The 110170-nt window shown below is 30.1% G+C and overlaps 7 protein-coding genes and 2 pseudogenes across 22 annotated transcripts; 6 read left to right on the plus strand and 3 right to left on the minus strand.

The window, feature by feature from the left end:
- The first annotated feature begins 35182 nt into the window (after positions 1 to 35182).
- Positions 35183 to 40786, plus strand: LOC149514410 (uncharacterized; annotated as a pseudogene).
- Positions 40787 to 41340: 554 nt separating this feature from the next.
- CYCP2;1 (cyclin p2;1) lies at positions 41341 to 42529 on the plus strand. Its single transcript, XM_089744965.1, is given in 3 exon segments — positions 41341 to 42102; positions 42432 to 42462; positions 42464 to 42529. Coding segments are annotated over 3 exon segments (531 nt in total). The 5' UTR covers positions 41341 to 41668.
- Positions 42530 to 59897: 17368 nt separating this feature from the next.
- PEX22 (peroxin 22) lies at positions 59898 to 63869 on the plus strand. 4 transcript variants are annotated; one of them, XM_022887173.2, is made up of 9 exons: positions 59928 to 60269; positions 60980 to 61216; positions 61312 to 61359; positions 62416 to 62472; positions 62554 to 62655; positions 62744 to 62815; positions 62917 to 62982; positions 63217 to 63318; positions 63494 to 63869. In XM_022887173.2, exons 1-9 carry the CDS (start codon positions 60150 to 60152, stop codon positions 63596 to 63598), a joined length of 909 nt encoding a protein of 302 aa, XP_022742908.2. In that variant the 5' UTR covers positions 59928 to 60149; the 3' UTR covers positions 63599 to 63869. The 4 variants fall into 4 exon arrangements, with proteins under 4 accessions (XP_022742917.2, XP_022742908.2, XP_022742928.2 ...); XM_022887182.2 differs by lacking the exon at positions 62744 to 62815 and having other exon boundaries at positions 59898 to 60269; XM_022887193.2 differs by lacking the exon at positions 63217 to 63318 and having other exon boundaries at positions 63494 to 63827.
- Positions 63870 to 65182: 1313 nt separating this feature from the next.
- Positions 65183 to 69104, plus strand: ATXR2 (histone-lysine N-methyltransferase ATXR2). 3 transcript variants are annotated; one of them, XR_002690690.2, is made up of 15 exons: positions 65183 to 65326; positions 65413 to 65488; positions 65560 to 65645; positions 65735 to 66078; positions 66162 to 66274; positions 66425 to 66456; positions 66622 to 66770; positions 67099 to 67186; positions 67307 to 67355; positions 67457 to 67511; positions 67700 to 67769; positions 67859 to 67928; positions 68191 to 68244; positions 68497 to 68553; positions 68639 to 69104. XR_002690690.2 is itself a non-coding variant. In XM_022887229.2 (15 exons), exons 1-15 carry the CDS (start codon positions 65243 to 65245, stop codon positions 68747 to 68749), a joined length of 1461 nt encoding a protein of 486 aa, XP_022742964.2. In that variant the 5' UTR covers positions 65183 to 65242; the 3' UTR covers positions 68750 to 69104. The 3 variants fall into 3 exon arrangements, 1 of the variants encoding a protein (XP_022742964.2); XM_022887229.2 differs by having other exon boundaries at positions 68168 to 68244; XR_002690691.2 differs by lacking the exon at positions 68191 to 68244 and having other exon boundaries at positions 68639 to 68719.
- A 136-nt stretch (positions 69105 to 69240) lies between these two features.
- On the minus strand, positions 69241 to 71440 carry LOC111294134 (uncharacterized). The gene is made up of 3 exons (XM_022887321.2): positions 71340 to 71440; positions 70686 to 71103; positions 69241 to 70413 (listed from the first exon to the last, which is right to left on the minus strand). The coding sequence occupies exons 2-3, from the start codon at positions 70882 to 70884 to the stop codon at positions 69473 to 69475; spliced, it is 1140 nt and encodes a 379-aa protein (XP_022743056.2). The 5' UTR covers positions 70885 to 71103; positions 71340 to 71440; the 3' UTR covers positions 69241 to 69472.
- On the minus strand, positions 71256 to 79788 carry LOC111294075 (Zinc finger C-x8-C-x5-C-x3-H type family protein). 9 transcript variants are annotated; one of them, XM_089745308.1, is made up of 14 exons: positions 79645 to 79788; positions 79255 to 79557; positions 78153 to 78262; positions 77713 to 78049; positions 77401 to 77511; positions 77070 to 77103; positions 74916 to 75048; positions 74761 to 74817; positions 73740 to 73837; positions 73567 to 73638; positions 73217 to 73434; positions 72391 to 72581; positions 71584 to 71751; positions 71256 to 71440 (listed from the first exon to the last, which is right to left on the minus strand). In XM_089745308.1, exons 4-14 carry the CDS (start codon positions 77798 to 77800, stop codon positions 71363 to 71365), a joined length of 1248 nt encoding a protein of 415 aa, XP_089601434.1. In that variant the 5' UTR covers positions 77801 to 78049; positions 78153 to 78262; positions 79255 to 79557; positions 79645 to 79788; the 3' UTR covers positions 71256 to 71362. The 9 variants fall into 9 exon arrangements, with proteins under 9 accessions (XP_089601434.1, XP_089601433.1, XP_089601435.1 ...); XM_089745307.1 differs by having other exon boundaries at positions 74916 to 75066; XM_089745309.1 differs by lacking the exon at positions 77713 to 78049 and having other exon boundaries at positions 74916 to 75066.
- A 1630-nt stretch (positions 79789 to 81418) lies between these two features.
- On the plus strand, positions 81419 to 88701 carry LOC111298325 (uncharacterized; annotated as a pseudogene).
- Positions 88702 to 91371: 2670 nt separating this feature from the next.
- LOC111298326 (cysteine-rich receptor-like protein kinase 10) lies at positions 91372 to 94724 on the plus strand. Of its 3 annotated transcripts, none has more exons than XM_089745313.1 (7): positions 91372 to 92443; positions 92535 to 92657; positions 92789 to 92916; positions 93010 to 93220; positions 93342 to 93579; positions 94043 to 94182; positions 94274 to 94724. In XM_089745313.1, the coding sequence occupies exons 1-7, from the start codon at positions 91612 to 91614 to the stop codon at positions 94615 to 94617; spliced, it is 2016 nt and encodes a 671-aa protein (XP_089601439.1). In that variant the 5' UTR covers positions 91372 to 91611; the 3' UTR covers positions 94618 to 94724. The 3 variants fall into 3 exon arrangements, with proteins under 3 accessions (XP_089601439.1, XP_089601437.1, XP_089601438.1); XM_089745311.1 differs by having other exon boundaries at positions 94043 to 94179; positions 94276 to 94476; XM_089745312.1 differs by having other exon boundaries at positions 94043 to 94137; positions 94276 to 94476.
- Positions 94725 to 94836: 112 nt separating this feature from the next.
- Positions 94837 to 102264, minus strand: LOC111294143 (uncharacterized). The gene is made up of 7 exons (XM_022887331.2): positions 101924 to 102264; positions 101417 to 101826; positions 100920 to 101318; positions 99181 to 100462; positions 98472 to 98563; positions 96813 to 96954; positions 94837 to 95799 (listed from the first exon to the last, which is right to left on the minus strand). Exons 1-7 carry the CDS (start codon positions 102090 to 102092, stop codon positions 95111 to 95113), a joined length of 3183 nt encoding a protein of 1060 aa, XP_022743066.1. The 5' UTR covers positions 102093 to 102264; the 3' UTR covers positions 94837 to 95110.
- Positions 102265 to 110170: the final 7906 nt, after the last annotated feature.

The raw sequence follows: 110170 nt of genomic DNA on the forward strand, positions 1-110170 counted from the left end.
GAACAGAATAAAATTTTAGTAAACCTTGTAGATGTTAAAAGACTAACGTATTATTGAAACTCCTACAAAAAATATGTACATATTAGTAAGCTATCATGAATATTATTTAAACATTTAAAATTATATTTTTCTAAATAAATAAAATTTATCTTAAAATTCTATAAAATTGGATATGTATAAAAATGATAGTACAAGATGGAGATGATTAATTGAAAAATAATTTTTTGTTGTTGTACTTAAATATATATATTTTTGAATATTTTAATTCTTCTTCAAATATTATTTATCATATGTTTTGAATTTTATCAAATTATTTAATTAAAAACTTTAATTCTATTATAATTTGATATTTTAATTATATTATATGTATTATATATATATTGAACAATTAAATGATTATATAGTTTTAATTTATATGTGTACACACATTTAAATAAGTAAAGATAATCCATGTATTGCATGAATAACAAACTAGTTATTTAAATATTTTCTTTTATCTTTTTTCCTCATTCCATGTTTTTACTCTATTTTTAATATAAAAAATTTAATTATTTTTATAATAGATTTATAAAAAATTTGAAACAAAAGAAAAAATAGAATAAATACAACAAATTAAATAAGAAAATCAAAACAGTTTTTCTCAAATAATATTTTTTTTTATTTTTTTATTTTTTTATTAAACAAGATAATCTCTTTTATTTAAAACTAGTTTTTTTACCAGTGCATAAATTTTTATATTTATAATAATATTCAATTTAATTCATTAAAAATTTACATAAAACTATTGTAGATTCAAAATTTTATTTTTATCACTAAAAATTTGTATCTTCTCTTTATTTTTAATTTAATATATATAAATATTTAATGTTAAAATCTTTGATTTGATTTTTTATTTCATAAATTGAAAGTATAAAATTTCAAAATAAAAAATATAATTCATCAACAAAATTTTCAAATAACTTTTTGACCTCCATCTTAATTTAGAAAAGTATATTAGTAAATATTTAAAATAGTGAAAATTTTAATTAAATTCATTTCTTAAATTTGATTGTTTAATTGATAAAAAAATTTTTAAAAAAGGTTTACAAAAAATCCAAATGTAAGTGTTTATAGATTCTAAGAAATTATAAGAAAAATTGATAATTAAGATAAAGTATAATTGAAATTTAATAATAAAGCTGATTAGAGAAATTTTAAATTAAAGACAAAAATGTGATTTAAAAAGTCAAACCAACAAAAGTTCATCGGATTCTAAACCATTCCTCAATCCACTAAATATTTATTCTATATGTGTACATGCATCCATGATTAGAAAATTTTATTCATTATATATATATATATATATATATATAAAGAATGATTAAAAAACTCCAATTTAAAATTTTTGTCACCATAATAAAATAAAGTTTAGAGTAGCAGTAAGAAAACTAATATATATTAACAAAAAATTACATGAAAATCAAGAAATGAAAACCCTTTTAAAAATAAATAACATACTGAAGGAAACAAAAAAAATGCTTCTTTTTTCTTAAAGACTCATTATTTATTTTTATTGATCATATAAATCATTGTAAAAAGAAAATAAGAATAGAGAAATTTAAGGGAAGAAATAGAGCTTTGAAAAAGAAATATGAATGAAAAAAAATACTTTTAGATGAAAAGGAACAAAGTTTTAGATAGAATAGAATAGCAAAAATCTATTATGTTTTCAATTCTAGATTAAGTATTTTAAAATATAAATAATTGAACATGGTTTTATCCATTTATTTAAATGAGTGTTTTTATTTGCTTATTTAATTGGATATTTTTAAAAAAATGTATTAAGATGGATATTTTTAAGTCCTTAAACCAAAATTTTTAAATAGTAATTTATGCATGTTATTATCAATTTAAACAAATTTGAATATTTTAAATAGATTTGAATAATATTAAATAAAGTAAATAATCATATATCCTCTTATCCGTTTTCATATTAATATTTTAAATAAAATAAATAATATTAAATAAAATAAATTTTGAATATTTTAAATGGATTTGAATAATATTAAATAAAGTAAATAATCATTTATCCTTTTATCTCTTTTTAAATTAATATTTGAATATTTATTATTATTTAATGATTTAGTTTAAAAGTTTTTGATATTTGATTATTTTGATAATATATATTATAATTATTTATTATTATCCTATGTTTCATCTAAAGAAACTATTTATCTAAGCATCCACATAAATAAGTTTTATCAAGTTTGTATGTAAGCTGTAATATAATATTATATATAATTAAATATGTTTTTATCTATTTATTAAAATAGATGTTTCTATCTTTTTATTTAATTGGATATTTAAAAAATGAATTAAGATAAATATTTTTAAGTTATTAAACCAAAATTTTTAAATAGTTTGAATTTAAACAATTTGAATATATTTAGATATATATGGATTTAAGAGTATATTTATATATTTTTTGAATATTTAATATGATTTAATGATTTAATTTGAAAGTTTTTGATTATTGACTATTTTGAATAATATATAATTGGATTTAGATATATCTTGATTAAAAGAGGAATTTAAATATAAATCAATATTTATATATTTTGAATATTTAATTTAATTTAATAATTTAATTTGAAAGTTTTTGTTATTGGTTAATTTGAATAATATATAATTGGATGTAGATTATTTGAAAAAAATAATAAGATTTAAATTCAAATAAATAGTTGTAGAGTTTGGTCTACTAAAAAATGATAAAAATTAGGCTAAATATGACATTTTAAGCTTATTAAAATGTATTTGAAAATAAATTACAAAAATTATTTTAAAAATTATTTTTTTAAAATCATTATCCTTCATGCTCACACAAATTCAAATAGCTATTGAAAAATAATTTTGATGAGAAAGGAAATTGGAAATAATGATCATATAAAAAAATTTTGAATTTGAAAAGCATATAGATATATATATATATATATATATTAACAAACATAATGAAAACAATTAAAAAGATTTCAAGCAATCCAATAATAGAATTATCGCAACTGGAAACAAAGCCAATTTCATAACATGCAAGAAGATCCAACATCAACTAAAACTAAGGGCAATGTATTCAAAATAGAAGTATTAAATCCATCTAATTCAATAATCAAAACCACCCATTTTCAAATTCAACCAAGGAAAAAAACAAAGCTTTCTTTTCAAAGAAACAATGAAAGAAAGATTCTATTTTCAATCATTTAAAAGCTAAATTGTGAGAAATAGTGAGCAAAGCCAAAATGGTATACCCAAAATAGGTGGCGGAAGCATGAATTTTTCTTTGACAATCTTGTAGAGGAATCAAACTTAAATCTGGGATTAAAACAAAAATGTGCGTTAAAAGAAAAATGAATTAAAATAAATATTAGTTTTTTATAAAAATAAAATTATAAAAATAACCATATAGATAATTAATAGGTTTTGTAGGTTTATATAAGTTTATTGTATAACAATTAAAGTGTATAGATAATTCTGATTAGAAAAAGTTCAAATTTTTTCAAATGTTTAAAAATATAGTAATAAGTAATATTTATTTATTTTTCAAATTTTATAACGTATAAAAAAAAAGGAATATAAGAAATTTTATGAAGGTAAAATTATCCAATTTTGAGATTTTAAATTTTAAAATAGAAATATATCTATCTAACTAAACAAATTTGAATTAAATAATATTAATTTTTAAAGTTTCAAATTTATATTATAATTTACTCTATTTTAAATATATAATTTTATCTATTTATTGTAAATCTAAATTGATTTTTCATTTAGATTTAAATTAAATCTAAATCCAGATATATCTAAACCAAAGTCTTATCTATTTAAATAAATTTGAATATTTTAAATGGATTTGAATAATACTAAATAAAGTAAATAATCATATTTTTTATCCATTTTTAAATTAATATTTGAATATTTATTATTATTTAATGATTTAATTTAAAAATTTTTTATATTTGATTACTTTGATAATATATAATATAATTATTTATTATTATCCTATGTGTCATTGTAAAGAAATTACTCTACGTGTCATCTAAAAAAATTATCTACTTAAATATCTATAAAAATAAATTTTATCAAGTTTTAATGCATATTATAATATAACATTGAATGTGACTTGCCATAATGATACTAAACGCCTTCATTTCCCTTCTAAAATTATCATTGGTTACAATTTCATTATGTCACCAATAAATCAGATATAAAAAAGTCTCATCGATGTTTTTAATTTTTATATATTATCTTACTATATACTAATATTAATATACCTTAAAACCATTTAAAACATTTATATATTAGTAAATAATATAAATTATAAATATTTATATTTTTTATTAATTTTAATCATATTATCGTCTATATAATCATATAGGCCTCCAAAATCTTATTTCATATATAGTTATTAGAATAAATTGTAAATTAAAATATATATAATTAATATTAAAGCATTTTATCTCCTCAGTTTAAATACTAATTTGAATCTCACTTTCTTGAAAACTATATTTAAGAATGAATATGATTTTCATGCATCATATCATTTATTATATATAAAAATAAGTATACTATGTATAAAATAAATAAACCATTCAAATGTCTTATTTAACCTTATTTTAATTTTATTTTATTTACTCAAGGATATTATTTTTATGTGACATATTTTTCATTTTCATTATTTAAATTATAAAAATAATAGTTGTTAGCTTTTTAGGTGAGAATGTGATCCAATAGAGGGTGATTGGATTTCTTCAAATTCTTCACAAACAATGATTTCAAAGTAATTGAATGAAAATTAAAACAAATATCAAAATATGATGTAAATAATAATAAATTGATGAACTATAAGCAAATATAAACTATAATAAAAATAAAGATATAAGAATAGAGAAATCAAATACAAGGATTTATAGAGGTTCAGTTATTTTCCATAAGGCACCTACATTCTCTTTCTTAGCTATTCACACTAAGGTTTCAATCCATTATTCTTGAATTGAAAATACAACCTATCTTTTTTTCTTCAAGGCTTAAGATAGAAACCTTACACTTTCTACTTTCTAAGCTAAGTAACAACCTTTCAATCCCATAAATTCAAAAGGATACCTCACCTATTGATTACAAAATCACTTAATAAAAATGTAAACTTAAAATACCTCTTAAAGATTAAGTGTTTGCCTAATGAAGTACAAAGAAATATGATGAATGAAATAACACAATATAGCTTGGATATAACAAATGCAAAATATATGGATTTTAAGCTCTAACAACTCTTGATTTTTTGAGAAAATAAAAATATAAATTATTGGCTCTTACTTTCTTGATTCATCAAGCTTCTTAGTGTGTTGGAATGCCCAATATATAGAAATATTGAGGAAATGGCCGATGGGAATGTTTGGGAGAAAAAAACAGCCATTGAACTAAATAAACTAGCCATTGGAATTGCTTCAGGGCCTATCTGATTGATCCCTTCCATGAGGGGATTGATTGGTTCATGTTTTGGATGCTATTTACACCTTAAAAATGCATGACCCAATCAATCCCTTCCATGAAAGATCAATTGGTTCAAGGGGTGATTGATCACTTCTATAAGGTGATCGATCCCTTTTTACAATCCTAGAGAGAAAATTCTATTATGAGTAGGAAAAGCAATCAATCCCTTCTTGAAGAGATCAATCCTAGCTATCTAGGTGAATGTCTCATATTTTTCACCCTACTCACTAATTTGATCATATCTAGAGTTATACAAATTCAAATTAAAAATTATATAAAAATTTAGAAATTAGACTTAAAGAGTTTTCTATAATTCATCACCAAATTCTTTGTATATGAATTATAGTGAAATTTTCAAAACTATCCCTTATGAAGCTTTTAGACAACTACAAAGTGTCTAGTAAAAATTTAAAATCTTTTCTTAAAAAATTTGGATTTGGATTTTGTTTGTTAATTAGAAAGTAGACTCAAAGAGCTTTCCAACTATATAAAATTCAAATATTAAAGCTTTATAAATTAATACAGAAAAATAGAACAAGTTCAATATTGGAAAACTCTTTTCTTGTAAAACAACTTTCTTAAGTTAATCTATTTCTTAAAACCAATATTATTAAAATTGTATTAAGTCTAAAATGAATAAGGTCACTTTAAAAACAACAATAGGACTTTAATTTAAGCTTAAATAGACAATCTTTAAAGATAGATTTGGTTTGAAAAATATGAAAACAAAGAAAGGTTTGTTTACACTATAAAAAACATATTATTTATTTAGTACCAGAATATAAAACTTAAGAACATATACTAAATAAATATTTTTCAAAATCTTGATCAAGCTTATTTAGCTTAATATTTTTTCATTTCAAAATAGGGATCAGTTTAAGGCTAACAATAGTATTAAATAAAATATATAATAAACCAATATTAGAGTATCAAATTAAATATTTTTTATTTAAATATATATATATATAGGGCTTTAATAAAATAAATTGGAAAAAAATCCCTTCCAATATTAACAAATTTCTTTTTGGTGGAAAACTGACATACTAATGGAGTAATTAAGTGACGATGAAAAGCATAGGGCTTCATTGAGGTAAGGTAAAATTTTTATATATGGATTTAATTTTTTTCTTTTCTTTTTCTTAATTCTCCTTAGTCTCTATGCATTTAAGCATGTAAGTGTGAATTATATACTTGGATGTTTGTCATGTGATTAGCCAACTGCGTTGGATGATCAACAGTAAAAATTGATGTTTACTAAATTAATGTGTGCCTTTTTTTGTGTAAGTTTTTCTAAATTTGACATTTTCTTGCATTAAAGCAGCCAATTTGTTCTATCCAAACATCCCATTGCAAGAATGTCTAGTTAACTCTTTGTTGGAGAAAATGTTAAAGTTAAACTTGGATGTGGCATGCTTGTTCTTATTGATTATTCAAGTAATGCTTCTTTATATGCTTTTGTTTCATTCATATTTCTATGCAATATTTGTTGGGCCAAATAGCCCTAATCCCATCACACCAGTAGAAGCGAAATTAAACAATTAATCAATCACACAAGAAATAAAAATTTAATATGATTAAGTTCAACTGATCTACGTTGTGGGTGAGAAAAAAGATTCACTAGTTGTAAAAATTACAAACATATATCAAATCAATCTCACTCAACAATCAATATTAATTGGCTCATCTAGTCTTATATAGTATTCTTAATCTAAACAAACACATACCTATGTGCACATTTTCAATATAAATAAACACATACCTATATGTACCTATTCATTATACCAATGTAAACCCTCTCAGTCTCTTCAGTCCACTCACAAACATATAAATATATACACCCATAAGATGTAAATCCTTAGTACTCTTATAGGTGTTCATCTCATAAAACCCTACAATACTTTTACAACTTTCTCCTACTTAACCCTATAGAGATTTCGCCTATTTATAACTATACAAACTTGCCTATTAAAAATTTTTTTCCTCTTAAAATTCTTCTTCTGTAAGTCAAACTTGCCTATTAAGAATCTTTTTTCTCTTAGAATTCTTCTTCTGTAAGTCTTCTTATCTATCAAGCAATATCTGACAAATTCTAAACAAATCTCTTATGAGATTTGAGTCACTATTCTCAATAATCTCCACCTTGACTTAAATTCTATCAAATCATCTATTTTTATGTTAGACATACTTGGCTCCACTTGTAATAGAAGTCTCATAATCGTTTTCTCTTATATGTCTTCACGCTTCATGTAAATCAATCATCAATCTTTAAAACTTGAACTCAAACACTTCTCTTAAATCGAGCTCTTTTAGGCTTGCCTCTTCCCATGACTCGAACTTTCAGCTCTTCTCACATCATGAATCTTTAGCTTTGATACCATTTGTTGAAAATCACCACAGCTCTGATATCATTTGTTAGGAATCACCATAGCTCTGATACCACTTGTTGGGCCAAATAACCTCAATCTCATCATTCTAGTGGAAGAGAAATCAAACAATTAATTAATCACATAATAGATAACAATTTAACGTAATTTAGTCCTACCAGCCTATGTCCACAAATGAGAAAAAGATCCAGTAGTTGTAAAATATTATAAACATATATCAAATCAATCTCACTCAACAATCAATATCCATAGGCTCTCTCAATCTCTTCTAGTCCTATATAATATTCTCAACCCAAACAAATACAAACCTATGTACACCCTTTCAACACAAACAAACATATATCCATATGTATCAATTCATCATACCTATGTGGACCTTTTCAGTCTCTTTTCATCCACTCATAAACATACAAACATATAAACATACACACTCATAAGACATAAATCTTTAGTACTCTTATAGGATGTCTATCCATAAAACCATACAACTCTCTTATATCTTTTTCTCATACTTAACCCTGTAAAGACTTCACCTATTTATAACCATACAAACTTACTTATTAAGAATTTCTTTACTTTTAGAATTATTTTTCTGTAAGTCAAACTTGTCTATTGTAGACATCTATTTGTATCCGATGTCTATCGGACTAATTTTTATTGCTGTTATTATTATTATTATTATTATTATTATTATTATTATTATTATTATTTTATTTTATTTTCTCTTCGATTTTCTTTCCTAATTGGTGAAATTGAAACTGAAATCTAAAAATCAATTTAGTCAAAGGCTTTAATTCATAATCAACAAATTTTCGAATCAATCCAGAAAAACTAACAACAATCTAGCTAAAAATCATGCTCGGACAGAACCAATCCAAGCTAGAATCCTGGGATTGGATTCTATTTGATCCCTAAAAACTCTCATACGGATGCTTATAAATTGGATATTGGACAATGGAACAAAGAATGGTTGATTTTCTAAAAGAAAGTTGGAATTTGGTGTTATAAAGTTTTTGCTAGTAAGGGGCTTCTGGGATTTTAATTTTGGGAATTCTATGTTTATTCAAAATTTTTAGGCTTAGATTTAGGTTTTTGGGAATTTTTTGAAGAGATCTGTGTAAATTCTATGGAATCTGGAAAAATTTTTGGATTTTTTGGAAAAAAATTGGGTTTTGGGATGAATGTTTGAAGTTTTTGATGAATTTTTCGATGAACGATTGAATTTTTCGACCATATTCAAGCCAGTTTTTCAAAAATCAGTGGGTTTTTCAATTTTTGATTGAATTTTTTGTTGACTTTTCTAGAAACTAGTGAAAATTTCAATTTTTGGTTAAAGTTCCTAATGAGTTTCTTGAAGAATTCTAGAAAGAAAACAGAGCTTCTCAGTCTAGAGAAAAAGAGAATAGGGGGTTTTGAGAAAAACGCTAGGACTTGACTTATATAACGACCCAAAACGGTAGTGTTTTGGACAACAAGGATCTATGTGTGACCCGCTGACTCGTGCGTCGACCCTTGCATTGACCTAACCCGAATTGTAGGTTTTCTTTTTTCATTTTCATTTCATTTTATTTTTTTATTTTATTTTTTATTTATTTTATTATCTTAATTTATTATTTAATTTTTATTTTTTTTATTTAATTTTATTTTTTATTTTAAAAAAGAAAAAATCTTTTTTTCTGAAAAACCAAAAAAGCAAAAAAAATCTTTTCAAATAAGTTTGAAAAAGACAAAAAAAAAAGAAAAATATTTTTAAATAGGTTTATGGAATCCACCAAACTATTAGAAAGTTTCGTGAATCATTTTTTTTCAAAAAAATAATAATAGTGAAAGAAAAATAAAAAAATAATTTTATCCTCCAAACGATTTGAGGATTGTTTCCCAAATTAAGTCGTACCAAATTATTGAGAGACTTAATGAATTTTTTCAAAAATAATAAATTTTTATAAATCTTTTTACAAGAAAATCTCACCAAACTATTGAGAAATTTTACTAATTTTTTTAATAAAAAATAAAAATAAATATTAATAAATCCAATGATGAAACCTCTTTAAAATGGAACACTAGTTTTCATGAATACTCATGAAATAAAAAAATTATCTTAAATTGCTACCAAACTATTGGGACAATTTTAAGACTAATTTTCTATATTAAATAATTTGATAAATTACAAATATGATCAAAGCTTGGATAATCTGAAACTTAACTAGTACCATCCTTTAGATAGGCGCTGTGGGGGTGCTATAACTTTTTTCACACGTAACCATACTCCTAAACATAAACTTTAGTTTCATAGATCAAAATATATTATTTAAAGATACCTAAGTCAATCTTAGGACTCCTCTTTAAATAGGATAGATTCAATCAGGTGGCCAATGACACCTAAACAAAAAATATTGATCGTGACTCCTCCAATCCATGTCTAGCGGTAGGTCTATGGATCTATATGTTATGACAATTTGGCTACTCCGTTGGAGACATCAAGAGTCAAGCGAGTAAGCAATTTCTTATTATCCAAGCCTTGCCTAATAAATTTGAAATTTATTTTCTTTTTTATTTTTTTTCATTATTTATGTTTGTTTTAGTTATTCATTTATTGTATATATTTGTCATTTATTTGCATGTACATAACATAAAGCTCTTCATCCGAGCTCTACCCTTAAGAGAGAGTAAAATACCTATGCCCTCGTGAGATTTTATGTTTATACATGAGCCTACGAAACACTTCCACTCAAATTAAACTTTTTTTACTTAAAGCCTATGATGGGTGATGATCGGGGTGTCTTACTAGTCTTTGATAGACAATGATGTAAGAAACAATTTGAAAACTTTTAGAATTAATCTAAATCATATATAGTTAATCTTAAGAGCCCAACCATAGGTAGAACCATGCCTCCCCTATGTGTTAGAAAATCCCAAATAGAACCCATGATTGGATGTTCATTTGTAAGCTTATGTAATATCTTTTTATATATTTTTTACTAACTCTATATGTTGACCTTTGTATTTATGTTTTTTTTTACTAACCATTTTCTTTTATCATGCATTCATATTATTATATTCATTATAAGGAATATTTGCCACAAAATAATTTTTAACAAGGAAGATCTCAGTTACATCTATGGAAAGCCTAGCCAAGCCCTTCACTGGCCTAAAAAGGAAGTCTAAATAATTGAAGCTTGCAAATAAAAGGCCAAGGGAAGAAATCCAAACACTAAAGCAAGAAAAGGATGGATTGAGGAGTTTATGCATTGACCTCAATACAACATGGTTATCCATTCACCAAAAAGTGGCAAAACTTTTGTAAAAAAATAGACAATTGCAAGTGAAATTGCAAAAAAGGATGCAATGCTTTTTGAAGCACCAAAGCACATCCAGATGCTAAATGGAGTAATGATGGAAATCAAAGCACAAATGAAGGCCATGACTGAAGAATGTGAGCAAGTGAAGGAAGCATATGTGAAAAAATGTAACCAGTTAAAGTCTCTGCTTGACCAAATCATTGTGGCTTGTCATAACGTCTAGATCCGAGGATCTATCGCTAGACATTGACTTGAAGTAGTCGCCACCAATGTTTTTTTTATCTATGTGCGATTGGCCACCTAAGGAATCTATTCTTTTAAGGAACACCTAAGCTTAAAGGTCCTTAAAAGTATAGGTTCAGGTCTACTAACCAGAACAGGGTTCGAGAGTTCGGTTACATGTGAGGAAGGTTATAGCACCCTCACAACGCCCATCAAAAGATGGTACCAGCTTAATTTTATGTTATCCAATAAGCCTTAAAAATTTATCAAGTAATTAATTATTGAAAATTATTCTCAATTGACTCTAATACTTTTAGTAGAAAATTGAAAAAATCCCCTCACCTCAAGAGTATGCAAGAAAACTACTGTTTCACTTGCAGAGGCTCCATCGTCGGATTATTTAACATTAAAAAAAATTCAAGAAAATAAAAAGAAAGAAAAAAATGATTGCTTTTGTACAAGAAAAATTGGTACTTTTAACTTTTTCCCAAAATATTTTTTTGAAAACTTTAATTTCGAGGAAAATTGATACTTTCAACTTTTCTTCAAAAATCCATTTTTGAAAACTTATTTTTAAGAAAAATTGATACTTTCAACTTTCCCCCAAAAATATTTTTTGAAACTTTTAATTTTGAGGAAAATTGATACTTTCAACTTTTCCTCAAAAATTCACTTTTGAAAACTTGTTTCTAAGGAAAATTGATTCTTTCAACTTTTCCTCAAAAATTCATTTTTGAAAACTTATTTTTAAGGAGAAATGATACTTTTAACTTTTCCCCAAAAAAACTTTTTTTTAGAAAGCTTATTTTCAAGAAAAATTGATACTTTCAACTTTTCATCAAAAATATTTTTTTGAATTTTATTTAAAGAAAATAAAATAATAAAATGAAATAAAATAAAAATGAAAATAAAAATAAAGAAAAATAAAATAAAAATAAGAATAAAATAAAATAAAAAATATATATATATTAAACAAATCTAACATAATAATAATAATAAAATAAATAAATAAATGAAAAAAAAACCTGAGAACGGCTCGGCTTAACGGCTCGGCTCCGCTCGGCTTGAGGAAGAAAAATGGCTCAGAGACGTGGCTCGGGGGTGTTGGCTCGGCTCGACTAACGACTCGGAGACGCGGGTTGCACGCGGGTCGAAAGCGGGTTGGCATTCAAATCGGGTCGGATCTTAGAAAAAAGCGCGGATCCTCTGAGAACAGTAACGCCAAAACGATGTCATTTTCGACGGGTATAAAAGGCTAATCCCTCTGTTTTTAGTAGATTTCTCCTCCCACATCTCTTTCTCTTCCCTTCCTTTCCTCTCCCTTCTCTCTAAACCACGAAGAACTCTGATTGAATCTCACCGAATTTTGAAAATTTTCATTGAAATTTGGGTCTTTCATTGAAAGTTCAACAAAAAATGGATCGATTTCTGGAAATAGTCATCGAAAACTGAGAAGTTGGCCGAAAATTCAAACTTGACCGAAAAAGTCACCGAAAAATTCAACCTTCGTCGAAAAATTCAATCGAAATCTGAAAATTTTCCAAAAATTTCCAAAAAAAAATTCATAAAAAATTCTTCAAAAATTCCCCACCGATTCTTAAAACTATTCTAACCCATAAAAACCCTTTTTAGCTTCCCTTTCTTCTCTGTGTCTACTTTTTTATGTGTTCTTCTGTTCTTTCAGCACCTATTTATAATGATTGATCAGAACAATTTTTGATCAATCCCAACTCTTTCTGAGATTTGGATTCAATCTTTGAATCCAATCTCAACTCTGCCAATTCCTAAATCACAGCCAAATTCATTCCAATTTTTTATCCTAATCTTAACCGAAAATTAATCAAAATAAAAAGATAAATATATTAATAGATAACAAAAAAATAATTAGATAAATAAAAGAAATAGATAAATAATAATAATAAAAAATAAAAGTAGATAAATAATAAAAATATTAATAGATAAAAAAATAAAAATAAAAATATATATTAAATAATGAAAATAAAAATAAAAGCCCATTGGGGCCAGCTAATTGGATCCTAAACCAGGTCCAATGGGCTTAGACCCAAATCCTATTGGACCAGGCCCAATGGGCTTGGGTTCAGACTAAATAAGGTGTCTACAGCTGCCTTTCTTTGCCCAATGGGCTTGGGTCCAGACTAAATAAGGTGTCTACAGCTGCCTTTCTTTGTATATTTTCTGTGAAGCAGGAATTGTGCAAAGACATAGACACCCATTCAAGATTCAACTTGACACTTTTTTTTGTTTTTGTTTTGTTTTGTTATTTTTTTTTTGTTAAAATTTTCAACAAAGCTCATCTAATCAGAGGCTCAACGACTTTTGAAAAATAAATGGCTCCTCTAAGCAGAGGCTCAACCACTTTGGAAAAATAAATGGCTCCTCTAATCAAAGGCTCAATAACTTTGAAAATAACTAAAGCTCCTCTAATCAGAGGCTCAACGACTTTTGGAAAGCTCAACTTTTGGAAAGTAAATTGCTTCTCTAAATAGAGGCACCACAACTTTGAAAAGTAAATTGCTCCACTAAACAGAGGCACCTCAACTTTTGGAAACGAAATTGCTCCTCTAAATAGAGGCACCATAACTTTGAAAAATAAATTGCTCTTCTAAACAGAGGCACCATGACTTTGAAAAGTAAATTGCTCATTGACAATTATGTCCAAAGGAGTTATAGATCATGATTGAAGAAATTTTATAATAGGAACTCAAAGATTCACAATTTGAGTTTAATATTCATAGGTTTAGATCCATAATAACCTTTCAACTTCGTAAGAATTTACTGAAATTTGATTCTCAAAATTTCAATTTCATTCAAATTTGTAAGATCTCAAGATTTGCATTTGCAACTTGCAAGACTCGCATCAAAGATCCTCATTTGAATTTTGGAGGCTCACATCCAAAAGTTCAAGGCTTTTTAAAGGTTCGTATTTGGCAAGCTTGAGAGGCACCATAACTTTGAAAAATAAATTGCTCCTCTAAATAGAGGCACCACAACTTTGAAAAGCAATTACCACAACTTTGAAAAGTAAATTGCTCATCTAAACAGAGGCACATCAACTTTTGGAAACGAAATTGCTCCTCTAAATAGAGGCACCACAACTTTGAAAAATAAATTGCTCTTCTAAACAGAGGCACCATGACTTTGAAAAGTAAATTGCTCATTGACAATCATGTCCAAAAAAGTTATAGATCGTGATTGAAGAAATTTTGTAATGGGAACTTAAAGATTCACAATTTGAGTTTAACATTCATAGGTTCAGATTCGTAAGAACCTTCCAACTTCCTAAAAATTTACTGAAATTTGATTCTCAAAATTTCAATTTCATTCAAATTTACAAGATCTCAAGATTTACATTTGCAACTTGCAAGACTCGCATCAAAGATTCTCATTTGAATTTTGGAGGCTCACATCCAAAAGTTCAAGACTTTTTAAAGGTTCGCATTTGGCAAGCTTGGGATTCACATCCAAAAATTCAAAGCTTCTCATTTGAGTTCAAAGGCTCAGCAATAAAATTTAGAGTTTCATATCTAAGTTCAAAGGTTCTCATTTAAAAAATTTGGAGATTCATATCCAAAAGGTTGAAGCTTCGTATTTTGGATATTCACATCTAAAAATTTAAAACTTTTCATTCTAGTTCGAAGATTCACATTCAACGAACTTTAGGGTTTCACTCCTCAAAGATTCTCATTTTGAAACTCCAAGATTCTTATTTGAGTTTTTAAAAATTCTCATCAAAATATTCATAATTTTTTTCGAGTGACTCAAAAATTTACATGAATGAATGTTATGACCAAAGATGCAAATGCATTCTTAATGATGCAAATGTGGTAACTTATATTCTCATAGTGCCATGCATGTCTAAACAAAGTTTAATTCATCGAATTATGTGCATGTATTATTCAAGCAATGATGCCCCCATGATACATGTAATGCAGACATTTATGTCACAAAATTCTAAATAATTGTAGTAATATGGCTCTCAAAACTTCACCATTTCGCATGTCTTCCTTGTTCAGCTTCTTAATACTTTGGAATAAGTTTCATCAATCGATCATCACTTGACCGCCATTCATGGACTTCTCGACACTAATAAATTTCAGAACAAGTTTCATCCACCATCGCTGGGTCATTACTCATAGGTGTCTCAGCATTAACCATTTCAAAACAAACTTTATCCACTGATTATTTTCATCATTTAATCATAACTTGCAAGTCATATCGACCAATTCATCCTTGTACTCATCACTTGATTATGCCACTTTTCAAGATTTACCCCATCTTCATTTTATTGTCCAATCCATCATCATATTCTCCATTTGGTCACATCATATATCTTTCCAAATCATCTCTTTTAGGTTTCTACCATTTCTTCATTTTGTTACCACCATCATCTTAGATTTCTCTTTAAAGGAATGTAATATTTTTTTATACACATTGTCATTTATTCATCATCATTTCAATTCTAGACAATTATAATGCACTCATACATTTTTTTTATTTATTCTAGGGATGTAACAATAAGAGAACACAAGGTGAATTATGGTAAAGATAATCAATGAAGATCTATTTTGGTACAAAACAAATAGGAAAGGAAATAAATTGGATACATGTCATTGGGATGAATGGTATGTCCAAACGATGAAGATTCAGACAATTCTCAACATTAATCTAGGTATGATACGTTGATGCACAAATGAAATGTACATTTTTATGGATGAAATCTAATATGAAATGGATGCAAATGATAATGTTAAAACATGATCATGAAAATAATACAAATGCACAAAATCAGACAAACAACATAGTTAGTTTCACAGATGAACTGAAAGTGATGCCGATGCATAATGTTACATATGATAATAAAAATGATGCACAAAACCAAACAAGCAAAATGATTAGATAAACATTCTTCTTCTATCTTAGTTTCAGAGTATATCTATCATTAGGTAAAAAGGGCTCTATCTTAGGTTTAGGCTCTTCTAAGTTCACTATATGTGATTCAAGGTTAAAGTCTAAAGGTTTTCAAATTGCTCCTTACATCATTGTCTATCACAGACTAGTAAGGCACCCTAATCCTCACCCGTTACAGGCTACAAGCGGACAAGGTTCAATTTTGATGGGAGTATTTCGCTAGCCACTGCAAAGGCATTAAACCTCACGAAAGCAATAGGTACTTTACTCCTTCCTAGAGGGACGGAGCTCGGGTATAGAGCTCATGTTATGCATATACATATGAATGACATAATTAATAAAGTAAATAAACATGAATGAATAAAAAATCCATACAAAAAGGTTCAATTTTATTAAGTTTTTAGATAACACAAATTTATTTGCTGGTCTGACTCTTAGAGGTCCCCAATGGAGTCGCCAAGCTGTCATAATGTCTAGATTCGAGAATCTATCGTTAGATATTGACTTGAAGGAGTCACCACCAATCTTTTTTTATCTAGGTACGATTGACCACCTAAGGAATCTATTCTTTTAAGGAACACCTAAGCTTAAGGGTTCCTAAAAGAATAGGCTCAAGTCTACTAACCAGAACAGGATTCGAAAGTTCGGTTACGTGTGAGGAATGTTATAGCACCCTCACAACGCCCATCAAAAGATGGTACCAGCTTAATTTTGTGTTATCCAATAAGCCTTAAAAATTTATCAAGTAATTAATTATTAGAAATTATTCTCAATTGACTCTAATACTTTTAGCAAAAAATTGAGAAAATCCCATCACCTCAAGAGTATACAAGAAAACTATTGTTTCACTTGCAGAGGCTCCGTCGTCGGATTATTTAACATTAAAAAAAATTCAAGAAAATAAAAAGAAAGAAAAAAATGATTGCTTTTGTACAGGAAAAATTGATACTTTCAACTTTTCCTCAAAAATCTATTTTTGAAAACTTATTTTTAAGGAAAATTGATACTTTCAACTTTCTCTCAAAAATATTTTTTGAAACTTTCAATTTCGAGAAAAATTGATACTTTTAACTTTTCTTCAAAAATTCACTTTTGAAAACTTGTTTCTAAGGAAAATTGATACTTTCAAATTTTTTCCAAAAATATTTTTTTTAGAAAGCTTATTTTCAAGAAAAATTGATACTTTCAACTTTTCCTCAAAAATATTTTTTTGAATTTTATTTAAAGAAAATAAAATAATAAAATGAAATAAAATAAAATTGAAAATAAAAATAAAAAATATATTAAACAAATCTAATCTAATAATAATAATAATAATAATAATAAATAAATAAACAAAAAAACTTGGGAACGACTCGGCTCGACTCGGCTTGAGAAAGAAAAACGGCTTGGAGATGCGGCTCGAGGGTGTCGGCTCGGCTCGACTAACTGCTCAAAGACACAGGTTGCACGCGGGTCGAAAGCAGATTGACGCTCGAGTTGGGTCGGATCTTGACAAAACGCGCGGATCCTCTGAGAATAGTAACACCAAAACGACGTCATTTTCGACGGGTATAAAAGGCTAATCCCTCTGTTTTCAGCAGATTTCTCTTCTCCTCTCTCTCTCTCTTCCCTTATTTTCAGTTGAATCTCATCAGATTCTGGAAAATTTTGTCGAAATCTAAATTTTTCACCTGAAGTTCACTGAAAAACGGATCAATTTCTGGAAATAGTCATCAAAAACTGGGAAGTTGGCCAAAAAATTCAAACTTGGCTAGAAAAGTCGTCGAAAAATTCAACCTTCGTCGAAAAATTCAACCGAAATCTGAAAATTTTCCAAAAATTTTCAGAAAAAAATTCTTAAAAAATTCTTCAAAAATTTCCCACCGATTCCTAAAACTATTCTAACCCACAAAAACCCTTTTTTAGCTTCCCTTTTTTCTTTATGTTTGTGTTTTTCTGTGTGTTCTTCTATTCTTCCAGCACCTATTTACAGGGATTGATCAGAATAGTTTCTGATCAATCCCAACTCTTTTTGGGATTTGGATTCAATCTTTGAATCCAATTCCAACTCTATCAATTCTCAAATCATAGCCAAATTCATTCCAATTTTTTATCCTAATCTTAACCAAAAATTAATCAAAATAAAAAGATAAATATATTAATAGATAACAAAAAAAATAATTAGATAAATAAAAGAAATAGATAAATAATAATAAAAAAAATAAAAGCAAACAAATAATAAAAATATTAATAGATAAAAAAATAAAAATAAAAATATATATATTAAATAATGAAAATAAAAATTGGATCCTAAACCAATTGGGCCAGCTAATTGGATCCTAAACCAAGTCCAATGGGCTTAGACCCAAATCCTATTGGACTAGGCCCAATGGGCTTGGGTCCGGACTAAATAGGGTGTCTACATGGTTATTTACAAAGCCAAAGATAAGATAGACATGATTAAAAAGTGGAAAGTAAGGGTGCCACCAGTGGGAGCACATGGTCAAAAGTTGATAGATTTACTTAGTGAAGTTCAAAACCAGTATCGATGAGTCATGAGTTTCTTTTCTCAATAGTTCTAAACTTTTTATAGATGTAATAAAAATGACTTTTAATAAAGATTTTCTTTGATAACAATTGCTATGTGGTAAATTTTCTTTATTGCATTCATGCATTTTGTTTTAGTACTTATTCTTATGTATAATTTGAGAGTTTCATGGAAATCATTTTAAAGTTGCACATTGTGAGAAATCAAGGTTCAAGGATAGCTCAACACTAGTACTACACTTCAGCTAGAACCAAAAAGATGGAGCAAGACAATGTGGACCTATTTGAGAGGTTAGAAAAGGCCTACAAAGTAACTGAAGGGAAGTTAAGTAAGATTCTTGAAGCTTTAGAAAAGATGAACCAAAATAAAGTAAAAAAAGATACTTCATATTGAGATACTGAATTCTCATACCCTCCAAGCTTTGGCCCATACCAGACCCAGACCGTTCTAAATTTTTAACCATAACAAATTATGTTTCCAAATTACAGTCAAGGGAATGTTCAGAGCTATACCAATCATGTCTTCATTGAAAAGACAAATGAGCCCATCCAAATTCCCAAAATGGATTAGACTAAAGAAGAAATAAAGTTGCATATGGCTATGTCCCTGAACGACTTTAAGATTGATCAAGCTATGAGCATGATTGAAGAAAGATTACGGGTTGTAGAATGCATTGATTTTTATGGATCCATAGATGTTGTCAACCTTTGTTTGATTTCAAACATTACGATTCCTTCAAAATTTAAGGTATCAAAATTTGAGAAGTATGATGGTACCAAATGCCCTATTACATATATCACAATGTATTTTAGCAAGATGACGGCACATGCCAATAATGAAAAGTTACTCATGTACATTTTTTAGGACAATTTAATCGGATCTGTTACAAGGTAGTATATTTAGTTGGATAGCTCTCATATTAAGTCATAGAAAGATCTAACTCGATCTTTCATTAACCAATATCGTCATATCATAGATATGGTTCCTAATCACCTCTCATTACAAGAAATGAAAAAGAAAACATCTGAGTCTTTCAAAGAATATGCCCAAAGATGATGAGATGTCGTTGCCTAGGTATAACCTTTCTTAACAGAGAAAGAGACGACAGTGCTATTTGTAAGCACTTTCAAATCACCATACTATGAGAAAATGGTAAGTAATGCGATTAAAAATTTTACCAACATGGTGATTTCAGGGGAGATCATTGAAAATGCAATCAAGAAGGATAAAATGAAAGAAAAAGAGTCTTCTCCTACTAAAAAAATGCCTTAAAAAAGAAAAGTGAGACTTAAGTTGTAAGTTTCAATAGGCAACAATTCAAAAATTACCTTTAGCCAATCTATCCCTTATATCATTCACCTGTAAGTCATGTTTTTACTACAGTGTACCAATCAGCTCCATGACTTTCTTATACATCCACACCTAGGCTCTCTGTTCGTTCAACTACCCTAACCAGTGACATGTGAGAATCACAAAATCGAGAAAAACCTACATTTGACCCCATCCTTATGAGTTTACATAGATTTGTACCAAAAACTTTACAAGAACCATTTGATTGCTCCCATTCTTATAAAATAACTCGAACCTTTTTATCTTAAATGGTATGACTTTATTGTTCATTGTGACTACTATTTTGGAGTGACGGGCCATTCTATTAAAAATTGTATCCCTTTGAAACATATAATGTAAAAACTGATCAACGAATGGCTAATAAATTTCAATACTGATGAAAACACGACATCCAATGTTAGTGGTAACCCGTCACCTAATCACCCAAGAGCATAATTTTAAGGAAGTTGATTGAAACTACTCATCATTTTAGGACTTCTTAATAATGTGGATTTTTATCTACTTAGACTTCACTTTATTTTTCATCATTTTAATAAAAATGACAAAATTAATGCATTTTCATTACATTCTTCTTTTTTTTAATATACATTATTTACTTTTACCTTTTTTTACCTTTTTCTCATACCCATTTTTTTTATTTCAAATAATGAATGTTTAGACAATCACAACAATAACTCAGGATTCAATGCCATTCATGATAGTTTGATTGTTAAATTTGAGATAGTTGGTTCATTGGAACTGTTGGTGAAAGTTTGGCTTATTGAAAGGTGAAAGTGATGCAACACATGATCTTCATGATTGTTCACTTACAAATTTATTTTTAATCAATAAATGTTCTTAATTGATAGTATTCATATTCGAAACAAGAAATGACCATCTTTCTTATATTCTTTCAAAAAAAATCTCTTACTACCCCATTTGAGCTGATTAAAAATTTTTTAAAAAAAATCCTAACCAAGAATTACCCTCACATTGAGGGACAAAGTCGAAAAGTCTGTTTAACCTTAGTAATTGCAAGGGCAAAACCCTTTTGTTTTTCTTGAAAAAAAAATTGATAGAGCAAAATACCAATGTGCTCCACCAATAAAAAAACACACATACACACACACATATAAAAAAAAATAAAGAGAAATTATTAGGGCAAAATGCCAATGCGTTCCACATGAAAAAATGATCATTGGTTTGATTACCTCACAAATACAATTTGGACATGTTTTATCAATTTCTTTGGCATCCTTTACCCTAACCTACATTATGTCCCTTGAAAATTTATTTTGATCAAACGTGAATACTTGATTTAAAGAATCATGAATTGAATTAGGGTAAGTTTGCCATTGGATTGTTTGAAGCTTTAATGAAAGTGTCATTGATGAATAAAAAGGAAAGAGAAATGAAAAAAAATAATGCATAAAAAAATGAACAAAAAAAAGTAAAAAAAAATTACAAAAACAAAAAAAAAGACAAAAGAGGAAAAAAAAGACTTATACTAAAAACCCGAAAGGGCAGTTTAAGGAAAGATGAAAACTTGAAAATATAGCTTCGTATAAAACTCCCAGGAATAAGGATGATATTGATGGAATCATGTTTTTGAAGAAGAATTTTAAGTTTGAGTTAAAAATTGTCCAAACAATAATTATTTTGGATATTAATATCCTATTTGAATGAATCACAACATTTTGCCTTTGTTCACTCTTGAGTTATTTTTAACCTTACCTTTTTCTCTTTCAATAATAAAGACACATTTTTCTTATCTTTCATGAAATGAACATTCCCTGAATGAATTAGAGAAATGTATCATGTTTGTCACTGATTTGAATGATGGCAAATAAATGAATGACATTTCTCATAAAGAGTTTTCTATTCTTTTAAAAGAAATTCAAGATGAGATAAATAAAAAAAGCATGAGAAAATGATTTACAAAAGGGCAAACAAGATGACCTAATGATGAATACAGTAATAGATTGGTTGACAAAACCTGTGAATCATGATCAGATGAAAAGAATGACATGAAACAACTGATAAAATTTGCTCTAAGATTATTAATACCAATAAGCTAAGAAAAATTGGTGGAATCTTGAGAATCTTGTCACCATAATTAAAATTTAATGACATCAGCATTGTATACATTATGTTTGCATTTGCATCAAAAATAAGACATACATCTGCATTGCAACATGATCATTTATCACTCATTTTTTATCTCAGCTTAGTCTAGATCATTTTTTTGACTCATGGTTTCATCTCGATCACCTATTTTTTACCTCGATTCGATCTTGATCATTTTATCTCGACTCATGATTTTGTATGTCATTCATTTTCGACCTTGACTCGATCTTGGTGACTTTATCTTTTAGACTCACCATTTCATCCTAGTCATTCGATCTTGACTATGTTTAGATCATTTTTTTAACTCACGTTTTCATCTCGGTCATTCATTTTTTACCTCAACTCAGTCTTGGTCACTTTATCTTTTAGATTTGAGGTTTTTTCTCGATCATCTGATCTCGACTCAGTCCAGATCATTTTTTTGACTTACGATTTTATCCCGATCATTTATTTTTTACCTTAACTCAATCTTTGTCACTTTATCTTTTAGACTCATGATTTCATCCCGATCATTCATTTTAGACCTCAACTCAGTCTTAGTCGTTTTATCTTTTAGACTCATGGTTTCATCCCAGACATCTGATCATGGCTCAGTCCAAATCATTCTTCGACTCATGATTTTTTCTTGGTCATTCATTTTCAACCTTGACTTTATCCTTGTTGTTATCTTTTAGACTCGTGGTTTTGTCTCAATCATCCAATCTTGACTCAGTCCAGATCATTTTTTTGACCCACAGTTTCATCTCGGTCATTCATTTTCAACCTTGATTTAATCTCGGTTACTTTATCTTTTAGACTAGTGATTTCATCCTGGTCATTTGATCTCAACTTAGTCTAGATCATTCATTAACTCGTGGTTTTATCCGATCATTCATTTTTGACTCTTTGGTCTTGATCGCTTTATCTTTCAGACTTGCAGTTTTGTTCTTATCATCCGATCTCAACTCAGTCTAGATCATTTTTTTTACTTACGATTTCATCCTAATCATTCATTTTTTACCTCGACTTGATCCTAGTCACATTATCTTTTAGACTCGCAGTTTCATCTTGATCATCTAATCTTGACTCAATCCAGATCATTTCTTGATTTATGATTTCATCCCAATCATTCATTTTCAACCTTGACTTAGTCTTAGTCGTTTTATCTTTTAAATTTACGATTTTATCTCAGTCATCCAATCTTGGCTCAGTCTAGATCTTTTAAACTGGTCATTTGTTTTTGACCTTAACTCAATCCTGATTGGTTCATATTTCAGACTTGCGATTCGTCCTGATCATCCAATCTCAACTCAATTCAGATCATTCTTTTGACTCATAGTTTCGTCTTTCTCATTTATCTTTGACCTCAATCGGTCTTGGTCATTTCATCTTTCAGACTCACAGTTTCGTCACGGTCATTAAATTCCAGCTTAGTCCAGATCATTTTCTTAACCTATGATTTATCTTGGTCATTCATCTTCAACCTCGACTCGATCATGGTCGCTTCATATTTTAGACTCACAGCTTCATCATGATCATCCAATCTTTGCTTGATCCAAATTATCTTTTTGACTTTTTTTTTTTTTTAATTTTGATTATTTTCTTGACCTACAGCTTAGTCCCAGTCATTTTTTCTTATTGATTTGACTCTTGAAATAGAACAGGTATCTAAGTCTTTGCATCATCCCTGTTTAACAAAGATGTGCAAAGAGGGGTAGCTGTAGACATCCATCTGTATTTAAGGTCTTTCAGATCAATTTTTATTACTGTTATTATTATTATTATTATTATATGTTATATCATATCATATTATTATTATATTATTATACTATAGTATCATGTTATATTATTATTATTATTATTATTATTATTTTATTTTATTTTATTTTCTCTTTGATTTTCTTTCCTAACCGATGAAATTGAAACTAAAATCTAGAAATCAATTTAGTCAAAGGCTTTAATTCATAATCAATAGATTTTCGGATCAATCCAGACAAACCAGAAAAAACCTAATCAAGAATCATGCTCGGACAGAACCAATCCAGGCTTGAATCCTGGGATTGGATTTTGTCCGATCCCTAAAAACTCTCATATGGATTCCTATAAATTGGATATTGGATAATGGAACAAAGAGTGGTTAATTTTTTTTAAAAAGGTCGAATTTGGTGTTACAATTTTTTTTTGCAGTAAAGGGCTTATGGGATTTTGATTTTGGGAATTCTAGGTTTTTTCAAAATTTTTGAGCTTAGATATAGGTTTCTGAAAATTTTCTGACGAGATTTAGTCAAAATTTGTGGAATCTAGAGATTTTTGAAATTTTTTGAAAAAAATTAGATTTTGGGATGAATGTTTCAAGTTTTCGATGAGTTTTTCGATGAAAAGTAGAATTTTTTTGCCATATTTCGATCAATTTTCTAGAAATCGATCTAGAAATTGATGGATTTTCTAGTTTTCAATTGAATTTTTAGGTGACTTTTCCAGAAACTAGTGAAATTTTCAGTTTTTGTTTAAGTTCCCAATGGGTTTCTTGAGAAATTCTAGAAAAAAGTCAAAGCTTCTCGGTCTATAGAAAGAGCGAAAAGGGTTTTGAGAAAAACTCTAGGACTTGGCTTATATGGCCACCCAAAATGGTAGTATTTTGGACAACCCAAGATCTGCGTGAGACTCGCTGACCCGTGCACCGACTCACACATTGACCCGACCCAAATCACAGGTTTTTTTTTCATTTTCATTTTATTTTTTGATTTTACTTTTTATTTATTTTATTATCTTAATTTTTTATTTTATTTTTAATTTTTTTCTTTAATTTTACTATTTTTTATTTTTTAAAAAAATCTTTTTTTTCTGGAAAACAAAATAAGCAAAAAAAAAAAAAAACATTTTCAAATAAATTTGAAAAAAATTAAAAAAAAAATCTTTTCACATAAGTTTATGAAATCTACCAGACTATTGAAAAATTTCACAAATCATTCCTTTCCAAAAAAATAATAATAGTGAAAGAAAAATAAAAAATAATTTTATCCTCATTGCTTCCCAAATTAAGTTTTACCAAACTATTAGGAAACTTAATAAATTTTTTAAAAAAGAATAAATTTTTATAAATCTTTTTACAATAAAATCTCACCAAACTATTAGGAGATTTACTTCAAAGTAAGTCCTACTAAACTATTATGAGACTTTACTAATTTTTTGCTTGAATAAAAAATAATTAATAAATATTAATAAATCCGACAATGGAATCCCTTCACAATGGAATACTAGTCTCCATAAATACTCATCATGTGAAAAAATTATCTTAAATTACTATCAAACTATTGGAAAGACTAATTTTCAGTATTAAATAATTTGGTAAATTACAAATATGATCAATGCTTGAATAATCTAATTTATGTTCATAATTATTAATAAATCGCCTTTGCTAATCATTTTAAAATTTGAGCAGTGAAATATTGAAGGCGTTTTTCACTGAAGACGTCTTTAATAATCCCAAAAAATTTAAGAAAAAATTATTGAAGGTATTTGTTTTCAAAAAATGCCTTCAATAATTACATACATTAATTAGAAGGATTTAGTTAAGGTGTTAAACGCCTTCATTAAACATCTTAAAATTTGAGTTATGGAAAATTGAATGTGTTTTTCACTAGAAGATGCCTTTAATAATCCTAAAATTTTAAAGAGAAAATTATTGAAGGTGATTGTTTTCAAAAAAATACCTCCAATAATTATGTACGTTAATTAGAAGGAATTAGTGAAGGTATTTTTTTAGAATAAACACTTTCACTAAACATCTTAAATTTTGGGTTGTGAAAAATTAAAGGCATTTTTTGTGGAAAGATGCCTTTAATAATCCTAAAAATTTTAAGAGAAAATTATTAAAGGCGATTATTTTCAGAAAAACGCCTTCAATAATTATGTGTGTTAATTAGAAAGAATTAGTGAAGGTATTTTTCTAAAATAAACACCTTCACTAAATGTCTTAAAATTTAAGTTGTGAAAAATTAAAGGCATTTTTCACTGAAAGACACCTTTAATAATCCTAAAAATTTTAAGAAAAAATTATTGAAGGCGATTGTTTTTAAAAAACACATTCAATAATTATGTAAATTAGAAAGAATTAGTGAAGGTATTTTTCTAGAATAAACGCCTTCACTAACCGTATTCAAATTTGAATTATGGAATATTGAATGCATTTTTCACTAGAAGACACATTTAATAATCTCAAAAATTTTAAAAGAAAAATATTAAACGCATTAATTCTCAAAAAACACCTTCACTAACCATCTTAAAGTTTGAGTAGTGGAATATAAATTTCTTCAATAAATAAAAAGAATTAGTCAAGGTGTTTTTATGAAATAAATGCCTTCAATACCCCCTTAAAATTTTAGAAGTGTAATATTAAAGGCATTTTGTATAGAAGACGTCTTTAATAATCTCACACAATTTTTAAAAGAAAATTATTGAAGTCATTTTAGTAGAAAACCGCCTTCACTGATATTCACAAAAAAAGAAGAACTTATTGAAGGTGTATTATGCAAAAAAATGCCTTCAATAAATACACCATAAAAATTAGATGAAATTTTTAAAGGTATTTTTAGGGCGTAAATGCCTTTAATAATCCCAAACAATTCTATTACGACTCTGTTAATAGCACCTATAATATATTCAAAAAATATTTAAGAGAAAATTATTGAAGGCATTTTTCTTAGTAAACGCATTGAATAATTCGGTCCAATAAAATTATCCTCAAACTTAGTGCATCCAATCACCAACTTGAAGCTTCATCTTTATTATTTTACTATTTCTCTTTTCAAACCAACTACAATTTACTTTCCCTTTCCTTCAGCTTTTACTATTCGAGCATTGTCTTTTAGAATCTTATTTTGACTATTCATTAGTTATTTAGTGATATTTTTACTTAATTCGACTATTTTTTCAGCTTTTGCAATTGGCAATTTTCTTTTTGGTTTAAACAATTTTCTCCAAAACCCACCTTTTTCAAATACCCATTTGTAACCCATCATCCATTTCCCTTTCCCTTTCATTTTTTTCCTTTTTGGGTTTTTTCTGTACCTATTTTACCTTATTTCAACCTCAACTATAAAAACTCTTAGGTACTGTCATGTCAGTAACAGACTTTAACATTCATAATATCAGGTACCTGATAAAATACTTCATAACAAGGAGTTCTCATTTTTTATAAGTACTGGTCTTGTTATTATCTTTTGTTTAAAACATAGTAAACTTAAGTATTTGACATGTTCATTATCATATAAATTATTTATATACATTTAGTCTAATAATGTAGCAAATACTAAATGGATAAGAGTTGGATGCAAAAGTTAAGATTAAGTCAAGAATACAGAAATGGAGTAAAAATTTTTCTTAATTTTACATTTAAGAATACAAGTGAAGATAATATAATATTATGCCCATGTGTGAAGTGTGTTAATATGGATTAGCAAATGTGTCAAGTTATTTTTGAACATTTAATTTGTATTGAATTTCTCCTTGGATATGTTAATTGGTATTTTCATGAAGAGTCTATACCATCAAGGTCTTTCACTAGAGTTTCTTCAACTTCAAGGCTCCCCAACACCAACATGATCATTTTATAATAGATGACATTGAAGGCATGTTACGAGATGCTTTTAACATTCATAACCAATATTACGTAATCCTTCTCCCTAAAATGATGGAGTTAATCAGTCTAATATTGAAATGAATGAATTTGGTGAACTTGGGATAGGTGTAGGTGACTAACAACCTAGAGGAGAAGCATCAAAGTTTTATATGTTGCTCGAAGATATGAATGAAGAACTTTATAAGGGCTCAAAGCATTCAAGGTTATCTTTCTGTGTTCATCTTTTTCACTTGAAATGCTTATGTGGATGGATGAAAAACTCTCTAACTTTATTATTAGAGTTTATGAAAGAAATGCTTCCTTTTGAAAAAACCCATGAATCTTGTAAGAAATCAAAAAATATGATCAAGGATTTAGGCCTCAAACATTAGAAAATTCATAGTTGTCCGAATGATTGTATGTTGTATTGGGGTGATAGAAAAAATCAAGAATCTTGTCATGTGTGTGATATTTCTCATTGGGTGAACAAAAACCTCTATGAAAGGTTAAATGAGGATGGTGATGAGGTTAGTGTGAAACAGAAACTTGTTAAGGTTTTACGTTATTTTTTATTAATACCAAGATTTCAACGACTCTTTATGTCTTCTAAAACTATAGATTCAATAAGGTGGCATCATGAGAATCAAACAGATAATGAATCATTAAGGCATCCTGCATATTCTTTAGCATAAAAATCATTTCATTCTAAGTTTTTAGACTTTGCATCTAATCCTCGAAATGTTATGCTTTGACTAGCATCTAATGGATTTAACCCGTTTAAAATGATGAATACTTCTTATAGTACTTAGCCAGTTGTATTGATTTTTTATAATTTATCATTATGGATTACTATGAAGCAACAATCATTTATATAGTCTATGATAATTCCTGAGAAAAAAATTCTGGTAATGATATAGACATCTACTTACAACATCTTATTAAAAAGTTAAAGCCATTATGGGAAAGAGTTGAAACCTATGATGCATAAAAAAAAGAACTTTAATATGCATGCTGCTTTATTATGAACTATCAATGATTTTTTATTTATGCAAATTTATCTGATTGGAGTAGAAAAGGTCATTATGGTTGTCCACGTTGTACTATACAGGCATGTTCGAAGTGGTTACCTAATGGTAGGAAGTTCTGTTATATGAGACATCGTCAATAGTTAAAGAATAATCATCGATTTAGATTCCAAAAATATCTATTTGATAAAACTAAAGAGTTGAAGAGATCACCTTTACCCATTAGTGGGTCTAATATCTTATCAAAGTTATATCAATTTCATTTATGAAAAAATGACTCCATCATGAAAAAATGACTCCATCAAGAAAAAGAGTGAGGGACATCTTTGAAAGTGTCTGACCTCATATTATGCAAGTTGATGATACTGATACTGACATTGGTAATCTTGATGTTCAAAGTGATGAAAAAAATAATGAAGAAGATGACCCTAATGAGTCTGAGTTATGAAAAAAAAGAAGTATATTTTTTGAGTTATCTTATTATAAATATAATTTATTATTTCATAACCATGATTTGATGCACATAGAGAAGAATGTTTGTGAAAATTTTATTGAAATAATTCTCAATGTGAATAGAAGATCAAAATATGACTTAAAGAGTCAGCTTGACCTAGTTGATATAGGGATTCACCCTTACTTTCATCCGAAGTTACTTCTTAATGACAAATATCGATTGCCTACTATTTTTTTAGGATTTCTAAATCAGAAAAAGATATGTTTTGCAATGTTTTGAAAAAAATCAAAGTTTCAGATGGCTATGTGTAAAATATATCAAGATGTGTGAATCTGAAAGAGTGAAAACTTTTTTCATTGAAGTCACATGATTATCACATTTTGATGCAAGACTTACTTCCAATTGCTTTACATTCATCAATGTCAAAGCAAGTCACTTCTGTGTAATTGAATTGAGTAACATATTTAAATCTCTATGTGAGAAATGTATGAATGTGGAAGAGCTTGACAAACTTCAAGATTGAGCTACGATTACTTTATTCCATTTAGAGAAGATTTTCTCTCAAACTTCTTCACTATTATGATACATTTGGTTATCCACTTTCCATATAAAGCAAAAGTCAGTGGGACAGTTTATTATCGATGAATGTATCATATCGAAAGGTATTATTGTTTAATAGATTGATTAGGTTTTTATTGATGATCATGTCACTCTAGTTAAAAAGATATATGACTAATGTTTTATGCAATAGGTTTTTGGGGAGGTTAAAATCTTATTATCACAATAAATGCTATTTGAAAGGTTATATTGCTAAAGGATATTTAGCAGAAGAGTGTATGATATTTTGTTCTCATTATTCGAAAGATGTTGAAATGAGATTTAATAGACCATCGAGAAATGTTGGTATGCAAAAACATGACTCTGCCTACAATTATCTTTTTCAAAGTTTTGGACAACTAATAGGCAAAGCTGAAATGGTAGAGTTAGATGATAAATCTTAGGCACAAGCACATCAATATGTTCTTTTTCAACATGACTTTATTGAATTGCTTCGCACATAAGTTTTTTAGCAAAGAAATTATTCATTACATTAAGCATAATTTATTGTATTTTTTTATTGTTAATACTTTATCATGACGCTTTGTAGTGAGTATAGAAATAATTTGAGAGCTATTGTACATTATCGATGATAAAACCTTTAAAAGCTTTATAAGTTGTTCGCCAAAAACTTTCATGAATGGTTAGGAACAATTGTAAGTAATGTCATACTTCTCTTTTATGAGAAATCTACATAGAATGCTTATGATATAATTAACATTAATAATATATATTTATTCTATTTTTATAGGTTTGGAGTGAAAGGCTTGTTAGTGAAGAGGTGAAGTGTTTTTCATAAGATCCGAATAGGATTGTGAAACGATACAAAGGTTTCATCATCAATGGATTTAGATTTCATACTAAATCCCATGAGAGATTTAGCAATACACAAAATTCAGGAGTTATTGTTACTTCATCAACTACTAGTTATGCTAGTGCTAGGGACACAAACTCTTTATAGAAAAATATTGACTATTATGGCATGATTAATGACATCATTGAGTTGGATTATTATGACAAGTGGAAAGTTATCTTATTTCAATGTGATTGAGCTGATGTGAATAGTATGAGAGGTATTAAAAAAGATTAGTATGGATTTACACTTATGAATTTTTCTTAATTAATTCACAGTGGACAACAACTCATCGATGAACTTTATGTTTTTTCATCTCAAGTCAAACAAGTTTTTTATTCTGAAGATCCCAAAAAATTGAGTTGGTTTATTATTTTTTGAAACACACCTAAAGACTTATTTGATATGGGATTAGATACAAGAGATGATGTTGAACATGAACCTGAATGTTATCCTTTTGCTAAATAAAACTTGAATGAAAATATCTCCAATACCTATGTTTAGTAGGTCCGCAAAGATGTTAATGAAGACATTTATGAACCATAATGGATCATCTATATTTTATAATTCGAGTGTTTAAGACATAATATAATAAATGATTGTATGTAATTAATGTCACATTCACTATTGTATATTTATTGTATTGTAAATCATACATTATTTTTTTATTTAATTAAATCGATATGTTCTTTTTGTACCGTAGGTTATGATTTCTTAACTTCTCAATATCTTTATATATGTTCTAAACTAATATCTTTTACATATTCATTTTTATGATGCAGATAAGCTACAATACGGAAGAGTAGATTGAAATGAATACATATCAAATATATTAGTTCAGAACCGTCATGACATCTGTTGATATTGGCAATTGACTGAATCTTTTGGAAGGAAATGAACGTACTATCAGATCTAACTTAGTCACTTCTAACCCTTCAACTGATATTGGATCTGACAATACGGGAGGTCTAGATTTAGATAGTATCCCGTCAATTGATTATGCTTTAAATTTGAATATAGGTATCATATAACCCATATTTACAAATTGATTATAATGATAAAAGTATTGCCATTTTACAAATTTATTTTTTATTTTTTACAATTGATAACAATGGTCAACGGAGGAGCAAAGGCCAAACAAATTTAAAGGAATTGTTAACAACACTACCTCCAAATGAGCATATTATACTATTTGCAAACTCTGATACCAATTGGTGAAGAGGCTCAACTGTTGGCTAGATTTCTAGGCATGCTTGCCCGTAATGGAATGAAATTGTCTATTCATTATGAAACATGGCATAAAGTTTCAGCAAAAGTAAAGGGTGATGCTCTAAACTTTATTAAAGTATTAGTATAATTAATTACATATAAAAAATTAATTATTTTAAATTTGGTTTATTGATTAAAACTTTTCTTTTTTATATTATTACAGTCAAGATTTGTACTTGAAATACCAATTTCATTTGTGCTTAAGTCATTGGAAAAGCATTGAAAATATTATAAGCATAATTTGAAGAATAAGTATTTCAATAGAAATACAATTGTAGAGGCGACAATGAACCCGTAATGTGATTAGGTGGCAATATGAACAATTAGTTAGATTTTGGTTCTCAAGAAAGGGAGAGATAATAATTTATAACTTTGTATAGTAGAATGAAATAATGAAAGTGTTTTATGCTTTAAGTTAGTAATATTTGTATTTCTACGATATACCTAATTATTTTTTATGAAAAGAAAGAGAACAGATTGGGATTGATAGAGAAAACAACAGAAATATAGCCACACAAATGAATCAAAAAGTTTTACAAGAAAGCAAAAAGAAATAGTAAGTTTATGATTTTAAACTTATTCCAATGAATGAACTTTTTATGCCGTTAAAAGGTAAATATGCAAATTAACAGTTATTTTACTATTTTAATAGTTTTGATAGTTTCAATAAATGATATTAAACTTATCAAAAGTTTTGAACTTAGTTGAGACGGATGATATGTATGAAAAAGTTATTGTTTACATCTATTCAGGTAAAATTACAAATTTTTTGTTATTGTTTTATTTAAACAGTTTGAATAGCTTTAATACTTGATATTAAACTTGTCTGATTGATTGAACTTGATTTCTACGATTGATATGGGTGAAAAAGTTATCGTTTATGTCTATTTAGGACTATTTTTGCCTTTCAAAGGTAAAAATACAAATTAAACTTTTAGATGACTTTCAACAGTTTGAATGGCTTTAATCCATGAAATTAAACTTGTCCAAATAATTGAATTTCGTTGCCATGATCGATATGTGTGAAAGGTTAAAATGCTTTTATTGTTTGTGTTTGTTTAAGACTATTGTATTGTAAAGGGGCCAAAATATAAATACATAACATTAAAATTATTCAAAAATTTTGAATTTAATTGACAGACATGATATGTATGAATAAGTTATGGTTGATATGTATCCTATCAAATAACATGTGTTTTTGTATAAGAGATTGAGATGGGTGGTCAAATTGGACGTGTGAAACTTTTTCGCCTAACACACACCAAAAAAGACAGATCTTACATGAATGTCGAAATACAAAAAATTATAGTAATTTGTAATATTTATTTTAACATAAAGTAAATATTTACTCTTTTTAACATATTATCAATTAATCATTAAACTTAATAGTTGTATATGACTAATTTATAGATAAAAAGCAAAAGAGAAAATGGCTGCTAAAATTGAAGTAGCATCTGATGGTTCTCTCAACATGTAAGAATTAAAAAATCGGATATTCATAGAAGTTGCTAGAAAAGAAAGGCATAGACGGGTCCGAGGACTTGGATTGGGTCCAACACCATCTACCTACTATAGATGTAATTATCAGCAATTTACATTCTCAACAAGTCAATCTTCGCAAGACATTTCAATATTGAGAGAGTAGTTGTAAACTATGCAACAATGTTTTCAGCAAATGGTAGCAGAAAGAGAATAAGAGTATGCCAAAATTGAGGAAGAAAATACTAGAATGGAGCATGAGAGTGTAAAATTTCAGCAGTTGCATGATCGATTTGATCATTTTATGAATTTTGTGCAACAACAATTTACAAAAATTGATCTCGGTGGTCCTCAAACTCAGGTATTATATTTAGTAAATATTTATATTTTTTTAATATCAAAAAAGCTTACAATGAAGTGTTAAAAACTGTATGCTAGTATTCAGTAGGTTCTTGAGCATGCTAGTGACCAAGGTGAAAAAATTTTTTCATCAATTGGCAGCCTTCAAAATGTATGTAGTCATCAATTTCATACATTTTAATTTTTATTTTGTTAATGTATTAAAAAAATTTGAATGTTATTATACTAATTATTAAATTGTGTTAATTAGATACATATTTGAACGTGAATTAAGTTTATATTAATTTCAATATTTGAATTTAAGCTCGTTTATGAAAATAATAAATATTAACAAAAATTTTTTATTTAAAAAAATTACATTTCTTAATTTCACGACATTTGTGTTCAAGAATGTCACTAAATGAATAATTTAGTGGCGTTTATACCACAAAATGCCACTAAAAGTAGCAGTGCTCTTGCTATAAAATGCATTAAATTAACGACATTTTTTAATACAAACGCTACCAAAGTAACGATATTTTTCTAATAAAAATGTCACTAAATTAATAACGTGTCAAAGATACAAATGTCGCTAATATAACGACATTGTTTAGATAAAAACACTGCTAATATATCGGCGTTTTCCTCGTATAAACATAGCTAATATAGCGACATTTTTCTCATACAAATGTCACTAATATAGCGACATTTTTAGATACAAACGCCGTTAATGTAGCAGCGTTTTATAGAAAATGCCATTATTTTTCACGACACGTGTATAGCCAGCACTCGGACTGGCTTTTTTGCAAACGTCACAAATCTTTTAGTGACGTTTATAAACGCCACTAAACATAAAAAAAAAATGTTACTAAAAACCAAAACCCATATAGTGTCTACTATTTAAAGATATCTAAGTAAATCTTGGGATTTCTCCTTAAATAGGATAAATTTAATTAGGTGACCAATCACAGCTAAACAAAAAAGATTTGTAGTGACTCTTCTAATCCATGTCCAGCAGTAGATCTACGGATCTATATGTTATGACACCTATTAAGAATCCATTTTCTTTTAAATTTTTTTTTACAAGTTTTCTTGTCTATCAAGTAATATCTAACAAGTCTTAAACAAATCTTTTATGAGATTTCAATCACTATTCCCAATAATATTATGTATTGCATAACACTAGTGTAGCCGTGGCGGTAATAGGTTTACCATCTTCTACATACATCCATGTTTGGAGGTCCAGTTACAGCTTCTATCAATAGGCCACATTTAAGGAAGTCTGATAGCAGATCGCTGGTATCTGATCTAGGTACAAGAATTTTATAAGCACATGACCCTTGAAATTAAGGGCTATTTTTATAAGCACATGACCCTTGAAATTAAAGGCTATTATTGATTTAATTATGCTGCATGGACCTAAGATTTTATAGAATATTTGTTTGGTGAGGAATTGGGAAATGATGTTGAGAATAGTTACTTGCATCCATTAGAGGTAAATGGACTGAAGAGTACAAGTATACAAATGGTTACTGTTGCAATAGTGCCGTCTCCTACATTGTTATGGGGATTCAAGGTTTGTTTTCAATGATGTTGTTTCAGTTAATTATCCATTTAGTTTCCATCTTTTTGGTCTATTCAATCTTTTAATAAATGTGAAGTTGTTAAATTCTAAGAAAAATACATTCCACAGTTGGAATTTGTATTTTTATCATTACTTTTAGTTAAAATAAAAAGAAAAATACCAGCATCTTTATGGCATGTGTCAAAAAAGTTCGCTCCAGACCCCTTTGCCCTTTTCTTCTATAATTTCTTATCTTTCTGGAATCCTAACCTATTTAGATATCCAGGTACTATTGTCCCTACTCTTGGGTTTCATCTGCAGTAAGATTAGTCTTATTTTATATACTACTCTTTTCAAGCTATAAATTTCATATTTGATGTTAATAGTGGTAATGTCAAAGGACTACAAGATTCCATCATGTTGCTTACAAGTTCTCATCATGTATGCCAAAATATTGCAGATTGAAATGCATTCCATAATGAGAATGTGTGGACTTACAGGACCTATTTCTATATGAGGCATTTTTGTATTATAATCCTCTTTTTCTTGTGGTTAGTTAAGATTTTCTAAAAGAGAATAAATTATGTTAAAATAACTCTTATCCAATGTGTGTGTGTATGTTGTGTGTTAGAGAACCCTGCATAATAAGAGAATTTTCTTCTGGTTCTGATATAACAGACTACAATGGTATGGCTTTGGCGAATCAATTTATGGGTGTTTTCCTAGTCTAATGTCAATTATGCCAAAATTTTTTATCTCCATCAGAATCATCTTACTCATAGAGAAATATAGAAGGTAATCAAATTTGCCAACTAAATGTTAGGCCATCAGATGTTGTTTTAATCAGAAGTCATCTACCATGTGCTGATGACTCTATTGTATATGCTGGTATCATTTTATGGATAAACTATATCTGCTTGCCTTGTGTTTCGTATCTTGTTTTTCAGTTGGTGATATACTCTATGGCTGGCAACTGGTGCAACTTATTTCTGATATACTACTGAAATTCATCTTGGTCTGGAACCTCTGCTTCTTAATAGGATTTCAATATGTTTGACGTTTGTGCAGCTGATGTATTATTATTTATAATTTTCATTTTTAGCTTTAATCTCTGTTTGTGTGTGTAAGAGAGAGAGAGACAGAGAGAGATATCATTGTACTTTTGAAGGAATAGTTTCAGTTTCTTCTTTTTCTTATTTAGTTTTCATTTTTAGCTTGAAATATCTACATAACCCCCGATGTTCTACTGGTACTATTGTTACTAATAGGACTTGGTAAATTTCCCTAATTAACTCACTCTACAATTGTTGTAAATGCAGTATGCTACAAGGATAACTATCCGGTATGACAGCATATCTTTATCTCTATTCTCATGGAGAAGTATTCGTTGGCTAACTCACAACCAGTGTAATATGCTTCCTCACTTATTTGTATTATAATATGCTCCTGCCCCCGGTATGACTGATTAGCTGATTGTAGTTTTAACATCTTCAGCATGAAAAACAAATTGCAATATTGCTTTCTTCATGATTTAGTTACTGATCAATATAGCCTACAAATAAAAGCAATCCACGTTCTGAATGGTCATTTCCCAGTTATAGTTCCACCAAAGCATGTTTTTGAGAGATGCCCTGACCACTGTAATTCCCTTACCATTTCTGCACATCACTAAATTTTACATGTTTTCTACTACAGGTGCTTTTATATTTTGCAGTCATGATGATTCTGATATTCGCTTTTGACATTTTTTATTTTTCATCCCGTTACTACTTGGTCTTTGGCAGATAGTTCTTCCATTACAGTTGTGCTTATAATCTCTATGGACATGTTCAATAATTTTGCTGCCATCAATAACTTATTGATCTGTTATATTATGGTGACATTTGAAACTATGGGCTCCATAAGTATCTTTCTTATCTGTTAACTTATACATTAGATTTATTTGTCAATACATAGGAAACCTAACAAGTAACAATGTAATGAAGTTTATGTTGTATCTCTTTTCCGAAGGAAGTGATTAGTCATGTCAAGTTATTCTGAATAATGGATCACAAGTGGATATCTAACTCGTATGGAAGTTGTTGAAACTGATGAGCAAGTCTGAATTCATCTGCCTTGAAGTTTAATTGATCTTTGTAATCAAGTTTTTTCTTTGATCAAAGAAAAGGTACATGACATCCTTGAGTGTAAATCTACATGTCTGCAACTTAAACTCTTCCAATAACTTTGCAAAAAGGCCCATTACTTAAACTTTTTTTTGGCAACCCTGTACTTCAACTTGGCTGATGATCTTCGGCAGGACATAGTGTTGTGGTTTTTGATAATGTTTTAACCTATTAGTACATGATACAGCTAGAATTTTACATATGAACTATGTTAACCCTTGTACCTAGGAACTTATATCTTTCTTGTAGTGGTTCACGTGTATGAACATCATGAACAAAAAATCTTCTAAGTTTGTCCTTAATATTAGGCCATGCATATCCAAACCACCATGAAAAGAGGGTCAAATTTTTACGTTTTATTTCTTGCTTTGACATCGTGTGGATATGTCGTATTTTAATCTTAAGTTGATATGGTGAATGCAGGCAATAACTTTTTCCGACTACTTCCTGGCTGATATTTTGACCTTCATAGCAAATGTATGTGTTATGTTCTCCAAATTTTCAAGTGCATAGAGCTAGAGATTCTCTAACATAGAGGAACACAACGTATTGAAAGTTGGTGAAATGGCACCTAATTGAAGCATGTGTTAGGAACTAGGCTGTTTTTACCGATAATACTTCTTCATTATCATTTTATCAATCTGGGCTGAGCAATCTTTTGCAATTGATAATTTTACTTAGCTCACTGAAGATATAACCCCAAAATTTGAGTACAATGGCGCAATATGATCCATGCAGCTTACCTGCTTGTAATGAGAAAAGGCTTGATCTGTTGTTATTGTTGTTGTAGTAGTTTTATTTTCTGATAATAGCTCCAACTTTGAAAATGTTTCATGCCATTTATTTTTGTGCCAGTAAAATTATTTCAGGTATAATTATTCAAGGGTTTTTTCTGTACATATGGATTAATGAATTTTAAATAGAACACATGATTTCTGGTGTATAGAAAGGATGGTTAGCAAATATCTTACAATTCTGCTTTTAGATATTTAATGGTTTTGTATTTTGTGCAGGTTTTTTCTGATATAGAATGTTCCGTTTGTAGAATGGTCCATCGACAGGTTTGTATATTGATTTAAACTTTGACTGATGCTTCGTTCATATTAATAAAAGTTACACGTAGGGAAGCCTTTAAAATCTTGGTTATTTCTTAACCGTCACTTGACTTGACATGAACAAGAATGTGCTTGACCTACCTTTTGGTTTGGGATAAGATTTTATGGTTCTTTAATACGTTGGTTTTTTGAAGTTCAACCACCCTGTCTCCATCTCATCCTTGTAGTAACTTACAGAAACTAGCTGAAATGTAGGGCACAAATTTGATGATTCTAAGACATACTAGTTCCAAGAGATTGATGGGGACGGTGGATGGTAATGCCTTCAAGAAGACACTTCAGTGTGCTGTGGGATCTGAATCTGATAGAGACGAAGAGAACAGTAAGATGAATTCATATTAAATTCTACACAGTTTTCCAGCTCAATAGGTAACTTCTGGTGCTGTAGATGGGTCCTTGGAGAGAGTTTTGCTTCATCTAATCATATTGATTTATTTTGTGGATTCTCAATATCTGTGTTCAAATGGTTTTGGAATTATACATGGTTTGTTTTGGTTTTACGGGGTATGGATATGAAGTGCAGAAACAACCAGAATTATCCTTTGCTCTTCTTTCTTTTTATTAAAAAAGCAAGAATGAAAAACATTTTTGTTAACAAACTTCAGGAAGGAAGCTTGAAAATATGGTCATTGTAGTATTCTTACTTTGGCTTGTACGTTGTCTACTACAATTCACAAGGTTTTCCTTCTGTCTTCTTGAGAGAGATTTTATATGCATGCAGATTGCCACCATTACATAGTTTGAAGCTGATTCTGTTTGTGGCAGTCACTCCATTGCAAGCCCTTTAGTTCTGGTTTTGCCTTACCTTTTCTGGTTTTCCAATGTCTTCAACAAAATAGGGATACCGGTGAGAGATCAACACTTTTAAATGGTATGTCTCTTGAAACTCTCCAAATATGATTCTTAAATGTTTTACCCCTTCGCCACCTTCCTTCCTCCATATGTAATTTTTCCTTTCAGTTTTGACTATCATGTTTTTTGGTGGGAATTGAGACGATTGGTTGTGAGTCTCTCAAGGCCACATGAATTTGAAATGCACTTGAACAGCATGTGGTGATAATACGTTCTCCTGGTAATTGTGGGCTAGCTCCCTGCTGTGTAAATTGGCCATTGGACCAAAAATGTTGAATTAAGTAACGGAAGTCCTCAATTTACGCTTCTTTCAACCTTGACAAGTCTTGAATTCTGTATTACAGATGGTTTTGTTGCTTCAGTATCATAATATCTTTATTTGGTTATGGTTTCAACATTCAAAAATTCAATGGCAGTACCTGTGATTTTTCCTTCATCCCTTAAATACCATGTCTTACCTGATAGCTGGGCTAATTTTTATCGTCCTTTCTGGCTTCTTTCAAGTGTTGTGAACTCATTGTATTCATCTAATTGGGATGTCATGCGAGATTGGGACTTGAGGTATGTAAAATACTCTTAGACTTTCATAATCTGCTTGACCCCTGATGTAAACTATAAAATCACCTTACTGATGTGGCTATTAACATTTTTCCCTCTTGCTAGTGGGTTCACTTTTATTTTGAAGTTCAATAAGTCACATCTCTATTCACACCTTTTACATGGACGGACATGGGTAAGCTATTCCTATCCTGTCAAAAAGCATTATACTTAGAGCAATGTTTTTATGACTCATCTGATGTTTCTGCTTGAACAATTGAAAATTTCTGATTAATTCAACACCCGACTTGAAGCATCATCGATGGTATTAAGCTGTCAGCTCACTCAGTAATCTAATGTCTGTGAAATTGCAGTTATATTTTTGGGTGATTGGAAGCAATTTGATCCTACGTTGCACATGGACATACAAATTGTCAGCTCAACTCCGTCATAATTACCTTACTGTGTTTACTATTGCTGCCCTGGAGATTTTCCGCCGTTTCCAATGGATTTTCTTCCGTGTAGAGAATGAGTGGAATAAAATGAACTCCAGGCCATGAATGATCCAACCGATGAGGAAGTGAAATTACTTAGCTTCTAGTAACCACAATGTATGGACAGCCGAATAATTTTGTCTTTGTTAACGGCTTCATGGTGGTTTATCTATCATCATGATCGCTACGCTCCATATTTTTTTTTTCCAAAGGGAGGGTTTAATCATTTTATATTTGACCACATCAAAATTTTTTTATTCATTCATACTTGTTACGAGGAAGTGTTTTGTATAATTGTAAAAAGGTCATTAGCTGAAGTCGTGTAGGAAGAAGGTCCTAGTTCCAGAACCGCTAATTTAACAAGGCGACTGCGGCATTGTGGCCGCAGCCGTTGCTGTCTTTATACTGCTTCGTGACAACAAATTGCAGCTTTAATTGCCCAGATTGATGTTTCAAACTCCCGAGTCCTCCCACTGCCACTTTTCGAGGCCTTCACAATGTACCCTTCTCAGTTACAGCAAGGTAATAGCACCATCATCTATCGAGATAACGAGGGAAACTAGCAATTCGCCATGTAAAAGACCAAAGTCTTTGAGCTTGTCTAAATACCTCAAGAACAAGGTCTAGATGATGTAAAATGCACCGTGATTACATTAACAAAAAAAAAATCTAAGTTTTATTCTAAACAAAAGGAATTACATGGGAAGGAAGATGGTTCGCAATCTTCTAAGCCAACGTATTCCAACGACTTGTCGCTATCCATGTATAATCAATATTCTTCCGTGGATCCACTCGTGGAATTACACTAAAATTTAAGATGGCCGCATCAAGCCAGCCACAACCCTCACATCTCCGCCATCCAAACAACCGAAGTCCCCACTCCCCACTCCCTTACCTTAATAACATCAAAAACCAATCACAAACTTCTGTGGCATCTGTTATGGACACTATCCCATAACCACCCAATACTCTTTTTCACAATGGATTAAATGTTAGCCACCGAAGACTATCCCACCCACGAAATCCGGCGACCGGTTCCAAGCCAAGCCGAGACGGCAACACCATTCGTCCTGACCATAATTTCTTGATCAGTTGTAGAAAAGCTAGTGGCCCGAAACGAAAGGCTTGTTGAGGTCCTGAGTGAGCAGCTAGATGGGCTGAACTGCAATGGTAGCTTTGCTCGGCTAGTGAAAAGTTTGCATGAGTTTCAAGGCGTTAGGGCTCCCAATATATATAAGCAAACCAAAGTACATGGAGACAATATATATAAATACACAAATTGTAGCCCTTCCTGCATTTTGGTAGCATACGTTTATAAAAATAGGCTGGCGCATAAACATCCTGACTCGCTCGTCATATCCTTGAATGTGCATAGATTGCTGGTTACCACTGTCATAGTTGCTTCTAAGCTTCTTGATGATGCGTAAGTGCCCTAATTTCGTATGTCTTCTTCTTTGTATGAAGGAAAAAATGGCCATCTTTTGATTGTTTAGGGTTAATGGTTTAAAAAATTTGACTGCACGAGTTTTGGCTCAAATGCATTGTATTTTGTACATAGAAAATAGGTGAAAGATAGATGATGTGACTGAGGACTAAGGGCCATAGCCTGCCAACTCAGTTTTAAGGACACGTTGTTCTGGGCCCCTGTCCACCCCTTTTTATGTTTCTTTGGAAACAAATAAGGCTCCAGACAAATGAAACAATCATGTAACAACTATTATTATAGTTGTTGTTTCGATTTTGCGAATGCAGGCACTATAACAATGCCTAGTATGCTCAGGTTTGGCGGAGGGAGCAACGCTGAGTTTGACATGACGTTTTTGTTTGATTCTATGCCAAAAAAAATCTAAGCTTTTGAGCCAGAAATGCAAAATCATTGGACAAAAAAAAAGAGAAGAACCAAAAAAAAAAAAAAAAGGAAAAATTCCAAATAAAGTGAAAAAAGAATTTACTTGGCAGCAAGATTAATCAACCTTAATTATTCTGTTATAGGTCAGGGCTTTTTTTTTTCTTTTGAGTTCAATGGCCATGATGTTGGAAACCAGTTTAAATAATGTATGGTAGATTTGAGCTTGTAATTTACATTTACAATAAGAGAAAGTGGTCAAGGATAAAGTGTATGAAAATGTTTCCATGAATTCCCGGCTAATTTACTAATGTACGGCTTCACCTCTCTCCCCTTATCTGTCACATGGCACAAGCTACTTCTTTTTTTTTTCTAGTTTTTTAAGATATTTTTCAATTTTTTTTAAAATTTTATAAATATATTTTTAAATATTTTAATTTTTTAAGTGGGATCCATTTTATCAATTTTTTATTGTCTTTTAAAACTCCATCTATTAGATAAATTTTGTTTTTGTATGGAGCTTAAATTTTTTTTATTTATTAAATTTCTTAAAATTTTTAAAATTTTAAAACTTTTTTTATTTTTTTATTTTTTTAATATTTAAATTTTTTTTAAATGAGACCTATCTTATATCAATCTTTTTTTTTTGTCTTTTTTGTCTTTTGCTTTTGCTTTTTTTATAATTTTATACATTTTTTTAAGATTTAAATTGTTTGTATGGGACCCACTTAATATCAAGGATATGCCACATATTTGGTCTTTTTTTCTTTTCCTTTTTCATCTTCTATTAATTTTTTTATATATTTAGTAAATATTTTAAAGCTTTTAAATTTTTTTAACCCACTTGATACTTAAGTTATATTACATGTCAAGTTATTTGCTTTCATTTTTTATTTACTTTTGTTTCTTTTTTAATATTAGATAAATACTTTTTAATATTATAAAAAAATTTTAGTGATGCCTACTTGTTTTTATTGTTTAAATTTTATTTTTATTTTTTTATTATCTATATTTTATTACCCATTTAGTTTTATATTTATGTATATGTATTATATTAGTAAAGTTATTCTTTTATAATTTAATTTAAGATATTAAAATTTTAAATTAAATTTTAATGTTTATATGACCGTCGATGATCTCTTTTTCTCTTTTTTTTTTCTTTTTTTTATTTTTTCTCTTTATTTTTTTAATTTTTAATTAAAAAATTATTATTTAATACTTTAATTTAATATATTAATATTTAAACTCAATTAGAATGTCATGTTATGTCATAATAAGCACCATTTTACTTTTTATTTTTTAAAATTTAAATTAGTTTGTGAAAAAATAGGCTAATGTCTACGTAGCAGCCCTAATTGGCTTTTATCTTTCACATTTTTTATTTTTTAATTAGATCAATTTTAAAACAAAATGTGTCAATTGATAGAGATGTAAAAACAATTCGTATTCAACGAGTTTTGATCCATCTCAATCCGATAAATGATGATTTTTTTTAAATCGAAGTCGAGTTAAAATGGGATCAAGGTTTTTTTTTAGAGAAACGAAATCATGGCAAAAATGTGTTTAGAACACTCTGTCCTAATCCATTTCCAAACATATATAAAGTATACATATTTTATTATTAATTTTATTTTATATTATATTAATAAAATTATTATTTGATATCCTAATTTTGTAAATTAATATTTTAGTTCAATGGGAGTGTCTATGCATCATCCTCTATAAATTCTTTTTTTATTTCTTTTCTTTTTTTTTCATTTTTGCCTTTTTGCCTTTTTCACTTTTTCACATTTTTGTTTTATTTTTTCAATTAAATAAAATTTGTAAGAAAAATGAGGTCGATTGAAATATCCATATGTTATCCCCATTTGGTTTTTTTTTTTTTTTTGTTTATCTTTCATCTTTTTATTTTTTTTAATTAGGCAAATTTTATAATAAAAAATTAATGAATAAAATTAGCAAAAAAAAAAAGGCCCATGTCATTGTGCAGATTCATGCTAGTATCAACAAATTTTACTATATTTGTAATTTTTTCTTTTAATTAATAAATTTTAAAATATTATTCATGATTATTTGTTAAAATTAATAAACGAATATAAATCAAACCCATTCATGTTATTGTTCATTTACTCCTCAATCATCACCTAAAGGTAAAAAAGGGTAAAAAACTCTCAAACAAAAATTTAATTATCATATAAACTACTAACATTTTATTGTAATTGTAAACATCCTATTTAGGTCGGGATCCAAACCAATTAGGCTTGAACTCTTCAAGCCCAATTGTTGAATTTTGATTTTATATATATATATATATATATATATATATCTATTATTATTTTTATCCTTTTATTGTATTATATGTATATGTATATATATTTTTTAAATCTTATTTATCCTTTCCATTTATCTCTTAAGTTAATTTAACTAATTAATTTCATTTATCTTGTTTTTTACTGTTAACTATCTAGTCATCTAAAAAAAAGAGAACTAAAAATTAAAATTTCATTGGTTAAGATATTGATAATCTCATGAATGGGAGATAAATTTTGAAGATAATGCATAAGTTTTAAAATTCAATCTTATCCTAAGATCTTATCTTTGAAGGATTTATAACTCTATATAAAGCGAAGGCCTATAGTGAATCAACACAAAGAAAATAGAGAGAAAATTACAAAAACAATAGGCAATGAAATTTTTGTGTATAGTGATATTAGTTTTTTTTTATGAGTTTATTAAAGCTTGGAATTTAATTCAAAAGGGTGTTCAAAGGATTGCAATTTAAAGAAAAATAAAGGGATCAAAATCTAACATTTTTGTTCTTTTTTTTTTTTTTGGAAATTTTTGCTTTTTCAATGAGTTTTTCAATCAACTTTAAAGTTTCCAATGAGTTTTCTTGCCAAATTTTTAGTTTTTGACAACTTCCAATAGAGCCAAAAATCTTTCTAGAATCTGATGACTAAACCCAGATTCTAGCATTATTTCCAACAAAAATCCCATATTTTGGCAAGCCTAGAAGATTCTAGTGACCAAAATATAACCAAAAAAAAAAAAAAAGAGAATGAGAAAATTTGAGAAAAAAGAGAGAAAAAATAAAAAAATTTGAAAAAAAAAACTTCTTTTGCTTTTATACAAAGCTCAAAACGGCGTCATTTTGCACATTTCAATTTTGTCAACCCGTGTGTTTTACCACTTAGCTGACACAACCTGTGTGCATCCGACCTGAAATCCCATATCCTTTCAGCCATTTAAGAGCCAAGCCCAGTCAGATGAGTTAAGCCGTTAGTCCATTGGAATAGAAGGAAGTTGAGCAGTTTTTTGTCAAGTTGAGCCAAGCTATGTCTAGGTTTTTTTTTATTTTTTTATTTTTGTTTGTTTATTTTGACATTTTCTTTATTTTAATATTTTTTAAATTAAAAATGGCTAAAAAATAATAATGATAATAAATAATAAATAATCGTTACCAACATATTGAAATGTTTAAATTTTTATTCTTAAAAAATAAAAAAAGAAATTTTTTGAATAAATAAGTCTTATTAACATATTAGAAGGTTTAAATTCTTAAAATAAAAAAAAATAAATTTCTGAATAAATAAATCTACCAATATATAAGAAGGTTTAAATTTTGAAAATGAATTTTGATTAAATAAATCTTATCAACATATTGAAAGTTTTAAAAAAAATGAATTTTTAACAAACTTTATCAACATATTGAAAGGTTAATATTTTATAACTAAAATTTGAGAAATAAACCTTACCAACATATTGGAGGGTTTGTGATTTTTTTTTAAATTTAAAAATAAGGTTTTACCAACATATTGGAAAATTTTATAAATTTTTGACAAAAATATAAAAGAAATAATTTTCATAAACATCCTACCAACATATTAGAGGATAATTTTAACAGAAAATTTTACCAACATATTGGAAGATATTTCTAAAATAAATTATTTTATATGAAATTTGGATTTTAAATAATCCAATGATAAAATTACTAAGAATGTTGCAAATAGCAATTTCTATGTAAATTCATAAGTGAGAAATCTTATCTAAATTTTACCAACGTATTGGAGAATTTAGAAAAGAATTTTTTTTATCAAGATTCTAAATCTCACTTTGTTATAAAAAGGAGTTTTTTTTTTAATTAAAAAAATTCAATGATAGAGCCTCTTGAAGCGTGAGAAATAATATTCTTGAATACTTTTAAGAAAAAGGAATGTCTTAAAATTATTACCAATGTATTAAAGTAATTTAAGGTCAGTTTTCAGTATTATATTATTTAATAAAATCTTTTAAAGCTTTTGGTAACACGAAATCAGCTGGTACTATTTTTTGGATGAGTATCATAAGGGTGCTATAACTTTTTATACACGTAACTATATGTCTGAATCTAGTTTTGATTTTATAGACTAGAATCTATCTTTTAAAGATATTCAAGTCAAGTTTAAGATTTTTTTTTTAAAATGGGATAGGTTCAATTAGGTGATCAATCACACTTAAACAAAAAAGATAGGTAATGACTCTTTTAGATGTGTCTAGCTATAAGTTCACAAACCTATACATTACGAAAGTTTAACAACTCTATTAGAGATTGTCAAAAGTCAAGCTAGTTAATGAATTCGTGTTATTCAAGCCTAACTTAATAAATTTAAGAAATTTTCTTTAAAGATTTTTTCCTACCATGTAATATTATGTCATTCATATACATATGCATAACATAAGTTTTACCTTCGAGCTTTGTTTCTTAGGAAGGAGTAAAGTACCTACGTTTTCATTAGATTTCATATTTTCATATGGGCTAGCAAAATATTTTCACTCAAATTGAACCCTTTCTCGTTTGTAGTCGTGATAAATAATGATTGGGGTAACTTACTAGTTTGTCATGGATAATAATGTAAGAAACAATTTAGGAACTTTTAGATTGTGAAATCCAAATTACTCATATAGTGAACCTTAAAAGACTTTATCTATAAGTAAAGCCATGTCTTACCTTTTGTAGAAATAACCTAGAATTAAGTTGTATACCTTTTTGTATGTACATATATTATGCACTAACTTTTTTTTATTATTATATGATGTTACATCTTTTTATTGTCTGAATTATATTAACATTAATAAGATTGTAATTATTTATTTATTTATTTTTCATTCATTTTATGCACCTCACTTATTCATAAATCATCATCATTCATGTAATGCATTCATCATATCGTTGCATAATATAGAAGTTTTTTGCTTTATCTAGGATAGCAATTTAGAAGGCATAGAAGATCAATTAGAAAACATGTTGCCAAACTAGTGAAAATGGTTGAAAATCTTAAACTAACCCATTCTCAACAGTCCTCATCACTCCAATTCATTTATACATTAAGCAACCATTATGTCAAGATCAAAAAGTTTCTCACAATACTGATACTTGTCCAAGTCATGCCAGTGCATCTAATGGCCTAAGAAAAGATCTCCAATTCATTTATACATTAAGCAACCACTATGTCAAGATCAAAAAATCTCTCACAATACTGATGCTTGTCCAAGTCATGCCAGTGCATCTGATGGCCCAAGAAAAGACTAAGTTAAAAAAAAAAAAGTAAAAGAAATAAGGTTTTCTAACTTGACATAAACTCCATAGATTGGTTCACACCTAAATTTTTATCCCTAACTAGTTATTTCTCAACAAACTTTTTAGCATCCCTAACAAGACATATTCCCATTCAACTCTTACAGATTGGCTCAAATCCATATTATTTTTCAGTTATAAATAATGCTTTCCAAAATCTTGATGCTTATCAGCCAATCAAACAACCAAGTTTCTCAATGAACTCTTAAACATATATACCCAATTCTATTCCAATTTTTGCATTTATAACTCCAACAATTGCTCAACCCAAATAATTGTTGAGTAAAAAAAAAAGAGAAATATCATTGATCCAATCTCTATGACTTACACTAAGTTATTCCTATAACTCCTTAAAAACCATCGATCACATTAGTCCTTATTGAGCCACTAAAATTGTCTTATCCTAAGTGGTATAATGTTGATACTCAGTATGATTACCACTTTGGGAATACAAGTCATTCAACAAAAAATTAACTTCTTTTCAAATATAAAGTACAAGGTTTAATCAAAACTAACTTATTGAGTTTTAAGAATGAAAGAGAGCCTAAGATTGTTGAGAGTTCATTGTCTAATTGAATTGATGAAAAAACCTATCAATGAAAGTACCATGATCCTGAAGCTAAAATATAAGACTAGGCAATAGATTTTTGGATAGTATAAAAATGCTATTTGTAGATTCTTATCAAAATAATTTTTAATTTTTAACTAAAATTTTTATTATGTGATAGCAAACAACACATGCATCTATTTATTCATTCATATAGATGATTTTCTTCTTTTTACATAAATTTGTAGTTAGATATCATTCTAATTCTTAATTTTGGCAATAAAAGTTCAAAAGCATAATCATCAAAAGTTTCAAGGTAATCTATTTGTCACTTGTGTAATGCCCATGGAGCTAGAAAATGAAATAAGATGAGACTTGGCCTAGAAAATGAAAATGTTGAAAATTTTGGATAAAAAGAAAAAAATGGAGAAAGCTCACATTTAAAGAATTGAAAACCCCTTATACCCTTTTGGGTGTGGTTCGTATCATGCTCAAACATCTCAAGGGGCACAATCACAACAAAGACCATATTTTAAAGCATACTTTTATCTTGGAATACATTCAATAGTTGTATAAAGATAGTCTTAAAGGTACACTACTCTTGTTTTGGATGAAAAGAAATCAGATCTAATCCAAGGCTCTGAGGATCCTAATGAGTTAAAAAAATTGAAGGAAAATTTATTTGAAGTAATAGAAGATTCAAGTTCCTAACGTAAAATGAATTTTTTAAAGGAAATGCTCTGAGTTATCGAAGAAATGGGCTTCTATGAATCTATGGATGCAACAAAACTTTGTTTGGTGCTAGTATGGTTATTCCATTTAAGTTCAAGGTTTTAAAATTTGAGAAGTATGATGAAACTAAATATCTGATGACCCATATCACTATATCTTATAGAAAGATAGTTACCCATATATATGATGATATGCTCTTGATTCATGTATTCTAAAATAGTCTTATAAGATTTATTACTAAGTGGTATCAGTTGGATAGAACTCGCATCATTTCATAGAAAGAATAGGTTATGGAATTTGTTACCCAACACAAGCACATCAAAAAGTTGGCTTCAGATCGATTGTCCTTATAAAGCATGAAGAAAAAATATGTTGAGAGCTTTAGGAAATTTACCCAAAGATGAAAATATGCTTTGCCCAGGTTCAATCACCTTTAACAGAAAAAGAAAATATAGTTTTGTTTGTCAACATTTTTAAAACTTCATACTATGAAAAAATGATCGAAAATGCAACAAAAAATTTTATCGATATGGTCATATTTGGAAAAATAATAAAAAATATCATAAAAAATAAAAAGCTTAAAAGTGATGATATAGCTACTATAAAGAAGATGCATCAAGAATGGAAAAAGAATATGCTTAAGCTATGATTTATAAGGAAAAATAAGTTGAAAGCTTTACCCTATACTATTCTTATCCAATGTGCTAACCTTATTACTCTACCATAAATAATCCTTCATAGAATCCTTATCTTTATCAACCAGTTCAATAGTTAGGTCCTCATACAAGTCCTTATCCCCAATTTGCTGCTTGACCAATAGGCAATCAAAAAAGATCAAGAAACAATCATAAGAAAATTACAATTCCAATTATTGGTTTTTTAACTCTATTAGTAAAGCATATCTTACTTTTATACCTTTGAAAGCCATTCTAAAACTATCAGCGAAAAGTTATGATCTAAATGGTAAGTGTGATTATCACTTAAGAGTAATTAGGCACTCAACTGAGAGATGCAAGTTATTAAAGGAGAAGGTTGAAGGTCTCATCAATAATGGCACCCTAACCTAGGAACTTTTTAAACAATGGAAATTTACTTTAACATAGGTTGATTTTTCTATATGTATTGATGTCTTGAACATGAATTCATTTTAAGAAAATTTTAAAAGTTTGTAATAAGTTTTGGTTCCTTTAATTTTAACTGTTTAAGTTATTGTATAAATAATTTTTCAAATGCTTGTGAAAAGTTTTAAAAATTTTGGTGATTGCTGTTAAGAATGAGCATCTTAAGCCATTTCACTGAACATTTCATTCTTTCTTTCAATTTGAGGATTCAAAACCTTGAGAATCCTTAAGGACAAAAGCTTCAAAACTTCACCTCTATTTGACTACGATGAACCCTTAAAAGCTATAAATCTTCATTTAAACTATGAGCAATGAAATGGTTGATTAATTTGACACTCTCTTAAGCTATCTAAATTTTAAAGATTTAATAAATGTCAAGGTTATTTCAAATACTTCAACATCTAAATTTCTTCACAAATCTCAAATTCTTACAAGCTATAGTTTTTCAATTTGTTCAATATCTTGACTTGTACAATATTTTTCTCTCTTTCCAGTCTTTTACCAATTGTCATTCACTGTCATCTTGGGCAAATTTACTTGAAAAGCCACAAATGAACCTTTAAAAGCTATTGATCTTCATTTAGGCTATTAGCAATGAGATGGTTGATTAATTTGGTATTCTCTTAAGCTTTTTGGATTTTGGTGATTTAATAAATGTCAAGGTTATTTTAAACACTTTTGCATCCAAATTTCTTCACAAATCTCATATTCTTACAAGCCATATTTTTTTAATTTGTTCAGTATCTTGACTTGTGTAACATTTTTCTCTCTTTTCAATCTTTTATCAAATAGTCATTTGCCCCCATTTTGGGGGCAAATTTACTTTAAAAGCTAAACTACTTTATGCCCTAAATGTTCCTTTGCACCATCTTAATTGATGAACATCTAAAGTGAACTATGAAAATGAAGATTTTAACATTAGGCTTCACTTGAGTAAAAAGCTAATAAATGTATTATGAGTATGAGTTACAAAATAAAAAAGTTGATTCTGACATGATGCATATGAGACATTTAAATCAATGAGAAAAAAAAGTTGCTTGAGAATTATTTTTCAATAGAAGTATCTATACTTGAAATGAAAAATGATCATTTTCCAACTTCTTGTCATGAAAGAAAAAAAATTCATTCGCTACTCTTTTTGAACCTATTGATTTTTTTTCTGAATAAACCTTAACCTAGGAGCACCTTTCAAATTTGGGGCAAGTTAATAAAAAAATCTCTCATCAAGATGGCATTTGATCTTATGTTGAGGATTAAGAAATAATGCTTTATGTTAAGGGGCAAGTTTGAAGTAAGCTAAATTTCAAAAATTTTGAACTCATATGAAAAAAAAAAAAAAAAGAAAAAAAATTTTGAAAAGTGAAAAGGCATGTTTTGAGAAAAGGAAATATGTCCTTGAAAAAGAAATGATCATTGGTTCAATTACCCTTAAACACGTATTTTGGGCTTTTTTATCTTTTTTTCAAAACCTTAAACCCTGGCCAACATTACATCTTTCGAAAAGTTTATTTTGATCATGTATGGATACCTAAATTAGAAAGCTTTTTTCTTTAGAGAATCATTATGATTTGGTTTTAGATGAATTTTGAGTTTTTGAATGCATGATGGAATAATCGATGAAAAAAAATTAAAAGAAAAAAAGCTTTAAAATGAAAACTCGAAGGGCAGTTTAAAGCAAGATTGATGCTTTGAAAGCAATTCATGACTTTTATGCATTAAGAATAAAGGAAAAAGCATCAAAAAGACCTTTTAAAAAACTAAGGGATGTTGGAGACCTTTTCAGAGCCCAAGGAAATCAACCTCATGATGAATATTCTTTTTAAAATTTGAGCCTTATTTTTTTTTCATACTTAAGATTTTGAGCCTTTCATAGTTGGTCGAACATTTATTAAAATACCACACATCAAAAACTTAAAAAAGTGCCAAAATAAGTTATACGTTAAAAAATGACTTTCATTTGTGAGCCTAGGTCAAGATATATTCTTTCAGTGGTCAAATCTCATTTAACAACTAAGATCATGATGTACCAAGCCATTGCATCCTTTTAGAAATACCAAGTTGTGATTTATCACATTCATTCTAGGTAGTAATAACTAGTTTTTAAGATATGTGATCATATATGAAAAAATTGATTCATTTTTAGGAAGATATTTGTGTGAGGCAATATCCAATTCTATTTTTCAAAAATTTTGTGAAATGTTCAAAAAGTGTGTTTGAATCTCAATTCTCATTGTGGGAAATAGGTGAATGCTATGATAAAATAGATCTTTTTGGAGCAAAAAAAATGTCTAATGTAAGAATGGTTTTTCTAGAATGAAAATGTTTTGATAGTGCTTACTTTAATTTGTGAAAGAACTTGTTAGCCAATTTAAAGGTTGTATCATGGAAAGTTGGAAGGAAAAGAAGGTTTCGAGAATTGTATTACCACGATTAAGGACAAATGGTATTGATTTCATGTATTGCATGCATTGTATGCATTATATGCATCATATTCATCCCATATATTCTATTCATTGCATATTTTTCTGTGGACAATAAAGAAAGATTTAGGCCTAAAGTTCTAATGAAAAAGAAAAATTTTAAAATAAGATCTTGCTATTTTAAATAAGAAACCTTTTATATAGAAATCAAATAAGATTTTACCTCAAGGTATATTTGTTATAAATTTTGAGTATCAGTTTTGAAAACCTCCAAGTAATTCTTTTTAAAACCCTCAGGTACATTTTCAAAACATTTGATCTTTTTTCAAAGTCTTTCAAGCATGATCTATAAGACCTCCAGATATGATCTCTTAAAATCTATAGTTATCTTTTTCAAATTTAAAAGTTGTTAAACCTTTGTTTTAAAAGAGTTTTTTTTTTTTTAAGGATTGATTTGTAAGACCTCCAAGCATAATCATTAAGACCTCTAGGCACAAGATAAGAATGATTTGTAAAACCTTTGGGCATAATTTCAAAGTCCTCTAGCTACAATCTATAAGATCTCTCAACATGATCTTTAAAACTTCTACGTATCTTTTTCAAATTTTAAAATGGTTAAACCTTTGTTTTAAAAGAGCCTTTTTTAAAGTTTAATTTATAAGACTTTCGAGTATAATTTCAAAGCCCTCTAGGTACGATCAATAAAATTTTTAGGCATAATTTTTTTAAAAAATTTCCTAATATCTTTTTCAAAATTTTAAGTTATGTACCTTCATATTAAATGAGCTTTTGATTCTTAATAGTGGGATGCCTTTGTTTTCAAGAAACTTTTCATGAAAAGAATGTTGAATTATTTGGGCTTGAACATACTAGATTTCTATATCTTTGCGTAATTTTTATTTCATAAAAAATATGCAAATAAAGGCAATTATAGACATCTTATTTAGTCCAGAGCCTAAACCAATTAAGCTTAAACTTAATTCAAGCCAATTGTTGAATTTTGATTATATATTATTGTTATTATTTTTTTATTTTTATCCTTTTATTGTATTGTATGTATATATATATATATATATATTTAAAAAAATCTTATTTATCCTTTTTATTTTATCATTTGTTGTTTATCTCTTTAGTTAATTAATTATTTAATTTAGTTTATCTTATTTTTTACTGTTAATTATCTGGTCATCTAAAAAAAAGAAAACAAAAATGAAAATTTCATTGGTTAAAATCTTCATAATCTCACTAATGGGAGATAAATTTTGAAAATAATGCATGAGTTTTGAAATTCAATCCTATCCTAAGATCTTATCTTTGAAGGACATCTAACTTTATATAAAGCAAAGGCCTACAATGGTTTAAGATAAAGAAAAAAGTGTATAAACAATAGGTAATGAAAAAATTTTTGTACAATGATAGAAGTTTTTTTAGGAGTTTATTGAAGTTTGGGATTTAATTCGAAATGGTGTTCAAAGGATTGGTGTTTAAGGAAAAGGAAAGGGATAAATATATGACATTTTTGTTCTAAACTTTTTTTTTGGAAATTTTCAGTTTTTCAATGAGTTTTGCTATCAACTTTGAAGTTTCCAACTAGTTTTCCGACCAAATTCCTAGTTTTCAATGAGTTTTTTGATGACTTTCCTAAAGCCTAGCAATATTTCCAAAATTTGACAACCAAACCTAGATTTTGATGATTTTTTGCCAAAATCTCATATTTTGACTAACTTCAAAGATTTGAACAACTAGACTTTGAGAAAAGGAAAAAAAAAAAGAGAAAAAAAAATAAGAGGAAGAAAGAAGAAATCTGAAAAAAAAAAAAAAGTTTCTTTTGCTTTTATACAAACCCTAAAACGGCATCATTTTGCACATTTCAACTATGCCGACCTACATGTTTTACCATTTAGCCGACTCAACCAGCACACATTCAACCTAAAAACCCATCTCCCTTCAACCATTTAAAAGTCGAATTAAGCCAAGTCAAGTGATCCAAGCCACCAGTCCATTGTAATAGAGGGAAACCGAACCTTTTTTTGTCGAGCTAAGCCAAGTCAAGTTGTGTTTAGGTTTTTTTTTTATTATTTTTATATTTGTTTTAATTTAATATTTTTTAAAATTAAAAATGGCTAAAAAATAATAATGACAATAATAAATAAATAAACCTCACTAACATATTGAAAGGTTCAAATTTTTATTCTTACAAAATAAAAAAAAAATTTAATAAATAAACCTTTAACATATTGAAACGTTTTAATTCTTAAAAATAAAAAGAAAAAGAATTTCTAAATAAATAAACTTTACCAACATACTGGAAGGTTTAAATTTTGAAAACGAATTTTGAATAAATAAACCTTATCAATATATTGGAAGGTTTCAATTTTAAAAAAAATAAATTTTTAGCAATTTTTACTAACATATTGAAGAGTTAAAATTTTAACAACAAATTTTGAGAAATAAACCTTATCAACTTATTGGAAGCTTTTGTGATTTTTTTAGAATTTAAAAATAATGTTGTACCAATATATTAGAAAATTCTATAAATTTTTGACAAAAATAAAAAAGAAAGAATTTTCATGAACATTCATTCTAGACAATAATCGATAGTTTTTAAAAGATGTGACCACATGTGGTAAAATATTGATTCATTTTTAGGAAGATATTTGTAGAGGGCAATGTCCAATGCTATTTTTGAAAAATTTTGTGAAATGCTTAAGAAATGTGTTTGAATCTCAATTCTCATTATGGGAAATAGGTGAATGCTATGATAAAAAAAGATATTTCTAGAGCAAGAAAAATACCTAATGTAAGGGACCACTATTGAAATTTTATAGACAAAAAGAATGACTTTCAAGAATGAAAATGTTTTGAGTTTGTTTACTTAAGATCTTGCCATTTTAGATAAGAAACCTTTGATATAGAAATCGAACAAGATTTTATCTCAAGGCATGTTTGTTAAAACTTTTTAATATCAATTTTGAAAACCTTCAAGTAATTCTTCTTAAAACCTCTAGGTACATCTTTAAAATATTTGAAATCTTTTTAAAGTCCTTCGAGCATGATTTATAAGACTTCGAGGTATGATCTCTTAAAACCTTTAGGTATCTTTTTCAAATTTTAAAGTTGTGAAACCTTTGTTTTAAAAGCGCATTTTTTAAAGATTGATTTATAAGACCTCCATAAATAATCATAAAGACCTCGAGATATGAGATAAAAATTATTTGTAAAACCTTTGGATAGAATTTCAAAGTCCTCTAGATACGATCTAGAAGACCTCCTAGTATGATATTTAAAACCTCCGGGTATCCTTTTTAAATTTTAAAATGGTTGAGCCTTTGTTTTAAAAGAGTCTTTTTCAAAGTTTGATATGTAAAATCTTCAAGTATAATTTCAAAATCCTACAGATACAATCTATAAGACATTTGAGCAGGATTTTTTAAACAAACCTTTTAATATCTTTTACAAATTTTAAAGTTGTGTGTCTTCATATTAAAGAAGCCCTTGATTCTTAATAGTGCGATGCCCTTATTTTTTAGGAATCTTTCATAAAAAGAATGTTGAATTATTTGGGATCGAACAAACTAGATGTTTATGTCTTTGTAAAATTTTCGTTTCGCAAAAACTATGTAATTATAGATACCTTATTTAGTCCAAGCTCAAACCATCTGGGCTTAAACTCAATTCAACCCTAATTGTTGAATTTTGATTATTTTTTTTATTATCATTATTTTTATCCTTTTATTGTATTATCTGTATATGTATATTTTTTTTTAAATCTTATTTATCATTTCTATTTTATCATTTGTTGTTTATCTCATTAGTTAATTTAATTATTTAATTTCGTTTGTCTTGTTTTTTACTGTTAACTATCTGGTTATCTAAAAAAAAAGAAAAAATTAAAAATTAAAATTTCATTGGTTAAAATCTTTATAATCTCATGAATGGGAGATAAATTTTGAAAATAATGCATGCGTTTTAAAATTCAATCATATCCTAAGATCTTATCTCTGAAGGATTTCTGACTCTATATAAAACAAAGGCTTGTAATAGATTAACATAAAGAAAACAGAAAAGAAAGTGCATAAACAATAAGCAATGAAAACAATTTTGTACGGGGATAAAAGTTTTTTTAAGGAGTTTATTAAAGTTTAGGATTTAATTTGAGAGGGTGCTCAAAATATTGGAGTTTAAAGAGGAAAATGATAAAAAAAATCTAACATTTTTGTTCAAATTTTTTTTTGTTTGGAAATTTTTAGTTTTTCAATGAGCTTTTCGATCAACTTTAAAGTTTCTCACTAGTTTTCTAACCAAATTCTCAATTTTTGATGAGTTTTTCGATGACTTCCTTAACACCCAACAACCTTTCTAGAATCCAATGATCAAATCCAAATTCTAGTGTTATTTTTAGCCAAAATCTCATATTCCAACTAGCCTTGAAGATTTTGATGATCGAAATCTGAGAAAAAAAAAAGAGAGAAAGAAAAGATTTGGGAGGAGAGAGAAAGAAAAAAATAAGGAGAAAGAAAAAATTTGAAAAAAAATTTTTTTTTTCTCTTTTATACAAAGCCCAAAACAACGTCGTTTTGCACATTTCAATTCTACCAACCCATGTGCTTTACCACTTAGCTGACCCAACCTACGTGCATTTGACCCAAAAACCCATCTCCTTTTAACCATTTAAGAACCGAGCCAAATCAAGTTAGATGAGCCAAGCCGTTAGTCCATTGCAATAGAGGGAAACCAAGCCATTTTTTACCAAACCGAGCTGAGTTAAGCTGCATTTAGGTTTTTTATTTTTGTTTGTTTATTTTGATATTTTTTAATTTAGTATTTTTTTAAAATTAAAAATGGCTAAAAAGTAATAATGATAATAAAAAATAAATAAACCTCACTAACATATTAAAAGGTTAAAATTTTTATTCTTAAGAAAATAAAAAATAATTTTTTTGAATAAATAAACATTATTGACATATTGAAAAGTTTAAATTCTTAAAAACAAAAAGAAAATGAATTTATAAATAAATAAATCTTACCAACATATTAGAAGGTTTAAATTTTGAAAATTATTTTTTAACAAACCTTACCAATATATTGGAAGGTTTGTGATTTTTTTACAATATAGAAATAAGGTTTTATCAACATATTAGAAAATTTTATAAATTTTTTACAAAAATAAAAAGAAATAATTTTCATGAACATCCTACCAACAAATTGGAGAATAATTTTGACAAAAAATCTTTTCAATATATTGGAAGATATTTCTGAAAATAAATTGTTTTATATGAAAATTAGATTTTGAATCATCCAATAATGGAATTACTAAGAACATTGCAAATAACAGTGTCTATATAAATTCGTAGGTAAGAAATCTTATCTAAATTTTATCAACATATTGCAGAATTTAGATAAATATTTTCCATATCAAAATTTTAAATTTCACTTTGTTATGAAAAAGAGTTTTTTTTTAAAAAAAATTAAATAAATCCAATGATGAAACCTCTTTGAGTGTAACAAATAGTCTTTTTTAATACTCTTAAGGTAAAGAAATGTCTTAAAATTATTACCAACGTATTGAAGTAATTTAAGGTCATTTTCCAATATTAAATTATTTGATAAAATCTTTTAAGGTTTTGGGTAACATAAAATCAACTGGTATTATCGTTTGAATGGGCATGGTAGGGGTGTTATAACCTTTTCTACACGTAACCATACTCTTAGACTTAGTTCTAGTTTTGTAGACTAGAACCTACATTTTAAAGATATCTAAATTAAATTTAATATTTCTCTTTAAAGTGTAATAGATTCAGTTAGATGATCAATCGCATTTAAATAAAAAATATTGATGGTGACTTCTCTAATTGTGTCTAGTGATAGGTTCATAGACCTCTAGTTGTGACAGAAAACAATCAAGTTCTTAATCTTCAATTTCAACTTAATTAAACCCTTAATTTGTCGAAATCTAGTTACTTGGTAAAATTGAATTAATCAATACCTAAATGAATCCGATGATTGAGCCTCTTCGAGCGTGATAAACAGTTTTTTTGATTACTCCTAAGGTGAAAGAATGCCTTAAAATTATTATCAATGTATTGAAGTAATTTAAGGTCACTTTTAAATATTAAATTACTCGATAAAATCTTTTAAGGATTTGGGTAATACAAAATTAACTGATACTGTTATTTGAATAGGCATCATAGGTGTGTTATAATATTTTCTACACGTAACTATACTTCTAGACTTAGTTTTAGTTTCGTAGACTAAAACTTTTTTTAAAAAGATATTCCAATCAAACTCGATATTTCTCTTTAAAATATGATAGGTTCAGTTAAGTGGTCAATCATATCTAATAAAAAATATTGATGACGACTCTTCTAATTTTATCTAGCTATAGATTCACAAACCTCTAGTTGTGACAACAATCAATCAAGTGATTAATCTTCTATTTCAATTTAATTAGACCCTTAATTGGATGAAATCTAGTTACTTGGTAAAATTGAATTAATCATACTTAAACTATAATCAATTGACTACTTGAGGGATTTTACTAAAAAAAAAAAAGAAAAAAATATTATTTTATTTAATTTTCATATATATTAATTATGTTTTATTATGGTAAACTTTTATTTATTTTATTAATATCATATAAAATTTTATCTTAATTGATAAAAAAATTAATGATATTAAATTTTTTATTTAAATAAAAATTTAATTATATACAAATAAATATTAGATGAGTCAATTGATTATAATAAAAAAAATAAAACTTAAATGATTTTATAATTATAGTTTTGGATTTTCTATACCCTTTTAACCTCTTATAAATCATAGAGTGTGCTTGGCTCCTAAAACGCAGCATTTCCTCGTTAAGATAATCCCTCTTATAATAATAATTTTGACTTCCATCCGCTAATCAAATAAAGCCACGTAAGCATTGAAATTCCATTACAATTTCACTCAGCAAGAAAGAAAAAACCAGAACAAACAACAAAAACTAAAGGGAAAAAATCGAAACTCTTCCTTGGCAGTTAGCATCGGTCGTTGACGCAAAAAAAGAAGGCTTTACAAAGAGAAGTTTATTTTCGAGGATTGATTAATTAAATGGGTGAGGTGCTGAGAATCTGAAAGCTTCCTCTGATACGCAACAACGAGGACGCTTTACTCTATTAAACGGCGCCTCTTTTATTAATCCACTGGGTATGGCCTCATCGTCGTCTTTATCGTCATCCAAGGATTACCTGATTCAGCTGATTAAGCGCCTGGGAACTTATCTCACCCTCAAAATGTCCAATATCTTCTCGATCTCTCTCCAGAAACTGGTTCTTTTCTTTCTCTCATAAATTTTCTTGTCTTTCTTGTTCAGCGGATCTGATGCGCCTTTTTGCTGCTGATAAACGCAATTTCTTTTTTCTATTATTTAGTTATATGATTTAGGTATTTATTGGTGATTATAGCGGAATTTGATTTGGTTATTGATTGTTAATTTGGTCACACTAATTTTTGGGTAAGAATTTTGTTTACCGGAGAAACTATAATATTGGAGCAATTAATATTATTTCAGCTTTAAATTTCTCGTACTAAAGGTATATTCTCCTATCAATTTACTATATGATGAATTGGTACTGACTAGAAATAGTGTTAATTCGTCTCAAATGCTACTTCATTTTTAAACTAATTGATTTTTGAGCTATAGTCCTATACCAAAGAGTGAAAATGCTATATTGAGGCGAAAACCATCTCAAATCCATAGTACTGGCATGATTAATAACCTCTGCGATTTGTATAATGCACCACAGCACAAGTTTTGGTGAAAAATGACGGTTGTAAGAAGGCATGGCCATTGTCCGTTGCTGAAATAAGAAATGAAGTTTTTTTTTTTTGGGAGGGTGGGGCACCAGGCATGTAGAACTGCTCATATTTTCATCTGTCATTTTCTTTTCAACTCATACAAAACTATTATGTGTAACTGAAATGTGCAATGTTTCAATGGTGATCTGTTTGATTCTTACCTTGTCCATATTGGCATCAGGATCCACGATCTGTTGGAGCTGTTGCAGGGCTTGCTGTTGCAATTATCTTTACCTTTAGATTGATGAGATCACCTGCAGCACCTCCAAGAAGGCAACCAAAACGTCAAGCTCCAACAACTAGTACCTCTGCTATCAGTACTCAGTCAAATGCAACATTGATGCCTTCTGGAGTTTCTTCCTCTTCAGTGGATTTAAGAGCACAAAATGTTGTCGATGAGTTCTTCCAGCCGGTGAAGGTATGCAGTTGCCTCTTTCTCCAACATTTTGATTTATTTATTATTATTTAGCTTGGTTTGTTTGTAATTTGCTTCTCTCTTTTCCTTCTTTGCAGCCAACATTGGGCCAAATAGTTAGACAGAAATTGAGTGAAGGTAGAAAGGTAACTTACTCCTTAATGTAGTAAGCAAAATGTTTGGTGTTTATCTTAGTTGTGTCCTTTGTTTTCTGGAAGTAGGATTCAAGTAATCATACTCCTTTAGTAATGATTAATAACCGATTCTCACAAAAAAAGGGGAAAGGTTTTATTTGTAGAAATGGGATTCTTCAGAAGTGGACTGTGTACCCATTCTTTCTTAATGTGATTATAGGTGTCACTTTAAGCTAGGTTTGCTTGAAAAATTTTGGTTTATATGCTTGTAGTCAGGTAAACTGGCCTGGCTAACTGAACATCTTTTATGAACCCTCATAGAACCCTTGGATCCTGTTTGAGGGGTTTCCTCTTCTGACTATTAGGTTTTATGAGAGTCATGTTGCTGTCAACTGTTTAAATGGTTCAATTACCTTATCTGGTTTGTTCGTTGGATGCTTTATCAGAATAAATTGCTAAAGTAAATGTCAATAATACCAAAATCCAGTACATTCCGTGTAATCTCTACTTTCAACCAATTTGTGTTTGTCAATATTTTAACTGAATTGTTATCACAGTTTCTTGCCATTGTAAATTTAACTTCTAGAAATCTGCCTGCACCTTGAACGGGCACCCAAGTATTATATGACATGGCTTGGTTATTACTTAGACTGAGAGCCATTACCGGAAATTTGTTATAACAAGCTGCTACTAATGTAGAACAAATAACCCAGAATAACAATAATCAATAATTGTCTGAAATCTCAGTTGTCAGCTACACTTAAACTAGTGGCAGAATCCAATGAATTGGTTCTGGCGCTTTTACTTGAGTCTGTGCATTGGAATGGATGAGCCATTCACCATAGTTAATTAACTTCTCTTGTGAGTACTAGTAACTCAACTGAATTTTTCCTGATGCAACATAACCACCTAGTTTAACTCCCAGGTTTTCATGCTTAGTTCTGACTGTTAACTTTTTAAGTTTGGGGACATGTTCGTATTTAATGTTTATGCTGTTTTATAAAGCCATTGGTCAGAGCCTTTTTCTGGTCTCTCTAAGTTTAATGCTTTGATGACTTATTGGTGTAGGTAACATGTCGTTTGCTTGGAGTGATCCTTGAGGAAAGCTGTCCAGAGGAGCTGCAGGTGGGGAATCTTTCCTGTGAGCTTTGTATTTGTAACCGTTATCTGCCATATAATTGATTTGATTCCTTTCGTTCTGGATAGAAACAAGCAACTGTAAAGTCCTCTGTGTTGGATGTGCTATTGGAGATTACCAAATTTTGTGATCTTTATCTCATGGAGAGAGTTATTGATGATGAAAGTGAAGTGAGTTCAAACCTTGTTCTATAGTATTAGCTTATGCTTATTTGCCAATGCTATAAATTTTCCTTAGATGTGTTTGATGACATATTAGGTGTTTCAAGGTTCTAATGGGCATATTCTTCTAATTACAAGCAAAACTCCAGGCCTTTTTTTTGCATTGGATGTGTAATATTCCTCCTCATATGTTGCGTGCATTAAGCTACAAGATAGTTTTATATCATGTGTTTTCCCTCGTGACTAACTTTGTTAAGTGTTTTTCTACAGAAAACTGTTCTTCTGGCCTTGGAAAATGCAGGGATTTTCACCTCTGGTGGTTTGGTAAAGGACAAGGTATGTAATTGTGACGATTGTGATTGTACATAATTTTGCTTAGATATCTCAAATTGAAATGATCCTCCAGTCAGGGGCATTATGTCTGGACTGTGAAATCTGGTGCCTGCTATAAAATATTATAATGTAAATTGGTTGATTATGCTTTCTTTTCAGATTTCAGAATATCGATATTCTATCCTCCTGTTTTGGATCATATATTAAATGTTTACTTTGCCTGAAATCAATATGCAGGTTCTCTTTTGTAGCACAGAGAATGGACGGACATCTTTTGTTCGGCAACTAGAACCTGATTGGCATATTGACACAAATCCTGAAATAGTTTCTCAGTTAGCTGTATAATTTCATTACTTGCCATAATCTTCAAGATAGTTTTTTGACAGCTGCACTTAGAATATTATGATATTAGATTTGAAGTCATATTCTCGTCACAATGCCTATGTGATATTAGATTCTGAAGTTATTTTCTCTTCACAATGCCTATGATTTTGTTTTTTTTTTTTCTTTGCAGAGGTTCATCAAATATCAGCTTCATGTTTCAGCTGTCAGACCTGAACGGACTGCAGCTAATGTATTAAGTTCTCCATCATTGGAACACTTCTTTGGATGTGATTGACACTTGCACTGGTAAAAAGATGCAAATATGTTTTAAAGTTGTTCTTTACTCCCCTTTGGTCTTTATGTGCGACTCTTTACCACCCAATGTTTTCTTTCTTTTGGCACCCATGTGCTGATGTCAGCTTTTATGATAAGCTGAGAAGATTTATTTGTTTGAAATATGTGAAATAGGGTTAACATTCGAACGCTTTTGAAGCAGAGAAAATTAATGTTTGTAATTTATGTTAGTCAAAGGATATGCAATAATAAGAAGTAATTTTGTTGCTCCACTGAGTTTGCCTGGTTTCAGTTAGTCTTATAATATTGCTCGTATTCTTACTATGGTCTGCCTTGGGTTGTTTCTTTCATTAATTTTTTGTACGGGAGTATTTGCATGAAAACAGCTTTAGATGATAATCTGGTAGTGTTGGGTTTTGGGTGGAGAGCTGGAGGGCCTTTCTTCATACAGCTGTTTTACTTTGTGAATGTTACTCTGCTCTTACTGCTTCTAAGCATTGGTATTTGACAAAAGAATGCTATTTTGCTTGGAGTGTCGCCAAATAACTGTTGGAAAACTGGAAATTACAAAAATTTAACTAACTTATCAGAGGCTTAGCTTGTAGCCAAATACTTCCTAATCAAAGTCACACTTACTGGGGATGTTTCATGGAGGGGAAGCAGAGAGGACACTTTAATAATTTCCATACTTAAATAACATTTTAGCAATAAATTGATGTTTAGAAGGAACTTGAGTTGTGGTCACTCTTGAATCTCGATACAGCACATGCTTTTCGGTCAAATCTATAGATGAAGTGGTAAGCCTAATTACTCCATCCATCCATCCATTCAAGATCGATTGTCTGCATCCTCATTTAACATGTTTTCACAATATATATATATATATATATATAATAATTATATTAATAATATCTTCTATTTCCAATGAAGCTTTTATAAAGTTTTTATACTTTACAAGTAAAATTAGCAGAAAAACACATTTTTTAAAGTACATTAAAAATTTTTAAAAAGACATAATTTAATCTTTTAATCTCTTTTGTGAAATTGATTGTATATAAATAATTTTCAAATTTGAGAGTAAAATAATTGTATATAAAAACAATGCTTTATTTTATTAAATATAAAAAGTAGTGAGTGTTTTGAAATTAACATTATTTATAAAATATAAAGCATTTTCATTTTCACGTTCGTAACTCCTTTTAGAAAATTAAGATTAGAAGTGAAACAAACTTATTTAATTTAATATTAATGGGTTACGTAATTATTTTTAAAAAATTTCATTTAACATATTTAAAATTCAAATTTTAATACTTATATATTTCTTTTTATTCACTCTTTTGTTAAAAAATAATAATAATAATAATTTGTCATACTATTTCACTTTATTCAAGTCTCACTGAAATAGCTCCAATTATTTATCGGCTCCAAAAAAACTAAACAAAAAAAAAAATGGAAATGTCTTCTTTTTTTTTTTTTTTTATAAAAAAAGGTCGTAAGAGCACAGTAGACCCGGGGGTCATGCAGTAGGCACCTGATTTCCTGGCGCCTTCAAATATAAATCCCTGACTGACCCAGAGTCCAGTTTGTTTCTAGTCCGGAGCTTACAAGTTAAAAGTGGAAGAGGTAGCAGCAGAATAGCAAAGCAATGGAACTCATGTGCCCGATCGATCAACACTGCTCTCATCAAATCGCCGCTCTTCTCCAGCCTCCCTCTCCTCTCCTTGTCCAGGCACGCACTCTCTCTTCCCTTTTCTTTCCCCTTCTTCCCCTCTATCTTGTTCAGCCCAGTCCGTTTCTCTACTTTATCAAACGCAGGAGTATTTCGAGCAGCTTATTTCGAAACGGCAATTGCACGGCATCAAAGTGAAACAAAACGGCGAATTTGGAAAAGGTACAATTTTAATTTTATTTTCCATTAATTACTTTTTGTATGAAGTTATAATTGAGTAATTCGTTCCGTAGGTGTGTTTGCCGAAACGGACTTTGAAGAGGAACAACTTATTTTGAAGGACCAAATGCTTGTTGGGATCCAGCATCCTTCAAACAAGGTCATTTTTTTTATATTCATTATACTTTTTTTTTCTTTAATTCCTGTTTAATGGCTTACCCTTTTGATTTTCTTTGGTCAATTTTGCAGATTGACTGTTTAGTTTGCAGTTATTGTTTCAAATTTATCGGTTCAATAGAGCAACAAATCGGACGAAAACTGTATCTGAAGACACTAGGAGTAGGAATTTCTCCACATAATGGAAAGGGATGTCATGACAATTCATCTGATAAAGACCAAGACAATCATTTTGTTCAAAATCACCATAATTCGGATGATGGAGCTTCTAGTAGTTCCAATAGTATTATTCCTTTGCCTACAATGGCTGTGGAATCGTTAATGAATGGCGAATTGGCATTGCCTTACTCCAACAAGTTTCCCTTGCCTTCTGTCGTTTCATGCCCTGGGGGATGTGAAGAAGCTTTCTATTGTAGGTAAGTTAAAATTGCCATTTTTTGTATGTCACTAACATTTTTATCCTTTTTAAGCTAACATTTAGTTTCTTTAAATGATGAAGCAAATCATGCGCTGAGGCTGATTGGGAGTCGTTTCATTGCTTACTTTGTACTGGAGAGAAATCCGAGTTTCATTCTAGAGAGACACTTTTAAAATTCATACAACATGCTAATGGTAAATCTTTGACATCTTAGAGTTATTAATGTTAAGACACTAATGCTTTTTTTTTCCTTAGGAATTTCCCATTTCCTTATATTATTTCTTACCTTGGTTCTCTGTTTTCCTTTTTATAACTTGTTGTCTTATTCTCTTTAACTTTCTCAGAAACAAATGACATTTTCCTCCTTGCTGCCAAGGTATTAAAGCTGTTAACTTCTTCATTCTATCTTTAGGTTTTGGTATGCATCATTCATACATGATATATTTCTTTCATTGGACTTTGAAGTACTAAGTAGGGTGCTTTATAGGTTTACTTTATCTTGAGCATCTTCGATAATATTTCCTTGGGTTCCATGTTTCAGGCAATTTCTTTCACCATTTTAAGGTATCGGAAGTTGAAAGCATGTCATCTGAGAGAACAGGAGAAGACTGCAACGAGTATGTTAGGAACTTCTGATCTATCCTTACTTTTGGAGGCATGGAAGCCAATATCAATTGGACATAAGAGAAGGTAAGCATCTTTGACGTCACTTTCCTTTATATTGCCTAGGAATAGGTTCTGGCTGATTTTGATACCTTCAATTTATAATATAAGGAATAAGTATCTCCCCAGGCTGGTTCTTGAATTTTGAGAATGAAACTCTCCGATGAATATTTGTTAACTCTAGAGATTGATAAATGTTACATTACATTATGCCTTGTTATTTAGCCTGTTTCCCAATATTTTAATATCTCAATTCTTTATATTTGCATGTATGGAAATAAAAGCGTAATGTTGGATTCAAAGGCTTTTGGATACATTGTGCTTAAAGAGGATCACTGACTTTTTCTTCCCATAGGTGGTGGGACTGTATTGCATTGCCAGATGACATTGATACATCTGATGAAGCCACATTTAGGAGGCAAATAAGGGAGCTCGCATTCACAGTAAGATTTCCTTGTATAGGTGGTGCATGTGACATGCAAAGATAATGCAGATTTAGTAGTCTTTTTAATTATTCTGCTCTTTAAAGTCATATCTTGACAGGTTATTTTGAACACTTGCAGTCACTTCAGCTCCTCAAGGAAGCCATTTTTGACAAGGAATGTGAGCCATGTATCCTGTCCATAAGCATCGAAGCAATTGATTTAGTTATTTTCTAAGTAATGTTGCTCTTACTTAAAAGTTTATAAACTCAAGTCCTTAACCTTACCTAGTATTCTCCCTTGAAATCTATGGGCATATAATTGGCATGTTCGAGCTCAATAATCTGTAAGGTCCATTACACCTGTTTTAGTTTCTTGTGTTGCAGAATTTGTGCATAGTAAGAATGGTAGCAGCAATAGCTTGATTTAGCCTTGGAAGCAAACTTGCATTTATGCTTCATAACATGAATGTTAATCATATTTCTGATTTGCTTGAGCCTTTAAAGTAGTGATTTGGAGTTCCATCTGTAACAGTGATCTTGTTGTAGCATCTTCAGTGGAAGATTACTTTTTGTATGTCGATGATCTTCCATATCCTGAAAAGGTTAGAAGACATGCCCTTTTGATTGCCTAATACTATTCTTTGGATTATGAATATCTGGTGCAATTAATTTCCTATGTCATTCATGGCAGAAAGAGGCTGAGAAAATTACACAACCATATCTAGATGCCCTTGGTGATGACTATTCCATTTGTTGCCAAGGTATAACCCTCTGTAAGATATTAAGTAATGACTGCCGGTTTCTTATGCCTCTTATTATGTTGATAGTGTTCATTTCTAGTTGAATCCTATTGTTCCTTGATGCATGCAAGTAATTCCTTCATACAGTGGATATTTATGCCTGCCTATTTGTAGAAATTACTGCATTACATATTATTTATTTCTGCCATCCATCTATAGTCGTGTAGTGATTAAATGTTCTTTTTAAAAATTATCTTTAGGTACTGCATTCTTTCCTTTGCAGAGTTGCATGAACCATTCTTGTTGTCCTAATGCAAAAGCATTCAAAAGAGACGAGGTACGTTTATGCTATAATAATACTTGTTCTGGTTCTTAGTGAACATATAGGTTAGTTTATCATTCTTTATGCAAACATGTACAACATTCTCTTTCAAGCATCATAGTTGTAGCTTTGTAAATTATCTGTATGATGTCCAGCTGTTTAATGTAATTTCTTTTTTTCCAGAGAGTTTTTTTCCTTTTTTTTTTGTTCCATTTTGGAATGAAATAGCTTCATTCATTGGTCCCCTCATATATTCTTCCCTTGCAGGATAGAGATGGCCAAGCGACAATTATTGCCCTCGGGCCTATTTGCAAGGGAGAAGAGGTAAATAATCCTTTCTCATCTTGTTAATTAAGAGTTAGCTGTTAAATCTTAATGAGAACCAAGATGACATGAATGACATTTTCAGGTGACCATTTCATACATAGACGAGGACCTTTCATTCGAAGAGAGGCAAGCATTACTTGCGGATTATGGTTTTAGATGCAGGTGCGCCAGGTGTTTGGATGAAGAACCCTAGACCTTAGTCAACATGTTGCCAAAATGCCAATGAAGTGGCTGTATTATAGCCATTACAAAACAAAAACTGTAAACGTGGGTGTGAGAAATATTAAATGTTAGTAAAAGAAGCCATGGAGGGAGCTGTTTCCCTTTGGATTGATACGTCATCAGAATGCAGATTCATTTGCCTGCTCCGAGGTCAACTAGAGCTGTATTTTCAATTCAGTTTTCACCTTTTCCTTCAATTTATTTAATTTAAGCAGAAAGAATTGACGGGACTAGGTCCTATCTTGATTTTCTTCTTCCATCCATTTATTCTTCTGTGTAATATATTACTTTTAACGTGGAGTAAACGGTTTTTGGCCTTGGATGTATATCACGCTTTAAGACTATCAGTTAGGTTTTTTTTTTTTTTTTTTTTTTGCCAAGAAGACTTTCAATTAGTATATGGTGATAAGCTTCCATACAAATTTATTAAACTAAAAATAAAATAAAATAGAAGACAGAGCAGAGCTTAATCTTGAAATTATTGCATTTTAAGATAATTTTTAAGGTACAACGGTTACGGAAAATATAAAAGTTTAAGAGAGCTGAGCAGAACAGCTTATTCTATAGCGTCGTATTCACTTTCCTGCATGTTCAAAGGACGCTAGGGCAGAATCAGCAATGGTGGTACATAAAAACCGACCCTCAAACTTCGAAGTATATTTCCATGAAACTGGCCGTTTTTTACATAGCACTACTAGTCTTTGGCTTTTCCAGATGATGGATAGCTGTACGTGATGTAAGCCCCAAGTGCTAGGATCACCAAAACGGAGACCCCAATATTAATCAGCAACTGCCGATCTTCATAATCGTCCGTCGCATGTCTCTTTACGGTCTTCATTATGGTTTCCATGCCTTTCATTTCCTTGGCTTTTTCCAGGAAGCTTTTACCACCCTCCTTCGGCTTCTCTTCCAAGGCACCACAAACCGTATCATATTTCTTTTCCTTTTCCGAAATCTTTAGAATATTGGTTTCAGACATGGTGGAATCTTTAGTCTTGCGGCTTTCCTCTTCTTTGACCAGATTCGGCAACCCATCTTTACTTTCAGCCTTTTTCTCAACAATTTCAGATGTAGAGCCTGCAGTCTTTTCTTGGGTTTGCTTTGTGGTTGTTGCAATTGGAAGAACTTTCTTTTGTGTTTCTTGTTGTTGATTTGATGGCTGCAAAGCCTCAACCTTCTTCCCATTAGTTTGTGCTTTTGGAGGAGCAATTTGAGGAACCGTTGCCGTTGGTGCTTTAGTCTGAGTTATGGCTGCTTTTTGAGGGGTTTGAGGGGGCTGTAGTTTTTCGTCTCTTTGGTTTTCAAAACCAGAGGTTAAAGCAGCTTTGGGAGGAGTAGCTTCTTTTTGGTCCTTCGTGGGCTTTTGCTCGCTGATGGCTTTCGGAGGTGTAGTTTCTTTGATGATACTTGCATCTTTTACAGGACCGACTTGAGTAATCGTCTGTTTTGGCATTGTGATGGTAAGAACATCATTTCTATAACTTCCCTGAATTTTTTCAATTATACAATTTTGTGGAACAGGGAAAGCCTGATTGAAACGACTTCGTCTGTTCCTCTCTAGCGCTCGTTCTCCCTCCACTTTAATCGTACGGGAGGAGCTAACATAGGTGACGCTTATTTGCTCCTTGGGGAAATCTGTAAAATGAAAAGAAGAAAAGAGGAATAAATCCCACCAGGAAAACTTCTTTCTCTATAAATTATTTGAATATGTAAATTAATCGTATACTTATATTGCATCTATTTTATATAAAAAATATATAGATAACACAAAAATAATTGTGTTGGCAAGTAAAATATAAAATATATTTTTTGCTTTTACCATATTTATATATAATATTTTACTAAAATTTTGAATTATATTATTTTTATATCGTGTTAAATTAATAAATCTAACATAAACAGCAAACCTGGCAAATGAATAAGTAGAATATAAGCTCCTTGCTCTTCCTTTTGTTCACATTGGGGTTGCAAATCCTCGTAAATACTAGTAGATACATTGGTTCGCGATCTCCCAGCCATGCTTCTTGTTTGGTTAGTGTTTATGAACTGATGCTTTGGGGATATTTTGAATTGATGCCTTTGTGATGGGAATGTGACTCTTCGCATATGATGTTTGCATATTTATATGGCATAGCACCGTATTTCTTAACAGCGACACTATCCTTTCTCGATCGCTTTGGTTTTGTGATATTACATGGGCTTGAATTTCCTTTGATCTTGTCTAAAGTCTTACTTCCTCTACAAATAAAGTACCAAGTTCTTTATTTGACCTAAAATTTAATACCACGAATCATGTCATACCGACGCTTTGAAACAGGTTTTCCCCTGAAAGTTATATTCAATGCAATTTTTAATAGCTGAAAGCATTTGTTTCTAAAACCTATCATTATCACAAGTGAAATCCTACGCTTAGACCAGAATCTTTTTGTATGCAACAGTAGGATATGATCATGCCTTACCATGAAATTGGATAAAAATAAAAGCAAACCGCAGCTTTAAGATTACCCAGATATATATACATGGAACTCCGAAATGAAACCAAAGTACGAAAGATACCATACATTTACAGCAACCAATTCATATATCAAAGGACATCGACGTGCGCCATCTCTTCCTCCGGTCCATCAATATCTATATCTATGTTCTGATCGTTACCCTCGTACTGCATGTCAAAGACAGCCCATATCAGAGCTCGAAACAAAAGAACAGAAACAAAGGTTCTTGATGAAAATGATTAATTGTGAAATAAGCAAGTGATGTAATCTATCCGCAATGTAGGCAACTCTCAGTGAAAATATAACTAACCTGCGAGTAACCATTTGGGATTATTGGTGGAGGCAGGGGAAGTAAAAATGGCAAGCCTGAGACCTCGACGTTCTCCTCCTCTTCAATTTCCAACACTTCATCATCATCAACTGCATGAGCAGCCATGCTTGTTGATGGCAATGAAACACCAGCATGTGCACTCTTCAACTGCAAAATTACATGGCAAAGGGTCAAAACTATTTACAAGAATAGGTCCCCCCCCCCCCCCTTTTTCTGTCATCCACACTTAAGCAGAAACATTAGCAGACACTTGCTGTGATTAAAAATATGGTGCAGTTACTTTAGTATGCTCTTTTCTGTGTGGTCTGAAATGGATTAGGCTGCAAAATAATTACTTTCAAGATATAGATGAAGTTCCCAAAGAAATCAAGGAAAATGCCAATCCTACTAGTTAGAGAGAGAAGGTAGAGCTTTTTAACAATAAAAGATATTCTCACTGATTTATCTTGGCAGAAACAGTAAAATTATTCTAGCCAAAAGCTTGTTGTCCCAAATTATCTACAACAAACAAGCTATCAAATATGACCTCACACGGTTAAATTAGACTGTCATCCTCTCTTTTGGTAGCTTTTTTCACATTCTTACCATTAATCCTTCGTCATATTCTTCATATAATAAAAGCAATATTAGATGTATAACTCTGGCATCAGTGTTAGACGGGTTTAAACTGAACAACTAAGCACTGCATTTTAACAAACACCTTTTAAAAAAATAAAAAAGGAAAAGAGAAGCTTGTGAATACTCCCTGCTGCATCCATAGATAAATAGTTGAAGAGGAAAGAGCACCTTATCTGCAGTAGATGTGCTAACTGAAACTTTCTTTCCCTTCCTCAGCTTCTCATTACTTGGCAAGTGCACAGCACTGCTGTTTCCGTTGTTCAGTGAGCCATTTTCCTTGTCTATATTTGATTGAGTTGGGTGTTCACTCCACCGAGACCGCTTTCCCAATCGGATAGTTTCCATCTTACATCCTTTCCCTGAGATTAAAACAGCAAAAAATACAATAAATCTATCAGCATAAAAAACAACTATACATAATATGCCACGTAAAATTAATTGGGAAAGTAACATAATTTTGAGAAAGCATGTAACTACTCTACGGTAAAAGATATAGTAAAACCATCAAGTTCTACTTTAGTTTCTAAAATGTCCCAGGAGTTTGATTCCAAAATCTTAGGAAACTAACCTCACAAGGAAAAATGAAGCAAGGCATCAATAAGGTTCCTTTCTATAAATCCAAATAAAATGAAAACCCCTATAAACTTGAATAAATTTTGGAAAAGAGGCAACAAGTACACAGCTGGTAAATTCGTTGTAACCAATTCCGTGTACCTGTTACAGGTTATGTCATATATTTACATGCATGTCTTCCACTTCTATATCTTCATGAAGGATATTTAAAAGGTCAGCAGTCAGCTCACAGTAATTTTCAGATAACATCCTATTTTCTCAATTAAGAATGACGCCTACAGGCTACAATCAAAAGTTACACAACTTTGATATACATGGAAATAATTAAGAGAATATAAATTGCAGGGATTAAGAAGAAATTCATTTTTTGTAGAGTCTAAATGTTCCACACAACATATATGCACAAATATTAACAAAGTACCATAAGGAATGGGCATTTCAGTGATGTCCTGATTGGGACACAGCCTTTTCTTGCTCGGAGAAGAATTTCCCCTTCTCTCATTCTGTGGATAGGACATATGAGCGCCATTGGTCTCACCATCACTTACAATGTTGATGTTGGAATTCTCTTCATCACCACTGGTTCCAGAAATATTTAAGCCAAGCTGTTCTCCCAGCTTCTGCAGACGAGCTTGAGATCTACAATTTTACATAAATATTAATTAAACAATAAAACCTACCAAACCCCAACAAGCACCTTTTTAGATTTCAGAATCAGGGAAAAAAAAAACCATATATCAGAATAAGATGATAGTATAAAGTAAAAGTTACCTTTCCAGTTCATCTTCTATCTGAGAGCAACGATTATATGCTTTGACAAACTTCTTGATTCTTGAAGTGATCCTGAATATTTAGAAGTCCATAGAAAATGGCTAAGCTAAGGATCATCCATGCACAAGGAACAGTTAAGCATAGCATGTCCCTATCAGTACAGTCTTGATTACCTTTTACATTCCTCTTTCTCTTTTTCTAATTGAGAATCAAGCTCCTCAATTTGAGAAGTAAGAGTATCTGCTTCTTGAACTTTCTCTTCCACAAAGATCTGTGGCAAAATCAAGCATCAAATTATACAACTAAAATCCATTTCAAAAGTTCCAAAGATAAAAAAGTGATTGTCTTAGAGGGATGAAGAAAGTCATTATCATATCAATAACAAAAAACAACATTTCATCCTGTGAACTACGTGGCTTAACTGTTCAACCTGACTATCTGGACCCGTCAACTGAAATAATTAATAATCAAGAAGATAACAATACTATTCTAGTTGCCTTTTCTTGGTCAAGTATACCCTTTTCTCTCTTTAATTCACATGTTTAAAAAACACATTAATGATCTAATCTCAATAACAAATACATACCTGGAGAGAAATCTGTGCAACCATGTTGATATGTTAGGCTTAATAAATTGACAAGCTATACAAAAGTTCAATTAAGCTACCCTTCAGGAGGTCATGTACCAGAAAAAACTAAAAGACATGAAACATCACAAACATTGACAAATAGAGTTCCAGCAGCAATTTTAAATTATACTTTTTCAATCTAATATGATGAGACACAGCCCAAGTGGTAAAGGGAGATGGAGGAACTTAAGGCCAATTATTTGATTAAAAAAATTATAAAGAAAATCAAACAAACAAGAGCAAAACTCGATTGCTTTGACCCTGCAATTTTCAGATTGGAAATTACAGGCCAAATCATTCTCCATAGATGAATCATGTCCTTCATGGAACAAATAATAAGACTTTCCTTCCCCAAGAACCAAGATGACTAATATGTTGGCAAGTTAGAACATAAAAGGTAAAAGCAATGAGAGGTAAAGCATTCTGCATTAACGGTCACATATGAAGGCGCATGCACATTCACATCCATACATTCACTTGAGCATGTGTCCACGTGCTTACAAGGAAGTATCCATACTCATGATTGAAGCCAATAAGCAAAAGCAGTTGGGTAGAGATTAACTGACCTCTAATTCATGCTTGTCGTCTGTAAGCATGTTAACATCCAAGCGTACTTTTTTCAACTGCAAAATATATATATATATATATAAAGACGGGGGTGTCAAAGGATTAGATGGTGTTAAAAAATACCAAAATTAAGTTTAGACCAAAATCTTCATACCTGATCCTCAAGAATACTTTTGGGAGTAGGAGATATGTTTCTCCCTTCTATAACCAGATCTTCAATCTCATTTGAAAATGTCAAATTTTCAGAAAAATCACTTTGTCCATCCACGCGTTCTTTCTTATGATTTCTGCCACTCAAACAGAGACCACAGCATTTTCAACTGAGTTACATGCAAAGAAGAAGATAACAACCATATAAAAGCAAATGAGTATACAGTTACAATAGACCAGCCATTATACATGGTGTTAAAAGTCATGTTGAACCAACTTCAGAGACCTGAATTTTAAAGTCTGGAGAAAAGTATATTTAGCCCCTTTGAGGTTTTGTAAAAAATGTACTAAACACCCCAGAAGTGCATTTTACTAAGTTAATTTTAAATGAAAAGACAAATGTATTCTTTGTTAATTATTAAATACTTATTTCTCTATTTATTTTTTTTTCTTTTCATTCTTTTTTTACCAGAGACTTTTTTAACTACAAAATAATAAGAATTCATTAGTTTTAAAATTATCTTTAACTCCTATCAAATTAAATTCTAATTACGTTATATTCTACTTCAAGTACATGGAATATTTTAAAACTTATTTTTAATTCAATTAACTATTAACTTCGAGATTAATTTATTAAATTATCCTTATTTAATACAAATTAATTGCCATTACTTAAAGTTTTTAAAGTTTTTAGTGATAAAGAAATTGATTAGAACAAAAAAATAAAATAGGAAAGAAAGGAGAAGAACAAAGGAAAATATAATTATCACCTATGAGATTTAATTGAAAATAAACTTACCTATCTCTCTAGAAAAGTAATGATAGGAATTAGGATTCCATTAAGCAAGCTAATAGTTGTTCAACTTTTACTTTAAATACTGAAAATATGCTCTTTTTTTTTCCTTTTTTATTCTTTTTTCATTTCTTTGTTTTTTTTTTAATCAATTTCTTTACCGCTAAACAGTTTTTTTAATATTGGTAATTAATTTGTCTTAAATAAAATTAAAATAATACATTCATCTCGAAGTTAATATATTATGGAATTAAAGATTAGTTTAAAATAGTTAACATGTACTTGAATTAGAACATAACTTAATTATAATGTAATTTGATAGTAATTAAAGATAATTTTAAAATTAACTAAATTCTCATTATTTTGTAGTTAAAAAAATGAACGAACAGAAAAAAATAAATGAGAAACAAATAATTAATAATCAACAAAAGGTACCTTGTAATTAAAAATTAACTTAGTAAATAACATCTTAATGGGGTTAATGTATTTTTTACCAACCTCCAGGGGTAAGAGGGCATTTTTCAAACTAAAGCGGGTAAATGTATTTTCTATCAAACGTCAAGGGCTAAGTGTATTTTACCCTAAAGTCTTTAATTACTGAAACCCAACCAACTTCCCTTCCTCAAGACAAGGAGAGAAACACTGTATAAGGCTTATACCCATCCCCCATTTTAAGATCACTTGTGTGCATATGTGAATAAAACAAGACCCTGAATCTGAATGGGCTCCAGCCAACTGGAAGGTGTAGTTTAACTATACAACTCACGTTTTCTCCTTTAAGAATATTATCTAACTCTAACCATTAAAACATGTTCAACTGGCTATAATCACCCAGTTCACTCCTTAGATGCCAGACTTAAAATTATGTAACATGGTGCTGTAAACACAAACCCTTCAGGCCAAGGAAACTCAATAAAATAGCCCATTAAAATAAATAAATAAATAAAAGTAACCAGCAGGAGTTTAGGTTAATTGAAACCCAAGGTTACCAATGGTAAGGGCTATATATATATACCAATGACCAACTTATGATTTTACATTATAAGAATCAGGTATAGCAGCCAAAAAAAAGTATCAAGAATAGGCTGCAAAGACAGAAACAAGGTCCCCTAGGCCCTATCTACAGCTACAGTTTTCTGTTAGTAATGACCACAAATCATGATCCACAAAGATACCAGTCCCAGACTCCAACCCCCCCCCCCCGACTTTTTCAATAAAATTGCCATGATAAATGAAGCAAGGTAACTAAAATTAATCCAATAAACCAACCAAAACATAATAATAGACAACTTTCTGAAAAGGCAACTCCTAAAGTGGTTTATATTATACCAAATCAGATACCATAGAGGATATATGATAAATTACCTCTTTTTGTTAATGGACCTCAAAGGACTATATCCTGCAGTTTTAAATTCCATCAGAACATATAAAACTCAACCAGAGGGGAAGAGAAGAAAGAAGGCAAAAATTGGAAAAATAAAGGAAAGAGAATCAGCTAACAAAGCACAATCAGTTATAGCTACCTTCAAATAATTTTTCAGAACTAATCACACCAACAAGGTAAGATTTATCACATTCATCTCAATTTCATTACTTGTAAGCAAAGGAATAAGAAGTAAATGTGGAGAAGACAAAGGAAAGCCCAGGAACAACATAGCAATAGAGAATAATAGGATATCAGGATAAAATCTCTGACCCCGTACTATTCGTCCATGTCTTGAATCTCTTCCTGGAGAATACCTTCGCTCTGGAGATAGCCTTTGGTCAAGCTTATCCCTCAAGTCACCATCTCGATGGTTCCTTTTACCTGGCTATGTTAATGAAAATTAGTATTGGTAACACAAACAACTTAGGATAATTAAACTGTTTATGTTAAAACAAGCACAGGGCCAAACACAAAACTAATGTTAAGCTTTCCATCAGACAGAACAATATGATAAACATAATAAAGAACATTAAGATTGCCTTCTTGCCAGTTTCAAAGGGAGAAAAAAAACAGTGTCCTCACATTTGAATAGAAAAGGGAAACCTGTATTGGAGCCTATATCATTGAGATTACTGTCGAATAATAGGACCGGAAAAAAGATAGTCAGCATAGTCCCATCGCATCTGATTGTTGAGAAATAAGAAATATATGCATGCTGAATAGAATGCTAGGACAGATTTCTCTCTGAAGCCATATATAGGACATAATAGTAATTGTCCGATACGCAATAGAAATATATCTATTCTGAACGTGTCCCAATAAATTTGCATTCTTTCTCCATGCAAGAACTCCCTTCACAATGTCATTGAAGGAGAAGAAAAGAATTATATAAACACCACATGCTCCAGCAATATAAAAACTGCAGAAGTTGTGACAAATGATAGTTGACAGTTGCACATCAAATCTGCTTCGCATCTCAATAGTTTGTAAGAACAAATTTCTGAGAAAATGTAATACAGAACCTTCATGAATGCTGCGTTGTTTCATGGATGAATAATGACAAACCAAGATATGGCTGAGAAGGAAAAATACCAAAACCAGCTCTAAGATTTACCAACCAGCACAATCCTTTCTGAAGAAAGACAATACTAACCCTGTTAGTGGATACTTAAATTAAGCTGAAACAGCCAGGTTGCTGGAAAATAAGTCTCTAGAAGATGCCTAATTATAAGTTAAAAACTGTGTCAAAAACTTTGGGATTCCACTCATGTATACACCAAGTTGATCTGACTTGAGCAGAATCAAGTATTCCTTACAAAGAATAGGCAGCCAAGCCCATGAGAATTTTAGATGGGTAAAGCAACGGACATTAAACATAAGACCACTTAATAATAAGAAAAACACAGAAGTGAAAAGAAACAGCAAAATAAAGCAATAGACAAAAAGAACACAACATCATGTAGTCCTGCTTTTCCAATATGATAGCTTCAAACCTAATATCAACAAATGTTGAAAGGAACAAGTGCAACAGTTTCAGCGCACTAGCAGGGAAACCAAACAACAAGATTTTGTTCAGTAATATATAGTAGACTCATCATTAACTTCATAGAGCTCAAATAAAATCTTCCCAGCCAATTAAAACTGTTAACCATAAGGCATTGGCACTCCCAAGCAAGCACAAAGCTTAAAATTTAGACATCTCATTGTAGATAAAGTACATGTGCAGATGAGAAATGTCTTGTCTACAAAAACATTAAACATTTTTAATTCAGCAGGAAAATATTTCAAAAGTGTGATTACAAAGTTTTCCCAACATAAACTAAAATTCGGTACAAATTTGACAACTAAAAAATATGAATTTTCCTATCACGTTCCAATCCAATGCTCTATAACAAGTTCCCAATCACGTTGTCCAGAAAATTACTTTAAAATTGAACGCTAAAAAAATAGTAAGATTTTAAAAGGAATTCACACAGGCATATTTAGCAAGAATACAAAAACTAAAATTCAAAAGCATATTAAACTATTGCCAGTAAGCACATATTAACTTGATAAATAAAATACAACTGAAATGGGGCGAAAAGATCAAATTAGGGCTGAAAAGTGAAAAAGCAAAGCTATTACCGCCGTAAGAAGCGGCAAAATGCCGGAGCTCAGCATCACCGTGGGCGAAGGAGCAACTCTGTCGCGAACAGCGTCCTCTCTGATATAAAACGCACAGCTTCGTTTTAAAAAGCTTCCTTTCCGCCATTTTGAATTTGTAAGAGATATGAAAAACGATTAAAACGGGTGTTCCAAGATTTTGAATAACCGCGAATCCTTCACATGGATGGGCGAAAATGCAAATAGAGTACAAAAAATAGGTAGAATTTTCCTTAATTATTAAAGATTATATGCAGCGTGGAATTGAAGCGAACGTCGTAATTCCTGCAAGATGCGTAATAAATTAAACAAATACTACAACAACTACTTTTCAAAATAGAGTAAAGAAATAATGAAAATATTCTTTCTTACTTTCGATAGTTTCTAGGGTTTTAACTTTTGATTAGAACGCCAAAAACACGGTTGCGAAGCTGCAAAGAAGATAAACCCTAGCAGAGAGAGCGGGAGGGAGGAGGCAGGAGCCTAGTAACTTCCTGACTTGCTGGCTGACTTCGTGGAGAAGACTTTGTAATTGGGCAGGCTTTCTTATGGGAGGACAACACAATTGATGAATCCAATATTTTTTTAGCCCGCAACTTTTGAGCCTAAGGCCCATCTCCTTAAATCCTAGTATTAGTATTGTAGGGCCCAGTCAAACATGAAAAATAATACCGGTCAAATTTTGAAATTTTTTTTATTGTTTTAATTCCAATTTTTAATTTTAATGAATTTGATTTATATACTTTTATAGCAAAGAATGAGGTATTAAATTTCAATAATTAAATTTTAGTAACTTTTTTATGATGTAACGTGTTAATTTGATTTTTTTTTACTATCAAATTTCTATAATTAAATTTGAGTGATTTTTTTTAGGGGGGTGGGTGGGACACAAGTGCTTTTGTTTGAGAACCATGGATTTAATACTTTTTGTTCATTATGCTCACTTCATGTGGAACTTCAATCTACTTTTGCTCACTTCATGCTGTAAACTGTGAAGTATTTTGTTGATGCTTTGGATATGTGTTTGGCGAAATGAATGGCTTTAATCTTGCCTCCTTGATCTGCAAATTCAATTTGGTGCAACTTTCCCCATAGAGCAGCCAAGGGCTTAGCCGTTGTTGTTGGTCGTCTAAGGGTTTTTGATTGAAGGAGGCAAATGAAGAAAGATGATAACTAAAAATTTTGATTGAAGCGAGTATCATGTATGTGAAGACAGATGATAACAATAACTTTGACACATCAAGGAAAAATTCGATGCTGATTACCATGTACCTATATCCCGTATATGTTACAATCTTGTGAAATAAGTGAAGTTTGTTGGAAAGTCAATAATGTTGATTTTATTCTTAATGCCATGTGGCTGACATCTGACTGTGTGGAAAATTTCTCGGGGATTTGATATTTGGTATTTGCACACTGACAATCAGCCATTGTTGCGGATCAATCGCCAGGTCGTGATTTTTGTGGAGGGCATTCCTTTTTTTTTTAATGTCTCTTCATCTTTGTTTCCTTCGAGTCTGGGCTTTAACATTTTAAATAAATAACCCTGTGGACCGCCGAGGACCTGAATTTTTTGGATCCAGTCATTTCGCTCCAAGTGGCTTCAACGTCTCCTGGCACATGCTTAGTATTGGACTTTCAGCTAAAGTGGCTGTCATTTTATTTTTCCTAGGAAAAATTCCATTCTTCTAACATTTAAAAGTGTTACTACGATATTTGTTTAATACAAATGTATCACTAAAAGATTTATTTTTATTATATTATTAATGTATACATTTTATATATTATTAATGAATAAAATGATATCATTGTATTAATAAAATAAATCAAATAATATTATTTTATTAATAAATAATTTTTTTATAAATATATTTATTTTAAAAATTAATATTTATTAATTAATAAAATAATATTATTTAATTTATTAATAATATATAAAATTTATACACTAAAAATAAAATCGTTACTTAAACCATGGAAAGGGTCCCAAGTCCCAACCAATCCTTAGTCAATTGTCAACTTCATCAAGCCATCGGAAAGGGTGATGTGACTCATTCTCATCAACGAAAAGGATTGAACTTCTTTGTCTTTGGAGCCTAACCCATGTTTTTCTTGCTGCTTTCCGCTTCCTCATTATGGCCAAATAACTAACTTGAAGCGTCAAATGTATGTTCCATATATACGCCGTTGATTAAGTTACTAAACAACAGGTAAAAATGCCAAGGTAACAAAACTTTTGTGAGGGAACAAGACCAGAGTACTTACCTTACCTCAAGTCATTTCTTCTTCCATCAATATTGAAAATGAGGCTTTTTAATTTACTCTCCAAGACCCAATCTTCTTCTCATCTGCTAAACCTCATTTTGGTATCATCTTCTGTTTGTGTCACCTATCTTCTTGCATCCGTGTTGTTAGTGCACAATACAAAGCCGCCTCTTCTGGTATATTCCTCTTCCCAAGATGCTTATGCACCAACTACTGTGGAGCATATTATTTTCGGGATAGCTTCAAATCAAAACTCATGGCCGAAGCGAAAGGATTATGTTAAGCTATGGTGGAAGCCTCGTCAAATGCGTGGATGTGTGTTTCTTGAAACCATGCCCCCTAATGCGACTTCAAGGGATGATAATAATACTTTGCCTCCTGTTTGTGTCTCGAAGGATACTTCAAGGTTTCATTACACTTACAGAGGTGGTCTTCGATCAGCAATTCGCGTGGCATGCGTGGTTTAAGAGACCGTTTCCCTTAATCATTCTAATGTACGATGGTATGTTTTGTTGCGCCTAAAGCAATAATCACAACAATACAGAAGCAATAGACAACAATCAATAATCAAATGCGCAAGAAAAATAAAGCACACCAAGATTTACGTGAAAAACCCTCCAGTGTAGAGGGAAAAACCACGGGCCACCAGAAAAATCTTTACTATCAAATAATAGTTATACAAAGTTCTTCTCTAGCTAAAACTAGAGCTAATCAACAACTAGAGAAACAATTGGAGAAATCTCACCAAATAAGTGACTCAACAAATACACCCTGGATTTGTTCCTAGAGAGCTTCAAACCCGATCTTCACCGTTCAGAATGTATAACTCTGAATCATAAACCTCCTGACAAGGTTCCAACTCAATCGGACCACGGATCGACTTCCGTTTAACCAACTCTCCCTTCTCCTTTTTCTCTCTCTGCTTTTCCTGGCTTTTCTTCTTTCTCTGCTTGGTTGTCGACACACACACATAAAACAACCCCACCTCTTTTTTATTAAGTAGCTAGGGCTCTGTGTAAAATAAAAGATCAAGGCCCATGGCCTTTACTTGGTCCAAAACCACTTACATGGGACTGGACCCCATTTTCCTAACAATCTCCCCCTCCAGCCCCATTAGAAGGAGATTCATCACCATAGCAATTTCATTTGGAACTTACCTTGGCCAGGGAACTCATTCCGGCCAAGTTACTGCAAAGCTCAAGCTTTTCCCTGGGAAGTATCTTAGTCAACATATCTGCCACATTTTTATCAGTATGGACTTTCTTCAATAGCATCTGCTGTTCTTCAATCACTGAACGTAACCAATGATATCTAACATCAATGTGCTTTGTTCTAGCATGGTACATGGTATTCTTACTCAAATCTAAAGCACTCTGGCTATCACAAAATATCACATACTCTTTCTGATTCAACCCTAATTCAACCCTAATTCAAGAAGAAAACGTTTCATCCAAAGTATTTCTTTACATGCTTCAGTTGCTGCAATATACTCAGCCTCTGTAGTTGACAAAGCAACACACTTCTGCAACTTAGACTGCCAAGATACAGCTCCTCCTGCAAAAGTGAACAAATACCCTAAAGTAGATTTCTTACCATCAAGATCGTCTGCCATGTCAGCATCAGTAAACCCTTCTAGAACTGGTTGTGAAACTCCATAAGTCAAGCACATTTTTGAGGTACCCCTCAAATATCTAAAAATCCATTTCACTGCTTCCCAGTGAACCTTTCCTGGATTAGAAAGAAATCTGCTCACTACACCAACTGCATGAGCAATGTCAGGCCTTGTACAAAACATAAGATACATTAAAGAACCGACTGCAGAAGAATAAGGAATACTAGACATAGCTAGTTGCTCTTTCTTAGACACTGGACAAGATTTCTTACTTAGGTGAAAATGGTTGGCAAGTGAACTACTAACTGATTTAGCATGTTGCATGTTGAATCTACCAAGCACTCGTTCAACATACTTTTCCTGTGACAACCACAGCTTTCCAGCTCTCCTATCCCGGATAATGTCCATACCAAGAATCTGCTTTGCTGGACCTAAATCTTTCATATCAAAAGACTTAGACAATTGTTCTTTCAACCTGCAAACCATACTAGCATCTTGTCCTACAATCAACATATCATCAACATATAATAATAGGATAATGAAGTTACCATTAGGGAATTGTTTAATATACACACAAGAATCCGTTGCTGTTCTTTTATAGCTATGACTCACCATAAAAGAATCAAACTTTTTGTACCACTGTCGCGGAGCTTATTTCAAGCCATACAAGCTTTTCTTCAATTTGCAAACTAAGTGCTCTTTCCCTTTCACTTCAAAACCCTCAGGCTGATTCATATAAATATCCTCCTGTAAATCACCATGCAAAAATGCAGTTTTAACATCAAATTGCTCAAGCTCAAGATTCAAACTAGCTGCCAATCCCAGTACCACTCGAATAGAACTCATTTTTACAACTGGAGCAAAAATCTCATCAAAATCGATGCCTGGTTTCTGAGAAAAACCTTTTACTACCAATCGAGCTTTGTACCTCACTAGTTTGTCACCATCCTTTTTCAACTTGAACACCCATTTATTCTTTAATGGCCTCTTCCCTGTTGGAAGTTTAACAAGATCATAAGTACCATTCTTTCGCAATGACTCCATCTCTTATTTCATTGCTTTTAACCAGTGCTCTCTATCCGGAGTAGCCTGCACATCTTGAAAGCTTTCTGGCTCCCCTTCACTGGTAACTAAAATAAAATTTAAACTTGGATACCTGATAGATGGCCTGCGCTCTCTAGTAGATCTCTTAGGCTGAGACTCTACATCACTTGATGCCGAAGGTAGCTCCCCCTGCTCAACACTCTCAGGTAGAGAGGATTGCTCCCCCTGCTCAAAACTAATAGCATCTGGCTCATCACCAACTGTAGCTGGCTCATCCATATCCCCAAGTTCTGTTTCTGGCTCATTTTCACCATCTGTGGCTCTTTCCTGTGAAATCCCTGTCGGTGTTGAAACATCACACTCAACAGTAACTCGTGTAGTCTTCTCATTTTTCTCAAGGTCTGCTATGGTTTCTTTTTCATGAAAGACCACATCTCTGCTTCTGACTGTCTTTCTCTTTACTGGATCCCATACCCTGTAGCCAAATTCCTCATCACCATATCCTACAAACACACACTGTGTAGCTTTACTATCAAGCTTTGACCTCTGCTCTTTTGGTACATGCATGAATGCTTTACACCCAAAAACTTTCAAGTGAGAGTATGAAGCATCTTTCCCTGTCCACACTCTTTCTGGAATGTCAAAGCCCAAAGGAACTGATGGTGACCTGTTAAGTAAATAACAAGCTGTGTTGACTGCTTCACCTCAGAATGGCTTTGGTAATTTTACCATCCTCAACATACATCTGACTTTTTTCACAATGGTACGATTCATTCTTTCAGCTATACCATTATGCTGCGGTGTTCCAGGTTCTGTCCTCTCATGCCTGATCCCATACTTTGAACAATACTCTTCAAAGCCTTTAGATGTGTATTCCCCACCATTATCAGTTCGAATACACTTCAAGGATAACCCTGTCATCCTTTCAACCATGGCATGAAATTTTTGAAAATACTGCAGTACCTGACTTTTATATTTCAATATATACACCCAAGTCTTACGTGAAGCATCATCAATAAAAGTAACAAAATATCTGCTACCACCTAATGACTCAACCTCAATGGGACCACATATGTCAGAATAAATTAATTCCAATCTATTTTCTTTTCTCTGAGAACTTTTACGAAAAGAAACTCTATGATGCTTACCAAACAAACAATAATCACATGAATCGAGATACATACCTTTGGTCAAGGGAATGAGAGAGTGCCTTGCCAAAACTTGTAACCCTTTTTCACTCATGTGTGTCAGCCTCCTGTGCCACAAGTTTGCTGAAGCATCATTTTCAACGGTATTTACCTGGTTACTGTTCAATTGCATCCATGTCTTATACATTGTGCAGCATAGTTTTCCCCTTGCAACTACCATAGATCCTTTGAGAAGCTTCCACTGTCCATTCTTTTGTCGGCTTTCATATCCCTCCTTATCAAGGACATTAATAGCAAGCAAGTTCATTCTCATATCTGGAATGTGTCTGACATCTCTCAAAGTTAACATACAGCCTGTACTAGTTTGTACAACAATATCACCAATCCCAACAATCTGCGACACACTCTTGTTTCCCATCTTGGTACAACCAAAGTCTCATGCTTTGTAAGTTGTAAACAACTCTCTCTTAGGAACACAATGATATGCCGCTCATGTGTCAACTATCCACTCAATGCCGGGATCACTAACATGATTACAATCACCATGTGTACAAATCAAAGTAACTAAATCACTATCTGAATTCACTGCTGTAACATTGCTATTATCTGAACTCTTGCTTTTCTCATCTTTTCGCTCTTGCTTCAAGATTTTACAGTTTCGTTTTATATGACCCGCCTTACCACAATGGAAACACTTCACTTTACCTCTAGAATTAGATCTATGTTTAGACTTACACGTTGCAATCTTTTTAACAAGCATAACTTTATTCATACCTGTTTTTCTCTCATACAATGCTGCCAATTTTTCCCAAACAATGTGAGCATCTGACTCCTGCGCTACATGATGGAACACGCTAATATCAACCCATTTTCTGATTGTAGCCAGCGTCTTTCTACCTAGCTTCTTTCAGCTTTCATCTTTCATATCTGCTGGTTTAGCTGAATCACCCAATACTGGCTCATACAAATCTTTACAGTATAGATGATCCTCCATCATAGGCTTCCAAATTGAATAATTCGATGCTGTCAATTTTATCATGGAACATGTATCACCTTCCATGATCTCAAACAGAATTTACTTCTATCCTGGGATGCTTCTGTATCGATGTTTCAAAATAACCCTCGCTCTGATACCACTTGTTGCGCCTGAAGCAATAATCACAACAATACAGAAGCAATAGACAACAATCAATAATCAAATGCACAGGAAAAATAAAGCACACCAAGATTTACGTGGAAAACCCTCCAGTGTAGAGGGAAAAACCACGGGCCACCAGAAAAATCTTCACTATCAAATAATAGTTATACAAAGTTCTTCTCTAGCTAAAATTAGAGCTAATCAACAACTAGAGAAACAATTGGAGAAATCTCACCAAATAAGTGACTCAACAAATACACCCTGGATTTGTTCCTAGAGAGCTTCAAACCCGATCTTCACCGTTCAGAATGTATAACTCTGAATCATAAACCTCCTGACAAGGTTCCAACTCAATCGGACCACGGATCGACTTCCGTTTAACCAACTCTCCCTTCTCCTTTTTCTCTCTCTGCTTTTCCTGGCTTTTCTTCTTTCTCTGCTTGGTTGTCGACACACACACATAAAACAACCCCACCTCTTTTTTATTAAGTAGCTAGGGCTCTGTGTAAAATAAAAGATCAAGGCCCATGACCTTTACTTGGTCCAAAACCACTTACATGGGACTGAACCCCATTTTCCTAACATGTTTTTGGGGATGATGACACCCTTTTCTTTCCAGAGAATTTGGCGAAGACACTTTCCAAATATGACCATCAGCTCTGGTACTACATCGGGGCTGGCTCGGAGATTTATGAACAGAACAGGCTTTTCGGCTTTGGAATGGCATTTGGTGGAGCTGGTTTTGCTATAAGTTATCCTTTGGCTAAAGTTCTGACAAAAGTTTTTGATTCCTGTCTAGAACGATACCCTCATCTCTATGGAAGTGACTCCAGGGTCTACTCTTGCTTGACAGAGCTTGGTGTAGGATTGACACGCGAGCCTGGCTTTCATCAGGTATCAGTTGAGTTTTGGTGTCTGCAAAATTATATTCATCATATTAGCAGTAATAATTAGCATGAGACTTTGCGCAAAATTATTATGTTTATGAATTTTTTTTGGTTGTGTTGAATTCTAACCAGTTTGACGTCCGCGGCAACACATTTGGTTTGTTGGCTGCCCATCCATTGACACCCTTGGTATCACTCCACCACTTAGATAAGATGGACCCAATCTTCCCTAACATGACAACCATTAAGGCCATGGAACATTTACTCCATGCTGCGAATGTTGATTCTGAGAGAATTTTGCAACAAACAGTATGCTATGATCATTGGTTTTCATGGACTATTTCGATTTCATGGGGGTATGTTGTTCAAGTATATAGCAAGCACACATATTTACCTGATATTCTCCCTGTGCAAGAAACATTCAAGCAGTGGAAAAAGGGAAATGTTTTAGCAGGAGTGTACACTATCAACACGAGAATTTCACCCAGATCCTTGCCAGAGACCAACAAGTTTCTTTCTGGACAGTATATCTCTTAGTCAGAATGGAATTAATAGTGTTTACAAGAAATCTTATGAAAATTGCACAATTTACATGGGTTCACCAAGGAAACTTGAAGAAATCAGAGTGTCCACTAAGAAGCTAAACCTCAATTATAAGCAGGTACTACTTTAATTTTAGTTAATGCATGTTGTTATAATTACAATGGAGGCTTATGCTATCTTTTGTTGTATTAAGATGCAGGCACCGAGAAGACATTGTTGCGACGTGTTACCTTCTACGTCCAGCGCCAAACGTTTGGACATTGCAATAAGGGAATGCAGGGTAGATGAACTAATTCACATGCATGCATAGATGTTTAACTTCAAATATCTTGCATATCAGGATAATATATTTCCCAAATATTAATAGAATAATAACAGGTTCTGCAAGTCATGAGGACAGAGCCCCTTAGATCCTGGAATTAGATTCAGTTTCCCTCTGTGCTAGCCTGCCTGGAAAGTTGAAGGTGTCCTTAATCTGGTTATGTTTCACTTTTCAGCTTTCAAGGTTTTTTACTAAATCACCAAAGGCAAGCAAAGGAAATCCACATTTTGAGGGATTTGACAGAAAGAGGGGTGGAAAGTTTCTTGGGAAAGAAATTTAGCTGTGGTCTAAATGAAGCTTCAAACATACAACATCACAAAGTTTGACAATACTCAATTTCGTAGTAGCATGTAAGGAACTTGTGAATTACTCAAAGGAAATTTTTTAAACTTTGCATTCTGTGCTTTGAGAGACAAATTTTAAGTTTTCTACAGCTGCTCACTTGCTTCGGACATCTTTCTCCATAAACTAAAAAGCGCTGTTGAGACTTGGGATTTGCCAATCCCCTGACCATGAGCAACTTCTCGTGCTCAGGAAATTGAAAAGGTAAGCAGAATCTTGGACTACAGGCGCAAAATGTGGATATCTTTTTTTTTTTTTTGCGTGTCTTAAAATGTGAATATCTAATATAGTAAACCCATGCAAAGCTTGAGCTTGAGGTCAGGACTTTCATCTGGAGCCTTGTGTCGTATATTGTTTCCAAACACGAGTGTTAGCCTTCGGGCTTTAGAGAAGGCATGAATTTCATAAGTTTCCAGACGGATTTTTCTGAGACAAATCAAGCATTTAAAAAATATATATTGAAGATGAAAATTCAAACTAAAATTTTTTATTAAAAAATATTAAATTAAATAGTTATTCTTGTACTTTTTTCTCATTTTTATCCTTGTTTAGATTGAGTTCAACCCATTAAGATTCTGCCTTTAGCTTGAGCCGATTTGAGCCCACCCTTAATTCTTTGAGTTGGTTCAAGCCTTTCTCAAGTAGTTATGGGCTTGAGAGTACAAATGAGCCTACTGCTTACGCTGTGCGAGGCTTCTATCTTTCCTGAGCTTATAGCCCAAAATATTGTCCAAAAAAACAAAAGCAAGTGTTTCTTTTATTTGGTACAAAAAAGGTGCTAATGTCTGGCAACAGTATGAGAAATGTCATAATATGCTCGCAAAGAAAATTCTAATGAGGCATATCGATAGCAGCTATTGGAGCTATTGGAGCTATTTTCTTCTCATGGTAATGCTTGGTACATGGCTCAATGCCTTAAAGTGAGCCTTTTCAGCCCTTTACACCATTGTGTAGCAGTATTTTGGGATAAAAGTTTGATTTTAACAATGAAAAATCACAATCAAATACCCATTGAACTTGAATTTTAAGTCTTAGACTTCATCTAGACACCCGATTAGATAATTAAAATAACATAATATGAAAAATAAAAAATTTTTATTTATGATTTTATGTAATCTAATTTTCCAACATGTGCTATTTAATTTATCAATCTCATAATAAAATAATTAAAAGTATTAAGTCTATGAAATATGATCAGTCAATCAACATTTAAAATGGACAAAATTTTTAGTAATAAATAAAGGGACAAATTCCAAAATTACAAATAATAAATTACATATATACTCTAATCAATTAGTTAATTTAATTGCGGTATACATGTAGGTTCAATATTTATAATTTTTAAATTTATTTTTTTATTAATTAATTAATTAAATTAAATAATTAATTTAATAAGAGTATACATATCGTTCACTTTATGCAGTTTTGGAATTCGTCATAAATAGTTTAAGTCAAGATCATCCTTCATTTTATATGGTAAGAGTCGGACACCAAAATGAAGATTTTGATAGATTCAAACCCTAATGCCCGTAAAGACATGTTCAAGGTTGTTGAGCATGATATTCGTTTTCATTTGGGGTCTGTCAAATCAACTCGGCAGTCTTATTTTTATTAATAAATAAGTAAGCATTCTCTTAGAACAAGCCGGCCAAGTTTGTCGTTTAAGAACAAGCCGGCCAAATCAGCGGTTTAAGCCTATCTCTACCAAAATGTGTTGGTTTCAAAGAGGAAATTCAGGTTGCATATGTCTTTATTTGACTGTAAAATATGATGGCTTCTTGTTCTTGACTCAACTTAAAATAATATTACAGTATTCTTAGTGTCCCTTCCTCACAATTTCTAATCGCACTATGTCTTTAGAGTCTTTGGATTTTGTTGTTGGACTTATGCCAGTTTTTTCAGAGAAAGAAAATTGCATAAATTAAGGTTGTGAGCTGATAAAGACAGGATGATCATGGTCTCTTTTCCTAGAGTTTTATAGATGGTAATTTATATTATTGTGTCATATTTTATGTCAAATATGATTTTAAATACAATACAAATAATTTTGATATAAATAAAATATAAATATTTACATGATACAAATAATCTAAACATAAATATAATAAATTTATTATATGTGTAACATACAATATAACATGATTAATATGTTTAAAATTAATTTATTCAACACAACTCAAATAACATCACATAATTAAACACAATTATATGTGATTAATTTATTTATTTAAACAAAAAAAATCATTTAAATTAGTATTTAAATAAAAAAATTTTAAAAATTAAATATTTATAATTTATTTAAATACCGAAATAATACGATAAATAATTTATTTAAAAAATAAATTAAAATAATTTTTATAACTTGTATGTTATATATGCTTGCATAATTAATATCATATTGTAAATGTGTTATTACTATTTAATATAAACACGATACGAATAATGTCATGTCTTAATCATATCGATACGATTAAGACACGAAATACAATTATATTAAATTTATATATGATTTTTTTGTATTATTTTTCTATTATGTTTAAGATTGTCAAATATAAAAAAATATAACCAATGGGATATTCTATATTATTTCTTTCTAATTTCTATCACCTTAGTTTAGTCTATTTTATATTAACTCTGTTATTTATTGTGTAAAACATAAATTTTATTATGTTATAATTCGTATTGACACATCAAATATAAAATATATATTTTAATTTTTATTAAAATTTTAAATCATGTTATTTTCATATTTATTTTTGTATTTTTTTTGTTTCACCGTGTTTAAAATTGATAGGTGATTATAGTTCAACTCATTCACATTATTATGAACCGCGTAATCAGCTCATATTCATCATCTTTAAATTATACCATTAACAGATGAACTAGATTGCAGGTTAAATTGCCTCGTCCTTCAAGAGATTCAAGGAAGGCAAAACTTGTACGTGTCTCTGAGTCTGAAGACTATTAGCAAATCAGTATTATTCGCCTTTCTCTGCTGCCTCTTGGCAGCACCAGGGCCGCTCACCAATTTATATAGGATGCACTCTCCTGTCATAGTTACTCTGCAGTTACTCTTATTTTTTTCTCTGCTTTCTTCTGTCTATGCCTCTGAAGCTGATCAAGAAAGGTATTTCTTCTGTGATAGCACTGGTAATTACACTACCGGGGGCATCTATGGGCAAAATGTAAACATCACTCTCACTTCACTTGCTGCAAATGCTTCTTTTGATGGCTTCTCTATCACCACAGTCGGCCAGGGCTTAGATGTGGTTAATGGACTTGTTCAATGCAGAAGTGATGTCTCCCAAGAAGATTGCCAAACTTGTGTAGATACTGCAGCTAAAGAAATCAGCCAGTTCTGTCCAAACAAGAAAGAAGCCATGATTGGCTACAATAATTGTTCTTTGCGGTATTCGAACTGGCGCTTCTTTTCAACAGCCAGTAGCTCTCCTATTTTTGCTTTTTATAATAAAGCGAATGCAACTGACCCTGATCATTTTAATACTCACTTGGCAAACTTGTTAAGAAATCTCTCATCCACAGCTGCATCTAACGCTTCAAAATTCGCTGTCAATAGCACCAGTTACTCAGCTTTCAGTGATATATATGGTATGGTACAGTGCACCAGAGACTTGCCAGAAAGTAGGTGCTCGAGTTGCTTGCAAGCAATCATCAGTTTTATACCACAGTGCTGTAATCAAAAGCAAGGTGCTCGGATATTCACAATGAGTTGCAACCTTCGCTTTGAGTTATATTCCTTCTTTCTGACATCGTCACCCCCGATTTCTCGAATACTCTCTCCACCATCTGTTTCTCCGCTTGAGCCCAATTCAACTCCTGGTGTAACAACAACTAAAACCAGTGCTGATGGTAAGTTTTGCTGGTGATTTTACCACTTTAAATCAAGTAAAACCTGGGAACGCAATAGTAATGACGTTATAAATAAATCCTGCTTGTGCAGGGAAGAAAAGCACTTCAAAAACCACTGTGGTTGTAGTTGTATCCATAGCGACCGTGGCATTGCTGGTGACACTCATAGTCTGTGGTTGTTACTTTTGGAGAAAGGCCAAGAAAAAAGCAGCTGGTACGCACTGTAACTTTCAGTCCAAATCGAATTTTAGTTTGTATGATTCTAAATCTCAACAGACATATGAACGCCAAGTCTTTGGTTGTCACAAAAAATTCAAACTGAGGTTATGTCTTGTCCATATTCAGATGTTAATGACGATTCTGAGAAAAACATGGAATCTCTCTTGATTGGACTTGATACCCTTAAAGCTGCAACAAGAAACTTCTCTGATGAAAATAAACTTGGACAGGGTGGTTTCGGTCCCGTTTTCAAGGTATTTTTCTCAAGTATATTTAGTCTATGGCTTTACCGGTCATCTTTTTTCTCCCTGAATTATTGAACAAGCAATCATTATTTGCACCATCAGGGAAAATTGTTTGATGGGGGAGAAATTGCAGTGAAAAGGATGTCAAGCAACTCGAGGCAAGGTGTGGGAGAGCTGAAAACGGAAGTAATGTTGGTTGCTAAACTGCTGCACCGCAACCTGGTAAAGCTGTTGGGTTTCTGTTTAGAAGAAGAAGAGAAGCTTCTTGTATATGAATACCTGCCTAATGGAAGCTTGGACAAAATTTTATTTGGTATGAATTATTTTACCTTCTTGTTTTTGATTCTTTCATGGCGAATTGTATTCTATGTTTAGTCTTGGACATTGCCATTTTCTGCTAATGAGACTTTGAAACTTGGATGACATATATATAGATCAGAGCAAAAGGTTCAGCCTGGAATGGGAAAGACGATACAAAATTATTGTTGGGATTGCAAGAGGTCTGCTTTATCTGCATGAATATTCTCAGCTCAGGATCATTCACCGGGATTTGAAAGCTAGTAATATTTTGTTAGATGAGCAGATGAATCCTAAGATATCAGATTTTGGTTTAGCAAAACTATTTGGCGAAAGCCAGACTAAAGGCAATACAAATCGGATAGCTGGAACATAGTAAGTTCACATTTTTGTGCCAATTACTAGAAGATTTTATGCTTGAAGCCATCATAAGAAACCTAACAACCCAACACAGCCTCAAATTCAATGATGCATTTTTCCGTTTGTGTGTGTTAAATAGAACCTGTAACTGGTGTATCTATATTTGTTTATTTCGTATCTAATATTTATAAAATACGAAAATTGTCATAAATTGTGTTAACAAGTCAAGTGCAAAATACATTTTTTGTTTTGCCAAACCTGTATGTAACTTGTGTTAAAGTTTTAAATTATATCACTTTTATATGTTTTTTTATATTGTTTTGTATCCTCTGTAGTGTTTAAAATTAATCGTCAGTCTAGTCTTAATTATTACTCATGAAAGCCTTCAAATTTTCTTCTTAACGTGCCTTTGCCATATCTGCTTTCATGATTTAACCGTTGTAAACAAACTTTCAATTCATTTTTTTTTTATATGCAGTGGGTACATGGCTCCGGAATATGCTAAGAATGGATACTTTTCAACCAAGTCTGATGTCTATAGCTTTGGTGTCTTGGTTCTGGAAATAGTAACAGGTCGAAAAAGCAATGGCTTCAGCAATTCAATAAATCTTCAAAGTCATATAAGTGCCTCGATGAATTTTTTTTTTCTCTTTCCCATTTGTGGTATGATTGTTAAAACTGATTTGAACTGGATGGCTTGACTTCTGACAGGCTTGGGTACATTGGACCAATGGAACAGCTTTAGAGCTGTTAGATCCAGTCTTGAATGATCAGTGGCCAAGGTTTGAAGTTTTGAACTGCATTCACATCGGATTGTTATGTGTTCAGGAAGCTGCAGCTAGTAGACCTTCAATGTCCGAGATTATCACGATGCTTTGTAGTCACTCTATGACGGCTCCAGCGCCTTCACTACCAGCATTTTTCATCTCAAGAGAAAATTTTACAACCGATTCAGCTAACGATTCTGGTTCATCCCAATCTGCAGATCCTATGCCAGATTCGATACAACGATCTGTAAATGAGGTTACAATCAGTGAATTACCCCCTCGCTGATGCTGAGCTTTTAGGTAGAAGCCATAATCTCAAATGTTTTATCTTCCTAAGACACTAAGCAGCATTAAACAATGTTGCTCTTACTCAACAGTCATTCTACATTTTCTATGGCCGGGTGTAATCCATGGACAACCACATTATTACTCGTTCAAATTGCAAAGCACCAAAAAAGTAGTAAAATTACTATGCTGTATATGCAAAGACCTCAACGATAGCTAATATGAAAATTGTGCTAGAGGCATGATTAATAAATGAAACCAAAAAATATTTTCAAAATACAGTTCCATCAAAATTTGTTAAATTTCCATGGGTATCGCAAGTCTTTACCTGATACTCGTTAGTTACAAATGAATAACAAAATCTTGCATTTACAAGCTTAGTGAAATGTTTTCAATTAAAGCAGGTGACATAAGCTAAGCCTCCCTCCGATCCTCTTGGCGAGGTTGACCACTCTTTTTCACTTCCTGTCGAAGTTCATTGACGTGCAAAAATGTCAACTGGACGGCCAATCTAAGCTACTGTCATTGCTTAAAGTCCAGGCACCTTCATCAATCTCATCAAACAGTTGGCGCCAGCCCCAACCTGTGTAGCCAAAGAAAAACCAGTACTCACTGAGAGATTGATTTCCGGCCTTCAGCTCTTCAATATTAGCAAGAGTGGCCAATTGGTCAAGAAAGTAGATGCCTGGAAGGACTTCTACATACTGATCTTCGCTAACTCTCCTAGTTAAGGCAACAAAGGGCATTCCACGTCTTAAAACCGGGCCTCCAAAAGACAGAGGAGCCTCTTTCAGGAACCCTAAGCCTTCTTCAAGTTCATCTAGAGCGTCCCATCTGATTAGCTTGTTAAAAATCAAACCCTGAAATCCAGTGTCTTCACCTGCTTTCACAATGATAATTCTTGACTTATCAAATGGGATGACATTGAGAAGTTTATCAGTGGACGTAAGGATAGAACCCACAACCACCTTAGATGTGGCTTTATGTGAGCCAGTTGATATGGGGGCCCTAGACTTGCCCCCATTGTATTTAGCAACTTTTTTTGGGTTTTTATTTTTCAATATAACTTCATGGAATTTGTCCTTTGCAGAGGGACCTTCCTCATGACCGGCAACTCCAGATGAATCCTTGAATAAACCCTGGTTCCTCCCTCCTCCTCCTTCAGCAGTGGTCAATAAATTTCCTATCAAAACCAGAGAAAACAAAGTACGATTTTTCTCTTAACCAGAAAAGGAAAGAAAAAGGATAAACAAACCTATTTGGTACACAAGATAATTTCCACAACAGATGCTATCATCTGTACAGTGACTGGAATTTTCATTTAGGACAACGACTGTAAGGGTTTACCATACATAGAAAAGCTTTTCAATAAAAATGAACAAGTATATATAAGCACTAATAGCAAAACAAACTCAAACATTTCAGTTTATTGCACAGAGATTGAAAATGGGAGCTTAAAATTATTTTGGAGGAAAAAATAAAAAATGAAGCAATGACATTTCCAAAGTTAAGAAAACAAATGTATTTATGACCGTACAAATACTTCTAAAGCTTAAATGGACAAGCAGAATGCACTTTCAACAAGCTTCATCAAATTTAGGATCCACTAATGCAAGAGTTGGATTTGCATGCAAAGAGAATTGCTAAAAGTGCTAGAAGAATACTCTGTTCATTCTCAACAAAATTGAGCTCCATGCTAATAAACTATTTTGCAAGGTATCTTACATGCCTTTACTTCGATTATTCCCCTTTTGGAAACATGCAGATGCCACAACTGATGGTGTAACAATTAAAAAAAGAACATTCATTTTGAGGAGGCTGAGACAATCTACTAAGAACACAGACAGTAGAAATACAACTAGGAATGAGGAAACTGCATTCAGTCACAGACAGACAATGAGTCTAGTGAAAATCAAAGTCACTGTAAGATAAATATGAGAACCAAATTACTTTAGCAGGCAAGACAATTGAACCATATAGAAAGTCAGAATAAAGGAAATTAAATATAAAGATGTAAACAAGTCTATAGTAACAAGAAATGTTAAAAGAAATGAAGAAAAGGGGGAGAGCCAGAGAGAAGGGGATGGATGTGCATAAACAACAAATAAAACCAGAATGAAAACATCAAAGTTTTTTAGTTTCCTTTAAATATTTGTAAGGAAATGTACATATAAATGATGACCCATAAGATGTTACCTTTCTCACTGAAGAGATGATGAGAATTACTTCCATGATGAGCTATAAACTTGATTATATTGACTACTGACATATCTCCTTCGTAAGAGACAGCCATTTCAGTTTCAGCTGGGAATAACATCAGAGTTGGATAAACTTCCCTCTGCAAAACCCAGGTTTATTGAAAGGAGAAAAAAAGTAATACTACAGAAATAATTGTTCAGTTTTTTTTTTTATGAAAATAATTGTTTTTCTTTTGCAACAATGGATGCATACAATTTTAGCAAAACATATACAGAGAAATTTCCTTTAATTCAAAATCACTATAAAATAATAATTATCGGTTTGCAACTATTGAATGGAATGAACTCTAGCTAATAGCAAATCAAGGAAAAGGCAGGTGAGAATATGAAAAAGTATGAGGAAAAAGGGAGATGGCATTGCATGTGGCAACAAGGATCTAAGAGAGATTAAATGAATGCATTAATAGGTCTCAAAATGATTTTTCTTCTCTTTTTGCTCTTTCTTCATCCATGGGGTGCAACAACTTACTAGAAAATCCAACTGGTGTTACATGAAATTAGGCCTAGACAACGTAAAACTCCTGAGATCTAACCAGTGGTCACTTGAAAGGCACACCAGGGGCAAAGCTAGTTAGGAGAATTCATATGGGACAGAGTGAAATACATTATGCTTTCTCTCTCATTCTAATTTCCAGTGTACCTAAGGAATGGCTAGAAGGGGTTATCACACCGGGATGTGATTTTATGAGGATCAATACTTCTTGTTTTGGAATCCAATGTTTCATTTAGTGGTACTTCCTTAAAAGATTTTCAATCAATTCTAGATGTCTTAATTTAAAGTTATCTTATTCTTTGTCATCAATATCAATAAACTGTCCAAGAGGGTGTGACGGTGTGTTTAATCCCAGTTAACCTCTCAGAAAAGGGCTTCAAATGCTGCTATCAAGAATTAACAGATCCAAAGAACTGAGACAACCCAGCACATGGCCAAGCTAGGAAGAAAGCTTGGTAGAGCCTGAGCTGACCCATAAACTCATCAATGGCCCAAAGAAAGCCTAAAACGAGCTCATATGCCAAGAAAATGCACGATGCTAAAACATAGAGGAGCCCTCCAAGATAAAAAGAAAACAATAACTGATATTAAGAATGCAATGCACACTATTGGAATCTTTATCTATTCTTTATATAATGCTCTTAACTGAGTTTGATCTCACAAGTCAAGTGACATCAATTCAATTAAAGAAATTATTTAAAAGCCAAAATAAAATAACAAAAATAATGTAGAATTAAGGCTATTGATGTCTTTTCATTTTTTAATAACCCAAACTCTTTTGTTTCACATGCATTTAATAAAAACAACCACTCATCAGATAACTTCTTTTTTTCAAAATATGATTTCTACTCAACTCATCAAATTTTACTTTTCCACCCACATAGCTGGTATGCCAACATATAGTAAAGTGTAAAGTATAAACCATCTACTAGAGATCTGATGTTTTCCTTTAGAATCTTTTTTCCAGGCTATAAACCTCAGAATTCAGAAGAATTTACCAAGGATCATATCTGTTAAGTCCATTGCTTAAAATATAATTTAAAGATGATTGGGAACAATATTTGCATATTTCACACAGGAATAAATAATGGACATAAAACAAACCTGGTTTACTGATTTTAGGATTAAACTGCAGTCATTCAATGTGCAATCCATCAGGTAGATGAGTGGAAGTTTCATATTATTCATAGAGTTGTCTGCCACAAATATAAAACTTGTCAATACATACATATTTAAGGAATATTTTTCTCATTTTAACATTCTTTCTACCACAAAAACAAGAAAAAAGTTGTACAGAAAAAAAAAAAAAAGGCAAAAATAAGTGAATCCCATACTTGATACTTCTAATTCAGGAAGCAGCATTTCATAGCAGATAACATATAGATCACTGATTTCCTCAATTTTATTTTCCGAGATGACAAAACAGAGTATCTACAGTTTAGGCAGTTTATCCCCATGACTAGAAATAAAAAGAAAAACAATATTTGTTGGATCCAAAAAGGCCTAGAGAAGCATGTTGCACTCAACTACTAGAACTAGCAACCATAAGATTTTCTGAACAGGACTGCTGCTCAAAACATAACACGACACCAAAAAATGATAGGGATAATCAATAAATTATCCCATTCAAAGACTTAGCCAAATATAGCTCCCTTCCTTGAATGCTTATATACAAATTTACACATAGTTCTTCAAGATATTAAGTCATATGACTTTCAGTAAGGACTACACCAAAAGTTATAGGTCTCAATATGACAAGCAGAATAAAGGATTTAATAATGAGAAGTAATATATAAAGGTGAAATGCACTTACCAGCATTAAACACAGCTTGTTCTTTCGCAGAGCCATTCTTCAACATTTTCATATAACCACTTATGGCCCGATATACTTCACGAACAACCAACTCCATTCTCTGGCAAAAGCCACACCAATTACTACTAAAAAGTACCACAACATCCTCATTGCGAGCATGGGTGGCATTTCCACTGTTAGATTGGTTAGACCCAAAAACAAGCTTGGACAATGTATGCATCATAACTCGAGGGATGGAATCCGTTTCATGAAAATCCTGATTAACAAATGGCGGAGAAGTGGGCTCCCTGGAGCTGTGAAGAATGGGTGCAGAGCGTTGGTATGGAACAAGACTTCCATTAAGATATTCATGAAAAAATTTAGAAAGCGAAAAATAACTGAAAATTGCCTCTTCAGGGTAGACATAATGGTGCTGGGACCTAGGATCAACTAAAACCAACGATGGTATTGTAGACCCACCAGTCAAAGATCTAAGTAGTCGGTAGTTATCATCACATAAGAAAAAAGAACCCTTAAACCCTTCAAACTGAAGTTCTTGTTCCCCTGACTCATCTATCTCTGAAGAAATTTTCTCTTTTGCCTTCATATCCCTAGCCATGTCAAGCTCAAGACCTTCCAAAAGTTGGTCGGTTTCCATAGATACGAAGTGTTTACTTTTAGCGGAAGAAATTCCCTCATCTTCATTGTAATGAGAAGAAGATTCAACACCAATTGATTTAGGTTTTTCCTCATGCAACATGCCAGATTCGTTCTCCATATGTAGTACACTGTTTGGATCAACAATACCAATTAAAGGACCTTCCTGAGATAATGATGGCAAGACATCATCAGATTGACCTTCTGTTTGTGATGGCAATTCCTGGGCTGTTTTGATGTCAAGATCATCCGACAAAAGACGAAAGCCTAATTCCTTTGCAAGTGAGCTCAATTTTGCTTCCTTCTTTCTCTGAAGAATATATTCTAAAATCTCATGCAAAGATTTACCTTGTAAATCTGAAGCTAGATTATCTAAAGAGATATGCTTACCCTCATTTATAATCATGAATGACATTTTATCCTTTAACTTAAAAGCAAGGAGTGAGGATTTGTCTTGATGGTCAGTATTTTGTGAACTCGTCTGATTCAACATCTGATAGTGAAGTGCTACTTCTCTAAAAGCATCAAGAGCTTCTCTACCTTTTCTTCTAGCTTCTGATGAGTCAGATAATCTATCCACAAAAAGAATTACTGATGGCTTATCTGCAGGTAAAGCAAGCTGAAGATCTTGGCCATCAACTTCTACCTGAATTGAATGGGGAGTGTGTGAGAGATAGAAAGAGAAAGAGATACTATCAATATAGAAAAGACAAGCTATAAAAAAATTGAACCATAAGAAAGAACCAATCAGGGACTTAAATATATATTCATAGGAAATAGGCAAAGAATGGCAGTTGAATTACCTCCCTTTTTTATGTAAACCGATTCTGCTAAATGCATATAAATACCACTCTTTCTAACAAAATTCACATTTTCCGCTCATGGTTAACAAATACTTAGTTAAAAAGCGGTACATAATAACTAAAAAAGGCAATTAAGTTACAAACTGCGTTTGCTTTATGTATTTTAATGGCATATAATCAACCTAAGATTATTCTTTTCCCATCAAGCCTAACACCATAAAAAAGTCATAAACTCTGTTATTAACTCAGAAGGCTTTCACCACAATCTTTTGGGGCACTGAGATGAAGACAAATCCATACCTCATGAACAACTGAATCGTGTGTCAGAAAAGCACTCTTGAGTTCATCCACATCTCTACTAACTTTTGAACAACCAGGACATCCTTTTAAGTAAAGCACTGCCATCCATGTACCAGAATCTTCAACACCAAGAAATGACATCAATGATCTATCAGAAACCAACCCAAATCTAATCCTTTCTGGAGGCATTAAGAACTCTCTTCTAACAGCAATCAACTTAGAGAAAAATGAATCAAATTGCTTAAACTCTTTTAAGGTACAACTCAATCCAACACCAAGTCTAAAATTATCACTATCCTGGAATGAAACACTGTCATTTAACAAGCTAAAGTCGGTAATCCAAGGAATTCCAGCAATCCCATTTTCAACACCACATTTCAGCTTCCCATTTTCCATTCCCTGAATTCCAAAAAACAAACAAACAAAAGTTTAAGAAACAATATCACTAACCAAAATTTTCTCTTAGAAATGAAATGTAATCAGAAACAAACAGCAACCTTGGGCATCAAATCATTTCCAGTTCCATTATTCTTGACCTTAGCCAGTAACTTAGGAGCCCAACCACAAAATTCCGTTAAAATCAAAGCTTTGTCGGTTGAATCGAGAAACACTTTCAAGTCCTCCTGAGAATTAAGCGGCTTTAATGGAAGTTCTTCGGGTGAAGCTGATAGCATATAAGGATAAATAGAGTTTAATATATTTCGAGCTCGAAGCTTTCCCCGGTATTTATAAGAAACGGAGCGATCATAGTAAAAAACCGTTATTCTATCCGAAGCACCATGCGAATCGGCCAACATTTTCTCCGTGTTTCTATGAATAAACATCAATTTTAAAGAGTCAAAATCCTTTGACTTGTCGGTAACTAATCGGGACACTTCCCTCATAAGCGATCGAGACTCGCCGCACCCTGCAAAAAAAATAGTGATTAAAATTTTAAAAATTATAGATTCGTAATAGTAAATTGATTTTTAAAAAAAAATGATTTGATTAAATTTGTACGTTACATGGAACGGTGAAGAAAAGGAGGATGTGAGAGTGGAGACGGATCTGAGAAGAGAAATTTTGTTCGGTGAGGATCTGCCATTCTCCTACACCGTCTGGAGCGCAACCAACGGCTGATAAAGACGCGAGTAAAATGATCGAAATCGGGAGCAGGAACAACCGGTTCTTCATCGCCAACACGGTTACTGAGTGACGAAAACGAAGACAGTGCACTCTCTTTTCTGTTGCTTTTCCCAGCTTGAGTATAAGAAGGAGACCTCAGCAGTCCAGCTGGGGTTGCGGGTCAGATGTGTCTGAATCATGCGAGATCCAAATCTATTTGGAGTGATAATTGGATCGCACTGGTAAGATTTTAAGTGGAAATGGATAAATATCATATTTAGCCTATCTCAGCTAGTATAAGTACGAGTGTATAATCGGTGAGTTGGATTTGAAAATTTTAATAATTGAATTAATTAATTGATTGAAAATTTTTAAATAATTAATTATAATCATATTGATTAAAACCAGTTTAGGTCGGTTAAATAATTATATTTTTTATTTTTTTATTATAAATAATTATTTAATTATATATTTAATTTAATAAAATTTAAATTCAAATATCATTTAAAATAAATCATTAAATAATTTAATAATTTTAACAATATTTTATAAGAAAAAAATAAATAAAAATACCCATCTCAATTTTTTTATCTTTATTTGTTAAAAAATTGATTAATTCGATCAATTTGATTATTAATTTTAAAAAATTAAAAATTAATTAATTTAATCGATTTAAAAATTAATTAAATCAAAATCGAATTAACTAAATTCACTCAATTTTGATCGATTTAATCAATTCAAATTTACTTTTACTTATCTTTAAATATAAAAAAAATAATTTAACATAAGTATTAAAAAATATATGGTATTGAAGTTTTATATTTCAACAACTTAATAAAATATATATATATGCTAAAAATATATTTTAAATTTTTTACTTTTAGAAAATTAAAAATAGAATTTTGATTTTTAAAATTTTTCAAATAAAATTTAAAATTTTGAAAAAAAAAAAGAAAAAATTAAGTGTATATTTTTTATTTTCAGAAAAAATTTTAAATTTTCAAAAATAAATTTATTTATCAAATTTAGAATTATTTTTAAATTATTATTTTAAAATTAAATTTTAAAAAATAGCAAATAAAATTATGCCACTTTATGTCTTAGTCATTCAACACAAAATACGATATAGCACATTTTTGACAAAATAACATGTTTTGATTAATTCATTAACCTTTTTAACAGTGTTAGATGTCAAGGTATGTTAACGGACTGAATGAAAGATGAGGTATCACATCGAATTTTTTTTCAATACAAATACTACATTAATATTACAAGTGCTAAATTATATTATAAAGACTGAATAAGATATCATCCTTAAATGGGATCATGTTTGAATTCTATTATGGACTGAATTCAATTGTTTGTAGTTTTATGTTAATAAAAAATTAAAAAAAAAATTGGAAACATAAATGAAAATTGATGTAAATATAGAAAATGTTTTAGAAACCTAAATTTTGGGTGATGCTACTATTTTATAGAACAAAGGTCTACTTTTGAATAAACATAAATTAATATATTATCCCTAAATGCTACATTGTGGTAACTGTTAGAACTTTTTTAAAATCCTATATATTCTAAATCTTGAAAGTTAATATAGCTGATTTTATAACTAGAGATATCAAACTTTAAAGTTATGTTTAATGTATAAATTATTGATAAGATAAGATGATAATCATCTTATATTATATTTGATTTAAATCTAAATAAAGAGATATGATTGTAAAGAAAATTAATTATTCTCTTGACATATGATAATTCAATTCTCTAAAAATGTAAAAGATTATTTTTAATCTATGAAATTAAATTTATATACCTTATTATACCCTTAAAATTTATATCAATAATTTAAATTGTATAAATTTAAAAGAAGAATAACTTTATCAATAAATAAATTATCATATTCTAATCATTACTTACATCAAATACAAGATAGTATAATATTATTTAATCTAATATTAATTATAATATTATCTTATTTTATCTTATTACAATCTTACACATCAAACACACCTTTAAATAATTATTACAAAAATTTTAATCATTTTTAAGCATGGAATGGAATGATGATTAAAAATGTGCTAGCAGTGGATATATGTATTCTCTTTGTTATTAATCCCATACTTCTTACCTTTCAAAATGAAAGAAAGAAGAGTCTTTGTACTCCTAATATTTTAGCATAGTCAAGCATATTGTTTTTAATGATGCAAATGTTCATACCATAATTTCCTTAAAAACAAATGAACGATATCATTCAAAAATATATATAGTTGTGCATAAATAATTATAAATATATATTTTTTAAATTTGATCATTTGTATATTTATATTGTATAAAATATTAAAATTTATATTTTATATCATATTTTATATGAAAATTATATATTAACAATTCATATCGACATAAAAATTTGAAATATAATTTTTCTTATTTTGTTAAATCAATATATAATTATTACTAAAATTTTAAATTATATTACTTTTGTATCTTTTTTTATTTTGTATTCATATCATGTTACCATTTATATTTTAAATTGCTAAGTTTAATATTTTTTATTCAAAAAAAATACATATATTTAATTGAAGTTATTTTTTCTCTTTTTTTATTTTAAATTTACTTAAAATAATTAATTTCAAAATTAATAATGTGCTAGTTCAGATATTTAAAAGAGATATAAGTAGTAAAACTCATTATAATATTTCATTTTATTTTCTTTCCTTCATTAAAAGAAACCAAAATTTTTAATAATCCTTTTTTTTTCATTTTAACTATTTAATAAGAAAATGAAGTATCATTTTCTTTTATTTTAAAAACCTCTCTTTTTGTTTTCTATCATTTCCTTTCATGAATCAATTCAAATATAATGTTAAGAAGTAGGTAGGTTTTTAATAAAAATAAGTATTTTTTAAATATATTATAAAAAAAAGACATTAATATCTTTATTTTATTATTTGATATTATAAATTTATTTGATTTTTTTATATTTTTTCTCAATTGAGATAACGTCACTTTGACATTGACATTAAACTCAATCATAGGTCTAATCAATGCAATTATTCATATAATTAATAGGACTATTAAATAAATTTTCAATTTGTAAATTTGTCCCAAATTCAAACTTCACGCTTGACAAATTAGACACAAAACTTTTATTTTATTATTTAATATTATAATTTTATTTAATATGTTTATATTTTTTCTCAATTGAACTAATGTCACTTTACTCATAATATTAAACTCAATAATAGGTTTCATCAATGTTATTATTCATATAATTATTAAGACTATTAAGCAATTAATTTCAATCTGTAAATTTACCCCAAATTCAAATTTCAAATGCGTAACAAATCAAAGAAAAAACTAAAAAATAAATCTCATATTCTAAAAAATTTTCGTTTTAGATAAAACTCTATAAAAAAAAAATTAGAAAACAATTTTATAGTTTGAGGAAAGAAAAAAATCAAGACTAAAAATAAATTAATGGTAAATAACATAAATGAAAAAAAAAATGCATAATATTAGTACATGCTATATAATTAATTGTTTTTTAATGCTAGATATCCACATGAATTGTAGTCAAATATTTATAGCATGTAAGAGACAAAAAGAAGCTTCTAAATGCATTTTTGTTTTCAGTCTTCACACTTTTTTAAAATTTATCTTAAGTGAAATTATTTAATTATTTTTCTTACAAGTTTTCAGATATTCATATTTGGTAAATTATATAATTTACAAAAAATAAATTTTTGAAAAATTATATAATTTTTTGAAAATTGAATTTTAGAGAATCAGTATCAAAACTTTAAGAAAAATTATAAAAAATATAATTTATTATAAATTTTTATTAATTAGTATAATGAAAAAAGTGTTATTGAAAAAATTATGAATTTTAAAACTAAGAAAGAAAGTTAATTTTATTATTTTTATCTTTCAGAGAAAAAAAATCTTATGAGGTTCTAATTAAACTAAAGATAAAATAATAAATATAATTTTTTATAAATTTAAAATTTATCATTTCTTTTTCAATAAATATATATTTTTTAGTATCAATTATTAAAATTTTTTTATAACTCTAATTAAATTGAACTTTTTGAAGAAGTCTCTTCATTTACTTATCATGATGAATTTTTTCAATTAATATATTAGATTTTGATAAAATTTTGTAGAATTTAATAGTATTACTTGTAAATTTTTCAAGAGTTTCTGCTCTCAAATGTTAATCGAATCTAGTAATTCTTTCATCATCCCTTGTAACATCAAGAGATGAAATATTTAAGATTTTATTTTTTTCTAAAGTCAAAATAGTAAAATTAATTTTTTTTATTAAATTTAAATTTTATAATTTTTAATAAATTTTTATTACATCAATCAATAAAAATTTCTAATAATTTTTTTTTTACAATTTTCTTACAATGTTTATAAACTTTCTTTCAAAAACAAATTTTCAAAAAATTGTATAATTTTCTGAAAATTCATTTCTAATAAGTTATATAATTTTTCAAAATTTTTATTTTTTAAGTAATTTTACTTATAAAAAAGCTTGGAAAAGAATAAATTGTGAAGAGTAAAAATTGAAGTGCATTTAGAAGCTAGAAAAAAAATAATGTAATGTTTTGGTGTTTAAGTTTTTGGATATCGAAGCTTATTCAAATTATGCAAATGACATATCTTTGCTAATAATGTGGTTTGTTAATAAAATATTAAATAATTAATTTTAATGATTAAGATGCATTCTCTTATAATCTCAGATATACAAAAATTGTGTATTCCTCTTTAAAAACGAAAAAAAAAATTCTTAAAATCAAAAGTGGTAATTAATGAAATTACATGTGTCGTAAAAATTATGTGGATACATTGAAAATAAAAAACAAATAAACAAACCCATTTAACAACTGACAAAATATATCTATATCTATATATTAAAACTATCCCTAAGGGATGGTTGTTTGACACTTGTTTATTTTGTAAGTTTTTGTTTTACCTTTTCAACATTATAAATTTAATATTTTATTTTTTAATTAAAATAAAAATAAATTAAAATATAAATAATTAAAAATTTTAAAATGTACAAAAGTTAAAAAAACAAGTAAAAAATCGTTTATATAAAAAAATTGTCCTTCAAAAATAGAAAAAAAACTCAAAAATATCAAAATATAATTTTTTTTTTATAAAATCATGTATCCAAAATAATAATAAGAAGGATCTAGATTTTTTAATTCAAAAAATAATTTAAAAAAAATAACTAACACAAGCCTCTATCAACAAAATTAGTCAACACAACTAACAATAAAACAATAAAAATCCTAAAAAATTCTTAGACTTGAAATATTTTCAATTTTTTTTAATTTAAAAAATTTCACTATCACAAGTAATAAGCCACCACTAACACAATTAACTAATAAACACTAAAAATAAAAAATAAAAAGTTAGATTTAAAGTTTTTTAACATATTTTTATTTAAAAACAAAAAACAAATAACATGAAACAAAATACAAAACATAAAACAACAGTATAAAGATAAACTACCACCGGCCATGACTTGTAGAAGTAGCACAATAGTGGGAGTTGGGTTTTTTTCTTTTCTGTTTTTTTTTTTAACAAAATGAGCAATTTTAAGTGGAAGGTAGGAAAATAAAGTAAGAAAAGAAGAGAACAAATAAAGAATGATAAGTGACAGCGATAACGGTTAGAGGTCTGAGCCGTTTATAGGTTTTAGAAGGGGGATTGGTGTGAGTAGAGTGGAATTGGCTCAAAGGTCCGAAACATTATATTTTTGCTTGGGAAGAGGCAAAATGGGAATAAAAGAGAGTAGTGCTTTCAATGTTTCTTTTCTTTTTATTTCAACTAGGCTTGAAATATAGTTGGTTCTAAGGTTGATTTATTATCTCGCTCAAATAAAATGATTATTATCTTTTGGGCCTTTTTTTTTTATTTTAAAAAATTGGCTTTACTTGGTTTTATTTTTAATTTGGGTTACTTGAATTTTACTTTTATAAAATTCTTACTACTGAAAATTGGTTTTTAATATTTTTATTGATTAATTGAACAAACATGCTATATGTGACTTATTATTATGAGATAATTTTATCTTTGTAACCTCAAATTACCTAATTAAAATACCCCAATTATATGTTTCTTATCTCTCACCACTAGAGACCTCTAAATCAAGGTAGTTTTGATGTACAAAAACCAAATAGAAAAAGAGAGAGAGAGAGAGAGAGAGAGAGAGAAAATGGATTAAGTTAAGTTTAAGCTTAATAAAAAAATTTTTCTCTATGCCCAATAGAACTGATCAAGCCTAATGGACTATACTCTTTTTTTTTAAAAGACCTAACAATTTTAAATATATAATTTTTAGCCATTTAATTTAATTTTAATTTTTATTCATTATGTTTAATTGAATCTTTTAATGTAAATTATAAATTTTATTGGATTTACTCAAAAAAAGTGAAACTTAAAAAAATAATAATAATCATATAATACGATTGTTGAAAATTCTTTAATAGTAGAAATTTTAGGAAATTTGTAGCAATACTTTTCAAGAAAAAAAAAATTGAAATGAGGAATAACACATTTAGAAGAGACTTACGAATTCTTCCAACATTTGATTAATTTAAAAAATAATAAAAGAAAGATACAAAATTAAAAATATTAAATATTAAATAAATACAAATTACGTGATAAAATTTAAAAAAATTACAAATGACAAGAGAAATTTTTAAAATTTCATTTATGTTTAAAGAATTTATAAATATTTTACTTGCTATCAAATGAAATCAACAAATTGTTAACAAAAAAAAAAGAAATAATAAAAGGAAAGTACAATAAATAAAAATTATAAAAATAATATATCTATATTTCAAATGTTAATTATGATCACTGTATTTTATTTAATATTATATCTCTCTAATTAATTTTTTTATATATAAATATGTATAACATGAGCGGAGCAGGGCATTAACACAAGTAATATTTAATAATGTCCCATTTAGGGTTTAATGTAGACTTTATTTGGCTAAACAATTCACTTTCACTTAGCTACAATGCTTAAAAATTGTAAAAAATTTGAATTTTACTGTCAAAATGTTTGATTTTACAAATTAAACACAAAAGCTCCTTAGAGATGTGATTGTTGTTCAAAAGCAATTTGATATTATAAAATTATTTTTTGAGTTAACAGATACCGTAATCTTTAAACTTTGAGTTAAAATTTATTTTTATCTATGATCTTTAAAAAAAAATTTTATTAAATTTTTAATTACTCAAAATTATCTTAATTTGATTATTTCACCTATAAAATCATCTAAATTGATGATAAGTACTAGCGGAACGTCATATAAATGACATTAACTCACATTTAACTAAGCAAATGAAGAGATTAAAATATAAATTTGTTTAAAATTAGGGACTAAAGATGTTAGTATTTGAAAATTTTTATTTCATATATATTTTTATAAGATATTAAATTTAAAATAATATTAATTTTTTTATTTTAATATATTTTAATAGTTAAATATTTTTTTTGATAAAATAGATATTCAAAAATTAAAATTAAGTTAGAAAATTTAAAATATTTTTTTATAAAAATTTCAAATCATTTAAAAAAAAACTATTTATATTAAAAATTATTATTTTACTAATAAATCATAATAGGAAATATTATTTCTATCCACAAAACTGATTTTCTATTAAAAATATTAAATAAAATTTTCTTTCCTTTTTCTAATATATTTTATAAAGAAGAAAAAATAGAAAAATAAAAATAATTAAAGGAAAAATAGTTTTTTACATTTCATATATATTTTATAAAATATTATAATTTAAAATATTTTTTATGATACTATTTTCAATAAAAATACTATTTTTGTAAAAAATGAATTTAAAAAACTAAAATTTAGTTAAAAATTGAAAGTTCTTTTAAATAAATTATATATCATTTCAAAAAATCAAATAAAAATTTCAATTTCAATTTAAAAAATTATATAAAAATTTCATATTATTTTAAAATATTTAGTAAAAATTTTCATATCATTAAAGAAAATAGATTTATTAATCTATTAAAAATTTATTTTCTATCCAAAAACTCTACTTTGAATTTTTTTTATTAAAAAATTTATATTTAAATAAACTAAAAAAATAATTTTTTTCCA

This window comes from Durio zibethinus, chromosome 16 (assembly GCF_047325235.1).
Source record: "Durio zibethinus cultivar Kanyao isolate XHJ-2024 chromosome 16, ASM4732523v1, whole genome shotgun sequence".
Classification (NCBI taxonomy): Eukaryota; Viridiplantae; Streptophyta; class Magnoliopsida; order Malvales; family Malvaceae; genus Durio; species Durio zibethinus.

Coding starts and splice junctions, on each gene's coding strand:
- PEX22 (XM_022887173.2), top strand. CDS start 60,150: ATGGCCTCATCGTCGTCTTTATCGTCATCCAAGGATTACCTGATTCAG. Junction 61,360..62,415: donor AATTGAGTGAAGGTAGAAAG/GTAACTTACTCC, acceptor TTATTGGTGTAG/GTAACATGTCGTTTGCTTGG. Junction 62,473..62,553: donor GCTGTCCAGAGGAGCTGCAG/GTGGGGAATCTT, acceptor CGTTCTGGATAG/AAACAAGCAACTGTAAAGTC.
- ATXR2 (XM_022887229.2), top strand. CDS start 65,243: ATGGAACTCATGTGCCCGATCGATCAACACTGCTCTCATCAAATCGCC. Junction 66,079..66,161: donor GAAGAAGCTTTCTATTGTAG/GTAAGTTAAAAT, acceptor TAAATGATGAAG/CAAATCATGCGCTGAGGCTG. Junction 66,275..66,424: donor ATTCATACAACATGCTAATG/GTAAATCTTTGA, acceptor TAACTTTCTCAG/AAACAAATGACATTTTCCTC.
- LOC111294134 (XM_022887321.2), bottom strand. CDS start 70,884: ATGCGAAGAGTCACATTCCCATCACAAAGGCATCAATTCAAAATATCC. Junction 70,414..70,685: donor TCTACTTATTCATTTGCCAG/GTTTGCTGTTTA, acceptor TTCATTTTACAG/ATTTCCCCAAGGAGCAAATA.
- LOC111294075 (XM_022887244.2), bottom strand. CDS start 79,381: ATGGCGGAAAGGAAGCTTTTTAAAACGAAGCTGTGCGTTTTATATCAG. Junction 74,818..74,915: donor AAAGTATTCTTGAGGATCAG/GTATGAAGATTT, acceptor TATATTTTGCAG/TTGAAAAAAGTACGCTTGGA. Junction 71,752..72,390: donor GCACATCTACTGCAGATAAG/GTGCTCTTTCCT, acceptor GTAATTTTGCAG/TTGAAGAGTGCACATGCTGG.
- LOC111298326 (XM_089745313.1), top strand. CDS start 91,612: ATGCACTCTCCTGTCATAGTTACTCTGCAGTTACTCTTATTTTTTTCT. Junction 92,658..92,788: donor GGCCAAGAAAAAAGCAGCTG/GTACGCACTGTA, acceptor GTCCATATTCAG/ATGTTAATGACGATTCTGAG. Junction 92,917..93,009: donor GTTTCGGTCCCGTTTTCAAG/GTATTTTTCTCA, acceptor TTGCACCATCAG/GGAAAATTGTTTGATGGGGG.
- LOC111294143 (XM_022887331.2), bottom strand. CDS start 102,092: ATGAAGAACCGGTTGTTCCTGCTCCCGATTTCGATCATTTTACTCGCG. Junction 100,463..100,919: donor ACGATTCAGTTGTTCATGAG/GTATGGATTTGT, acceptor CATTCAATTCAG/GTAGAAGTTGATGGCCAAGA. Junction 96,955..98,471: donor TCCTAAAATCAGTAAACCAG/GTTTGTTTTATG, acceptor TGGGTTTTGCAG/AGGGAAGTTTATCCAACTCT.